Source organism: Carassius gibelio, chromosome A11, assembly GCF_023724105.1.
Source record: "Carassius gibelio isolate Cgi1373 ecotype wild population from Czech Republic chromosome A11, carGib1.2-hapl.c, whole genome shotgun sequence".
Lineage (NCBI taxonomy): Eukaryota > Metazoa > Chordata > Actinopteri > Cypriniformes > Cyprinidae > Carassius > Carassius gibelio.
In genome coordinates, this window is record NC_068381.1 from 23,375,788 (window position 1) to 23,519,966 (window position 144,179).

At 41.1% G+C, this 144,179-nt stretch overlaps 2 protein-coding genes and 1 non-coding gene across 8 annotated transcripts; 2 read left to right on the forward strand and 1 right to left on the reverse strand.

Moving 5' to 3' along the window:
- Positions 1-8,865: 8,865 nt before the first annotated feature.
- LOC128022703 (cyclin-dependent kinase 4) lies at positions 8,866-17,485 on the forward strand. Its single transcript, XM_052610501.1, has 8 exons — positions 8,866-9,113; positions 9,589-9,809; positions 14,699-14,834; positions 15,362-15,529; positions 15,613-15,722; positions 16,303-16,353; positions 16,439-16,574; positions 17,003-17,485. The coding sequence occupies exons 2-8, from the start codon at positions 9,592-9,594 to the stop codon at positions 17,075-17,077; spliced, it is 894 nt and encodes a 297-aa protein (XP_052466461.1). The 5' UTR covers positions 8,866-9,113; positions 9,589-9,591; the 3' UTR covers positions 17,078-17,485.
- Positions 17,486-23,862: 6,377 nt separating this feature from the next.
- On the forward strand, positions 23,863-108,516 carry LOC128022690 (engulfment and cell motility protein 2). Of its 6 annotated transcripts, none has more exons than XM_052610486.1 (21): positions 23,863-24,098; positions 25,644-25,814; positions 26,040-26,080; positions 27,316-27,388; positions 27,631-27,681; positions 27,759-27,928; positions 32,288-32,387; positions 33,590-33,741; positions 35,560-35,638; positions 35,909-35,965; positions 39,349-39,471; positions 40,409-40,528; positions 62,401-62,505; positions 64,232-64,340; positions 64,546-64,682; positions 64,767-64,930; positions 75,801-75,913; positions 76,007-76,114; positions 79,661-79,743; positions 80,138-80,215; positions 80,614-80,649. In XM_052610486.1, the coding sequence occupies exons 2-21, from the start codon at positions 25,707-25,709 to the stop codon at positions 80,620-80,622; spliced, it is 1,980 nt and encodes a 659-aa protein (XP_052466446.1). In that variant the 5' UTR covers positions 23,863-24,098; positions 25,644-25,706; the 3' UTR covers positions 80,623-80,649. The 6 variants fall into 6 exon arrangements, with proteins under 6 accessions (XP_052466446.1, XP_052466441.1, XP_052466440.1 ...); XM_052610481.1 differs by lacking the exon at positions 80,614-80,649 and adding an exon at positions 107,310-108,516 and having other exon boundaries at positions 23,864-24,098; positions 26,043-26,080; XM_052610480.1 differs by lacking the exon at positions 80,614-80,649 and adding an exon at positions 107,310-108,516 and having other exon boundaries at positions 23,865-24,098.
- A 32,012-nt stretch (positions 108,517-140,528) lies between these two features.
- On the reverse strand, positions 140,529-140,600 carry trnae-cuc (transfer RNA glutamic acid (anticodon CUC)). The gene has a single exon. It is a non-coding gene; the product is annotated as a tRNA-Glu (tRNA).
- Between the last annotated feature and the right edge of the window lie 3,579 nt (positions 140,601-144,179).

Consider the following 144,179-nt stretch of genomic DNA (forward strand, 5'->3'; position numbering starts at 1 on the left):
GAACCACTTGAGTCAGAGACTGTGCCCACAGGAGTTTCTGTTGGGGAAACAGCAGCTGACAGTTCTTTGCTTGATGAAGTGCCGGAGGAAACAGAGGATACTGCTGGTGCTATCGCCGTAAACCTGATGGACTTGGGAGTCAACGTTGACTATAGTCTCCCTGTGACGTCCAATGCTCATGATGTGTCAGGAAATGTTGACAGTGTTGATGAGTTGCCTGACCTACAGGTTGACGTTGAGTCTCGAGACGATGATTTGACTATAAGTGATAATATTCCAGACAGACACCACTACGACTTGAGACCTCGACGCGCACCAAGAATCACCACAGACTGGTCGAGTAATAGGTGGACGAATGTGTACCACACAGACAGACTGGACATTAAATAGTGTTTAGATTATGCTATTGTGTTTTCATTTGCTTGGTTTGTCACTGTGAAAGGCAGAAAGGTTAAAGTTGAGAGAGGAAAATTGATAATTGGTTTTAATACTTATTCTGTTGACATGCTTGTTACAATGTTGTACACAAAAAGAGAAAAAGTGTTAAAGTGTAAAAAAGGATGTCCTATGTTTTGTTTCTGTTTGATTACACGCTGTTTTCATTTGTTTGAAAAATGCTACTGCAGACAATGTATTTTGGTCCATCTGTGCTGTCATGTATGTCAGTGTGTACCTTATTAATACATTCTCCAGTATAGTTCTGTTGTTTTGACAACTTTTCATGTATGAGGTTGTTTAAAGTGAAGCTGTACTCAGTTGTGCACGGCTGAGGGCAGCCTTTACCTTCCTGGGGGGGATCTGTAACGGCCACCTAATGTTATAGTGTTCATGACATGAATGTTGTATGCCTTTAAGATGACACGTTATTGTGTGCGTGCTGTTCCAGTGAACGCGTGCGCAGTGAGAGAAGAGTTTTGCTCGCGAGAGGAGAGAGGTGACCGTTCTACCGACTGCTCCTTTGATTTACTGTGTTTACGTTCTACTCTTATTTGTAGTGTGTTTTCAGAGTGTTTTTCCCCTGTTAAAATTCGCTCTATGACATGTATGTGAAGAGTGCATTTACCGGAGAGGAATTATATAAAGACTCGTGAAACTACCATCCGTTGGCGTTGTCTTTTCTATTCATCCTGGGCAGGCTTAAAACTCTTGACAGCGTTACAAATGTTAGTGATGTGTTGAAATTACCTGAAGTGGTAGAGGGTATGAAAATCACAGGTAATACTAAACTAGACTAGTTTGTGCTGAGGGAAAGTTCATCAACAGCAGAAATAGGAAAACTGACACAAAAGCTGGCAAGGCCCTAGAGTTAATACACACTGACTTAGCAGGTCCCATTGAACCAACTTCTCAAGATGGATATAAGTATGCGATTTCATTCACAGATAATTTTTTTAGGGGCAATATCTGTTTACTTCCTTAAGAACAAGACTGACACTACTCTAGCGACAGAGAAGTTCCTTGCAGACTGTGCATATGGTAGAGGCAAATGCATAAGATCAGACAATGGCACAGAATACACAGGCAGTGCATTTCAGTCACTTTTATGAGAAAAGGGTATAAGACATGATACATCCTCCCCGTACTCTCCTCATCAAAATGGTACAGCTGAGAGACAATGGCGAACCATTTTTGAAATGGGAAGGTGTCTACTAATAGAGAAGGGATTACCAAAGGTTCTGTGGCCTTATGCTGTCCAAACTGCTACTCATATCCGAAACAGATGCTATAATGACAGAATTAAGAATACTCCACATTTCATGTTGACAGGAAGAAAGCCAGACCTTTCTAAAATGTGGGTTTTTGGATCAGAATGCTATGGTTACAAACACAATCAAAAGAAATTGGACCCTAGATGTGAGACGCGAATATTTGTGGGGTATAGTAAAAATAGCCCAGCTTATCTGGTATACAATCCACAGACAGGAAATGTGTTAAAACACAGATTCGTGAAATTCATTAGGAAGAGCAGTGTTGAACAACAGACACAGACCGATGAAGATTACTTGGAAATCCAAAGCTACAGAGACATGACACAGGATAGTGAGAACAGCATCGATGCCCCACAAAGTGAGGAAAACACAGAGAGCCATAGTTTCCGACATATAACCGTCTCATGTTGCTTGGCGACTGCTTTTAAATGCACTTCCGCTGCATTCCCATGCCTTCTTGCCGGTTTGATGTCTGTTTGCGTGTGCGGCTGGACGTGTGATCATAGCTACAATAAAAAGGTATGTGTAGCCATCCCTGTTGCTATTTGAGGTGTTTGGTGCGAAGAATAAATGCTCTACTTAATCCTTTTTAGGTGGTTTTAAGGATGACTCATTCAGTGCAGCCTGCGGGGCAACGTATTTTGATGCTGCTGCTTTGTTTATGTTTGTGCACTTGGTGTTATGCTTCTGGCAATATAGTAGCCACATACTCATTAAGCTAGCCTACCTGCCTTAGGTAAGCCTTGGTTTCCTTTTGTTTTGTTGGATTTGTATGCCTTCTCTACTTCCATTCGTAGTGACGTTTTAAGATTAATATTCATATTTATTGTTGAAATAAACATTTTGTATTTTTGGTATCCACGTCTCTTGCCTCTGTCTTTGGAAACCACATTCCTGTGTGCTTTTATTAGGTAATTGATCTACAATAATGTTCCCTGTTAACAGGGTGGCGTAGTCAGCTGAGTTACAGTTTGCCCAATTAACTTCCCACCACATTTTGGCGTAGTCGGCAGGGTTGTTTCTCTTTGTTGGGCTGAGACGTGGATGCTTATTGTTATTTGGCTAAATGTTTAGCTGTGATTTGTGGATGGATTAGTTGGTAATTTCTTGGGTTTTTTATTTTTTCTTTCTCTTGTTTTTTTATTTTTTCGTGTGTTTAGAGTGTGTGGAACAAAGCAGCAGTGTCATTTCAGTGGACTTGGAGTGTCCCAGCAGTGGGTTTCCATAGCTTTTTGTTTGGTAAGTTTCCCTTAAACAAATGGAAGCGGAATTGCAGGAATTAAGGGATCTTGTTGCCCAATTAAGGGCGGATAATGAGAAATTGCATCAGGAGCAGAGTCATGCTGCTCCATCTAGTCCTATAGCTGGCCCCTCTCGAGAATCTGTAGTGCCACCTACTGATCAATCAGTTAGTGCTAGTGCCACGTTAACCGAACGCCTTGTGTTTATTCCAAGGGACAGAAAATGTCCAATATTCGATGGTAGATCGGGTATTGGCATTAATGAGTGGATCAAGGAAGCAAAAGCTTGTATAAGAACTCGTCATTTGTCAGTGGCAGACCAGGCATTTTTCCTATTTGATCATCTAGGAAGGAACGCACGTGAGGAGGTTAGACATCGCCCTGTTATTGAGCTTGGAGACCCAGAGAGAATTTTTTCCATTTTGCAAGAGCTATATGGATGCTCCCAGTCTTATGTTGCCCTGCAGGAAGCCTTTTTCTCTAGGAGGCAACAGGAAGGCGAGACCTTGCTGGAGTTCTCATTGGCCTTAATGAGCCTCTTAGAGCAAGTGAGGCAGAAGTCCCCAAATGCCATGCCAAATGCAGAGATTTTATTAAGGGACCAGTTCGTCGAATATGTTTGTGACGCTTCTCTTCGCCGTTAATTGAAACAATTGGTTCGTCGACAGCCCGATTCTACACTCTTGGAGGTGCGCGGCGAAGCTATTCATTGGGAGCGGGAGGGAATGCCGGGCGGAGCAAGGGGTCCAAGCCTTTCTGTCCCTTTGGCGCACGGGTTTCAGTATGAAGTCCAGGGCCGTTGTAGCTCGTCTGAGAAGTCTGAAATGGGGGAGCTTAGAGAAATGTTTGCAAGGCCCCCTTGCCGTTTTCCAAGGCCCCCATTCTTGTCCTCGTACCTAACCTTTTCGTAATGGGCCCATTATCTGTAGGCGTTGTCAAAAACCAGGCCATTTTGCATGGGAATGCGAGGGGGAACGTGTCATGCCCCGGTCACCATTACGTTCTCGTGTTGATCAAGCCAGTGGAGGTGTGAAGTCGCAAGCTAATGTGTCGGAAAACTAATTCCCGCCGTGCTGAAGAGTCACAGCTCGGCTGGGAAAATGACTGACTCAGACGGTAAGAAATCTAGATCAGTTCCAAATTTAATGTCTCCTTGCCCGCATCTGAATGTTTCAATTGGTGGCGTGTTAGTCCCTTGTTTAATTGACACCGGTTCAATGGTATCAACTATTACGGAAAGTTGTTTTATTCAACACTTTGAGCCATGGGGTCATGAGCGCTTGAAGTCGTGTTCCTGGTTGCAGCTAAGGGCTGCAAATGGGCTCTCAATCCCATATATCGGTTATATGGAATTGAATATTGAGCTCTGTGGTAGGATAGTTCCACGATGTGGGGTGCTGGTGGTCAGGGATCCTCCTGGTGGCTTGCGCTCTCAAGTCCCTGGTGTGTTGGGGATGAATGTACTTGGGCGATGCTACCAGGAGCTCTTTGGACAGCATGGCCCCTCTTTGTTTGATTTTCCTCCGGTTTCTAGTGCGCCACTTTCAGTTTTTCAAGCCTTACAACACTGCCATCAAGGTAGCGAACAATCTCTCGTTGAGTGTATGACTAAGGTAAGGGTGCGGGTCCTCGGGCATGTCGTGTCACAGGTGGTACTATAAAGTTGGTTGCAGCAACCTGTGCAGAACAGTTGGTAGGTAGTACAGTACTGTTCGAGCCCATTGAGTCTGGGTTACCTGAAGGGTTGTTGGCATCCCCCGCCTTGGTGCGAGTGATTGGAGGCTCAGTTTATGTGCCAGTGGTCAACATAGGCACGTTTGATGTCCTCCTTTATCCACACAGAGTATTGGGTACCCTGGTTAGAGTGAATGTTGTTAGTTTGCCGGCAGGTGTCACTGAAGTTAGATCCACTACAGCAAATGTGTACTCTCAAGCCACTCTAGCAGTTAGTGCCCCCGTTTTAGAGCAGATTGCAAAAGTAGACCTGACTGCATTACCAGAACTGGAACAGGGAAAGGTGAGGGCCTTGTTTACAAAATATCAGATGGTATTTTCTGAACATGACGGTGATTTGGGATGTACAAGTCTTATATCTCATGACATCCCACTCTTAGATGACATCCCTGTGCGTCAGCGACATCGCCGGGTATGAGGTTGTCAGAGCCCACATCAATCAGCTGTTGGAGTCTCAGGTAATTAGGGAAAGTTGCAGCCCATATGCCTCCCCAATCGTCTTGGTAAAAAAAAAGGATGGTAGTCTACGCTTATGCGTTGACTACCGCCAGTTAAACGCCAAGACTAGAAAGGATGCATTTCCTTTGCCTCGGATTGAGGAGTCGCTGGATGCGTTGACAGGGGCCTGTTGGTTTTCCACTATGGATTTAGCTAGTGGTTATAACCAGGTCCCTGTCACAGAGGGGGATAAGCCGAAGACCGCTTTTTGCACCCCATTTGGCCTGTTTGAATGGAATCGTATGCCCTTTGGGTTGTGCAATGCCCCCTCTACCTTCCAGCGACTTATGGAGAGGGTATTCGGGGACCAACAGTGTCAGTCCTTACTTTTATATCTAGACGATATTGTGGTGTTCTCCACCTCGATCACTCAACACTTGGAGAGGTTAGAGGTTGTTTTAAGCCGCCTAGAACGAGAAGGGTTAAAGGCTAGACTAGAGAAGTGTGCCTTCCTTCAGCAAGAGGTGAAATATTTGGGTCATGTTATCTCTTCCAGGGGTGTGGCTTATAAACTCACTTGTGAGATACTCTCCTTCTCCACAATCCAGATTGTTGTTACTTTAAGACTTGTTTTTGGTTCTTCTAGGTATATATTTTTGGTAACATGTTATTCTGAATTTGCAGATACATGTCTACTTGTTCTACTAACCTTACCCTAATCGAACAGTCTTCTAATACTGAACCCTCCCTTTTTGTTGAGGCTTCAAGCTAGCCAGGACAACTCAAAATCCATACAATAAAACGTGAAGACCAGGGGCCTGTACCATGATGGTAGCTGAACAAATTCAGAGTTACAGAATTAGTTTTGAGTTGACAAAACCAAACCTCTCCAATCCGGCTTTGTTGGTACCATGATGCTGTTCATCAACTTTCTTTGTCAACTCAGGCTTTGATCCTGAGCGCGTGCACATGTATGTGTGACATCACTGGCGAACAGCCAATCACGAGCCATGCAACACAAAGCAAGTTTGATTTACTTCTCGCGAGATACCCAGCGAGATTCAAAACTAAAGGTTAAAGGTTTTGCTAAAGGTTGAGAGAGAAGAATATGAAAAATGTAAACGTCATATGAAAAATGAAGGAAGACAAATAAAAAATAATAATAATCTTGCTCTATCAGTGAAGTCACAAGTGAAACTCGTTAACTTAGTTTATACATTTGAAAATATATAGTGTTAGAGACTCAAATTATTTTTTATATAGTGCAATCTTTTGATACTACAACTTATTACATTATCTGTATACATTAATATATATATATATATATATATACATTAATATATATATATATATATACATTAATATATATATATATATATATATATATATATATACATTAATATATATATATGTATATATATATATATATATATATATATATATATAATAACTGTTAAACTAAAATTGCTTGTGTATAAAAGATAAATGCATTAGTGTCCTTTAATTTGGAGCAAGATAAACTGGAGTGACTTCAGTTTGAGATCTCTGTCCCAGAACATAAGCTGCCCCGGATCAGGTTAGCCATGGATTGTAAATTACTATAGCAATGAATGCCGCTAAAACCCAAGCCACTTACGTGGTACCTAAAACCCAGGATTGGTGCAAGCTAACCTGAAACTTACCTGGCTAGCCAGCTAATCTAGTTTCATGGTACCGGTCCTAGGTGTCACAATAACAGAAGTGAACAACACAGCAGTAACATCAACAACTCTCTTTATTGACAGGCTATTCAGATAAAGCAGTGCAAGCAGGTAAGTATCAAGTTTAGTTAGTCTTGGACTGTTTTTGCAGGTACTGGTTAGCATAGCGACAAACAGGACGAAAACTGAAACTGCAGTCAGGCTGAAAGCAGGTAAGTGTCCAGGGACAGAAATCAGGTAAGTCATTCTTGCTCTAGGAAAAGATAAAACTAGACAAAGAGTGCATGTGTATGGTGTTGGCTTTTGTAGAGAGGTGGTGATGAGGATAATCATATACAGATGTGGTGATCATGGAGCGTGTGAACGGGTGTGAGCCAGGAGGGATTCTGGGAAATGTAGTGTGCTGAGGTGAGAGGCATGGGCTGCATCCGGAAACTCAGGCAGGTGACTTGCTGTCTCCCTGCCGTATCAGGCAATGACCCTGCAGGCTGTGTTTGCACAAAGGCACCTCATGAAACTGATTTTGGACAGGCTTTCTGAGACAGAGTAATGGTTTATAGAGCTTTGGTGACAACTGTGGATCTTTAATTACTGCAATATTAATTTCTCACTAGAAATGACATAAAAAGAGGAAAATGTTGATCAAAAACATACATTTAAATACAAACTGACCCCTGACTTTCAGACGCCATCTTTATTTTTTGGCTTAACTGTCACAGAATGGAACACACAGGATTGTGGGATATCAAAGGCAGGGACAGAACATTTATGGTGCCTTCAGAATTCGACCAGATGAAGGCATCTCAGTAGACAGGAACTGAAGCTAAGATTGATTTGATTTCGGACGTGCCTTAATACCTTCCCACCTTGGAGTGCATCCTCCGAAGACAGCATTTTTGATCCCTTTTTAAAAGATGAACGATGGATTTGATTTAACTAGTATTTTGTTGGATGACTTTTACTTTAATAAATTGGTATGGTATCTGTACTATGAAATTCTGCATGTAATCCTCTGTTCATTTTCTTAATGCGTGTTACTGGTCAGCTTGTGAATGATTCATTGGTGCATATTCACAATTATGAATGCTGCATTACATTTGATTTTGTTTTGATTGTGTGGATCAAACTTTTTTTTTTTTTACACATTATAAAACCAAAATTTATATTTGTTTTATAGACTTTAGTTTGAACAATATTTGTATCTAATCATTGGGCAAAGTGTCAGTGAAATACAAAAAATAATTTAGTTTTCTCGTTTATTTCTCATGAAGAAATAACTGTTTTCCAAAGCAATCAGTGCAATCTATTAAATCATGAATAAATAGAGCATGTCCCATGTTATCCTTTAGGCTCATTGTTGTTGTATATAGTCCTATATTGTATAAGAAGCCAACTGTTTTGTGCCTACATTATTGTCATTGTACTTGTGACACTCAGAATAGCAATTCTGTCATTGTTCACTCATCCCATTTTTTGCAACCAAAACTCTGATGCTTCAAAGATTTTATCCAGTAATAAAGACATGAATCAAGCCGTTTAATCTGACTTCTCTGAGATTTTGTTGATCTTCTTTAATGAGATGTACATGTGCATTGATCAGCATTTATATGGGAATAAAAGATAACATGAATTCTTGGATTAAATGTTTGATTCATATGAATTCTACAAGCTTTATAAAAATTTTGAAGTGTCAAAGTTTTGTTTACATGGACTTTCAACAGGTTTCTATTAAAATATATTTCGATTTGAGTTTACAAGAAACTGGTAGATTTAATTCTTAATGCCCTTCCTCTCAAAATGTATAAGAGTTTCACTAATTATATGATACGTTTGATTGTAAAGGAGTTGTACATTTTAATGCCAAGCCAAGAAAAAATTAAATACAAAAATATTACATGAAGGTTAGAGAAACAAAATACTATCTTAATGTGCCTATTACATTTGAAATGTGAATAAACAGTTTAATGAAGAAGTCTGTAATAGTGTTACTGGTAAACAGTTGAAGTGCGAGGTAAGTTTAGGTGAATGGTTGGAGGTGATTGGAGGGGTCTGATCGTGTCGCTCCGCCCTGACATCAGACAGGAAGTGAATAGAGACGGACTGAGAACAGACTAGAGTTCACCACACACACTTTCATGAAATAAACTCATGAAATATCAGCTGAGCTCAACAACACACACTACAGAAGTCAGCAGACTCCCCAGAAGCGCGGCAGACGAACGGAGGAGATGAGACGCGCGCTTTACTCTTCTGAACTAGTTTAACTAGCGCTACACGAGAGGAGAAACGTGGTGAGTGTGTGTGTGTGTGTGTCACTCGTAATGTCGCCTCGTGTGATGTCGTGTCTCATCCGGTGAGAGTGGGGCTGTTACAGGCCAGACCCAGACCAGCTGTGCTCTACCACAGCACTGTTCACTCATATTAAACACCATGGTAAATGCTTGTTTTTGGACAGTCCAACAAGTATCCAGCCAGCTGTCTGGGACAATAATAATAATAATTTACATTTATATAGCGCTTTTTCTAAGCACTCAAAGCGCTTTACATTGTCTCCTCATGAGTACACAGAAACTTACCAAAGTTTTTAAAGCCACTGATCACCTTCTTAAATTACAATGGCAGCTCCATAGTCTCATTCTAAACTCTCTAACCCCAGATTGTGTGTATGTGTGTATGTGTGTGTGTTCTCTCAGTAGTATCACACACGTTCAGACCCGTGTTGGTATGGTTGTCCGTCAGTAGTCCCATGGCGTGTGTTTGCTGCAGGTGATGGCGCAGGAGAGCGTGGTGCAGTACGAGCCGGTGGCAGAGATCGGCGGAGGGGCTTATGGGACGGTGTACAAGGCTCGAGACAGAGACAGCGGGCAGTTTGTGGCTCTGAAGAGTGTGAGAGTGCAGACCAATCAGGACGGGATTCCTCTGTCCACGGTGCGAGAGGTGGCTCTGCTCAAACGACTGGAGCAGTTCGACCACCCCAACATCGTCAGGTACCACACACACACACACACACGTTTGAACAATTTATTGAAGTCCACTTAAAACAAGTAACTTACAGGGATATAAATATTATAGATGTTATGGGTGTAAATATCAGCGTCTCCTCCATCTATGACGGCTGCCTATGATAGAGGACAAAGCACAGTACTTTGCTAGGTGTTTAGCTCTCTTTCTGGACATCCCAAGTTTTTGAAGCCCTCTTATAACTAACTTGTGTGTGTGTCCTAAGCTGCCAAATATAAAAACAAGTACCGTATTTTCCGGACTATAAGTCACACTTTTCTTCATAGTTTGGCTGGTCCTGCGACTCATAGTCAGGTGCGACTTATGTATCAAAATTAATTTGACATGAACCAAGAGTTCACATGACCGTCTCCAGCCGTGAGAGGGCGCTCTGTATCTTCAGTGTAGACTACAGGAGCACTGAGCAGCAGAGAGCGCCCTCTGGCGGCTGGAGACGGTAATGTGAACTCTTGGTGCTTGGTTCTAAACCATAAACAGAGTTATAGTCCAGTGCAACTTATATGTTGTTTTCCTCGTCATGACGTATTTTTGGACTGATGCAAATTATACTCAGGTGAGACTTACACTCCGAAAAATACGGTAATCGGCCTTGATAACCTGTCTCTGAAATGGTATTTAGGAGTGATTGATATTTAATGACTTCAGTAATGAAAGCTTCCTGCATACCAGAGTCAAAGGTGCTCACAACACCTCTCTACACTCCTCTGTCATCATAACAGCATCTGGTGTGTTAGCAGACAGAAGACAGAAGAGTTCAGAGTCACTGTTCAGATACTGGAACATGGATGAGTTTACACAGGAAGGTTTGTGAGGAACCTGAGCTGTAGGAACCAGATAGAAAGGTTGAGTCTAGTTAGTTTACTGTGAAAATAACAACGTCCTCGCTGAGTGCAGTATTCTTGAGGAGTGAGTGAGAAACAGAGTGATCAGCCGAGGGAAGACGAGCAAGTTTTCCCTGAAGGTCCAGTCCAGTGTTGTTTGAGTCCACCGGGCACCTGTAGATGTCAGCAGGGGTTAGATCCACCGAACGCAGCTGTTGCTCTGACATAGATCAGGGGTCAGTGATGATGTCAGACTCCAGAGACACTCCTGTTCTTACACAGAGGTCATTCAGGTCCGGCCAGTCTGACCAGACACCTAAACCAGCCGAGTGAGTGTCCAGTGTCCTGCTGGGTCTTCTTTTGAAGCCAAGGAAGTGTGGCTCTGAGTCTGTGGCTAACAGCACCCTGCGTCTCCTGAGATCCAGGAACAGAGAGGACCAAGCCAACTCCCTAACGTCTCCGTCATCATTGTTCAACATGTTCAGAAGATGGGAAATCCGCGTGCTGGTATAAACCCATATCACGTTCGGCTCCCCCAACCCTCCTTCCCATTGGGGATGAAAAATAACGTCCCGTGTGCTGTGTGTATTCAGTCCAAACCACTTTCGCTCTAAGCTCACTGTTGTGTTATTCATTTGGCTCAGCACTTTCAGCTGGATATGAACGCTAGAACAGATGTTGTACTTTAGACACTGTCTAACAGCCTCCAGCTTCATGATCTGTGGCAGTGGACATTTATCAGTCAGGTCCAGCCTGCTTGTGAACTCTGACAAGATGATGTTCACTTGCTCTTTCCATTCTCCTGCAATATTAATTTAATGTCCAAGATGAGTGTATGTCTCATGAAGAGAATATACAAGAATAGGTTTTGTTGTTACTGTAAACACTGGATGTTGTCAGATTTCGAGTGGTACCACCGGTTCCCTCCACTCCTCTCGTTCAGAACAGCACATTGTGACTCCGTAATCTCCAGGCCTGACCATTTCAGAAAAGAACCTGTTCTGGCTAGCATGTTTTTAATTATGCTCTCTCCTCTGGAGGTGATCTGGACATCATCTGCATAGCCCTGTACTGGGATCAGGGACATCACACCTGGCGGGAACACTGACACATTCACTTTAACCACTGGTTGATGGAAATTACATTTACATTACATTACATTTAGTCATTTAGCAGATGATTTTATCCAAAGCGACTTACAAACGAGGACAATGGAAGCAATAAAAAACAACAAAAAGAGCAATGATATATAAGTGCTATAACAAGTCTCAGTTAGGTTAAAAGCAGTACACTACACAAGGGCAAACCCGATTCCAAAAAAAGTCAGGAGACTGTACAAATTGTGAATAAAAACAGAATGCAATAATGCAAGTGAAGTAACAAATTTAGGTAAGTGGGTGCAGAGCCAGTGGTAGTTTTGTAGGCAAACATCAATGCCTTGACTTCTATGCGAGCAGCTATAGGAAGCCAGTGCAAAGTGATTGGTTGGAAGACCTGCCAAGAGGGCAAAGCAAGTTTATTTATATAGCACATTTTGTACACAATGATAATTCAAAGTGATTAACATAAAATAAAGTAAAATAGTCATAAAGAAAAATAATACAAAAATTAAAAAAAAAATTAAAACTTTGGAAGTTATTTAAAAATTTACTTATTTATTTAAAATGAATTTAAAACTAATTTTACATTAAGAAAAAGATTTTACATAAAATACGTAAAATACAGTGCAATCGGTTCGGACATTGCACAGTGCTCATTCAATAAATGCACAGCTAAAAAGATGTGTTTTGAGTCTAGATTTAAATGTGACTAGTGTTTTAGCACATCTGATCTCTTCTGGAAGCTGATTCCAACTGCGGGCAGCATAGTAACTAAAGGAGGACTCCCCTTTTTTTGTGTGAACCCTTGGTATTTCTAACTGACTTGATCCTAGTGATCTGAGTGCTCTGTTTATATTCAGTGAGCATATCTGCAATATATTTTGGTCCTAGGTCATTTAGTGACTTATATACGAGTAAAAGTACTTTAAAGTCAATCCTAAATGTAACTGGAAGCCAGTGTAAGGACCTGAGGACTGGTGTGATATGCTCAGATTTTCTGGTTCTTGTCAGAATCCTGGCAGCTGTGTTCTGGATGAGCTGCAGCTGTCTAATGGTCTTTTTGGGAAGGCCAGTGAGGAGCCCATTACAATAGTCCACCCTGCTGGTGATAAAGGCATGAACTAGTTTATCCAAGTCTTGACTGGAAACAAAACATCTAATTATTGCAATGTTTTTTAAATGATAGTATGCTGATTTAGTTACTGCTTTGACATGACTACTGAAACTAAGGTCTGTCTCCAGAATCACACCAAGATTCCTGACTTGATTTTTAGTTGTTTGACCCCTAGAGTCAAGGTATGCATTCACCTTGAAAACTTCATCTTTGTTTCCAAATGCAATTACTTCAGTTTTTTCCTTATTTAACTGAAGAAAGTTCTGGCACATCCAACTATTAATTTCATCAATGCATTGGCAGAGGGAGTCAATGGGGCTGTAGTCATTTGGAGATAAGGCTAGGTAAATCTGGATATCATCAGCATAGCTGTGATAGGCAATTTGGTTCTTTCTCATTATTTGACTTAGTGGAAGCATATACAGGCTAAACAAGAGCGGTGCTAGAATTGAGCCTTGTGGGACTCCGCATGTCATGGACGTCCACTTAGACTTATGCTCTCCTATACTCACATAATAGCCTCTCCCTTCTAAGTATGATCTGAAACATTTGAGTACCATCCCAGAAAGCCCAACCCAGTTTTCCAGTCTCTCTAGTAGTATGTTATGATCGACAGTGTCAAACGCAGCACTGAGATCTAGCAATGCCAGCACCAATATTTTGCCAGAATCACAATTTAAGCGAATATCATTTATTATCTTAATGAGTGCTGTCTCTGTGCTCATTTTAAATCAGCATCTTCAAAAAGCTGATCAGCAGAAAGCAGCATGAAGTGCTCCAAGATTTCTTGGTAAACTTTGGTTTTCAACAAAACACAATGAACCCCAAATCATCACAGACTGTGGAAACTTAAGACTGGACTTCAAGAAGCTTGGGCTATGAGCTTCTCATATTTTAATTTATTTAGATGCACGTGTATGTCCCCACTGGTTTTATTGGTTTTGTCTCGTCTGATGTCCGGATCAAAACGAATCGTTCTATTTAACCAGATCTTCTTCATGAACAAGTTCACCAAATCAAATTGAATCATTTGAAATGGTTCACGTCGACAGTATGCACTAATCCACAATTTACTGAAGTTATTTGGATTATAAAAGTGCTTTACACCCTCTCTGACACTAAATAAACCAGTATCCAGAGTTATTCAGTTCCTCCTAACATTTCATTGACTGAACTGCTAAAAGAGAAGCGATGATGGGATGTGCTGGAGCAGAGCAGCTGGACTGAGTCTTGTGCTGCTGGCATCACAGTGTGATGAGAGGCGTAATATTTCCCTCACACGCTTGAGGCATTCGGCCAATCACCAGAACGATGAGCGTTGTAAAAATCTAGGTGATTCAGAAGGCTGGACATAGAGGAGAAACGATAATGTACAGGATGTGGAAAATAATGTGTTTTTTTTTTTTTACTTAAATTGTGTAAACACATTTCATTACAAGAAGTACACAAAATAATGTTCTTTTTAGTGATGTCATGTGACCCTTTTAAATAAATGTTGTCCTTTTATGAGAATTTTTACCTTTATAAGAACAATTTACTCTAACTTTAATTAAATCTATGCATCATCTTTTTAGACAAATTCTTACATTTTAATCTTTAAATTCAATTCAGATAGTAAGAGACTACAGACCTGTCACCAATCAAATGAAATCAGTATCAACACAATCTGTGTTTGCAGAGGAACAGAGTCTGCATCTGAAGTGGCTTTGAGATGCTTTCACACAGCACATGACAGCACTTACAAGTGTATAATTCATGTTTTGATGTCAGAATGTTGAATAATGTGAAATGATTTTGTGGGGAATGGTGTGTGTGTTCAGGCTGATGGACGTGTGTGCCACACTGAGAACAGACCAGGAAACTAAAGTGACTCTAGTGTTTGAGCACGTGGACCAGGACCTCAGGACGTTCCTGGAGAAGGTGCCAGCACCTGGACTGCCCATCCAGCAGATCAGAGTAAGATCACACCCAGACGGACTGAGCAGTGTGAACTATGTGTGGAGGTTTAGTGTGTCCAATATTTGTTTGTGGTTCAGTGATTTAAGATTTAAGCAGGACTTCAGTCCACTAGTTCAGACACTCCCGAACGTTTCATTGCAGCCATGAGGTGTAAAATATCTCCTGGATGTTTCCCTTGACTGTTCATGAGGGCCTTTCCCAAAAGCATCGTTAGCTAACTATGGTCACAATTCCCATTGAACTCTGTTGGTTATGACAGACATTGATTTTGGGAAACGCACCACAGAAAGACTTGTGTTTTTGTTACATAAAAAAAAATTCAGCATTGGCATGAAAACACTCAAGAGGTTAATACTTTTATTTGGCAAGGACACATTAAATTGATCAAAAGTGAGATGTGGTTACCTTGCATTAATAACTCCGTACATACACTGCCAGTTCACCTCAGTTTAACATTTAAGCAAAGCCTAGCCCCACAGTGCACAGGTGCTCTTTAACAAGGACCCGTCTGATGTGTGCTGCAGGATCTGATGCAGCAGCTGCTGTGTGGTCTGGCGTTCCTGCACTCGAATCTAGTTCTCCATCGGGACCTGAAGCCGGAGAACATCCTGGTGACCAGCAGAGGGCAGGTGAAGCTGGCTGACTTCGGGCTGGCGCGGATCTACAGCTGCCACATGGCGCTCACACCGGTGGTGAGACCACACACACACACACGCGCTCACACACGCGCTCTCTCACACACACCCCGCTGACGCGCTCCTCTCTCGCTGCTCAGGTGGTGACGCTGTGGTATCGCTCTCCGGAGGTGCTGCTCCAGACCACCTACGCCACACCGCTGGACATCTGGAGCACTGGCTGCATCTTCGCTGAGATGTTCAGACGCACGTGAGTCTGAGAGCCAGGCTCATCCAGTTCAGAGCGTCGTCCAGGTGGCTCACGTGTTCGTGCACATCAGACTGTCACATCTAAAGATGCTGCTTTACCAGTGTCCAGTAAATGATGAACCGCTCCATAAGAATTAGCTTGATTACTGACATCTGATTCAGAACAGTCAATATAGAGATTTTACAATACTCTGAGTAAAATTCAGCATCAGTCAACCGATTAAAATATTAGTGCAAACCAATTTCAGTATATTCAATAACAGATGCATGCAGTTACCATGTTTTGCAGTTGAATGCAGTCTGTTTAATGAAGTAAAATAATTTGAAATGCATAACTTTTTTTGAGATTGCATGCCGATACATTTTCATTTATCAGACGCTTTTATCTAGAGCGATTGAATTAATCTGAGAGACATTGCTAGGTCATATATTCACAGCAGCTTTGAATGTGGCTCATCCACTCTGAATATAAATCTGCAAGCTTTCTTGTGAAAGTTTTGATAAAGCATTAATTAATGGCTCTATTTTCCCATCAGGTCTGTTGGTTCTCACATTGATTAATGATTTCTCTCATCTTTCAGACCTCTCTTCTGTGGAGATTCAGAGGTGGACCAGCTGAGCAAGATTTTCTCGTATGTAAACACACACACACACACACACACTGATGGAGAGCAGCATCATTACACGAGTGATCATTAATCTTCATGTGACTGACAGAGTGATCGGCCTGCCGGCTGAAGACCAGTGGCCCGATGATGTCACTCTGTCCTGGAAGAACTTCAGCCCCCAGACCCCTCGGCCAATCACAGACTGCGTTCCTGAGATCACTGAGAAGGGGGCGGAGCTCTTATTGGTGCGTGTGCATTAGTGACACTTCACATAGAGCTGCAGTTTTACCAGAGTAAAGCCATAAGAAAACAGCTTGAACCGTATCGTTAGGGGCAAAGAAATCAAACATTCTCACTTCAGAAACTCTTTTGAATCTGGGTTAATATTGTTGAAAACTTTTCATTACTGAAATGAACTGAAATAAAATATATAATTATATCATATCAGCTAGTTACCAAGACATTTTCTTTAATCTAAAATACTAAAACAACTAAAGCTGAATAAAAATAATAAAAATACTTATGTTAAATTTAAGATATTAAATGTAAGAAAATCTGATCGTAAAAACTATAATAAGACCAGAGTAGTATACTGAATGGATCTTGGATGTCTGGCTGGTTTCTGCACACAGTAACTAAATGAATACCAGAGACTCTTATTCTGTCTCAACAGGAAATGCTGACGTTTGACCCGTTGAAGCGAATCTCAGCGCTGAATGCTTTGGAGCATCCGTTCTTCACCGAATGAGAGCTTTATTCCCATCAGGTCACAGCTGCCAGTGTTCTCCGTGTTCATTCATGATAGACTTCAACTGTTAAGTGTCATATTGCTCTGCCTTTACTGTGCATTGTGGCTCAGTGGAACATTATCATTAGCAGGTGCTACCACTCCACCTTTCATTTCTGTGTGTGTGTGTGTGTGTGTGTGAGACTCTTATCCCGTGTCCAGCATCAGTGTTCTGGTTTCACTGCCGCTCTGTATGTTTTGCAGCAGACCAAATCTAGGTAAACAGCCTCTAAAGGTCACTGATTAGTGATCAGGAAAGTAAACTCTGCTTAGACTGACGCAAAACAAAACCACCATTATAGTCAAAATTATGACTTCCTCATTTCTATACGTTCTTGTCCAACTGTAATAAAATGATTTGTTTATAAATATGTGTGGATTTAATATTTTTTAGTTTAATCATCAGCTGTTCTATGAGACCTGGCGGTGAAATAAAGCGGCTGCGCTGAATGAAATGGGTTGTAATTAGTGGTGGGTCGTTATCGGCGTTAATGTGAGACTCTTATCGGGCGATTGAAGAAAAACATCTCCGTTAATCTATTCTCAAAGTTGGGTTGGGAGCTGGGTCTATACTAGGTGAGCTATGACGAATTTCACCTTGATATTTTAGCGCGGATGTATACCTAGCCGAATCTGTAGGGGGCGAGAACGAGTCTTTAAACCTGTGTGTATACCTACTGTGAAGTTACCACATCAAACGTGACGTGCTAATCGATGCAGCTGAAGCCGCCGGGCTTGCTTCAGGGGATTATTTTAAAGAAGCTTCCCAATGGAAACCTCGACAAGACGCACGTCTGTTTCACACATACTCCGTCTGCAGTCCGTGTGCGTTACGTATGTGGTGCAGAAGCAGCACGGACTCATACTCATTGTGCTTTCACACAGGACGCGTTTGCAGTCCGCTACTCGGTACGTGAACAATCCTGGGACGCACTGACGGACCGCAACCACGTGAACACTGGAATCCGTTAACATGGGTGCGTAAAGAAATACGAAACGCATACGCACTGCAGACGGAGTATGTGTGAAACAGGCGTAAGGTTGTTTGCACCTTGTGCAATGAGGAAAAACAGAAGAAAAAACAATAGAGGGATATATACATCATTTCCCCCAAGTGTGTATACAGTATATGTACAGTATGTATGGTCAGTGATTGTTTACAGTATGCAGTCCATTTCTACCAGTGTTTTTTTAAAGTCTCAAAATAGAAGTTGATTCCTCTGCTCTGCTCTGACTCGATTGATGGTCTGGTCAGGTCTGACACACAGCTGATCCTGCTCTTACTCTGTCTCCACTCACTTTTCTTTCACTTTTTCTGCTGCCGTCGTGATCATGGTGGTGAGTATGATGATTTAGACCTAACAGAGCTTCATGAGAAGAAGTGTGTGACTCTCTGAGGAAATCAAGTGGTAATCAGGGAAGCATGTATTAAAGACCCCGTGAAAATCCAGACGACAGCTCTCTGTGCTCTTAAACTCTTTCACATGCACAGTATCTCGCTTGTGGAACAACAGACTCAAATATTGCTGACTCCGATTCATTTGTACATCTGATATGCAATCATGTCACGTTTACACGGAGCATTGGTTCACACTGAGAATGAATGAAGTGCAAACTTACACACATACACTGCTGGTCTCTAAAGCCAGTTCAGACTCTGGTGTCCTGATCATGTTCGTAATCACACACACTTCTCGTGTTGAACTGAAGTAAATCAAGGTCAGCAGCACCAACACTGGGAAATAAAGTGAGATTAAATCTATGAAGTCCTCAGTATTGACTGTAGTTAATGGTTTGATGACTGTTGATTAGATGTGGTGGGTCTTAAATAGAGTTCAGATGAATGGTTTGGTCAGTGGAGTCCAGTCACTCTGTGTTTGTGCAGGTGCTAAGGCTGGAAGGATATGACATCATTCTTCAGCGGGAAACAAGAGGCCGCTGATGATGGGTAATGACAGATTTATTCAGTGACACTAATTCTATGCAGAGATTTCTCTGAGCTCTTGTGTTCAGAGTCGCATCATAGCTGGGGGCGTGGTGTGTGGGCGGAGTCAGCATGGGGCAAACTGAGCCATATTGGGACAGATTGTCCATACACTATCTGTGACTGGGCAAACAACCCAATGCAATGGCCAGAGGTTTGTTTGTTACCTGATTGAGTCTCCAGGTAAGAGACAGCTAATCTTAGATGATTCTATCTATATCTATCTATAGTATAGTATCCCAGTGTCACCTTACTGTCTATTGCTATCCCTGTTCATCAAAGCTGTGATATAAAAGACTAATATGTCTATGTTTATGCACATCACATTACTCAAGAGTTATTAACGTTGGCTTGTATATAGTGTGCTATATCGCACCGAAATCTGCTCACAGAGCAACATGAAGAATTACAGGTCCCTGGAGGCTCACAGTTTTTTTTTGTGTTTTTTTTTAACCAGTGGCTTTGTGGGAGTGGTTTTACATCACAGAATATCAGGGAGCAACATTTATTCATTTTGTTGTGATGTGAAGCCATCTGGGCTACTGAATAGCCCCATCAGGCGATGGCACGGTAATGACAGGTCATTGTGACTGCAGTGGTGTAAGCCCATCTGGAGCGAATATGAATATTAAACGTGATGTTTCATATGTTGTATTTCCATGACTACTGTTTTTCTTTCAGTCTGGGAGAGATGTGTTCCCATGTGGCTGCTGTTCTTTTTAAATTAGATGCTTGAGTAAGGATGGAGTTTAATAAAGTCCAATCAGATTTGTATGAAAACAATTGAGCCTAGACTTGTGGCAGAAACTACTTGTTACTCTGAGCAAACACCACCAGGAGTAAAAAAGAAAAAGAAAAGCCCCAATCCCAAAAGGCTCTTCTTCACAGCAGCTGCCATTTTTAACATGCTAGCTGACAGATCACTTATTCACGGTTACCATGGTTTAACTATAGTAATAATGTTTTTTTGTTGTTGTTGTTGTTGTTTTTAATCTGCAGGGTTAATTCTTGTAAGGAAATAATCAGCTCTCCGTTCCTCTCCCTGGTCAACAAAGAAAGTCCCTTCCCTCATTGGAACTAAAATATGTGTGTGCTGACTTATTCAGTACAGGAGGACTTCTGCAATAACATTTGGATAAAACAAAGTTACCTCTTAAGAAGAACCGACTACACACATACACATGACGAGATATAGGCTTCCACAACTGTCCTGATGAATCCTGATAGCCTGCAGACACTTGTTCTCCTTGCTGGCTCCGTGTGTCCATTTGGCAGTATATAGACTTAATATCTGGGTTTATTAGAGGTGGAAAATGTCACACAGCAACTCTTCCCGCTTTATATGTTACCCTTGGGAGATATCATCAGGAAACATGGTGTTAGCTTTCACTGTTATGCTGATGATACTCAGCTCTATATTTCTTCGCAGCCCGGTGAAACACACCAATTTGAAAAACTAATGGAATGCATAGTTGATATAAAAAACTGGATGACGAGTAATTTCTTACTGCTAAATTCAGAAAAACCAGAGGTGTTAATCATAGGGCCTAAAAACTCTGCTTGTAATAACCTAGAACACTGTCTAAGACTTGATGGTTGCTCTGTCAATTCTTCGTCATCAGTTAGGAACCTAGGTGTGCTACTTGATCGCAATCTTTCCTTAGAAAGCCACGTTTCTAGCATTTGTAAAACTGCATTTTTCCATCTCAAAAATATATCTAAATTACGGCCTATGCTCTCAATGTCAAATGCAGAAATGTAAATCCATGCATTTATGACTTCAAGGTTAGATTATTGTAATGCTTTATTGGGTGGTTGTTCTGCACGCTTGGTAAACAAACTACAGCTAGTCCAAAATGCAGCAGCAAGAGTTCTTACTAGAACCAGGAAGTATGACCATATTAGCCCGGTCCTGTCCACACTGCACTGGCTCCCTATCAAACATCGTATAGATTTTAAAATATTGCTTATTACTTATAAAGCCCTGAATGGTTTAGCACCTCAGTATTTGAATGAGCTCCTTTTACATTATACTCCTCTACGTCCGCTACGTTCTCAAAACTCAGGCAATTTGATAATACCTAGAATATCAAAATCAACTGTTCACCCTGAATCTCTTTATGATACTGAATATTGCTGTTATCCACATCATCTGCTGCTCCATGGATGTACCTGACTAGCACATCTCTGCTATGTTTGTCTGAAATGTAACTACGCCTGCCCTGTCTGGGGAACATGGGTGAGCTGCACTATATTCTGCTAGTTAAATAGTAAAGCTTTAAACACCACCTGACTTCTGAACTTGCTCTTATATGACTGATCTGCACTTGTGGCAGACTGATGAAGGACATGCCTTTCCAGCTGAAGATGTTTCCTGTGCAGTTTCTGAACATATGTTTAATGACATCTGCAATGTAATGCTGTCATTACGCTGGCTTCATCACAGATGGTGTTAATGACAGATGTGATGAGATGGTTGGGCTGTCCTGTGATGTCATTCATCTGAGAGTGAAGTTTGAGGAAAGTAAGGAATTAGGCATCTCTTCATAAACAAAGTCATTGCTTCTGCTTTGACTGTTATCATGATGTCCAGCTCACATGCAGATCTGCTGGAGAAGAGGAATGTCTGAGTCACATGGGGTGCCTCAAGGCTCAATATTCTGTCCCCTACTGTTCTCCTTAAACAGCCTCACTGGTGCATGATCATCATGGTATTCCTGTCAGAATATGCAGCTCAGCTCCTTGTCTATTTCAAGACTGGACTACTACAATGCTGTTTTAGCCAACTAGAACAACTACCAAAGTTGTGTTCATACCATGTCATAATTACTGTAATTTTGAGATGACACGTACTCTGAGCCATCCACGTCCTCAGACTCTGAATAATGTGTTTCTATGGCACCATTAATGAATCTGTGGTGGTCAGGTGGTACAGCGGTCACATGGTTCAAGTTGTGGCTCTCAGATCATTGCCAGCTTTCAAGTTGTAATTTTGAGTTCCTTTGAGCACGTTCACGCTTCAGTGATGATGGTGTTGCCATAGAAACACCTAGTCTGTCACTAGAAGTAGGCTACACCCCCTCAATTCTGCTGCCAGCTATGGCCACTGAACGAGTGATGCCTTGTTCCTTCACTGTTTCCAAAACCTTCATCGTCTCTGCTCCTCTCTGGTGGAATGAGGTGCTAACCTCCAGCCTGACTGCTGAGATCATCACAGCTTTCAAGAAGCAGCTTTTGCACAAGCATTTAACCAAAGCGCTTACTATTACACCCCAAGTCATAAAGGTTTGGAATGACAAGAATCTCAACAAATGATGATAGAAAAACAGAAGGAAATATTTATTTTAAGATTATGAATTATTTTCCCAAAACTTTTTTTGTCAGCCAAACCTCTTTGATCTAAAATAGTTACTTGAAGTTGGCCTGAATTTGTAAACTTATTTAACTTGAAAAACATATTTGCATGTTCTCGGTTTTCTGATGTTGATTATGACATTCCGGGAAACAAATCAAATATTTCTTTGTAGTTTCGTATTTTAATTGGGTTGTTTTTATTCTGAAGTGTATTAGGTTTCGTTAGTGTTATCAGCACACAAAGCCCAGTTTGGGAACACATGTCCAGAATGAAATGTTCATAACAATTCAAAGCAGTATTGCGAGCATTATAATGCAATATTAGCTAATATAAGAGACACCATCAGTGTCAGAAGATTATCTGTCCAGTTGCTGGCCGATGCTGAGTCCATCACGGGGCTTATATCATCACATGTAGATCTTATATTCATTGGTTTCCATGACGACCCATGAAGAAATACTGAAGCTGTATCCATAACAACCGCTTGCATTACAAAACAGTATAAAAGCAAGGAAGATCTAGAGATGACATAAGAGAACATTAAATATGTTCAGCTGGTCTACGGTCAGAAAACTGCCAAACTTCATGTATGTGTGTCTGATGATGTATCTATGTGTGTGTGAGAGTTCATGTCAAAGTTTGACTGAAACTCATGTACCCCAATACACACACACACACAGATGCCATGTGATCTCCTGTAGGAGAGATCTGATGTGTGTGTGGTGATGGGTCTCTCTTGCTGTGCTTCATTCTTATAGACTGCCCAGAGAGCACAGGCACGTCTGCAAGAGGACTGTTAAAGATGGCTTCGTCCAGAGAGACTTCTAGATAGACTTCTGTAAGATGTCAGTTTCACATATCATAAACATCTTCAAGACGTCTTCTAAATGTCTATTTGACATCTGATAGGAAACATCAAACAGGTGTAATGCAGACTTCAGGTAGAGCCTCTGTGTGCTGTCAGGGTGGCCATCTGCATTATAAAACACTTGATTAAACAGATTTGAGTACATTTTATACAGTGTTTGAATTATTACATCATTGGCATTATAACCGAGTCATCTTTCCATTGGATTCTTAATCCTGTGTAAGTAAATGTTTTTATTTTTACATTATACATACTGATATACTGCAATCAATCTCCATATACCAAAGTTATTTATTTATTTATTTTTTAATCTCAGCAGTAGTTTATGGTGTTTCATGTCACCAGTATCTGAAGTCAGTCATGATGAGCATTAGTGCTGATATTTCCAGTGCTTCTACAGAAACTCTACACACCTGTCTCGAGTCATGTCGTCGTTAACCAGATCTCGTCTTGGACTGCTGCTGTCTGCTGCTGCACTGAATCGTAGGGCGGGGCTTGAGCGCGTCGATCACTGCAGCTCGCGTGCTGATTGGCTGCTGTGAGGTGTGGGCGGGGTCCGACGGACGGATGAATCATTCACCCACAGTTAGACAGATTAAAGCGATCTCTGTGCTGGATTGAACAGTGCGGGTCCCCGATCAGGTTTACAGCAGATGAATCGGTGATCATCAGAATGAAGAAGAGTGTGGAGGTGATGAAGAAGATGTGATGGCCTCCTGAACAGCAGCAGCTCACACATCGAGCGCAACTTCGCTGTATCATCGTTCGGTTTGGGGTAAGAGCATCGCGCAGATGAGAAACACGGTCATACTGTGTGACTGTGGCTCTCATCAGTGATATGTGCGCGATTCGCATGCATTTCAGCATTCACACTGAGCTCGTCTGCGAGTTAAAGCGGTGCGATTAGAATTCGCATTATATCGACGCCTATGGTCCGATGTAAACTCGTTATATAACGTTCATGTGTGCTGGTGTCATTGAGTGTTTGTGTCGTTCAGTCCTTCGTCTTCACTTGAGTCAGGTTAGTGCCGCTAGTCGTCGGGTTAGTTATGACATAAACATTCAGAATCAGAGTTCTGTTTAGTAACCATGGTAATTTACTTGTTCAAATTAGACAGGTTTCCCACAGATGAATTTATGAAGAAGACTGGACTGGACGCAGTATCAGTTTACCTTAAATATTTCTCCTAAAATTCCTTTACAGAAAGAAAATTAGACTCACCTGAGTGAAGAGTTGACCGATCACAGCAAATGAATTAGTTTGATACTGTGCTGACCTGTAATCACTACTCCTGTTGAGTCGAGTAATGTGGGATGTGCAGAGACACACACTATCTGATCAGAGAGTCACACATCATGCACCCTGGATGAATATTTGTCTTGCCAATTTAAAGCAATGTAATATTCCGTTGATTAACAGATTAAATCCACATTAAGAATCATCTTAAGCTGAAATTAGATTTAATGTTCTTGTCATTTTAATTTCTTTTTGATACACCAGACTTTTCACACTTGAAATCATAAATTCAATGTAATTAAATTTGGTCAGCTCATGATTAAATTAAATAGTGAAGGTTAGTGATGTATCTTTGCTATAATGTCAGCGTCACTGGAAGTCTGTCTGCATGTCTGTAAGAAAGCATGTCAAAGTCATGTGCGTCTTGATGTGCTGGAGTGAGTGTCCTTCATTCAGTTTGTGAGAGAGGAAGAGAGCAGAGAACATGAGGAAGTGATGCTCGGACTACCAGCGAGAGAGAGAACCAGCTGCTCATGTGTACTTGTGCTGTTCCTGATGAAAACTGACCCTGGACCACATACACACTCACACACGCACGCACACACACACACACACACTCACACATGTCTGGTCAGCTATCCTTGTGGGGACTCTCCATAGGCGTAATGGTTTTTATACTGTACAGACCGTATTTTCTATCGCCCTACACCAACCCTATCCCTAAACCTAACCCTCACAGGAAACTTTCTGCATTTTTAGATTTTCAAGAAACTTCATTCTGTGTAATTTATTCGCTTGTTTACCCGTGGGGTAAGTCCCCACCAGAATAGAAAAACAAGTACACACACACACACACACACACACACACACAGACACAGACAGACAGTCATGAGGGTCCGTTGTTTGTAATATCTGAATAAATTAGCTTTCCATTGATGTGTGGCTTGTTAGGAGGAAATTACATTGTTCTTAGCAATGCATATTACTAATTAAGTTAAACTTAAATTAAGTTTTGATATGTTTATGTTAAGGAAATTTACTAAATATCTTCATGGAACATGATCTTTCCTTAAAAAAATAAAGGAGAAATGTCTGATTGTGGGCGATACGCTGCTGAGTGTGCTGTTATGAGACGTCTGTGAGCTGATGGCGTGTGTTCTGGCCGTCAGGGCGGTCATGCCTCCTCCGTCTGACATGGTGAAGGTGGCCATCGAGTGGCCCGGAGCAAACGCTCAGCTCATCGAGATCGACCAGGTACTGCTTACTACACACACACTTCAGTTTGACCTGCTCGTATTTGCTCTCTCAAAGCTTCTCTGACATACATGTGTCATGCTGATATTTTACATCAATATACTGCTGAACATACAGAAGAAATGATGGAGAGATAGTGAAACCTGTGATTACTGGAGTATTTGAGGAGAAACGGTATGTGCTGTTTGAGATCCACAGGAGTGTGTGTGTGTGTGTGTGTTGCAGAAGAAGCCGCTGGCGTCCATCATTAGAGAAGTGTGTGATGGGTAAGTCATCTGAACTCACAGGAGTCTCTGATAGAGCTCTGAACGACCCCAGACGCATGACCCGATCCCAACCCAAGTCTTATTTCACTCATCGTTCATCAAAATGAGATCTATCAACTCACATATATCAGATCAGATATATAAACTCACCAGTCCTGAGGTCCAAACTCAGAACTGAAATAACTCTGATTTTCAACTTGTTTTCCTCTGACTGTTTTTTGAAACTCTGCAGTTCTAAAAATAAAGAGATTCATAGATACTAAATTATATTTTTGATTTCAATAAAACCAGTAAATGTAAATGTTACCATTTTTCAGTACATATTATTCACACAATTCCCAGGATAAATGCCTACACTGTGATATAAACCAATACTGGGATATTAAATGACAAATATTCTAAAAGAAAAATGCATAATTCTAAAAAAGAAAAAGAAAAAAAATAGATAAAGGTCAGATTTGTGACAAGGTAACTTCTTTTTTTTTTATTCCGTGGCTTCCAGTGCTGTTTATGTAAAATCATCAAACACTTTTTTTTTCATTAATTATAGAAGAACAGAATCCCAGCTTTTGAACTGTCGATTTAAACAATAATTATTATTATTTTAACAATACTTAAGATGACATTAATGTCTTAATTGTTGAATGTGTGCAGGGTTAGGGAGTAACACATGTGAGATTGTTACGTGTTTAAAATACAAAATATGAGTAACCTTATCATTATAGTTACATATTAAATGGGCCGTAATCAAAATACAGTTACATCCCAAAACTATTTCAGATGACAGAATGATTGCTTTGCATTTTAATGTCATTAATTTAATGTAATATTACTGTAAAAGATTTGGACATTCAAACCCAAACTTCTTCGAGGAAACACTGCTCTTCTTTTTTTTTTTTCATCATTTCACATTTGTGTTGACAATATTATATTTAAAACATTATTCTCATGACATTATTCATGCATTTATAATCATTTTTATTTGCATTCATGCCACATATTTTTATTAAGAGGTGGTTAACATAAACATCAAAGTTAACATGACCCTTACCGTAAACAGTCCAAAGTATCCAGATTCAGTAATGTAGCGGAGTATGCTACAAAATACTTTTTATAGCATGTCTCTATAATGAATGGCATAACTCTGTGGTGTAATGTGCAGTTGAAGGCTTTCCCCATCTGTAGTGTGTGACGTGTAGCATCAGAAGAGTTGTGAGCTCGTGTGTGTGTTGTAGATGGTCTCTGTCCAGTTCAGAGCAGTTCGGCCTGCGCTACGCTGACGGACCACAGCTGTACATCACTGAGCAGGTCAGACACACACACACGCACGTACACACACACACTGACAGTACAGAGGACATACGCAGAACTGACTTCTGATCATTGTTTATTGGTGCTCGTTCACATCGGTAGCCAGTACAATAAAACACAGTATGCTTTCTCAGTATGTATATTGTATTTCATCTTAGTATTATAGCTGTGGAAAGGTTTTTGACTCGAAGGAGGTCCAGCAGTTGTTTGATGGTTCTCCGTGTGTGTGTGTGCTGCAGAACCGCGGGGACATTAAGAACGGCAGCATCCTCAGGCTGGCCATCTCTCCTGTAAGTGTGCTGGACTCAGATGGTCCTGTCTGTAGATCTGTGTAGGTCTGATCTAGTGGCTGTGTTCTGTTCTGTAGATGCGAGCGGCTCGACAGCTGCTGGAGCGTATCCAGTCTCATGGAATAGACGCGCGTCTGGAGGCTCTGAAAGAGCTGGCCAAGCTCTCCGCTGACCCCAGCTTCGCCACAGAGTTCATCCACACAGAGGGCCTGGGGACACTGGCACGGCTGGTGGAGAGCGGCACACAGTACGAGTCCTGCACACCTCAATCCCAAAACACCGGCCGGCATCCTGAGAAACATGCATCTGAGATCAGTAAGACTCGTAAAGTCTCTTCTGCTCATCAAGGCTGCATTTATCTGATCAACAACACAGGAAAAAAAAACTGACTTCTTGCAAAATGTTCTTACAATATAAAATAAGTTTCTATTTTAATATACTTTAAAATGTAATTTATTTCTGTGATTCAATTTAAGTTTATTTGTATCGCGCATTTTACAATACAAATCGTTACAAAGCAACTTTACAGAAAACTGTTTCATCAATATTTAGTAGTAGCTTATAAGTGGTGACTGTCAGTTGATGTGCATATGACAGGATTTTTCAGAAAAAAATAATGCAGGATGTAGTCAACCATTGTTATATGATGCAGTCACACTTGTAGCAATATTTGTTAGTTCTGTTGTTGATTCAGAGTTAGCATCATCTGAGGTCCTCTGAGGGTCAGCATCATCTCTTCTCAGGTGTTCTGGATCCAGACTGGAGCTTGTGTAAATCCTAGTTACCACGGGATGAAGATCCAGCAGAAACAGAGAAACACATAGAGACATCATTAGCATAGCTGCTGATCCAACAGAGTAAAATTAATTAGTTTAACCCAAGCTAGAGAATAATAATGTGCATTTGATCAGATGCAACTACACTTAAAGCGGATACATTAAAAAGATGCATTATTCAAATGCTTGGTGAAAGAGATGTGTTTTTAATCTAGATTTAAACAGAGAGAGTGTGTCTGAACCCTGAACATTATCAGGAAGGCTATTCCAGAGTTTGGGAGCCAAATGTGAGAAAGCTCTACCTCCTTTAGTGGACTTTGCTATCCTAGGAACGACCAAAAGTCCAGTGTTTTGTGACCTTAGGGTGCGTGATGGGTTGTAGCGTGGTAGAAGGCTAGTTAGGTACGCTGGGGCTAAACCATTTAGGGCCTTATAGGTAAGTAATGATAATTTGTAACTGATAAGGAACTTAATAGGTAGCCAGTGCAGAGACTGTAAAATTGGGGTAATATGATCATATTTTCTTGACCTCGTAAGGACTCTATCTGCTGTATTTTGGACTACCTGTAGCTTGTTTATTGACGAAGCAGGACAAGCACCTAGAAGTGCATTACAATAGTCCAGTCTAGAGGTCATGAATGCATGAACTAGCTTTTCTGCATCAGAAACAGATAACATGTTTCGTAGCTTGGCAATGTTTCTAAGATGGAAGAATGCAGTTTTTGTAACATTGGAAATATGATTTTCAAAAGACAAATTGCTGTCTAATATAACACGCAGATTTCTGACTGTAGAGGAAGTAACAGTACATCCGTCTAGTTGCAGATTGTAATCTACAAGATTATGTGTAGTGTTTTTTGGTCCAATAATTAATATCTCTGTCTTATCTGAATTTAATTGGAGAAAATTATTTGTCATCCAATCTCTTACATTTTTAACACACTCTGTTGGCTTAGATAATTGGGAAGTTTCATCTGGTCTCGTTGAGATATATAACTGAGTATCATCAGCATAACAGTGGAAGCTAATTCCGTATTTTCTAATAATATTACCAAGGGGCAACATGTATATTGAAAATAGAAGGGGACCTAGGACGGATCCTTGTGGCACTCCATATTTTACTGATGATAAATGAGATGACTCCCCATTTAAATAAACAAAATGGTAGCAATCGGACAGGTAGGATCTAAACCATCTTAGAGCCTGCCCTTGAATACCTGTATAGTTTTGTAATCGATCTATGAGTATGTCATGATCTATGGTGTCGAACGCAGCACTAAGATCAAGTAAAACTAGAAATGAGATGCAGCCTTGATCTTAGGGGTGCTCCGATCACGATCGGCCGATCGTTAATGCGCATCTCGTCAGTAAAGCCGGTTCTCTAATCAGTGGTCAATTCCATCAGGTGCGTGATTTCACATAAAGCAGCTGTTACTACACAGAGCCATTGTTAACCGACAAAATGCGCCAAAAAACGCTGAAAATGAAGTGGATTTGCGCATCTTCTCTATTGGGGGAGAAGTCTTCGTGGCCTGGCTCGCGTCCTCCGCTGTGGATGCACCCAGGGTCCGTGGTGTCCCGGTGAAGGAGTGAAGGACACCGGGGAAGATCGCGTCCTGGGTGGATCGGGCCTGTGCAGAGAAACACACGGAGTAGACGTGGTGGGACTGTTTCGCCGCCTTCACACTAGCAGTAGAAATCAGCTACGATACTGCTATGAAATGACCGGAAGTAATTCATTTCATATGGAGATTCGCAGACCGCATGTGAATGGATACGAGCCAGGTCCGAATGAGTGCGGTGCAGAAAAAAATCGTGTCCGTTGGTCATCCGGATGAGTTTAAAAAATTGAACTCTTGCGAAAGGCTACGGACGGTTCCTATCCGAAAATTCCAGCGGAAGTTGCTGTTGCTATGTTACTGATAAACAAACCTGAATTCTTCACTTTTAATAAAATAAATAAGTTGTCATGTCTTTTTTATTTTGATTATTTTCTAACATTATAAGGGCAGTTAATACAATTAAAATGAATAATGAAATATTGTGGCCCCCGCTCTGGACACACTCGGTCTCTCTCGCTCGAGTGCAGGGTTGTTGCAGCCCTATATACCACTAACGTTATATCACATTTAGCTGACCTGACATGTCAAAGTCCTGGGCAACTTTCCTCCACGCAGCAGCCTTCCGATTGATGTCTCTATAACCCTCATCAGAGAGATCATAGAGTACTGCACATTCAGATACAGACAATATCAATCGTTCTGATCTCTCCGCCATTTTTGTTCTACTCGCTTCCGAAGCTTTCCGATGCTTGTCAGAGGTGTAGTACGACGTCCACTGGGGGAGTATTGCGTAATACAGAGCTGATTTCAACTGCCAGTGTGAAGGCGACGTTAGCGTCAGCCCGAGATGATTCCAGCGCGGCTCTCCGCTCTCTCAGCTGGGCCTGCCTCACCTCCAGGTCGCGAATCTGCTTCTCCACGGCCTCAAACTCGAGCATCATTCGGTGTCCTCGCCTGCAATCAAAGGTAGACATTCATCCACCATTAAAGCAAGTAACAGTGAGTACAGCAGTGGTAATGTGTGTGAATAGAGTATTAGCAATGCAAGCGCAGTTAGCAGCAACCACGCTTGCTGATGCTAACTGGCTAAAAGCTAATAGCGGACCCGGGAGATCAAAATAAAACTAGTGATAATGAGGCACTCTGATTGTTTTTGTTGTAGAATACAATAGAGGTATATTCACACATTATAGAAACGGAAACGATAGTGTATAAAATTAATTTTTAAGATAAAAATAGCCGATAAAAAGAATATAGTGACGGAGCTCAAACGCAGTACAGACGCCAACAACAAACTGTGATGCTGTGAAGTTGAATTTCCATCTTCTTTACTCCAGTATAAAGTGTCACACGATCTTCAGAAATCATTATAATATGATGATTTAATAATAGAATTATCAATGTGGACAACTGCCAAATATTTTCTTTGGAAATTACAATAATTATTTTAGGATTTTTAGATGTATAGAAAGTAAAAAAAAAAACATTTATTTATTAAAGCGTTTATTAAAAATATAAATCTTTTCTAACTATATAAATCTTTGCAATGACTTCTTAACAATTTAACACATCCTTGCTGAATAAAAGTTTCTTTAAAAAAAAAAAACTGTACTGTAGTGTGTATTTTTTTGAAAGGATGCTCTTCTTTTTAACTTTTTATTCATCAAAGAATCATGAAAAAAATTATCAGTTTCTAATAAAATCTGAGAAAGCAGAACAGTTTCAGCACTGGTAAATCATCATATTGTCATTATTTCTGAAGACTGGAGTAATGGAATAAAATACATCTGCACATCACAGAAATACATTACAGATATTCACAAAGAAAAACTTTATTTTAAATCATAGTAATATTTCACAATATTACATTTTTTGTTTGTTATTTTACAAAAACATTAAAACTCATTCTGATCCCAAACTCTTGACCGATGGTGTATGTGCACTACTGTTCACAGGATGATGGCCGGTGTTTTTTTGAAAGAAGTCTCTGATGTTATGTTAAGTTTATAAAAACTGTTTTCTTATGTGATACATTTTCAAATGTAATTGTTTCCTGTGAATCAAAGCTACATTACTTCCATAGCTAATTTAATTGAAGAAAAAAAAAAATTATATTTATTATTATTATTATTATTAACAACAACAACGTTTTAGCTTTTAAAAACTGGGCTTGTAGTTATCTGTAAGCTTATAGAGGGGATATTTTGCACACCTTATATCTGCAGGCCTGTGCTCTCTGTGTTCGAGTGATTTGTCTCTTGTGTGTAGTTTCGGGGAGATGCTGGCCTTTACCCTCACAGCGTTTCTGGAGCTCATGGATCATGGCATCATGTCCTGGGATCTGATATCGGTGTCCTTCATCAAACAGGCAAGACAGACACATTTAACAGTTCAAACAGAAAGAGCTCGATCTTGAAAACCTTGTATGTGTATATACTTAATTGTCACGGCCGGGATACAGGAACACACGGAAAGAGATCCAGATGTAGGTATGTCATTTATTAGGGTTAATCCAAAGAGTAAACAGTCATTGAAGGAGTCAAAACCAAACATCAATCCAGACAACATAAACTGACAAGGACACAAGGCGAGAACAAGACTATGAAACGGACATGATAATCCTACGAGAACTCTGTGCCACATACTAAGACAGACAGGGTATAAATACACAGGGAGATGACAAACGCTAATGGGGAATTGACTGAGTGCAATGATTAATGACCAGTGGCAGCTAAGTGCAATGATTAGACAGAGGTTGTGGGGAATGTGGTTCATGAAGTGACAGACACCGTGGGGAAGGAGGACATCTAGTGGTTACCCAGGGAACACAAACCAGACACTGTGACAATATTAAATACATGCATTATTTCAGGATTTAATTGAATGCATTCAGAGTTTTGCATTGTAAAGTATTTTCTTGATGATTAACACATTGATTATCTAATGTGTGATGAGTTCTGCTGCTGTAGTTAAAGGAAATCGTCACTGTTTTTCCATATTCCACTGTTCAGCCACTGTTCAGGAGTTCTCAGGAGTGATGATATTACTGCACTGAGGTCGAAGTGCTGCAAAGTGTTCTTCCACCAAACATTATAGTCAAGCTTAGAAAATCTCAACATTTTATTTTGTGTCACCATACTTACTTGTGTAACTACTCCTCTAACTGTCTTTAAATAGGGAAAACATGGAAGTGTTTGGTGGATTATAAATTCATCCCTGTTTGGATCCTAAGGAATGAATGGTGTTAAGCTAAACGCTAGCATAGTGGCATTGAGACGCACTGAGATGGAAGAGGTATGTATGTATCAACTCGTCTGAGGGAAGTTGAGGAAAGAACATAGTGGAATATGGAGAAACAGTTGCGTTTTCCTTGAACAATCACTGTATGTCATATTTTATTGTAATAACATTTCACTGTTTTTACTGTATTTTTGATCAAATGAATGCTGCGTTAGTGGGCAGAAGAGGACAGAAGGTGCTGCTCGGGCATTGCTGTGTGTAGTTAGATGGAGCTGATGTGGTGAATGATTGTGTCAGTGATGTGACTGATGTGTGTGGTGTGTGTGACAGATCGCAGCTTACGTGAACCAGCCCATGATGGATGTGTCCATCCTGCAGCGCTCCCTGGCTATCCTGGAGAGCATGGTGCTGAACAGCCACAGCCTTTACCAGCGTGTGGCCCAGGAGACCCCGGTGACCCAGCTCATCACACACCTGCAAGTGTGAGCACAGAGACACAGAGACAGACAGACAGACACAGAGAGACACACACACTGAGACACAGAGACAGAGAGACACACACACTGAGATACACAGACACAGAGACACACACACTGAGACACAGAGACACAGAGAGACACACACACTGAGATACACAGACACAGAGACACACAGAGACACACACAGAGACACACACACACACACACTGAGACTCAGCGACACACAGACACAGAGAGACACACACACTGAGACACAGAGAGACACACACAGAGACACACACACACACACTGAGACACACACACACTGAGACACACACACACACACTGAGACACACACACACACACACACACTGAGACTCAGCGACACACACACTGAGACAGACACAGAGACACACAGACACAGAGACACACAGAGACACACACAGAGACACACACACACACACACACTGAGACTCAGCGACACACAGACACAGAGAGACACACACACTGAGACACACACAGACACACACACTGAGACACAGAGAGACACACACACACACACACACACAGCGCAGGTGACGTGTCTCTCTCCTGCATGCACACAGTGCTCCACGCGTCTGACCTCTGATGGGCCTTCTGTGACCAGATATCAGAATAATATTAGGCAGTTAAAGGGCTCATGAAATGCAGTTTCAGACTTTTAGAGAATGTTTCTCCATGTAGATTTTTGAAGCAAAAAGGTCCAACATAAAATGACAATTTTGCGTCCTAATTTTCACTCTGTGACACTTGATTTGAAGGGTTTTACTACAGACATAGAAGTTAGCGCCCATTGCTGTGATTGTCTAACCTCATCGCACCGCATCCATGCCCTGTTCTACTCCAGATGCCAGGCGCTGGGAGAGAGCACAAGACATCATTATTTCAGCATTTGAATTGCTTCATTTTCAGCAAATTGTTTTAAAAGAAATTTTATTACTTGTCATATGTTGGTACGTACTGATTTTACTAGCAACACTCATACAGTGATACGCCTGATGTCTTAATAGTGTTAAATGTACTGACCTACATTGCTTGGCACTGCCATATTATTCAGTGAAAGATGTTTGAAAAGTGGCAGCATGTTTGGTAATAATTCAGGAATCAGTCAGTGTTGTGAAGTATCTCGAGCTTGTCATTAAAATGAACTTCAACCATGCATTTCTAATGTTTTAGTCTATGCAGAGTTTTTGGACGTTCAGATTCTTTACATCCAGTGACAGCACAACGTATGTTCCCCGTGTTGGTCGAGGACTTTGCTGTTTGTAGTCATTCTTTCTTGTAGTTTTGATTATCAGGAGGGTCTTGTTAGCTTTTTAGCCTGTAGATATAGCCTTTGTGTTTCCCTTGTTGCCTTGTCAGTTGCTGTTCCTGGTTGTCATTTTGTTTCTTTCGTTAAAACTCCTGCAGTTAGATCCTGGTGATTGAGTAACAGACTCAAGTCGTTCAGAGCACTCCTGCTTGATCACATTCGACCGTGACGCACCTTAAGTATTTGAGTTTACATCTGTGCGGTTCAGAATAATTTACATTTTAACTGGGGAGTTGGTTTTGACTTCTGAAATTGCAGATTTTTTTTTTTTTGTAGAGAAACATCTTATAAGTGTAAATATCAAGAATAGTCTTGATTCCGTATTTCATGACGCTTTAAATTCTGTACCTGAAGAGCTCCTCAGTGATGTGGGCTGGACGTGGCCCTCTCGTCTCCTGGAGGCATGAGACACATGATCTAGAAGCCAGCAGTGTTAGAATCCAAGAGCAAGATACCTCTAACTGTGTGTGTGTGTACGGTCATCCCTGCAGGTCCAATCAGGAGATCCAGACGTACGCCATCGCCCTCATCAACGCCCTGTTCCTCAAAACCCCAGAGGACAGACGCCAGGTGAACACACACACACACACACACGGTGCTTGAACGGTCTAATCACATACACTAAAGACGTGTAGGAAACTGTAACACAACGTATAATTACTTATTCTCTTTGTATACATTGTCAATGATTTATTCCTTAAGCAGTTTTCTCTCAAAACATTGTCATTCAGTTGTCAGCCGTGTTGTGTCTGTGGTGATAGTCTGGCTCAGACGTTCACAGACAAGCTGATGTTTGTGATCTGTGTCTGACTCTTTGTGTGTGTGTGTATTTAATGGCAGGAGATGGCGAGTACACTAGCTCAGAAACACCTCCGCGGAATCATACTCAATGTAAGTGTAAGTCCATATATAATGCCATCAGATTCCCCTTGTTACTCTTATTCTGCTATTAGATGCTAAACACATTCAGACAGAGTTACTAAATGTTTCAGCTAATGAGGAACTGTAGAAGTGTTATACGCTGCTGCCCCCTCACAGTTTCTACTCTCAGAAATTACTCGCACTGAATATTGACTTTTAAACCTAAATAATATAATGTTAAACAATAGATATTTCAGCACAATGAATGTTTCTGCGCTGAATAGTGTTTCCCTCATCTCTCTCTGTTCCGTCTGTTTAACGCCGGCGCTCTTTCAGTAAGATTTCAACTTAATGCTGTGTTCACACCAAACGCGAATAGAGCGTCAAATTCGCGTCTACCGCGCCTAGTTTGCCGCTTGACCATTTTGAGATAATTCGATTCATTCGCGCATGAAATTAACTTCACAACAGACGCAAATTCGCGTCATGGGGGGGCTTCTGCCAGTTGAGTTCACGCAGCATTTTCAACCGCCATTTTTATTCGGATAATTTTCAAAATATTACTGTTATTGTGTCATGAAATGTAGTTTTAAAAGTATTTCAGGCGAGAATGTAGTTGTTTTAAACTCAAATATGCGGTTTATTTATAATGACAGCGTCTATTTAAAAAAATGTGTTTCGCCGATCTCGGAGACGAGCTCCATGCGATCAGCGGGAGCTCCGTCATCATGTATCCGCCGAGAGCAGCCTCAGCTCGGATAGATCTTCTGACATTTGCCGCTGGCTCTGATGTCTCTTTAGTGGTTCAAGATAAAATATAATTCGTTTGGGGTAAAATGAAACGTTTCTTATTCAATTTAGCCATTAATATGTTATATATATATACGAGATAACGAGAATCACTGTCGATGATTTTCATTATCGATAATAATTGATTTTGCTCTTGATTCTTTCGATCTTGATTCTACTCTGCAGGGCTCCGACCCTCCAGGGGTTGAGTTTCACACCCCTGGTGTTGGAGAATGGTTATCATGTGCAAACAGTGGGAAACTGTATATTGTCTGTAACGTTACCTGTAGAAATGAAGTGCGAAATAACTACATAAAGAAAACATTTCACAATGCACAAGAAATGATAGAAACTTCATTTAAAGAGCCAGTAAGATGAAAATTCTAAGCTTCCTATCACTGTTTATAAGTCCTGTACATTAGGTTTAAATCCATCCAAGGTTAAAAAACATTGTCATTTTGTCAGAATATCATTTTAAAATTACCGCAATTCTCAGAGATCCCCAAACGGTTTGCGCGAAGCTGTTCAAAAGATTCAGTTTCCTTAAACCCCACCTTTCGGTAGCATACTGTGTTCTGATTGGTCAACTAACATAGTCAGGTTTGATTGGTTGTTCCGCACACACCTCCACAGTAAACTGTGTTAGCATCTGTTTGGGGGGAATTATGTCTTATTTCTCTCATCGCGAAGCAAACAGTAAAATAAAAAACTTATTTATATATAAAACCTTTCTTCTGTGCGCGTGTATTCAAGCCGTGCGCTTCAGTTTGAATCTGAATAGAGCGTTCAGCGTGGGGGCGTGGTCACATTAGACATAATGAAGGGAGACGTGAAAAACAGTTTTCATATGGATTACTTTATCACAGAATATCTGTTTTCGGCAGCACTTGTTTAGTTTTAAAGTAGACATGTCAAGCTTTCTATAGATATCTCTCTCATGTCTCTTCGTTGAGTATTCACAGAGTTACAGTTCATTTTAATGACGTGTTTGTACATGACGATCAGCGCAGACAGGCTGCAGACAGCACACATACTGATAAGACGCTCTGGAGAAAATAAAGTTGGTAATGAACCCTCTTTTATGGCCAAACGCTTTGAAAATCCCGCTGTACTCACCGAGATTAGAAAAGCAGTCATCAGTGAAATGTTGTGAACACAACAAAAGGGATTTGTTGTACTGCTCTGGTATTGTGGTGAAAATGAATTTTAGCCATTGGTTCTTCTGATCTTCATTCTTTGGCAGTGAAAATAAAACAAACTTGCCTTTACAATTAAAAACACACCGTCTCCTCGATGATGCTCTCACACCAACCAGAGCGTCTGTGTGTGTGTGTGTGGGGGGGGGGGGGGTTGCAGGTCAGAGGTCAGTTTCTCCCAAGACGGTAGGCGGAGATTATTATGCAAAGTGTTCTAGTGATGTACATAGAGATGGGCAAAAGATTTGAAATCTATAACGACTCGTTTCAGCGATTCAGAGTCGACTCCTTACTTTAGAAGCCAATAACTTTATAAATCGTGTACTTTTTGGTTTAATTATTTGCACATTGTTTACACTGATGGACAGCTACATCATACACTGCAATACAGGTCATTTTTGATTTCCCATCTGTGTGGCTCTTTAATCACCATATCACAACCTTATCACCTGACTGTTCTGGCTAGATAATAGGCACAGAAATGGACAGGCTTGCAAAACTCATCTCCTGCAAGTCTCTTCTCCTCTGAAGCCAGCTTGGCCTTCTTGAAGTCAATAAGCGGGTGTTGAAAACTGTTGTTCTTCTTAGCCTCTTTGAGACATTGTCTAATGTCTTTTAAACATCTCGTCTCCAGCTGCACTTAGTCTTGACTGTAACCACAGAAAATCTCAAACTACTGAGGTGTTGTGTCTGCGGTCTGGACAACAGAAGATTGAGGCTGAGGTCTGAGAGGGTTGTTTGGAGGACTAGGAGATGGCAGGTGAAACTGATAGTTCCTCTGAACATGAAGGACCTGACTCAGGCTCAGGTTGATGCATCCCTACTCCTACTGCTGTGAGAAGGGGGGAGTTGTTGGTCCAACCACCTGTTTTTTAATTGCCATCCTCTGCAGTGCCCTTCCTTTTTGCCAGGCTTGCAAAGTACTGACACTTCTTACAGACCTCCTTGCCTGATCTCTTAAAAATCTTTGTTTCTCTCTGCCTCTTCCAGAAGAACATTAATTTCATCTTTTTAAGTTTTTTTTTTTTTTTTTTTTTTTAAATCCACATCACCAGGTGATGACTATTAGGTTCAAGGAACCAGTTCTGTAAGATAATATTTCAGCACTTGACAAACGGACAGCGACTCTTGAGTAGTACGTAGAATGTGTTCTCACATGTTATGTGCATTTTTGGGAGTAGAATTGTGGAGAACGTTTGTGACCTTGCACATAAAGAGCGCTCTTAAGAGCTAAGATCCACCGTTATTGAGCATCTTTTGTTTTGATTACAGATCAGATCTGTCTTCTCCACAAAACTTTATCCCAGCAGATCTGTGTGTAGAAACATCAGTTCATAGTTCTCCAGGAGCAGTGTTATAATGAGAGTGATGTTTTAGGAAACAATCCTGTGAGTGAAAACATTGACGGTCTTTCATTTTAAACTTGTCTTCAAGCACATCATCCGGGGAAATCGACCAGTCAAAGCTGAAATGGCTCATCAGCTGTACGTGCTGCAGGTTTTGACCTTCAACCTTCTGGAAGAACGCATGATGACCAAAATGGACCCGAATGACCAGGCAAGTGATTGACAAATGTCTAAAAGTATTTGACTTGACATTAAGATTAATGTGGGAACAGGATGTATGGTTCGAGTGAATAAATGTATTCACTGGATTGACATTTTCACTTAGGTAGAGCAGATGTGTTAAGTGTTTGCAGAGTGAAACATCAATGGGCAGTTTTTATTTTCTTTCTTTCTTTGTGCAGAGTAATTGCAGCCAACCACATAAAAGAAAGACTGATTAAAGATCCAAATAGTTTTCTTTCAGAGTTAAGTTTTACACTGACAACAAGGTAAATCAAATACTGATGTTTATATGCAACATAATTAGGAAGTATAACTGTCCCCAGACTTTATGTAAAACTTGAAAATGTGTTAACACGTTTAATTTCTTAATAATTAATGAAAACATGTGAACGTTTTAGTTAGACTATGGCAGTGAGTGAGGCAAAGACATGCTTGTGTTTTAATAACAATAAATGACTAAAAATTGCTAAATGATTTCTTTTTTTTCTGCATGTTGTGCACATCTCTGTTATATGGAAATAAATATGAGAGCAAGTTGTAGATCTATATGTTATACTAAACATAAACTATGATTCTAATCGCATGTAGAAAGCAGCTGTTCCATCCTCACAACTTTATTATGCTGCTGGTGAATATTTTTTAGAAGTACAATTTTGGAAAACAGTAAACTGTTGAACATTAGTATTGATGAAGCTTGACTGACTGACTGTAGAATATCCCTTACATGAACTTTCAGGTTTATTCATAGCCACTGTTTGACCAGCATACGTATGGCATTAAATGCATAACATTCCTTAATTGTCTTCAACATTTACCAGTATATACTTGGGAAAGTTCTGTTCTTGTATCTTATTCATACAGCTTGAATTATGTGCTAAAAGTATAATAATTTTATATTTTATATTTTTATATTCTCTCATATTTAGAAACAAAGAGATATCATCTTTGAACTCAGAAGAATTGCGTTTGATGGAGACAGTGATCCCAGTGGAACAGAAAAGAGGAAAGCCATCTACACTAAAGACTACAGGATGCTGGGCTTCACTGTGAGTGATGTGATAATCTGTGGTAACTGCTGATGTGTGATGATGGTTTAATGATGATCAGTGATAGTGATGTGATGATTTAAATAATCTGCAATCAAGTCAATGATATCGCTGTAGATGAAGTGACCCCAACTAAGCAAGCCAGAGGCGACAGCGGCAAGGAACCGAAACTCGATCGGTGACAGAATGGAGAAAAAAACCTTGGGAGAAACCAGGCTCAGTTGGGGTCAGTTCTCCTCTGACCAGACGAAACCAGTAGTTCAATTCCAGACTGCAGCAAAGTCAGATTGTGCAGAAGAATCATCTGTTTCCTGTGGTCTTGTCCTGGTGCTCCTCTGAGACAAGGTCTTTACAGGGGATCTGTATCTGGGCTCTAGTTGTCCTGGTCTCCGCTGTCTTTCAGGGCAGTAGAGGTCCTTTCTAGGTGCTGATCCACCATCTGGTCTGGATACGTACTGGATCCGGGTGACTGCAGTGACCCTCTGATCTGGACACAGACTGGATCTGGTGGCCACGGTGACCTCGGAATAAGAGAGAAACAGACTAATATTAGCGTAGATGCCATTCTTCTAATGATGTAGCAAGTACATCGGGTGTTATGGGAAGTGTTTCCGGTTCTGGTTTACCTAATTAATGCAGTTTAAAAATCCTTTAACGGATTTGGATATTAAAAGCATATTAGTATGTTATGTGTATGCCAGGTTAAAGAGATGGGTCTTTAATCTAGATTTAAACTGCAAGAGTGTGTCTGCCTCCCGAACAATGTTAGGTAGGTTATTCCAGAGTTTAGGCGCCAAATAGGAAAAGGATCTGACGCCCGCATTTGATTTTGATATTCTAGGTACTATCAAATTGCCTGAGTTTTGAGAACGTAGCGGACGTAGAGGAGAATAATGTAAAAGGAGCTCATTCAAATACTGAGGTGCTAAACCATTCAGGGCTTTATAAGTAATAAGCAATATTTTAAAATCTATACGATGTTTGATAGGGAGCCAGTGCAGTGTGGACAGGAACGGGCTAATATGGTCGTACTTCCTGGTTCTAGTAAGAACTCTAGCTGCTGCATTTTGGACTAGCTGTAGTTTGTTTACCAAGCGTGCAGAACAACCACCCAATAAAGCATTACAATAGTCTAACCTTGAGGTCATAAATGCATGGATTAACGTTTCTGCATTTGACATTGAGAGCATAGGCCGCAATTTAGATATATTTTTGATGTATAACTGTGCTGACAAACTGCCTGGGAGCTCCTCAGTGGTGAAACTCCTCCTCCTTCAATCAGTGGTGAATCAGGTGGAACAAATCTTCCAGGTAATCGGAGCATGCCAGTGCCTGGCTTTGTTGTCTTTAGACCGCACTCAAAGGAGCATTTAAGGCACCACAAGACCAAGGAAACCATCTTTGTCATCAAGGTGACTGTGCAAGACCAAGCCTTCTACAATACTGTGAAGGACAGCCGGTAAGCACCAATTGGCCATGTTTGGCTAGACTGCCTTAAGCAGTGCTAATGGTACTCTGGAAAACACAAACTCTTGAACTCTTGTTGACTTTGATAGGACTTTTGCAGTGGTATTTGTAACTTCAAATGTTGTTTGTGGGGTAACCAAATTCCAAATTCATTGTTTGACAAAGAATGTGTTTGAAATTGTTAAAAGTAATTTCAACTTTGTAAAAATCTTAAATAAAGTTCTTAATTCAGTTAAAAATGTATAGTCTAAAATTATTTGGCTAAAGATACTTTGTTAAAAGATAAGAAGGTTCTGAAAATTAAAATAACAATTGATTGTTTTGTAAAGGATATATAGTTGTGTGGCTACAATGATGCCTTAGAATAATTCTTTACTATGAAAATACTTCTTAAAAGTGGAAACCTTGTATTTTGTAATGACAGTACTGTGTTTATCTGAGGTGAATGTGAAGAATTGTTTAGATTGACTGTCAACTCCAATAATAACTGGTATTTGTCATTTCTTTTGAGGTTTTTTACCTGTTTACTGCTATCAAGGAATGGTAAATAAAAGACAAACCACTGTTCTCATGGCTGTTTGAGTGAAATCCAGTTAAAAGCTTCATGTGGAGAGATTGTCCTTTTGAAGTGGGGAATTGCACAAGGAATAGATCAGAACTTGACAATAACTGATGATAAAGAATTGACGAAGCAGCCATCAAGTCTTAAACAGTGTTCTAGGTTATTAAATGCAGAGTTTTTAGGTCCTATAAATTAAGACCTCTGTTTTTTTTCCCCAGAATTTACCAGTAAGAAATTACTTGTCATCCAGTTTTTTATATTGACTATGCATTCCATTAGTTTTTCAAATTGGTGTGTTTCACCGGGCTGCGAGGAAATATAGAGCTGAGTATCATCAGCATAACAGTGAAAGCTAACACCATGTTTCCTGATGATATCTCCCAAGGGTAACATATAAAGCGTGAAGAGTAGCGGCCCTAGTACTGAGCCTTGAGGTACTCCATACTGCACTTGTGATCGATATGATACATCTTCATTCACTGCTACGAACTGATGGCGGTCATATAAGTACGATTTAAACCATGCTAATGCACTTCCACTGATGCCAACAAAGTGTTCAAGTCTATGCAAAAGAATGTTGTGGTCAATTGTGTCAAATGCAGCACTAAGATCCAATAAAACTAATAGAGAGATACACCCACGATCAGATGATAAGAGCAGATCATTTGTAACTCTAAGGAGAGCAGCCTCAGTACTATGGGTCAGTATCTTGTTGATGAGCAGAATGGATTTAGAAGGAAACGAGCATGCATCGATCATATAAATTCTGTATCAACTATTATTAGAGTTAGAATTGCTCAAAGTAAATCCACCTTTGCATGTTTTATTGATTTTCAAAAAGCCTTTGACTGGATTAATAGAGAGCTGCTTGCTTTTAAACTAATTGAAGCAGGAGTGGATGGAAAATTCGATAAAACAATACAAGCAATGTATAGCGGTACAGTTGCTAGTGTCGAGATTAATGATTTATTTACTGATTGGTTTGATACACCTCTTGGAGTAAATCAAGGTGATGTACTCTCCCCAACCCTTTTCACTTTATTTGTGAATAATTTAGCTTTACAAATTAAGGATGCTAATTTAGGAGTATTACTTGATGGTATTAAATTGGGAATTCTATTATATGCGGATGGTATAGTCTTGTTGGCTGAGTCTGAGTCTGAATTACAGAAAATGTTAAATGTGGTTAATCTGTGGTGTTTTAGATGGCGTATTAGCTATAAATCAAAGCAAAACACACGTAATGCATTTTAGAAAGAAAGGCATTGAAAGAAGTTAATATATATATTTAGCCATGGCTCAGTCAATTTGGACTATGTTAGTTCATATAAATATTTGGGTTTTGTTCTTGATGATTTTTTTGACTTACGAAGTTGGTATTAAGTCACTGGTTGGTTCGGGAGGGAGAGCTTTAGGATCAGTTATTAACAAACTAAAAGTATGTAAGGATCTTGGATATTCTACATATACACGACTTTATGATGCATGTGTTTCTCCTATACTAAATTATGCTGCAGGGGTGTGGGGCTTGAAAGAGACCAAAACGATAGATACTATACAGAATAGAGCCATACGGTGTTTTTTGGGGTTCATAAATTTGCTCTGATCCTAGCAATTCAGGGAGATATGGGCTGGGTACCAGGAGTTGTACAGAGAAAATGTGAAATGATACGATTGTGGAATCGACTAATCAAAATGGAAGAGGATAGAGTAAATAAGAGAGTATTTAGTTGGGGTAAAGCTCACAGGTCTCCATGGGTAAAGGAGATTTATTCTGTTTTTGAGGAGGTGGATATGTGTTGTATATCTACAGAAATAATTTAAGTTGTGATGTCAATTCGCTTAAACATAAGCTGTTAATGAAATATGAAGAAACATGGTTTGAAAATGTTTTATTAAAGCCAAAATTAAGAACACATATGCATATCAAACAGAATTTTAGTCCAGAATTATGTTACATCTCGTTTACCTAGAAGCCACAGATCTTTGGTTGCACAGCTGAGATGTGGATTTTGCCTTTAGCCATTGAGGTTGGTCGATTCAAAAATACTCCAGAGGAATACTCCCTATTGAGATTATAATGTTTCACTGAAGCGCACAGCTTGAATACGCCCATTCAAAAGAAAACAATGCAGTGAGACTGTTCAAGTTTTTATTTTATTTTACTGTTTGCCTCGGGATGAGAGGAATAAGATATAATTCACCCCAAGAAGATGGGATGAAGATTACATCAGGATGAGTTTTGGATTTCCTCATAAAAAAAAAATAGTGCTTTATTTAACAGAGATCATAAACCTGAGTAAATCTCTTTTTATTTATTGATATACTTGTATTAGGTTTCACATAATGTGTAAACATTTTACTAGTTAGACTTTTTCCAAATTATAATTCCTGACTAAATGTATAATCAAGTGGAACATTGTGAAGTTTCAATAACAATATACAATACTACACCATTGAAAAGCTTGATGTAAATACAGGGTTCCCACCCTTCTTGAAAGTACTTGAATTTCAGACACGTAGATTCAAGGCCTGGAAAGTACTTGAAAACTAGCATAGGTCCTTGAAAGTGCTCGAATTAAATTTGAAATCAGTTTTGTTTATGCTGCTATTTTTAAAATTGTCAAATATGTGCTTCTGTCAAAAACAGAACTAAACACGGGAGGTTATCTGTTTGATCTCTGACGAGATCGTGTGCAGCACCGCAAAGTTGACTCTGTGCTTGCTTGAGCTAATATTTTGTTTTGTTTTTTAAATGTTGTAGATTTAAGTAGCAAATGAGAATAGCAAAAAAAAATCAATGCATATATTTTGAGACAAAGGTCTTCTTTATGATTTTCAGTTTTGTTTATGATAATTAAAGCAACGTTTTTTAAATAACTAATGAATATGTAAATGTATGGTATTTGTGGTAAAAAGCGCCCCCGCTGTAGTGACTAATGGCACCGTGATTAACATGATAAATAATAGACTGCTGACTTTTCCATTTGTTGACATGATATGGTTAGATTCAGTTGCTAAATACCATATTATGTTGGGTGTCCTTGGAGATAATCACCATGTTTAGAATGAAACCATCATATTTAAAAACATGATATTAATAATGTTTACGCTCTGCCCGATTCACATGGATGATTATATATCTATAGCGCGTGGGCATGGTCTGTCATGCTGTCTGGTCTCTGTTTCCCTGGGTGTCCACTAGTGGTCTCACTTCCCCTTAGGCACCTCACCGTAGGCACTACAATTCCCACTAGCCTTGTCCCTTCATCACAATAATTGCATTCCTGTTAATTGCACCAGGTGCCTTAACTTATTAGTCATTAGCCTCCCTATATTAACCAGTCTTTTCCTGTTGTCGGCATGAAGTCCTTTCCTTCCGTACCCAGTCTTCTCGTCTTCCGAGTTCCTCGTATTCCAAGTTCCAGTTCCTGTTTCCGTTCCTGTTCCCTTTCCTGTTCCTTCTTTGTTTGTTTGTTTGGATAGATTCTGGTTTTGACCCTGTTTTGTTTACTTCTCTTTGGATTACCCTAATAAACCCTACTGAAATTGGATCTCTCGTTTCCTGTGTTTCACTGGGTCTCCGAACGTCACATGGTCGCATTAGAGTTAGTGAAGGGAGACGTAAAAAACTGGACCTTGCTTTGGTTTCATATGGATTACTTTATTACTTAATATTTGTTGTCGATAAGACTTAATTAGTTTAAAAGTAGACATGTCAAGATTTCTATAGAAATATCTCTTATATCTCTTTGTGGAGTATTTGTTGAATTTCAGTTCATTTTAATGACGCATTTCTAAATGAAATCACGCAGACCAAGGCTGCATACAGCACACACTGTTTGTTTTCTTTATTTTATAAATGCACCAAGTTTTTTATTATGTGTGTATACAAATAAAAGAAGACACATTACAGATTCGATTGATGTATTGCTCTTACCTGTAAGATCAAAACTGAAAGTGCAATTTAAGTTCTTCTTGGCGACATGCCACAAAACAGCTTAAATGCATAGAGAAAAAAAAATTATTTTTATTTTTCAAAATGTGCAGGAAATACTACAAACTCTGCTAAAGTGATTGCTTTGAACAAGTATTAACTTAAACATTATTAAAAATAAATGAATAAATAAATAAATAGCTTAAAGGGTTAGTTTACTCAATTTATATTATGTCATTAATGACTCACCCTCATGTCTTTCCAAACCAGTAAGACCTCCATTTAACTTCGGAAATAAATTTATAAAAACTAAATCAGTTGCTCCGTTAATAGTCAATACAAACATATTTTGTATTATATTTTTGTATTTATTATTTTGTATTTATTATTTTGTAATAAAGCATATTTAGACTCAGTGAATAGTGCAGTTTTTCTTAAGGTGTGTCTTTAGCCCCGTTGTACCCTACCTCCCGCATTCCTGCAATGTGTGTCCTGCTCCTGTATGTGGCATATAATTTTCCACATCAGTGAGCCACTATCAATATGCGGCAGAGATGGGACCAAGTCACACATGTGCAAGTCTCAAGTAAGTCTCAAGTCTTAACCTTCAAGTCTCAAGTAAGTCCCAAGTATTTTTTTCTTGGGCAAGTCAAGTCAAGTCAAGTCACAAGCTATGTCAAGTCAAGTCCAAGTCAAGTCACCTTAATATTGTTATTTTACCTGCAGAATCTGATCTTAATAAAGTTAAAAGACAAGATATAGGTAACTGTCAGTAAATTAAAATAATTTGGATTTGCATTGTAAATACTCATGTTCAGTAAAATACATCATGGAATCAAACAAAATTATAACTTCCTAAAATTATTTATTTTTCAGTTCTGCCAACAGTGTTTGAAATGTTTTACATTTTCAACATTGAGTCCATAAAACTAAACATCCAACAGACTCCTCTCTGAACACCTTTCTCTCTCTCTCTCTCTCTCTCAAACACAGTTTACATACAACATTAAACTTTGTTACATTTCTCCCCCCTCTCTCTCTCTCTCTCACACACACACACACACTCTCTCTCTCCCTCACACACACACACACACACACACACACACACTCTCTCTCTCTCTCTCTCTCTCTCTCTCTCTCTCTCTCTCTCTCTCAGAGTATAGAATATAAATATGACGTATTTTAAGTTGTTTCATACTTTTTTGTTATGTACAGTACAGACCAAAAGTTTGGACACACCTTCTCATTCAAAGAGTTTTCTTTATTTTCATGACTATGAAAATTGTAGATTCACACTGAAGGCATCAAAACTATGAATTAACACATGTGGAATTATATATGGAATTATATACATAACAAAAAAGTGTGAAACAACCGAAAATATGTAATATTCTTGGTTCTTCAAAGTAGCCACCTTTTGCTTTGATTACTGCTTTGCACACTCTTGGCATTCTCTTGATGAGCTTCAAGAGGTGGTCACCTGAAATGGTCTTCCAACAGTCTTGAAGGAGTTCCCCGAGAGATGCTTAGCACTTGTTGGCCCTTTTGCCTTCAGTCTGCGGTCCAGCTCACCCCTAAACCATCTGGATTGGGTTCAGGTCCGGTGACTGTGGAGGCCAGGTCATCTGGCGCAGCACCCCATCACTCTATCACTCTCCTTCTTGGTCAAATAGCCCTTGATGCCTTCAGTGTGACTCTACAATTTTCATAGTCATGAAAATAAAGAAAACTCTTTGAATGAGAAGGTGTGTCCAAACTTTTGGTCTGTACTGTACATAACAAAAAAGTATGAAACAACTTAAAATACGTCATATTTATATTCTGTACTGTGTGTGTATATATATATATATATATATATATATAATTGGGTAATCGCGGCAGCTACATTTGTTTTTCTGATTAATTGTTTTGCTCTATGAGAAAGACAAGGTAACAAAATATTCGGGGCTTATGCCCCCTTAGCCCAGCCCTAGCGCCGCCCCTGGAATGCGTTTTTTTGATGGCCTGCTAGCGGATCATTAGGGGCCGTTCACATCACGTCTTTTGCGCGCGCAAGTTCGTTATTTCCAATGTAGGTGCGCGGTATGCGCGCTCATAATGGAAGCAACGCGCTCACGACGCGCACCGCATCGAGTTAAAAACATCGAAACTTTTCAGAATGCCGCAAGCGCACCGCAGGTCATGTGACAATAACTAACCAATCAGCTTCAACCTTTCCCGTATCAACGTTGAAAGCTCAGCTAAGATGAAGGAACAGCTGATCATAGCTGTATATGGATTGCCATTTTGAAATGAATTTAGTAGCAGAGCTACTGCGAGCGATTTTTAGTGCTGCAAATCCATTTATCCTTTGCTGAAATTTCCGCTTCTTCATTGAGAGAGAGCGTGTCATGGATGCTTAGCAACGACAGACGCCCCAGGAGCACTTCTGCCTGAGCGCTTTGGAAAGAAGGAGAAAGCGGCGCGACTAGCGTTTTCCACGCGTTTTTAGGCGCGAACTATTGAAGACAAAAGCGATGACCCTCGGTACCTCTCAGGCTGACATGTTGATGGGATGTGATATCTGATTTAAGTGGGCGTGGTGTGTGTAAGGTAGAGAGGGCATGACTGATGATAGTGTCCTGATCCAGTCACGACGCTATTCTCAGCCTGCGCTCCAGCTGAGTAATCAACTTTATTTTAAAAAATAATTTATATATTTTATATTCAAACTGAAAACATGATGTGATTAACACTCAAGTCATTCAAGTCATCGTGTCTCAAGTCAAGTCAAGTCCCGAGTCTTTAACTTCCAAGTCCGAGTCAAGTCTCAAGTCCTAAAAATAGCGACTCGAGTCGACTCGAGTCCAAGTCACCAAGTCACAAGTCCCCATGTCTGATATGCGGGGTATTTAAATCTCAAATCCGCAAATCTCGCAGTAGCGGTGGGATTTACCCTAACCGCGAGATTTGCGGTCCCGCGGGAGCCCAACACCAAATTCTAGCGCATTAACCTATGGAGAAGCAGTGAAAATTAGGCTATCAGTCTCAATGCTGGTAAGGTGCAAATTCAAAACAGATTTACAAAATAATTTTGACACTTCTCCAGGGGCGTAGATTACGCTGGGGACATGTCCCCCCACTTTATATCACAGAAATCTGTTCCCTGCACTTTTTCGGTCAAGTGTGTTCGAATAGAGGTTTTCAGGAGCTGGTGTGAATAAGTATAGATTTAAACTCAACGAGACAGGATAGTCTGCGCATGACCTGATATTTTATTTGGACCCAGAAGGCGAGATGAACATCAAGGAGCCCTAAACACACTCATGAAGTGTGTGTTTCATTCATACTTGAAAACGGAGGGGTCTCTCACACAGAAAATCATACCAGGAAACTCCTAATATGGGCAAAAGCATCCAGCTATTGCTGTATGAAAACAGATGTTTTCACAGAAAAACAAACACTTTTGGAAACATGAACACATTAAACATACGATTGTGACAATATATGTTTTTTCGAGTCATCTCCAGCAAGTGATAAATAAAGTATATGAACAATGCAGAGCTACATATTTAAATATGCATGCTAAATATGTCCAGCAGTTACATATTTCTATGCCAATTAAAAGCTAGACATTAGAGAAAATACGTTTTTGAACAGTGAACGTTTTTTTTTAAAAAGTCTCTTCTGTTCACCAGGCTTGCATTTATTTGATCCAAAGTACAGTAAAACAGTAATGGCAAGTCACCTTTATTCATATAGCGCTTTTAAACAAAATACATTGCGTCAAAGCAACTGAACACAATTCATTAGGAAAACAGTGTGTCAATAATGCAAAATGATCTTCAAACGTTCTCACCGACTATCAAACTAAAAGTCCCTACCAAATAAAGGACCCTATCTAACAAAACATACCCATGCTCCAATAGCACAACAAATTAGATTAACCTAAACTCAAAAATGGCTCCTACATAGCCGACTCCTTATAGCTACTGCAGGAAGCAAGCTATAACTAACTAAATGTAATTTTCCAAGGAGCCATATATTATTCCCTTAAACTCATTATGCATTATTCACAAGAATAAATGAGTGCAAAGATTCAGTGTATGCATCTGTATGACAATGTGTGCACGTGCGCAAGTTCATTCATATCTCACTCAGCTTTAGATTGCTGGCCTTCTACTAGCAAGCAGATCTTACTGATAGGTCTGTCAAGCTGGCTTGTTTTGGTTTGAAGCCGTACACTGCGGACCAAACCTTTGGAGTCAGGGAAGGCTTCAGTGACTCTAGCCAGCATCCATGATCCTCTTGGCGCCGTGCTATCGGCTACTAGCACGACGTCTCCTGGACAGAAGTTGCGTCTGACACGAGACCATTTTTGCCGTGTTTGCAGAAGAGGGAGATACTCTCGGACCCAGCGTTTCCAAAATAAGTCGGCAATGTACTGGATCTCTCTCCAACGACGTCTGGTGTAAAGATCTTCTTTCACGAACAAACCTGGAGGTAGAACAGGCTGCACCTTAAGCTGCAGTATATGATTAGCCGTTTACGACTCCAAGTCATTTGGGTTATCAGAAACAGTTGTGAGTGGACGGCTATTGAGAATGGCCTCAACCTCACACATTACTGTCTGAAGGCCTTCATCATCCAGATACTGCTGACTGGTGACTGACCGTAACGTCGTTTTGATCATGCGAATCAACCTCTCCCATATCCCTCCATAATGGGCACCATGGGGAGGATTAAACGTCCATTTCACTCCCTTTTGGAGCAGACTTTTTTCAATTTGTTGCATGTTCCAAGATTTTAAAGACTCTTTTAGTTCCTTTTCAGTGGCAACCAAGTTTGTTCCATTATCTGACCGCAACTCAGACACTGGTCCTCTTCTGGCAATGAAATGTCTGAAGGCATGAATGTAAGAGTCAGTATCAAGAGAATGTGCAACCTCCAAGTGTATAGCACGGCTGGTAAGACGTGAAAATCACGCCATATCGTTTTACAATGCTGCGGCCTCGTTTTACTTCTAATGGCCCAAAATAATCAACCCCTGCATGCGTGAAGGGCGGAAGGTCAGGGGTCAACCTGTCAACTGGCAAGTCTGCCATTTTTTGTTCACCTGCACTCAACTTGACTCTTCTGCACTTGGTGCATTCATAAACTACCTTTCTGGCCAGAGTGTTGGCGCAAGGAATCCAATATCTTTGTCTGAGTTTGGAAAGCATGAAATTTCTTCCACCGTGTCCAACTTCTTGATGGATGTGCTGAAGTAAGAGTTTGGAAACGTAATGGTCCTTAGGGAGAACAGCAAGGGTGTTTCTGCTCAGTGGGCATTGCCATATTACTCAGACGCCCACCAACCCTTAAGATGCCATTGGCCATCAGAGGATCTAACCTGTAGATGGAGCTGTTTCTATTTACATTTTGCATGCCTTTCTGCAAACAGGCTATTTCTTGTGGGAATCCCTGCCTTTGGCAAAACTGTAAGATTGCGACCTCAGCATCCTCTAGTTCACTGATTGATAGAACATATGGACCTGTCCTTTTCATGTTTTCCTTTTCTTGTGGTCATGATATGTCTGTTTAGATCTCAGAGCAGTCAAATACCACACGCAAGCTCCCCTTCTTTGGGTGAAACACACCATGGTGCGGAATGTACCACACTTTTCCATTTTCCTGCATCAACTGGTCTTGGGGTACAAGTTCAGCATGTCCACATGATAGTACCATTTCCATAAATGCCCTATACTCATTATGAAAGTCACTATTCCTTTGCAACTTTCTTTTTAAAGACATCGCTCATTGCTCTGCCATGTGACGGTTGTTTGGCATCATAGGATTATCCTTCTTGAATGGCAAAGGCAATTGATAATGTCCATCCAAAATTTCAACAGAGCTATCCATTATCTGCATGAATTTGTGGTCCTCTACCGACATTTGTTTCTTCTCCTCATAACTCTTTTCTGGGTAATCATGGTTGTATTGCTGAATCAAAAGTTCACTCAGGTTATCAACAGAAATCCGATGTGCATGAACCTATTTCTGACCTTGCTTGTTGATGCATGCATCCTCATTGTGGAGAAGTCCATTCACCAACCAACCTAGCAGTGTTTTAACAGCAAAGGGTCCATTACCCTGGCTATTGATAATTCTCCAAGGTTCCATCAATTTGGGTGCATTAATCCCAATCAGAAGGTCAATCCCAGCATTAATGTTGGGAATATAAACATCTTGAAGATAAGGCCATTTTCGAATATCTTCTTGTCTGGGGATATGTTCTCTGTTGACTGGAATTTCTTGCTGAGTGTAAACTTAGGGTAATTTTATAAATTCCTTTCCTTCCAAGCTACACACTTCCAGGTCCTTGACTACCAGGCTGTTAACAAGTTTCTTTTGCCCCATAGTGCGCAGAAGTATTTGTTGATGTTTCCCATTAGCATTCAAGTTCCTCCTAAGTTGTTCTGTGCAAAAGGTTGCGGAACTCCCTGGGTCAAGGAAAGCGTATGTTTGAACTACACGATTTGAATTACTCATTTTGACTTGAACTGGTATTATTGCAATTGTACAGTGTTTATCACTACAATCAAGTGCCTCTGTTTACAGCTAAACCAACCCGCTGCTCACTGCCTTCTTGTCTGAAGGACCTGCATTACTCTGCTCTTTCAATACGTTTTGAGGTATATGCAAGATAGTTGGATGCAAAAATAGACAAACCTGTTCAATTTGTTCAAAATTACAAGTTAAACTCATGTGTCCTTTAGCAAGACAAAGCAAACACCTTTAGTCTTTAGCAGCTCAACTCGTGCGTTGTGAGACTTCTTCATCAGCTCTTGACATGACACAATCTCATGCTCACCATTACAGGCAGGACAGAGTTTTGATGAACTGTTTTTGGGCACGTGCTCTCTGGGTTGTTCTTTGGTGCAACTGATACTGTTGTTGCGAAACTGCTCCCTCTGCTCTTCTGCATGGAACTCATTGGCTTGCTACTGTTAGCGGCTGTTTTTGGTGACCTTCTGTTTGAGGAGCCGTCTTGGAGGTTACCAAAGACTGGGTCTTGTAGAATCCTGACCTGCCTTTCCAGGAAGAGGACAAGATCAGAAAACGTGGCTCTTGCTCCTGTTCGTTCCCTGATGTCAAAGGCATGTGATCTCCATTTCTCTTTCACGTTGTAAGGCACCTTGTAGATTAAAAGCCTCAGGTTTAATGGAAGGTTCAGCTCATCCATGTACCTTAAGGTACGCATTACATTGCAGCATCCACGGAGGAAAAGAGCATAACTGTACAGAGCTTCTCCATTGTCTGATGGGATATTATTCCAATTTAAGGCTTTATCCATAAAAGCATTAGTAATTTTAAATTCATCTCCAAAATGAAGTTCCAATAGCCGTTTTGCCTCTGCATATCCTCTATCTGCATCCATATGAAGGCAACTTCTGACCAGTTCCTTAGGTTGGCCAGAGGTGTATTGCTCAAGGTAATATAGTCTGTCTTGGCTATTGCTGGTGTTTTTCTCAATACAGTGTTCAAATGCCTGGATAAATTGTCTGAAGTTCAGAGGTTCACCGCTAAACATGGGTAGATGCCTAGTTGGAAGTAATGTCATTTTCTGTTGCTGTGCAATAAGATCAGCAACAGCTCCTAGGTTACTGGTATCTGAGCTTAAAGGTGCATGTGGAAAGGAAGTACCTGCAGCTGCTTGACTGGTTGGATTCATTTGTAAGGTCTGAACAAGCCTTTGTGGCCTTGCATCCTGTGTTAAAACCTTTTGCAATGGTGTTTTGGGAACAGTAGAAATTCTTGCGTATTCCACTGGTGAGGGTTCTGGATGAACATGTTTCTTGGTTCTGTCGTAATTGCTCTCCAGATACGCATTCATGTCATTTCCTGGCAACTCTGAAACTTCTGTCGATATGATTTTAGAGTTCATAGATTCAGCATCAATGCTCTGTAACACTCGCACCTTTGCATTAGCTGCAGCCAACTCAGTTTCATGTTCAACTCTTTCCATTGCATTTTGCACTTTAATTTCTTCCATTTCCAAGGCATGTTTTTTCTTCAGTCCTTCAGTACGTTGCAATAGAGCTGCCTTTTAATCTTCAGCTTTTAAACGTGCGGAAGACACTGACGAAGATTTTGAGGCAACACTGGCACCAGAACGTGAAGGTTCTTCTTTACTTGCACGTGCTGCCACAATGGATATACTGTCAAGAGGAGACACCACAATTTGGGAATCAGCTTTGAGCACTCTTCCACCTTTCTACCTCATTCAAAAATGTTTCAGAGGTTTGCATCTTTGGTTGGTACCAATCATCATTGTCACTTTTCTTTTCCTCTTCTTCATACAGCACTTGCACAGATTGATGCACATCTTTAAATTCGTCCAGTGCCACATGGAGTTGTTCAATGCCTGTGTCAACGGCTTCAATATCTCCACCTTTTAATAATTCCTTTAACTCATTCATTCTACGTGTACACACGCCAAGTTTTCCTCTGCGTGTTGCGCAAAGCTCTTTAAGTTTGTCAGCAGCCATATTTAGCTTTTTTTTTTTTTTTTTTTTTGAGAACAACAACAACAACAACAACAACAACAAAAAATCTTTTCTTTTCAAAAAATTAAACACAGCACATGGCTTCAACTCAGTTGATTCTCATCTGGCTTCATTTAAGCTCCAGTGGCAAATCCAGTAACAAACGATAATGCACTCCAATAGTGAACTTGAAAAGGTAAATTCTCAAAAGATCCAAAACTCTGATCTTGTCAACTCCAAAGTATCAAAAAATTTATTGTATATGTATTGGCAGACCACTCTTAGCTGGGACGTATTGCTTAGCTTCTTTGACAAGCTATCCAACACAGAAAAACTTAAATTGTACCTTTTTTGAGGTGGATGAGACGGGATTCCAGCCGATAGATAAACAGGGCAGGTAAGCAGAGCAAGGCAGGCAGCAGGCAGGTAAGTAGGTTGGTAGTAGCAGACAAAGCATGGACTCCAGTAGTCCAACAAACGATTGGTAAGTGGTTGAAATAAATGGTTTGTAAAAAAGGCACAACTTAATATCAAAAATAATGTCCAAATAGTGTTCAATAGTGATTCAATTAATTCAGTATAGATTCTTTAGCGATTCAATAGCGATGTAAAGAACTGTATGCTTAATACGTTCCAACAGCTTCCTATATTCCTTTTGTTTTAGAAAGGTGAGAGGCGGCTATCTTTATCTTCAAACGTTCTCACCAACTATCAAACTTCTTCTTCTTCTTCTTTCGGGTTTAATGGCGGTTGGCAACTAATCTCAAAGGTGCATTACTGCCACCTACTAGATTGGAGTGTGGGTATTAGAATGACATAAAAAAGAGGTGAAGAAAAATTTAATTAGTAAATAAAAGAAGTAAAAACTTATATAAGACCTTTACAAACGAAAATTCCTTCCTATTAAATTCTTTCACTTAACCCAGTGTTTTTCAAAAACAAAATTAATAAATTGTGTATACTCCCAGATGCTTTCCCTAATAAATGCTCAAGTGTCATGCTTTGTTCATCCATCTGTGCCTTTAATTCTGCCCGATCTTCTTCATATTTTTTCAGTCTAACAATATATGCTTCACTGTCTCTTGCACATTACACTCAGTGCATAATCTAGTGTGATGTTTTCCTATTTTGTGCAATGTTGTATTTAAACCAGTGTGACCAATTCTAAGACGTGAGACTAACATCTCCTCCCTAGGGTTTCTGCCCTTCCTCATTCTTGTGACTACTTGATTTTGTATGCTGTGTAGATGACGTCCTGTATCCGCTGTGTCCCAATATTCTTGCCATATATTTAGAGAATGTTGCTTTATGATGGTTTTGACCTCTGCTCTGATTATTGGTACTTGTACATCTACTATTTCATGCTTTATATAATTTTTTGCTAGCATATCCACAACTTCGTTTCCTTCCACCCCCACATGAGCAGGAACCCAAAGGAAGGAGACAACAGCTCCCTTATTATGAAGTGTGAGAAGCAAGTGAAGTATTCGATAAATCAGGTCTTGCCTACATGACGCTCTCCCAGATTGAATGCTTAATAATGCTGATAAACTGTCTGAGGCTATAATAACACCTTGACTCTGATGATTTTTTTTCCCACCCACTCTAATGCCAGTAAAATTGCTATCAACTCCACAGTGTAAACTGACAGGTAGTCTGTAGTCCTCTTTTTGACTACTACTTCATACCGAGGAATATAAAATGCTGCACCAGTATGGCCTGTTTCCGGCTGCTTTGATTCATCCGTGAAAATGAATAAATCCTCCTGATACTGCTCTACATAGTTTTGAACTATTATCCACTGTGGCATTATTTTTGAATTTTCTTTTTAGTATTTGTTGTAAGCTTACATTTACAGATGGTTTTATAAATTTCCAGGGTGGTATATTTGATATTGCCACAGTGGGTCCTATTTGCAACTGATTGAGACCTGCATTTTGAGCCTTAGCATCCCCCACCCATTCGAAACTGTAAAAATTGTTTTTATTATGCTCTGCGCATTCTTGCAAGACAGTTTTTGTGGGGTGCACCATACTATGTCCTTGTAAATTAGCCCAATATGCCAACATCATCTTGACCCTCCTAATACGTAGCGGCATCTCTCCTGCCTCCACCTGTAAAGCGGTAACTGGTGATGTTTTAAATGCCCTAGTACAAATCCGAAGTGCCTGTGCCTGCTCCATATCAAGCTTTTTAAGGTTAGATTCCGATGCCGACATATACGCTAAGGAACCATAGTCAGAGGCAGTTCTCATGAGAGCCTGATATATGTTTATTAGCGAAGCTCTACTTGCTCCCCAGTCTCGCCCTGATAGACATCTCAACACGTTGTTGATCTTCTTACATTTATTTTTGACCTTATCAATATGCTGACACCAAGTCAACCTATCATCAAAGAGAACTCCTAGAAACCTCACCACCTTAACCTGTTCCAAATCCTGTCCATACAATTTCAGTGGCACTACTTTGTGGCGCTTAGAGAAGCATATAACTTTAGTTTTTGGAATTGACCATTATCATTTTCCACTATATGCATACTTGAATACTCTGTACCAACCTTAACTTGTATTGTTCTTCTGTCCAGGAAATCTAATACCCAACCAAATAACTTACCTTTTATTCCTAATTTGACAAGTTTTATAAGAAGTCCATCCTTCCACAGCATATTATATGTTTTTTCAACGTCAAAAACCACAGCAATTACACTTTCCTTATTAGTTTGTGCTTTCCTTCTGCTTCTAAGCACAAAACAGAATCCATTGTTCCCCTACCCTTACGAAATCCAGACTGATATGTTGAAACGAGACCCTTACTTTCCATATAGTAACTTAACCTATCTGTTACCATCCTTTCCATGACTTTCCCTAATTGTGATGTTAACGCTATAGGTCTGTAACTTGACAGGTCTAAAGCATTCTTACCAGGTTTGAGTATTGGGACTATCACTGCCTGTTTCCATTCAAGTGGGATTCTACCTTCATTCCATATCATATTGATCAGCCTTAATACTACCTCCAGTGATCCATCTCTCATATGCCCTAGCATGCTATAACTTTTAGCATCTTTCCCTGGTGTTGTTTGTCGTGCATTTAGGATAGCCCTTTTTAATTCAAACATAGTAGGCAGGTCCATATCTCCTCCTGGTGCAAATCTACTGTCTTTCATTCCAGGATTTTCCAACAATATCTGCTTCCTATACTGGTTATCTATTGCGGACAAATTTCCAGAACTGTGGATTTTCACAAAAGTTTCTACCAAAAGCTCTGCTTTTTCTGCATTACTAACTGCATTCTTATTATTGCTACATACCTTTCGACCTTACGACCTTTCTACCTAATCCACTCATTCTTCTGATTGTTCTCCATATGTCTGACAACTGAGTTTCACTTCCAATTTTATTGCAATACTGTCTCCAATACACACGTTTGACTGACCTTATCATTTTCCTAACTACTGCTTGTGCCTTTTTGTAGCTAATTAAAGTTTCCAGTGTGTGATGAGCTTTAAGCTGCCTAAATACTTTATTTCTTTTTTTAACTGCTATTCTACAGCTCCCACCACGGCACACTTTTTCCCTGTTTATTTCCTGTACTTTTTGGAATTGTTTCTTCTGCTGCTTGTATAATGGTTGCACTACTACACTATTCATTTCCTCCACATCTGTTATATCTCTACTCAGTATTTCCACACACTTACTCTCACTAACTTCTTTAAATGTCTGCCAGTCAGCTTTATCCAATTTCCACCTTGGTATTTTCACTTCCTCTTCCTGGTGTACCTCTATGCCAATCCTAGTTGACTATCAAACTAAAAGTCACTACCAAATAAAGGACCCTACCTAACAAAACATACCCATGCTCTAATAGCACAACAAATTAGATTAACCTAAACTCAAAAATGGCTCCTACAACAAACATAAAATTATACACATGTATTTTTTCCTCACATTCTTTCTTGTAACTCTTCCCTCTCATTGACACAGCTGACTGAAAGGCTCATTATGCAGCTCATTATGTGGGCCTTTGTCTTCTCAGGTGTAAATCACAATGATATATATGATAGTTGATGCCTACTCGCATATGATTTTCACATAAATTAGGAAGAAAAATTCTAGGCTACAAGCTCCAGTTCTCAAAAGTCCTGGGAAACGTTGTTCTGTATCTGTTTTATGGCCTTATTCAAGTGATTTAACATTTTTAGTTTTTCACTAACCACGCATAAACGTTGTTTTCTCAAAAACACAATCATGTAAATACATGCTGCTCACGTATTAGTATAGCCCAGTTTGTGCTGATTTCTGTGAGATTAGACTTTAACCATTTAGATATTTATAAGAAACTGAAAAAAGCAAAAATGTCGGGGCATGACAAAACTTATACAAGCCCTATGTGCTGATGTGTGATGTGTTGGTTTAAAGGGGGGGTGAAATGCTCGTTTTCACTCAATATCCTGTTAATCTTGAGTACCCATGGAGTAGTACTGCATCCTTCATAACTCCAAAAAGACTTTATTTTTATTATATTTATAAGAGAAAGATAGTCTGTACCGATTTTTCCCGGGAAAACACGAGCGCCTAGAGGCGTGACGTGTGGGCGGAGCTAAAGAATCATGAGCGCCAGTAGGCTTTTGAGTTGAGCGCATGTGGAAACTGTGACACAGATCCAGAGGCTGAAATGTAACAAGAGCAGCATCAGCAAAGGCGGTATGCTATGTGGTATGTACTGAAACTGTATATATTTGCTTAGCGGTTTTGGAAAATGACTAAGTTCCACTTTATGTCGTCTTTTTTTTTTTTTTTTTTTTTTTAAGCTGTACATGTGGAAAGTGCAGTTTGATGACAACATCGCATGTTGTTTACTTTATGTGCTTACGCGCCGAGAGCTAAGTTAACAACACAGAGATATTTGAAGCAGTTTTACTCACCGCATGCGTTTCCAACACACGATCGTGACCCTTTTCCGTTGGGACTGCATTATCCTTAAGAAATAAACGATGTGCAATCCGAAATGCAGGGAACAAACAAAAACACTTGCACAACTCCATTGATGCTCTGTAAAAATAAACTCCATCCACTGGTCCCTTAATGCTGTTTCTCTTTTGGTAATCTGTGCAGGGTTGTCTTGCCCTGGCAACCAAAAACACACTTCTTTTGTGACTTTTCGTGACGCTCTCGCTCTGATCAGGCTGTGCTCAGCCTCTCAGTGCTCTGCTATACTGGAGCGCGCGCTCTTCTGCCGGAGAGCTTAGGACCCATATAAGGATCCATACTCGAAAAAAGCTTTCCGAAACTTGTGACAAACCGGAAGAGGTTTTTTTTGGAACAAAAATACTCCTTCAAACGTACAACTTAATTTTTGAAACTTTGTCCATGTTTAGCATGGGAATCCAACTCTTTAACAGTGTAAAAAACTCAGTATGCATGCAATTGTCAGGGTTGAATACACAATGGCAGGGTTAGGGTGACAAATAAAAAAAAAAACAAACAGGGAAGGGGAGGAGGCGGGACCACAAAGTTCATGGGGGACAGACCAGGGTGGGTGGGTGGGTGGGGCAAGAGTCTTAGGAGGACGGGACGAAGGCTGACAACGAGGGGTCCGGGCAGGTCTGGGTGGTGAGGGGTCTCGGGACAGAGGACATGACAGGACAGAGGACATGACAGGAGCAGACACAGGACGCGGGGCAACACTTATGGGACGCGGGGAGACAACATCTACTGGGCACGGGGAGACCACATCTACTGGACATGGGGGGATAACAGGACACGGGGAGACAACGGCTGGACACTCTGGATTTCTGGGGACAGGGTCTGGGGACAAGACAGGACTGGCGGGGACTTCTAGGATCTGGACAAGACGAGACAAATGATCAGACAAGGCTTTAGCAGCTATGATAACCGGCATCTCCTTACGAGATGAGACAGACTGTAGTAGAGTTTCTGCTGCAGAGTCGGCCGCGGCTCTCTCCTCCGCCTTCACGACTGCAGACTTGAAAACAGTTCTCTTATTTGCCGGTTTGGGTTCAAGGGTCACCGCTGCTGGCTCGGGCACGCCAGCGCTCACCGCTGCTGGCTCGGGCACGCCAGCGCTCACCGCTGCTGGCTCGGGCACGCTGACCGCTGCAGGAGGAGACCGAGTCGCAGGACCGGGAGACCCCTTCTTCCTCCTCTTCCTCCTAGGCCGCGGTGCAGAGGTCACAGCTGGGACAGAGACGGGTTGGGGAAGTTCGGTCTCAGGCAGGGCGGACTCTGACGCCGACGATTCCGAGGCTGACTCCCACGAAAACCGTCTCCCTCGCTTGTTGGGGAGACTGAAGGTAGTGGGAGGTGCCTCAGGATTCTGGGAGGGACTTGCCTGATCCCCAGGGTTGCCACGGCCAGGACACGACCCTCTGGAATCGTTGGCAGCTGGGTAGGTGGAGGGGACCTCTGTGGCTCCTCCTGGGAGAGGCTCTCCCACAGCCGGGCATAATTTTGGAGGATCCACTCCCCCTCGGGCGAGTATGGGAGGGTGACCCCCCTTCCTGTCGGTGGGGGGGATGACATCCAGCACTGCCTCCGGAACTCCGCCTGTCGCTGCAGCTCGGAGGCCCTCCTGCCTGCTGAGTTCCTTTGTGGTCGGTTCATTCTGTCAGGGTTTGGTAAGGGAGGAACTCAAGTGCAGACAGGGATCACAACACACAGGATTTATTTAATACAAAAAGGGGAAAACAACACCCACGAGGGGGAAAACAACAGCTAGGGCGGAAACTAAACAACTTAACAAGACAGGATTGACATGACAAACAAACTCTTAACACTAACTACAACCAAACACTCACGGTAATACAAGGACTTCAGAGGTACAGCACAATCACAAATGTGGCACAATCTCAGTGGAACAATCACAATGAACCGACGCAAGACAGAGCACACTAGGAGATCTAAATAGGGGGAACAATTAAGACACGACAGGTGACACAGATAGGACAATCACGACAAGACTAGGATAACAAGGGGGGCGGGGCAAGGGAACGAGACAACACAAGCACATGGCCCAAAGACAAGGCCATGTGCTTGTACACAAAACACGGGTCTGCCATGATCCTGCCTCAAGACTAGGAAAAATCAAGGACACGAGGGCAGAATCATGACAGAAATAGCATTTCACCCCCCCTTTAATGATGATCAGTGATTGTGATGTGTGTAATGTGATGATGGTTCGATGATGATCAATGATAGTCATGTGATGAGTGTGATTTTATGGTTTAATGATGAACAGTGATAGTGATGTGGTGGTGATGATGTGAAGATGTGTGTGATGTGATGATGGTTTAGTGATGGTGATGTGCTGATGTAATGTGATGGTTTAATGATGATTGGTCATAGGGATGTGCTGATGTGTGTATTGTGTTTTGTTCACAGAATCCTGTGAATCCTGCTATTGATTTCACTCAGACACCACCAGGAATGCTGGCACTAGACAACATGCTTTACCTTGCCAAAGTGCATCAGGACACGTATATAAGAGTAAGAACACACATTCATAACTGTCATCTTTTGTTTTCTAAGTATTTTCTCAAACATTGTGCCCTCTTTGTAATTGTTGAGTAAAATAAATCAGGTAAAAACATGGTCATCTATAATAACAATACTAGAGTAATAATAAAACATTATAATATTGTATCATTCTAAGAGAATGATTATATTATATCATTATATTGTATTATCATTATCAGACAGTCATCTGAGTGAATCAAAGCCAGATCTGTAATGTTGATGATGCCGGTAGAATGTGTGTCATTGTGATAGAGTTAATTGTTGACAATCATATGACTGTTTGACTAGGGGAGGTGAAGGCACTGCAGTTATTTACAATAGTATAAAACAAAACTTAATCAACAGGGCTTCTCCGTGAGTATGTTAGATGTCACGTGTTCACTTTGACTTCATGGGACAGTTCAGGATGTGTGAATGAAAGCAGAGAACACGGGAAAACTCTGGAAGTGTGAATGAACAAAATCACACAATCCCAGAACAATTACTATAACAATGTCTTGTTATATGTTTCCACTCTTAGGTGCATTTAGCTGTATACACATTCATTTGTTTTTATCATATAGGTTTCATCCACACAAATCAGGCCTTTTGTGAGTGTGAAACCGATATTTTTTAAAACCGGGTCCCAGAGTGGATAAATCTGAAAATTCTACCTTTTGTGTTTTCCTGTGGACAGCAAAACCATATATTTTCTGAAACAATGACGTCATCAGCCCTCATCTCTCACCTAGTCAGACACTGCTAGGTCACATACCAGCAGCAAAAACAAACCTGAACAAACACTGAACAATTCTCTTTGTATTAACTAACATTAACACAGATTAATAAATTAATTGTTCCATGTTTGTTTGTATACCGCTAGCAAGGTTTATGTACGTAGTCCAAGTCTTATTCTCTGTTTTTAGTAGTGATGGGTCGTTCTTAAACGATTCGTTAATTTTGAATGAATCTTTAATGTGACTCGGTGTCACGCTGTCTTGTCTGTGTTTCCCTGGGTGTCCACTAGTGGGCTCACTTCCCCTTAGGCACCTCACCGTAGGCACTAATATTCCCACTAGCCTTGTCCCTTCATCACAGTAATTATTAGCCTCCCTATGTTTACTAGTCCTTTCCTGTTGTCTGTATGGAGTCCTTTCCTTACGTTTCCTTTCGTTATCCTGTTTTCTTGTCTTCCGAGATTCCTCACATTCCGAGTTCCTGTTCCCTTCCTGTTCCTTCCCTGTTTGTTTTCTTTTGGATTGTTTTCTGGTTTTGACCTGGCTTGTTTGGACTACGAATTGGATTACCCTAATAAACATACCTGCAACTGGATCTCTCTCTCCCTGTGTCTCACTGGGTCGCGATCGTCACACTTGGAAAGAACAAGTCGTTTCGGGGAGTGATTCGTTCAGTTGCGCATGTGCAGTATTCTATAGGTTCTGTACAGGATTTAGTCTAGTAGTTCACCTGTTTCAGTCAATGCAGTCTGAGACGGAAAGAGAATTGATTAATTCATCACATGATTCTTCTGTTTTTTAGAGTTGTTCATTCATCACGTGACAGACCCATAAGCTTTAACTATGCAGTCTGAGCCGGAAAGAGACTTAATAATAATAATAATAATAACCAACTCTTTATTACCTTTGTTACAACATTCAGTGTAAAAATATTATCATAAAATTGCCTGTACATACAGTGTACATACTTTGTTTTTCAGATTGTTCTAGAAAACAGCAGTCGAGAAGATAAACATGAGTGTCCATTTGGTCGCTCTGCCATTGAGCTGACGCGCATGCTGTGTGATATTCTACAGGTTGGAGAACTGCGTAAGTATTCTGCGATCGTTTTGATCCTTGATGAGTGAGTTGAACCGTGGATCTGACCTGTACTGTTAAAAATGTATTCTTATTGATGTCATCCAATATACAGTTTTGTTACATTTTTAGGTTTTACTGTGACGAAGGTTTCTATAATGTGTGTGTTTCTGTGACGTACACATTAAGAGAGGCTTGGCTTGTCTTGTCTCTGCAGCAAATGAAGGGTGTAATGACTTCCATCCCATGTTTTTTACCCACGAGCGTGCTTGGGAAGAGTTCTTCTGCATCTGCATACAGCTGCTCAATAAGACATGGAAAGAAATGAGGGCCACTGCAGAGGATTTCAACAAGGTGTGTGTTAGTGAGCGTGTCTGCTAGAGGAAAGACACTTTCATGTGTGTGTGTTTGTGTCAGTGAACACTATGTGTGTTTTAGGTGATGACGGTGTTGCGAGAACAGGTAACTAGATCTCTGGCCATGAAACCTCCGTCTCTGGAGCAGCTACGGGTCAAACTGTGCAGTCTCAGCTACTCTGAGGTCCTGCGTCTGCGTCAGTCTGAGAGAATGAGCCAGGATGACTTCCAGTCGCCCCCTATAATGTGAGTCAAGAGCTTCTGCGTTATTCAGACTCCGTTAGTCTCCTAATCAGTCAATCATTTAGTTATGAATTGCTAATGCACCTGAGGTCTTTTGAAGGAAATAAAACAAAAGGAGAAGTCTTTATGATTTTAAAGTTGTGGTGGGACCTACAGCTCTTGACCTGTGATTTGAAGCATAGTTTCTCATTACAGGGCTTCTGCAGGTCTTAAAAAAGGTCTTAAATCAGAGCAGAAAGTATTCAATTCATTGTCATGGCATTAAATCTTGCATGCACTACAAAAATGAAAAGGTTTTCTGATACAGATATCTTAACTTCCTCATATCAAGATACTACAAATGCAAAATGAAGAAATCAAGTCATGTTTTAGGAGAAACTGAACAAAATGAATCAAGTTTATTCGTAAAACAGGAACAAATGTGACCAGTGCTGGCAAAATGAGTCACAAAATGAGTTTTATTTTCATATTCTCCATTACAAGACCTTCAAAAATGATGTCTGATTTGTTGGGATCGGATGAAAAATGACTGAGCGACATTCCTTTGAAATCGGCAGAGTCTTCAAAGTAATTTTTGAGAAAAAATGAGTTAAAGTTTTCTGCAGGCTCCAAAGCAAAATCACAGCAACATTGCATCTTTTCCTGAAGTTCTTTTTGTAATAATAATTACTATATAAATGATCATAATATAGCAATTTTTAATTTTATTGTTATTATTATAAATAAGAGCAGATCACTGATCTATATATATAACTGGATCGCTCATCGTGTTCTAAACTGCCAACAGACAGCGAAGCCACCGGAAGTGTTCGATCCGCCATCTTACTAATCCCTACCAGCAGAGAGCACCATTGAGTTACATTCAAACAGCTGTCCTAAAATAACTAGATTTGAAGCTAATCAGTCAAACAGGACTCGTTTTTATGTTATGTGTAATAAAGTAATGTTTACTTCAGATGTTATCTGCAGTGTTTACGGTATTTTGGGGCAGGATAAGCGATGTATTCAAATCGTGTGGGTGTGTCTGCTGCGCACTGAACACAGGTAACTGATCAAACACAAAAATGGCTTATTTCTTTATGAACAAAATTATTCAGTAATTGTTAAACATGAACGTATTAGTATCAGAAATGGATTTTAATATATTACAATGAATAATAAAATTATGTTTTTAATATTGCTCTGTAATGAAATATTTTTATTTTTATTTACTATCTGGGAAATAAAGCTTTGCATTTATTTCTTAAATCCGTACTGTATATAGTCAGTTATTTCTCTGAATAAATTCAGATTTCAGAATGAACGCTTTGTGCTCTTTGTTATATGTGTTGAGGTCGTGTCCGTTTTGTTTATCATGTTCATGATGCTCACTGTAATGTAATGTAATGTAATGAAGGTAGCTTTTTAAGAAGTAGGGGAAATTCCCGACATTTAAAAAATAACCGTTTACATGCCTAGGGTGTTCGCATTGTAATAATGTACAGAGATACTTCATATTTATAAACACTGACTTTTTAGGTGATGTTTTCTCATTAAAATCATACAAATTCCTATTAATTCAATGGAACGTTTTTGCACACTAGGGATTACCAATATGGCGGAGTGGCGGCATTCTCTTCAATGACGTCATGAGCAATCCAGTTCTATATTATAGATCAGTGGAGCAGATAAAAACAACAAATTGCCTTTTTTTGTACATCTAAACAAATCAATGAAATTTAAAAATCCAGGTCTGAGTATCTTTTGGTAATTAGATTTTCTAGTTAAAAAGAAATAAAGAGAAATGCTAAACATTTTTTTAATTTTCGTTTTAAGAAACTGAAAACTAAAATTTAGCTTGATTTTTTCTTTTTTTTTTCTTGTTTATGGGTAGAAGAAAAATGAGATTATGCTTTAATATATGTTTGAGAGGTCCGTGTATATTTTGTTCATTTGATTTTCTGTTGAAAAATAAATAAAGATAAATGAGAATTTTTTTTAAATTTTGTTTAAGAAACGGAAAACGAAAATTTAGCTTGAGTTTTTGTATTTTTGTTTGTGGGTAAAAAATGAGATTATGCTTTAATATTTGTTTGAATGTGTGGGCGGCGCTGGAACGCCCCTTTCATCCCTTCTGCACTACACCTACAAGCAGCAACCGCGAGCTCAGTTCATCTTCACCAGGAGAGAAGCGGCAGACAGCAGAGTTTATTAATCCTGCGGATTCTTTGCTAGTGGTGCTTGCAAGATAAAATAATAATAATAATAATTAATTAATTAAATTAAATTAATAATAATAAAAAAAATTATAATATTATATTTTTCCGGCTGCTGCATGTTATTGACAAAGCAGACTTGACAACTTTATTCATAAAACGCCATTTGAATTTTACTTTAGCCTGTGATCTACAACGACATGGAATAAAATAAAATGGGAAAAACCCAACCCCACATTTGTAATAAACTGTATATTAAAATAAGTTAGGTTTTCCACATAATTATTCTACTTTAAATGTTTTAATTATAGGCTATAGGCCACTTAGAATTATGAACTGAATTCACGAATTCTGTCTATGACCGTATGAATATAGTGATGGTGTGACATCATTACAGATAATGAGTTCAGACGGGAAACACTGCACCTTTCGTTGGTTTCATTTGAATTACATAGGCCTAAATATAAAATTATTATTATTATTTTTCTATTTAAATGGATTCTTTTAAAAGTAGACATGTCCAGCAAGACATGGTTCGTCTGATGCATGAGCCTGGTTCATTTCTGACGTTTCAGAAAGAAGTTAATGTAGACCGAGATGGCAGAAAGCAAATCCTGTTGAGTTTTGTAAGGTTTTCATGTTATTTAGGGTGTCTTACGACCCAAACTGATGGAGCTGAAGCTCTTTCCTCTTGTTATCGGGATGGAAGCCATTTAAATAGAAAAATAATAATAATAATTTTATGTTTAGGCCTATGTAATTCAAATGAAACCAACGAGAGGTGCGGTGTTTCCCGTCTGAACTCATTATCTGTAATGATGTCACACCATCACTATATTCATACGGTCATCTACAGAATTTGTGAATTCAGTTCACAATTCTAAGTGGCCTATAGCCTATAGTTAAAACATGTAAAGTAGAATGATTATGGGGAAAACTTAACTTATTTTATTATAATTTTTATTATAAATGTGGGGTTGGGTTTTTCCCATTTTATTATTTTTACGAATGGCCTAGAATAAAACAAGTAGGCAAAAAATTAGTAGAAGGCCTTATTCCATGTCGTTGTAGATCACAGGCTAAAGTAAAATTCAAATGGAGTTTTATGAATAAAGTTGTCAAGTCTGATTTGTCAATAACATGCAGCAGCAGGAAAAATATAATATTATATTTATTTTATTACTAATTTAATTAATTAATTAATTATTATTATTATTATTATTATTATTATTTTATCTTGCAAGCACCACTAGCAAAGAATCCGCTGGATTAATAAACTCTGCTGTCTGCCGCTTCTCTCCTGGTGAAGATGAACTGAGCTCGCGGTTGCTGCTTGTAGGTGTAGTGCAGAAGGGATGAAAGGGGCGTTCCAGCGCCGCCCACACATTCAAACAAATATTAAAGCATAATCTCATTTTTTTAGAAAAAAACTAAAATCAAACCGTTTCTCATTTATCTTTATTTATTTTTAAATAGAAAATCAAATGACCAAAAGATACACGGTCCGTTTCAATTTGGTGTTTTCGTCTGATGTCAGTTAGTGATGGTCGTTCTTGAACGCTTCGGTCATTTTAAACGAATCTTTAATGTGACTCGGGAAGAACGAGTCGTCTCGGGAGTGATTCGTTCAGTCGCGCACGCGCAAAATTCTACAGGTTCTGTAGGTCTACTTAACCTGTTTCAGTCAGTGCAGTCTGAGCCGGAAAAATAATTGATTAGTTCTTTTTTTTATTTTATTAATGCCAAGGTACAGAGAATGTCAATATTGCATACAAAGAAGTGGCATTACATGCAAAGCACCATTTCTGGGCGTATGTAAACATAAAAATAAATAATACTAAATGAAAGCTAACAAAATAAATTAAAAAGATTAAATAGCCTTGAAAAGATTAAACATTTTTACAGTCTTAAGATTTTTGGAAGATTAAATAGTTTGGACCTGTTGAACCTCTTTAAAAAAATGAAGGATTATATAAGGATTATATAAAAAGAACATATGAAGGATTTTGAATAGTGAATTTACTGTGGTGAATATGAAATTTAGCAAGAAGTCATAATAGGTTAATAATGACATATACATTAATTTTGTCTTTTTAAATATTAAAGAAGCCAAACAGTACATCCTTAGAAACCCTGTAGTATACTGCGATGGATATCATTAGACAATTCAATCCAAAATAGCTGTGTGTGAGGACAGTCCCAAACGTGTATATATATAAATATATACAGTGCCCTCCACAATTATTGGCACCCCTGTTTAAGATGTGGTAGTGGACTTCTAAAAATTCTCCTTTTTTTTTTTTTTTAAACAATATAGAACCCACATGCAAAAAAAGAGAAAAATCCAACCTTTTAAGTACATTACTTTGGTGGTAAAAAAAAATAATAATAAAAAAAATCAAACATTTAGAAAAAAAAAACCTTGAAATCATGTGTCCCACAATTATTGGCACCCCTAAAAAAAATTTTTTTTTTAAATATGTATTTTTCTGTAGTTTTTAAAGTTGGTCAGGGTATCTAGGAAACTTTAATTAGTAATTTATGACCTGGGGTATAAATATGACGCGACACAGAGGCTTAATTCTCTTACCCATTTGTCAACATGGCAAAGACAAGAGAACACACCATTCAAGTAAGGCAGATATGTGTCGACCTTCATAAGTCAGGCAATGTCTACAAGAAAATAGCCACTCGCCTTAACTTTCCTGTATCTACAGTCAGAGGAATCATTAAGAAGTTTAAAACAACTGGGACAGTGACAAACAAGGCTGGAAGAGGTCCCAAGTTTATCTTGCCACAATGCACAGTGAGGAGGATGGTAAGAGAAGTAAAAATAGTCCTAAGCTCACCATCACAGAATTTCATCAAAGAGTGGCATCTTGGGGTCACAAAGTCTCCAAAACAACCATCGGACGCTCTCTACATGCCAGCAGGCTGTTTGGGAGGCATTCAAGGAAAAAGCCTTTTCTCACTAACACTCACAAACGTAAACGTCTGGAGTTTGCGAAGCGGTACTGGGACTTCAACTGGAATCATGTGCTTTGGTCAGATGAGACTAAGACTGAGCGTTTTGGCAACAAACACTCTAAGTGGGTCTGGCATAAAACAAAAGATGAGTGTGCCGAAAAGCACCTCATGCCCACTGTGAAGAATGGTGGTGGATCTGTGATGCTGTGGGCCTGTTTCTCTTCCAAAGGCCCTGGGAACATTATTAGGGTGCGTGGCATTATGACTGCTTTGAACTACCAGGAATTTTAAATAAAAACCTGATGGCACATGACAGAAAGCTGAAGATGGGTCGTCATTGGGACTTTCAGCAGGATAATGATCCAAAACATGTGGCAAAATCTACACAAACATGGTACAAAGTATTAAAATCAGGAGTGACAATAATTGTGGGACACATGATTTCAAGTTTTTTTTTAAATGTGTGCATTTTTTTTTTTACCACCAAAGTAATTCACTTAAAAGGTTGGATTTTTCTCTTTTTTGCATTTGAGTTCTGTGTTGTTTAAAAAAAAAAAAGGAGAATTTTTAGAAGTCCATGACCACATCTTAAACAGGGGTGCCATTAATTGTGGAGGGCACTGTATATCAGTTTCATTAGGGTCACCATAAAAACATCAGTTTGTATCTGTGTCTGATTTAAACCTTTTTAAAAACACTTTAGCTGGGTAAAATCTGTGTAACAATTTCAATGAGATGTCTAACCTTGTTAATTATTATATATTCCAAAGACCGAGTCCATACTTTTTTCCAATCAATATGATCAACCACATTCCTCCTGTAAGACATCACACATGGCGTTGTTACACGCTCCTTTTGAAAAAGCGATCTAATCTTATAGTTACGTGATGAAGGATACTGGACAAAGTCGTGGCCTAGTGGTTAGAGAGTTTGACTCCTAACCCTAGGATTGTGGGTTTGAGTCTTGGGCCGGCAATATCACAACTGAGATGTCCTTGAGTAAGTCACTGAACCCCAAACTGCTCCCCGGGCACTGCAGCATACCCACTTCTCCGGGTTTGTGCACTTTGGATGGGTTAAATGCAGAGCATGGGTCACCGTGCTTGGCTGTATGTCATGTGAAAAAAGCATAGTTTTCCTACTGGGATTTCAAATGTGTCTAAAGATAAAATGATGGATGGTCTAATGAGTCCCTTAAAAGCATAACAACTCCTTTAGGAATAGCGTCCATGATGATGGAGAATTCTTTGGAAGTTTGGAAAATTACATTTACATAAGAATTCTTTGTGACTTAAAATAAGACCTTCAGAATTAAATAACTAGGAAACAACCAAAAAAATTTTCCAAATGAAGAACCCGCTGAAGGGTGCTAAAAAATTAATGACCATGCAAGTAATGCCTGTTTATGAAATTTGGTTAAATTGTAAGGGATTCTAGCATTATTATAATTACAGATCAATAGGAAAGGGAGACCACCTAATTTGGAAAAGTAGTCATTGGGGATAGAATTCCAGATTGAGTTTGGATTACACAAAAACTGTCTAATCCAATTAATTTTGAAAGTGTTGTTCAAAGAAAAAAAAAATCAAGGAAATTAAACCCACCATAATCATATGTGTTCATTAATAAATAGACTTTATTACCTTTGTTACAACATTCAGTTTATAGAAAATAACTATCATGATAGAAATTCATACATTTATAAATTGTAAGGAGTAAAAAGCTACAATTTGAGACCAGAAATGCAGTATCTGTAAGAGTCAATAATAATTATAATAATAATGATAATGATGATGATGATAATAATGACTATGCACCCGTTTGTAAGGAAGCTTGTAAATGAATTTTTCTATCCAATGCTGTCACGTCACATGACAAAATAATGAATGATAAACAAATTACTCCCTGAGATGACTCGTTCTTCCCGAGTCACATTAAAGATTTGTTTAAAATGACCAAATCGTTCAAGAACGATCGTCACTAACTGGCATCAGACGAAAACACCAAAGTGAAACGCACATGCTCGTTATCCATTTTTTTATTTTATTTTTGATATTACCACAATATTAAAAATCGGTACACATCGGTACATTAAAAATGATACACGGATTCAGTTCATTCCCAAAAGGAGAGAACGAAAAAACGAAAATCAAACTGTTTCTCATTTCTCTCTTTTTTTTTTTTTTTTTTTTTTAAAGTAGAAAATCAAATGACCAAAAGATACACAGACCAATCCCTTTAGTGTCTTCATTACAAATAATCTGATTACTGAAACTAAAAAACAATTCAATTAGTGCTGCAACGCGTCACACTGTTTACTTCCCGCATAATGGCATACTGGGAATGGAGAAAGTTGCATTCTATCACAAAAACAGAGACCACTGTTATCAAAAGTATGGGAATACTTCAAACAGAGGCCAAATAAAATGGTCATTTGTTCCTTTTGAAAAACCGATATGGTTTACCACGGGAGCACAACTGCGATGCACAAGCACCTTAGAAGAAAACATCCTGGCACTCTCCGGTGTTACGGTTTAACTGGCTACCGTGTGATCTGGTGACCAACTTCAGATCTCTGCTGCAGATGTGATGGAACGACCGCAGCAGATTCGGCGACTCTAAAAGTACAAACTGATGTGATATTATTAAGTGTCTAAAAAATGAAGACTTGCTCATTGTAACAAATGAGAAACGGCAACATTCACAACAACCCTACAGCCATAGCCAAAGCCTAAGAGGACGTTTTGCCTCCAGAGGAACGTTGGGTGATGTCAAGTGATTTTGAAACATGACATCTTAAAGCTACTCCCCTTCACCTTTACCAGTGAATATGTTCATATTCGTTACATTTTGAGTTGTATATACACATTATTTGAATTAAATTAATTTGACAAACAGCATTCTGTCAACATCAGACAGCTGATCAAAGCTAGCGCCAGCCAACGTAACCAGAGCTGCCAACTCTCAAGCATTCACCGTGAGACACACGCAATTGACTCTTTTCACATGCTTTCACGCCACACATCAATTTTCTCACGCACAGAAAAACCACGAAGCAAAGAGGACACGGAGACCAACAGACTAGACAGAGCAGGTTAGTTATGATATAAAAAAATGGTTATAGCTAAAAAAGTTATAGCTAGCTAATTATCAAACCCATCTACGGTTAGCCATGGCTAACATTAGCACGTTTATCAAACAGCCTTCGATATATTTCTATGTTATAACTTCCCGAAAAAAATACACAAACATATAAAACAAACTTCTAGCGAAATGCTAATAGCATCTAACTTACCAATCCAAAGGAAATGTTGCAAGTTCGGAGTCGAGCCTCATTTCTTTATGGTCCATCAGTTGTCTCCAGCGATTGAAAACAGTGCCGATGTTTACTCTGGTTCGGCTCCTTTTCTTATCGGATTTGATTTGTGATTCCGAGCGCGGTTGTTTCCCCTGTAGCGGGTGGTGGTCTCTTGCCGAGGGCTTGAGCCATCATTCCTCTCTCTTCCCTGAACTGAAATGAAGTACTGGGCTGTACTTTCCACATGATTGACATCAGGTTCAGGCACGCCCACAAGCCGTGCAAGTTATACGTGTATTGCAGGTTGGCTGATGGTTATGTTGCCCGCATACCGCCTCCCATGGCCGAAACTGGTATTACGACACCTGTCGGGCCGGGGCTAGTAATGCTAATGCTAATTAAGGTTGATATCTCTGCAGCAATATAACTTGACATTTTTTTAATGACTTCATTGCCCTTATTTCTTCTCATTCTTTTGATGCGTGTAGGTAATTTTTTGGATATTTTTACATCAATTTTTGCATATGGCACCTTTTAAAGATTACAAGTTATTGGTAGTTTGGTAAGTTATCACCCGTAGCGGCTGAAGTAAGGATAAAATAAAAAATAAAGTAAGTCTGTGTTGGCGAGGGTTTCGAACACGCGTTAGGGGCGTGCACATATCACGCCTAAAAACGTGTGTAAAACACTAGCCGCACCGCTTTCTCCTTCTTTCCAAAGCGCTCGGGTAGTTGCGCCCCTGGAATGTCTGCCGTTGCTAAGCAATCATGACCTGCTCTCTCCATGAAGACACGGAAATTTCAGCAAAGGATAAATGGATTTGCAGCACTAAAAATCGCTTGCAGTAGCTCTGCTACTAAATTTGCTTCAAAATGGCAATCCATATGCATCTATGATCAGCAGTTCCTTCATCTTAGCTGAGATTTCAACGTTGTTACGGGAAAGGATGAAACTGATTGGTTAGTTCTTGTCACATGACCCACGGTGCGCTTGCGGCATATGAGTGCGCATGACGCGCACCTACATTTGAAATAACTAACTTGAGTGCGCAAAAGATGTGATATGTGAACCATACCATGTGTACCATAGTAAAATAATTTTCTTTGCCTCTTTATTTTTGAATACTGTAAAAACTTCAACCACAATGGTTGAAAATGAATAAAGGTTGAAATATTATATTAAGTTGTGCTTATATTTTTTTGTAAAGTTATCCAAAGGATTCATTTGCTAATCAAAAAAAGAACATTAGTGTGACGAGTGGGGCGGGGCCGAGGGCCGTGGGAATGAGGAGCGAGTGATTGGAGATGAGCGACACCTGCTCGACCCACCGGTCTCGAGTCCCACGGAGGAGATGGAAAGATATAAAATTGGAGCGACGACAGTGAAGGACAAGAGAGGACCAGGCCTGGGCTTTATTTTATGTTTTGGTTTTTATTTGTGCGCATCAGTTGTCCGTGAGGGGCTGATGCGCTGTTTGGTGTTTATTTTGTAATTAAAGTTTCATTTTGATTGTCTGCCGGTTCTCGCCTCCTCCTTCCTGATGATTATGGAGTTTTTATAATTACAATTAGATTAATTATTTATTGTAATAAAAATAATCGTTAGAGTAGTCGACTAATCGAAAAAATAATCGTTAGATTAGTCGACAGAAAAAAATAATCGTTAGCTGCAGCTCTAATTTCAATCAAGTGCAGCGAGTGATTCCCTCTTTTCTTTTATTGTTAGATTAACATTATTGAGACGGACAGCCTATATATGAAGACCTGTTGTAATTCACAGATCTAATATAATGTTACACATCAGATGTTTTTCCCCAACAGTTCTTTAAACATTAACTTAAGACCGAACCGATTGTATTTGCTTGAATACTTAAAACCTGTAATTCTCTGTATATGTATGGGGATTGTGATATAGCGTATCATGAACAAGTGGAGAAAAGGTACTCCGCTCAGAAAACGTAAAACAAAGATCATTTTAGATGTTTAATGACTATTTGAAGAATTGGGATCGCTAAATGAGGGACCTAATGAACTCGTTTTTGTGAAAACCTCAAATTCAGCTAAAATGTCAATTTTTCTTTTTATTGCGTGTAGCTCAAAATTAGCCCATGTGCCTTCTGACTCATTTTGCCTAAACAGGTCACAAATATTTGTCAATAAGTTATGAAAATTACTTTTTGAGTTAATTTTTCTAAGGCCCATAAATTCAATCATAAATTCACATTTTGACCAGTCTTATCTTCTGTCATATTGCTTCCCCAGTAAATTTATCTTGATTTAAGTATCTTAAACATTTGCACTGGAAAACAATACAAATGTACTGAGGACGAGCGAGCGACCAATCCAATGTTCATTTGAGTTTATCTGAGCGTGAGGATCAGCTGGTCTCAAGTGTGATTCCTCTTGATTGTCAGTGAGCTGCATGAACGGATCCAGCCGGAGATTCTGGAGCTGATCAAACAGCAGCGACTCAGTCGTCTCTGTGAGGGCAGCTGCTTTCGCAAACTTGGCAACAGACGGAGACAAGGTGCCATGAGCTCTCAGCCGCTTCTGCCGTGTTAGTCTGTCATGCCAGTTTTCTCTTGTTGGAACGTCTAATGGTCTTTGGTTCCTCTCACAGAGAAATTCTGGTTCTGCCGTTTGTCGTTGAATCACAAGGTCCTGCACTACGGAGATCTGGACGAGTCTCCACAGGGCGAAGTGCCCTTTGAACTACTCACCGATAAGAGTGAGCGCACTTCTGTGATCGAACTGCGTCCTCTAGGGGTCGCTATGGGGAACACCTCGTCATGACGCGTGTCTGAAGCATACATTGAAAAAACACCAACTTGTTGGCTGGCTACAGCCTCTGACGTCACTACCGGCACCAGGAGAACACGTCATTCACTTCTTCGTCTTCACTGACTGTTCTGTTTGAAGCATTCATCTGAAAGAACTGGTAAGAGCGACCTTTCTCTGTGTATCATGGCGACTACTAGCAAGCGTTTAGACAGTGTGTGCATCCGTGTCGGCGTTATTTGATACCCAAAGACACCCAAATGACTGATCTTTTCGTCATTTGTTTGGGTGAAGAGCACGCACGCGTTGTCTTTGAGGAGGCAATCTGCATGCATTGTGATCGTTTTTTCAGTGAAAAAGCTCAGCTCTCGCTCTTCTCTCTTTCTGAGGAAAAAAAGAAAAAAAGGCAGTCATCTGCTTCCTGTGGTTCAGGACCCGCTGCTGCTGAAGCACGGAGGAGAATGAGCTCGTGAGAATACAGGTGGATCTGTCTGAATGGTTTAGAGAGGGACTTTCCCTCTTGTGCTTGTAATAGCGGTGGACGGAGAGCCTCGGGAGGATGATGTTTTATCTTTAACACCTTCTGATACTGAGGTTAGTGCTCTGCTGGGTTTTTACCCAGGAAAAGCAGGAGATATTTGAGGATGGTGAAGAAGCTGAGGCTGAGCCTTCTCAATTCTCCTGCCCTGCATATGTAGAGCTGGAGAGTTGGAGGTTGTGGATCGCACCACGGCAAATTTGGACTTGCCATGAAAGTGTGATAACGAGATGATGCCGTGAGGCCACCTCGATGAGCGTTATCTTTCTGACCATAGCCCTCCAGCTCAGGTGAGCCTTCCATTTCTGCCTGATCTCCATACAGAGATTGAATAGAAATGAAAGAAGCTGTTTTCTTCTCACATCCATTAGATTTGGAATAAGAGTTGTGCCAACATCAAGGCAATACACGAAAATGGCTATGAGAGGATGCTCCCTGTGAAAATAGCTTTCTTTCTGCAGGGAGACATCCTCTCTTAATCTCCCTCCTTGCCATCTAGGCCCCTTCAAGAAATACATCTCACTTAAATGGCAAGGCATACGTGGCAGCAGGACAGGCTGTGGCTTTATTACACACGATGGTGGTGCTTCAAGCATATCAGACTGATCAGCTAAGAGACCTGGATAGAGGTGAGGGCCTTTCTCCTGATCAGGTAGCTGAGCTGCGCTGCAGCACGGATCTCTCTCCAGGCTACCAAGCAGGCCACCTCCGCTATGGACAGGAATATGGCGGCCATAGGGGTAGTTGACAGACATTTGTGGATTAACCTGGGGGACATCGGGAAGAAAGAAAAGGCTTTCTTCTCGATGCTTTGGTTTCGCCTTCTGAACTTTTCGGTATTTCCGTTGAGATGGTGATCAAGAAGTTCAGGGAGACGAAGGCATGCTCAGATCCTTCAATCCACGAAGGTCCAGGTCTGAGCCCGGACAACATAGGGGTCCTGGCCTGTCTCGATCTGAGGATCAAAGATGGACACAGAAGGCTAGTGTCGCGACTCGCGCTCCTCCCCCACCTGTGGGCAGGGGTATGAGGAATCGTGGGTTACAAGGAGGTAAGCAGAACCTAAGGGAAGTGATCCAGATGAGGCAGCGTTCTCTTCTGAATCACAGCGATACCTAGGTATCTATTGTTCCCTTTAGGGATTTTTAACTTCTGCTTCTATCCTCCCTTTCCTAATTCCCCTCTAACCACCAGCTCTCCACCTGATCGAGGTTAGGTGGAAACCTCTCACATAACAGTCTCCTATGCTGAACTTATGATGTTTTTGGCTGGTTCTATGTTCATAGCAACCACATTACTGATAACCCGGACTAAAGGAGGCGCCCCTTGAGCGAGGCTCCAGTGCAGGAGGGTGGGTGAGTATGTAACCCTTTCTGTATATACGTATGTGTATTAAATTGCTGGTGGTTATGTGTCTACTAATAAACTCTGTGAGTTTCCTTTGCAGTGCTCAGTTACAGTGTTTACTAAACACTCGTCAGCACCAGCCATCCGGCTTCATGTTCTGGTATTAGGTGGCTGAGCTCACAGGTTTCTGTGGGAGCTTCCTTGATCAACAGGCCTGGCGTAGCACTGCAGGGAATTTCATGGATGTCCGGCCAGGTCACCCTGAGGGGTCTCCTGGCCGCTTAGTTGTGCTCTTGCATCCAGTGGGAAGTGGAGGTGGCAGTTACTGAAGTCTTCTTGTATATGCTGCCTCAGGTGATGCTCCCCTCGCCAGAGATTTGTAAAATATGAGCTTGCCTCTCCCGTGCAGTTCAGTGCCTCTGCGATGCTTAGGACCTTTAGATACACACGCTAAGCTCTGTGTTCTTTCTGAAAACCACGTGGTGATCAGTGTGTACATGAACACTTTGTGCACTTTCTAAAATCCACGTAAGTGGTAAGTGTGCACGCAAGAGTTCGCGCTCCACCTTGTTCTCTTTCTTGAGATGATCAGACAGACCTTGGTTCCTTGGGCTCCATTCAGCTAGTGTGTATTTGTTTATACACTAGCATCGCTTCCCTCAACATGAGGGGCTATTTGGGGCGGTTCACCTGATAGTTTAGCAGCGCTCCCCTTTTCCAAAAAGGGTCACCTATGAGTGCGCTACTCTGAATTCTGAGTTCTCCTCTCATATGAGACTGAGTTCTCTGTTTTTTGTCCAGAGCGCTCCAGCATTATTTCCAAAGATCGAGTTGATGACTCTCAAACAATACTGTTTTGAGATGCACCATTCCATCTATGAGCTGCTCTATCAGAGTGCCACGACAGCCCCTCCTTAGAACAGTATTTGAAAATCCATGGTATGGTAAGTGTGCACGTGAAGTCTTTGCGCACTTTCTGAAATTCACACTGTGGTAAGTTTGCAAGGTAGTATTCTGCGTTCTTTCTAAAATCCTATATGGTGAGGGCTTTACGCGTTGGCTTTGTGGCCTTTCTTAAGTTGGTAAAAGCCCCGTTCTAAATGTCCCAGTGGCAACTCCGATGGAAATGGTAGAGTTAGTACTTAGTATTCGGCATGACTCTGGCCTGCACTTCCCTTAGCATGGCAGCGTGGGTATACTGTTCCCCATAGTGACCCCTAGAGGACGCAGTTCGAAGTTCCCTTGAAAGGGAACGTCTCAGGTTATGAATGTAACTATGTTTCCCTGGGTAGGGAACGAGACACTGCGTCGTCTAGCTCCCTGCCATGCTTTGGACGCAAGCTTTAGACAAAGAAGTGAATGACGTGTTCTCACGGTGCCTGTTTATAGTCATACCAGTAGTGACTTCAGAGGCTGTTGTCGGCCAACTCTTTGGTGTTTTTTCAATGTATGCTTCAGACACGGGTCACGACGAGGTGTTACCCATATTGACCCCAGGAGGACGCAGTGTCTCATTCCCTACTCAGGGAACCATGGTTACATTCGTAACCTGAGACGTTTTCACATCACGTGCTGCATTGTGTATTCACACTTACTGTCACTGACCCACAGTTCTGGTGTCGGACATTAAAGCAGTGCTGACGGGGAAAGACTGTCCGCACATGAAGGAGAAGAGCGCACTCAAACAGAACAAGGTAAAACTGCTTCCTTCATCTTTGCCAGCGCATTATAGAATGGAACTGATAAAGAGAGAAATATTTGACATGAATTTTGTCTTTTTTCAAAGCCTACCTGCATAAACAATGAAACTGAACTAAACATCATTACTAAACAATGCATTGCATGAAACAGACATCTTAATATTGTAATATTAAATGCATATTGATTTAAATATGTTCCTTCAGCCCAGTCTGATTTCTCTCAAGGTTTTAAACTAAACTTTTTCAGGAATTGTTTAGTTGGGCTAATTTTTCCAAGCATTATTATCTGTAAAACTGCTTTGAAACAAAATGTTAAAATACACAAATACATTCATTTTCGATGTTATACATGCATGACTGAAGTTTTTGAATGGTGCTGTGTTTGTAGGAATTGTTAGAGTTGGCATTTTCCATCCTCTATGATCCTGACGAGGCTCTCAACTTTGTGGCAACCAACAAATACGAGGTAAGTCTCAAAAACACCACTAAAGTCACAGTTCTGTTGGAAAGGAAAGAGTTCGACGACACAGTTTAGTTAATTAAGACAAATTATTACAATTGTAATACGTAATTGTATTTGTAGTAACAATATTTGTAATTGTAATTCGTGTTAATACTCAATTACAAGTGTTAATACTCACTTCCTGTGTTTCTTGCTGTTGTTCATGTTTTTGTTAGCTACAGTTGATTTGCAAGTCAATCCCCTTTTTTTATATAGTGCTTTATACAATACTGATTGTGTCAAAGTGGCTTTACAGTGTCAAACAGGAAAATAGTTGGGTCTAGTTTAGTTAATAATTTAATTGTTATTATTTGATAGTTTACACAAAAATTCTAATTCTGTACTCCTGTTATTATTGGAAGATATTTTGAAGAATGTGTCACAGAAAAGGACAGCAGTTTGTAAGTGTTTTGCCTTGTTTTTGTCATTATATATTAGCGTGGTTGTTGTTGCTAGAAAACTATGTTTTCCTTACTGTTTTTTACCATGGTAAATAGATGCTCAAGTCGCGTTTCTTCTTGTGCCTTTTGCGGGACTTTACAGATTCTATTTGCTAAATAGTAAGGCATGGCAAGCTGACTTCAATAACTAGTAAACAGGCAAGTATAAAATTGGTTAGTTTCACAACGGCAGTGGTTGAGGCAGCCCTTGTCTGAAACCTCCTCGTGTGAAGACCGATGAGTGTAAAGACCATCGACCTGCATGACTCCACTGAGTAAGGACACTGACAAGGCACTTGAGTATTGCTTTTATCCCCTTGTTCTCAAATACTTAAGTCAATTGTACTCACTTTGTGCTTTCAAATCTCTACTATTACTACTTTCACTCAGAGAGCATGCACTGTATGCCGGAGGCAGGCCTATTCCAGTAATCTACAGTCTGTCCCTCTGACCTCTACTACTTTACTCTCTATTCCAGTTGGTCTCTGGAACTGCCAGTCTGCTGTTAACAAAGCAGATTTAATTTCTTCTATTGCTACTCATTCCAGTCTCAACCTCATGGCCCTAACTGAGACTTGGATCAAACCTGAAGACACTGCCACTCCTGCAGCCCTCTCCACTCATTTAACTTTTTTCTCACACGCCTCGCACAACCGAGTGGGGTGGAGGTACTGGTCTCCTGATCTCAAATGAATGGAAATTTGATCTTCAGCTATCTCTTACAGGTAACAGTTCATTTGAATCACATGCAATTACTATTATCCACCCTGTTAAAATCCACTTTGTAGTAGTTTATCATCCCCCAGGTCAACTGGGGAACATCTTGGAGGAGTTAGATGTGTTACTTTCCAACTTTCCTGAGGATGATACTCCTCTAGTACTGCTCGGTGTCTTGAACATCCACCTAGATAAACCCCAGCCGCTGACTTCAACACTTCAAGTGTCTACTACAGCTACTCACAAATCAGGTGACCAGCTGGACCTCATCTACACACGCTGTTGCTCCATAGACAAGACTTTAGTTGCTCCTCTGCACACCTCAGACCACTTCCTCATTACTGCTAACCACACACTTACTCCTGAAGCGGCACACACTCCAACGCAGGTCACCTTTCGACGGAACCTACGCTCACTCTGTTGATCTAAAATCAGTCTTTGTCCTCTTACAATTCAATCACAGGGCCGCATACTAGTTGCCTTGTCAAAAATCTTTATTGTCATATGTATCAGGCATAGGAGAAAAACTTGTTGTCTTTGCCAGCTGTATGTTCCTTTCTCCATTTCTCTGAGGCTTTAACAGTGACCATAGCTTATATACCACTGACCATATTCCTTACAAGGTACAGAAACATGTTTGTTTGTTTAAAATAAAATGTATACTTCATGCTTACATCAGTTGATATATTTATACATGCATACATTGGTGGAAAGAAGAAGCCACCCTATGCATCAGTGGAACACATTACACTGATTGTGGCAGCCATATCACCCTGGAGCCCAAGACCGGTTTCCCACTGAAGCTAAGCAGGGCTGAGCCTGGTCAGTACCTGGATGGGAGACCTCTGAGAAAACTAGGTTGCTGCTGGAAGAGGTGCTAGTGAGGCCAGCAGGGGGCGCTCACCCTGTGGTCTGTGTGGGTCCTAGCGCCTCAGCGTAGTGATGGGGACACTATACTGTCAACAAGCATCGTCCTTTGGATGAGATGTTAAACTGAGGTCCTGACTCTCTGTGGTCATTAATAATCCCAGGATGTCTTTCGAAAAGAGAAGAGGTGTGACCCTAAATTCGCCCATTGGCCTCCGACCATCATGGCCTCCTAACAATCCCCATATCTGCTGATTGGCTTCATCACTCTGTCTCCTCTCCACCAGTAAGCAATACTGGAACGGGGCTGGTGGATGAGGAGATACCCCCTGACTATGTAAGCGCTTTGAGTGCCTAGAAAAGCGCAATATAAATGTAATGAATTATTATTATTATTATTATTATTATTATGTACACACTCCTGCATGTACACATTCTGTTATGGTCAAAATTAGCTCTTCTCCATGTGTCTGTCATATGATCCTACATGTTCATGCATACTTTAACTAATTTAGTAAAACTTCATTATTCACTAAAACTTCACAAATATACAGTATATAAATAATATTAAAATAATAATTTTTTGGTCTAAATCTCCCCCATTCTGAATCTAATGCCGTCAGTTTCACACCATCATTGCCACCTAATGGACGGATAGTAAGGAGAGAAAAAGCAAACCAAAGAACAAAAGACACACAGAGGACAGAAGAATAGAAACATAAGGAATCAGGAATAGAACAAAACAAAAAAAATAACCCCAACCCATGTGTGTAATTACGTCCATGTGTATGTATTTAAAATGAACCCCAGTTATTTAAAAGAAAGGAAAAATTTAGAAATCTTCACCAGTGCCTGGACTCGTCCGTTATCTGAACTCCTCCAGTTCCTGGCCAAAATAACAAACTAACATAAATGCTGATGTTAAAGAATCCTATTCCTTGGGGTTGTAAATCAGTAAGCAGGTGTTGATTGTTTGTGGGGTTGTGTTTGTAAGTGTGCAATATATGAAATATCCTATTTTACTCTAGATTTCCCATTCTCTGCTTTATCCAAATGGGTAGAAATAATAAGTTTGGTAGGTTTAATACCTCTCCTTCTAGTAACGCATATGATGATGTGTATTATTAACAGGGTGCGATTTGTGAAAAAAAAAAACGGGGGGGGGGGGGGGTGTTTTGAAACATTTTAATTCATAAAAATAAATAATGAGAACATTTACATGACGTCATGTGCTAATTAGAATATTTATGACGTAAGTGCGTCGTATTGTATTGCCTCCCTATGCTCACATACTGCAATTTAATTTAGCAATTTAATTTAACACTCAATAAAACTGTTTTTATTACTATATTTTAATGTTTCTGTTTTCAGAAAACAGATTGAATATTATAATAGCTGAATTGTGGTCCATTAAGACCTCTTGCTCGTGCGGCAGCTCCAGAGAGTCTCAGAGACTTAATAATGATTGACCAAAAAGTCGTTAGATTTCTCGCTAGTCGCTTTTGATTTTTTTGATTTTTTTGAAAAAAAAAAAAAAAGTTGCTAAATCTAGCGAGAAAGTCGCCAAGTTATCAACTACACTGTCCAGCAGACCGGCTTCAACAGTCTCGCAGTTGTTGATAGGCTATTACTCGTGAGGTGTGTTGGGAACTCAGAAACAAAGACCAGGAGACTCTTGGGTAATCTTCAGCAGGATTCTTTATTGAGAACACTCTGCGTGGTGCTGTAGTCATCAAAAGTCTAACTTGTCCTTAAGACATTGTAGTTTTTATACATTTTAAGGGGGTAGGATACACAGAGGTGGAGTCAACCCAAACAAAGCATGCAAATGCAACACAGGGATTGGCCTGATACTGGCCATTTTCCCATCTTTGATCTTGTCAGCATAACAGAGTCATTTAAATACAGAGGTGCCTGACAGTATCGCCCATACCTTCACATTATCATAGAGAAAAAAAGGCACAGCTTTGCCTTGAGCTTCAAAAGCCAAATGGCAAGGAAGACCACAAAGACAAAAGGGACATTATCTCAGACACCTGATTTTCCCGATTTACCTCAAAATGTATATCAAAACGTTTTCAGTTCATATGCTATTACATTGGAACATAGATTTAGCATTTTATAAATTTGTAATCCCACAGTCCTCCCGTTGAGAGTTCTGATAACTCTCACATAATACAAATTTAAACCTTCAAAAGTCCATTCTATGACCTATGTTTGTTAACATAAGCCCCATCTTCAGTCATGTAACTTGAAAAGGTTACAGGCACGTATAACTTATTCTGTGTCTTGTCCTAGACTTACTTAGGTGTATTTTTAGAACCATAAATGATGGTAACGCGTTGTACAAACTACATGATGACACAGAAAAAATCATGTAGCATAAGACTGGAAATCTTGAAGTCCATGGCATCCGAAAAGCTGTGAAGTCTGTTTTCTGTAGTCCATTTCCCACGTAGATTCACTCAGATGACTCTTTGTCCTCATGAAGCTTGTTCATGGATGTCTGAAGTAATGCTTTACACCAGGGTGTCACATATGGAAAGGGCTTCTCATGCATGCATACCTGCAACACAAGAAAACAGAAACAGCAGACCAGCAGTTTTCATGGATAGACATTTTTAGACTTCTGTCAATCGTATAGTGGTTTTAAATCTGTCGATCGTATAGTGTTTTTCTCTACCTAGTTTTAAGTAATTTGACACCTATGGACCAGTGAGGTGGGGATAAAACTATGGACAGGGGAAACCTATGAGGGGCGGGGCTTGGACTATAAAGAGGAGCCCCAAAGAACTTTTGGGGGTCAGTTAACCTGGCGAGCGAGCGTACAAGTGTGGTGCCGTGAGCAATTTATCATTGAAGGAATTTGCGTATATTTATATATATATTTTTTGTTTTTGTTTTCTTTTGTATAGTGTTTAATGTTTCAGTTTTCTTTGTTACTTTTGTATATAGCTTTTGGTCGTTTATGTACTGGGACTGTTTCACCTCTCAAGCACTGTAAATAAACATCACTTTACACCTTACATCTCTGCGAGTATTGCCATATTTTTTTGGATTATTGTTTTATTTTATTTTTTTTGGCAAACCCAGTTTCGCCTGACAGCGGGCCTGTGAAGACCCGTTGTCCCACAGCAGACCAGCAGTTTTCATGCATAGACATTTTTTGACTTCTGTCATTCGTATAGTGGTTTTAAATCTGTCGATCGTATAGTGTTTTTCTCAACCTAGTTTTAAGTAATTTGACACCTATGGACCAACTATGGACGGGAAACCTATGAGGAAGTTTTCACCCACAGGGTTGGCCCCCGAGGCCTGTTGCATTTCGGTTCTTCCCTGGGCTCCTCACTGGTCTGTGTGTGTCCTAGTCTGTCCCTTTAGCTGGTGTGCGAACTTTACTGTGTGACATCTCCATCCTCTAATGAAACATCAGTCATAACAAGACATCATAACCCAAAAAGCTGTGAGTGTACTTAACGTTTTCTCAATGAAAGGAAGTGACAGTCAACGTATTTACAAAGGATCTTTCATGTTTGTTGTACATTACTGGGGAAGTTAAGCACTCACAGCCCTTACAGTTAACATTTGAGCAAGCTGCTCCAACAGTTAGGTGAAGTGGGGAGGGGCAGCTTCAGAGTGGTAAGTAGACTGAGTAGGAGCTGAGTTAAAGCTGTTAATTTCTCTTAATATCTTCTTGCTTTTTCTACACTCTTTCATCCAGTGTCCAGTTTTACCACAAAAATGACAACTGCCCTCCTTCTTAGGACTTTTACGTTTCTGTAGATTCTCTGTTTTGACCTGAAAAGAGGCTGCTGCAATCTTTACTCTGGCTTTGACATCAGAGTTTCTTTCCCAAGTAGCTAAACTGTCTAGATTACTTCTGAGAGTTTTGTTAGACCAAGTTAGATCTAAGAATGGCAAGGCTTTTCTGTACTCAGCTACAAGGCCATCTGACCAGATGCGAACTAATAGTCCCTTGTCCTCTAACACACTTTCAGGATCATCAACTATTCCACTGTAAGTTACTGCTGACTGACAAAATCTTTCAGTGTATTCACTCACAGTTTCAGCCTCCTTCTGTACACAACTAGTGACCTTTGACCAATCCACTTTTGGCCCAACAATATTCTTTAACTCTCTCAGAACTCCCTCTCTCAATTCATCTTTACTGGCATGTTGTAGTTCAGAGGTAACAGCCGACTCAAAACTGTTGAATTCCAATTCAGTAAGTATTTGTGACATCAGCTGTGTGACTTCTGCTGACGACATGTCATAGAGACGCATTTTGCTGATCAATGCTCTTCTTAAATGCAGTAAAATTTGTGCGTACAGAGGTTAAGCTCTGGGATAGTCTCTCTATATCTTTAGGTCTTAGCGCGTTTGCAGCAGTTTGTACTTGGACAACAGAAGAGTTGGCAGGAACACTTTCAGTTCCTTCAATCCTCTGAGATCTTTTCCTCGCTCCACATACCTTTACTGAATCTACAGGCACACCAGTTACTGACTGGATGGATACATCTGTTTCAAAGAAAGCTTGTATGTCAGGATAATTGTTATCAGTCTGACTAACTTCTTCCACATCAGTTTTTGCTACAGCTTTGTTGCGGTTAAATTTCTTAGTCAAAGAGGATACTCTAGCCCTGAGCACTTTGTTCTGTTCCTCTAGTTCTGAGGTACGCTGAGAATGTTGCGTAGCTAGTGCTAAACCAAATTATCTGTGGCAGCAGATAATGCCTTGCGCATTGTTTTTGCGAATACATGATCCTAGTACCTTTTTACATTCTTCAATTGACCATAGTTTTTCTGGATCAATACCAAATTTCTTTATCAAATCCAATCTGACTGAGTCTGTCACTATTGAGTCCATGTGCTGTCCTAACAATGATTTAAACCTACTGTCTGTCTATGAAGGAGTAGCTAGTCCACCTTTCTTAGTTGTTGGAATCAGCTTAGGATTCCTTCTCAACATTTTGTAATGTCTTTCTGACACAAAAGAACACTTCTAACACTTCCCTGGCAAGCAGAGGATAAGAACACAAACTATTAGCACTTAATGCTAAACTTCCCTGTCAGACACAGAGGGTAGCAAAATATTAGCATGTGATGCTAATCTTCCCTGCCATAACGGAGGATTACTTTCATCTCTAAAATATCCTTTTTAGAGGGTAACTTAGTTGATCAAACCCTACAGCTGTCTGTAAACTCTTCTCTGACTGCGCAGAGGGTAACAAATTTGTTCTGGTCTTAAAGGTTCTTTTGGATAGAGGTACACTCACCAACCATTGGTTGTACAGAAAGTTTCAGTCTGGAACGAAGTCAGATCTTTGTTGAGATTGCAGTTTTAAATCTGGATTCAGGTGAGAAGCTCTATCCGGGTCACGGAACCAAAAACTGTTGGGAACTCAGAAACGAAGACCAGGAGACTCTTGGGTAATCTTCAGCAGGATTCTTTATTGAGAACACTCTGCGTGGCGCTGTAGTCATCAAAAGTCTAACTTGTCCTTAAGACATTGTTGTTTTTATACATTTTAAGGGGGTAGTGTCACGGTAGGGTTTAGGAAAAATACAAGGAGAGGGTAGGATCCAATTGCAGGTGTGGTTTATTGCACAAACAGGTTAAATACAAAATAAAACTGTCTTGAGAGACAAACCAAACAAAAGGGGAACCGGATGAAACGGATAAGAATGCGGAGGAACAAGAAGATAATGAGAAGACTCACGAGACAAGCACAACTCACACATAGGGTAAGGACTCCATCCAGACGACAGAGAAAGACAGCTCTATATAGGGAGACTAATGACTAAGGATAGTCAACACCTGTGCGATTTAATTGGAGTGCAATTACTGTGACGACATGACCAGACTAGCGGAATTAAAGTGCCTATGGTGAAGTGCCTAAGGAGAAGTGAGCTCACTAGGGGACACCCAGGAAACAGAGACTGACAGCGTGACATTACCCCCTCCCCTACGGAGCAGCTACCAGATGCTCCACCTGAAACCCCGGAAAACCCAACAGAAAAAGAGGTAGGAGGGAGGTGAAGCGGTGGCGGACTAGGGGGAGGGACGGAGGGTCAGAAAACAGGGACAGGAGAACCAGATGGAATGGACAGAGATAAGGAACTAGGAAAAAATGGAAAACAGAGACGGAACAACCAGATGGGAAGGAAAGGCAGAGACAGGAAGGTGTAACACAAAACAAGGAGTCCAGGAGGGTGGTGGACCGGCGGAAGGAAAGAGGGGAGGGACGGAGGGCCAGGTCCAACGGAAGAAAATAGAAAAACAAATGAAAACAAAAACATAGGTAAATGGAGGACATTAGGTGATGCCCACCCGGGCGGAACAGAGGGCCATCACACCCATGTGGTCAAAGCAGAAGCCCCCCCAGGGCGGAGTGGAAGGCCACCACCTCCACGTGGTCACGGCCGAAGTCCCCCAGGGCGGAGCGGATGACCACCACGTCCTCTTGGTCACCGCCAGAGTCCCCCAGGGCGGAGCGGATGACCACCACGTGGTTGCGACCGGGGTCTCCCGAGACGGAGCGGATGACCACCACGTCCTCATGGTCACTGTCGGAGTCCCCCAGGGCGGAGCGGATGACCACCACGTCCTCATGGTCACCGTCGGAGTCCCCCAGGGCGAAGCGGTCTCGGGCACCGCATCGGGAACGGCCTCCGGCACCGCATCGGGAACGGTTTCGGGCCCCGCCTCGGTCTCCGGAACCGCAACGGACACTGCCTCGGCTACGGGCCCTGCCTCGCCCTCCGGAACAGCATCGGGCACCGCCTCGGCATCGGGCACCGCCTCGGGCACCGGAACAGCATCGGGCACCGCCTCGGCCTCTGGAACAGCATCGGGCACCGCCTCGGTCTCTGGAACGGCATCGGGCACCGCCTCGGGCACCACCTCGGGCACCGCCTCGGGAACTGCATCGGGCACCGCCTCGGCCTCGAGCACCGCCTCGGAAACTGCATCGGGCACCGCCTCGGGAACTGCATCGGGCACCGCCTCGGGAACTGCATCGGGCACCGCCTCGGGAACTGGCACCGCCTTGGGAACAGTCTCGGGCACCGCCTCGGCCTCTGGAACGGCATCGGGCACCGCCTCGGGCACCGCCTCGGGAACTGCATCGGGCACCGCCTCGGGAACTGCATCGGGCACCGCCTCGGCCTCGAGCACCGCCTCGGAAACTGCATCGGGCACCGCCTCGGGAACAGCATCGGGCACCGCCTCGGGAACAGCATCGGGCACCGCCTCGGGAACAGCATCGGGCACCGCCTCGGGCACCGCCTCGGGAACAGTCTCAGGCACCGCCTTGGGAACAGTCTCGGGCACCGCCTCGGCCTCTGGAACATCATCGGGCACCGCCTCGGCCTCTGGAACAGCATCGGGCACCGCCTCGGCCTCGAGCACCGCCTCGGAAACTGCATCGGGCACCGCCTCGGGAACAGCATCGGGCACCGCCTCGGGAACAGCATCGGGCACCGCATCGGGCACCGCCTCGGGAACAGTATCGGGCACCGCCTCGGCATCGGCCTCTGGAACAGCATCGGGCACCGCCTCGGCATCGGGCACCGCCTCGGCCTCTGGAACTGCATCGGGCTCCGCCTCGGGAACTGCATCGGGCTCCGCCTCGGGAACTGCATCGGGCTCCGCCTCGGGAACTGCATCGGGCTCCGCCTCGGGAACAGCATCGGGCTCCGCCTCGGGAACTGCATCGGGCACCGCCTTGGGAACAGCCTCGGGCACCGCCTCGGGCATTGCCTCGGCCTCTCGAACAGCATCGAGCACCTCCTCGAGAACAGCCTCGGGCACCGCCTCGGGAACAGCATCGGGCTCCGCCTCGGGAACAGCATCGGGCTCCGCCTCGGGAACTGCATCGGGCTCCGCCTCGGGAACTGCATCGGGCTCCGCCTCGGGAACTGCATCGGGCACTGCATCGGGCACCGCCTCGAGAACAGCCTCGGGCACCGCCTCGGGAACAGCCTCGGCCTCGGGGACTTTCTCCAGGCCTTGAGGGACGGTCGACGCCTGTCTCCTCCTCCTCCGTCCTCCACGATGGCGAGTCGGCGGCACCTTGTCTGGAGACTCAGGCGTTGAGTCGTCCATCTTGAGCTGTGGCCCTGGGCTGGCGGCCATCTTGTGCTGTGGCACTGGGCAGGTGGCAGTCTTGTCTGGAAACTCTGGTGTGGTTGTTGCATCCCACTGAGCACGATGGTGCAGGTAATTGGTAAACCCCCAAAAGTCCAGGATCTCTAACCCCTTCATCTCCCATTGAGGTAAAGGATCATCCAGGCAATTATTAAACAAATCTTTTAGTGCTGCATCATTGTAACCTAACCCGACTGCCAAAGTCCAAAACAATTGCGCCAGGCCACCCACCTCACTTCCCTTTTGATGAAGGGTGGTTAAGTTCCGGAATCTCCCCCTCCGTTCCTCCATTGTGGCTGGGGAACCGATTCGAAATCTCACACCGCTGGATCTAGGCATGATGGAGTCCTTCTGTCACGGTAGGGTTTAGGAAAAATACAAGGAGAGGGTAGGATCCAATTGCAGGTGTGGTTTATTGCACAAACAGGTTAAATACAAAATAAAACTGTCTTGAGAGACAAACCAAACAAAAGGGGAACCGGATGAAACGGATAAGAATGCGGAGGAACAAGAAGATAATGAGAAGACTCACGAGACAAGCACAACTCACACATAGGGTAAGGACTCCATCCAGACGACAGAGAAAGACAGCTCTATATAGGGAGACTAATGACTAAGGATAGTCAACACCTGTGCGATTTAATTGGAGTGCAATTACTGTGACGACATGACCAGACTAGCGGAATTAAAGTGCCTATGGTGAAGTGCCTAAGGAGAAGTGAGCTCACTAGGGGACACCCAGGAAACAGAGACTGACAGCGTGACAGGTAGGATACACAGAGGTGGAGTCAACCCAAACAAAGCATGCAAATGCAACACAGGGATTGGCCTGATACTGGCCATTTTCCCATCTTTGATCTTGTCAGGATAACGGTGTCATTTAAATACAGAGGTGCCTGACAGTATCGCCCATACCTTCACATTATCATAGAGACAAAAGGCACAGCTTTGCCTTGAGCTTAAAAAGCCAAATGGCAAGGAAGACCACAAAGACAAAAGGGACATTATCTCAGACACCTGATTTTCCTGATTTACCTCAAAATGTATATCAAAACGTTTTCAGTTCATATGCTATTACATTGTAATCCCACAGGTGTAACCAATCAGATAGCGCCGTGGGCGGGACATTGAGCAAGTCTGCAGAGTGGTGAATACAGAGAGGCTAAATAAAATTGACTTTAATCAAACCATGGATCCGTGATAAGTTTTGTGATCCGTCTTGCCACTAGTGTAGTAGCACTGATCACTTTGACGGGACAAATCGCACCCTGGTTATTAACATAATCACAAGTTCTCCTTCCATAGTTAGAACTATCCAGTCTGACCATGATAAATTCCCTGGAATTTTTGTAAATTTCCTTTCAGACAATAATTTAGCTACTCCATTTGCTACGACAATATGTCCCATTGCTTGACTTCCTTCCTCTTGAGCTGCTTTAACACTCTTTTTGACTATCTTAACCATTACAAAGTGTTCATAATCATTTTCCCCCACTAAATCATTATTCCACCACTGTGGTTCTACCTGCAGCAAATTCACGTGTGGAACATGTATTCCACTAAAATAAAGAGGATAGAGAATTTAAATGCAAAATGGATCAGGAGGAATTGGACACAACTTCCCTCCATATATCATATTTTCACTTATTCCATCATGTAATATACACCACTGTGCTTCCTTCACCTGCCATGCACCTGTGGCTTGATGTAAAGGAATTACCTCCCAAACTGCAGATCCATTAAGAGATAGACTAAACATTGTAGAACATGAGCAAATTACCAACTCATGTTCCTCAACACAGCAGTCTGTGGTAGAAATCATTGGTTGTTTCCCCTCAGCCCAATATCCATTTTTCCCTAATCTAATGACTGAATTTCCTAGTCTAATTCCCATTGACTGGAATTTTCTAAATGTCATTATGTTGCGCTTTCCATATACAGGCCATACCATAATTAAAGGTAGTACTCCAGAACCTGTTAAAGATTTCTCATCTATTGCAATTTTAACTAATGGAATATGTTTAGCAGAAGTTAAATTAAGTTGATTACCAAAAACCAGTAACAAAGATTCAGCTATTCATTCAGGAACTTGACCCATCCATATAACTTGAACATCTTCCACCATTTGATCCTTTACATTTTGAGCTTACAATAAATACGCTGCATGGTGTGTCTCAAAATTAGATGATTTTGCTAATGCGTCTGTCCTTCGCAGCATTATTAAGATGTTGACCCGGTGCTATAATATGTAAAGAACCCTGAAGAGCCTCAGAAAGTTCTTTCCCTGTCATTTTTCCCACCCACTGAGTGCATTTACTTAATTGACTCATTTGAGCAGTATTACTAATTGAATTGACAGAACCAAATAATCCCGCTATATCTCCCCATATATTTCGAGGTTTACGATTTTGACTACTCAGAATATTCCCCATTTTGAACTGGCCAAATTACTCTACTTTTGTAACATTCATGGTGATAGTTACATCCACCATAGATGCCCTCTCAATATTTAGCAAGATCTTTATCATTACTTGGCACCCAATCCCATAATCCCCATTTGGACATAAAGGGTAGAGTAAAATGTTGGCCAGATTTCAGAGTTGCATTCCGAGTTATTCCTTGAACCTGAGGAGTCCATAAAGCTTGGCTTCCTTGGTAAACACCAAATAAAATTAAAAACAAGCATACCATTAATGTTGTGTATTGAGAATAACTTGCAACCATCTCTAATCAATGTCAATGGAACTGATTCCTGAAATGGAAGCATAGAAATCATTAAACATCACTCCTTGTTACCAATCTTTAAAAGTAATGGATGAACATGGCTCAATTTCAGGCAATAAGCTATCACTGTCATTTTGTTTATTCACTAAACAAGGCTTAACTTGTGACCAATGATACCATCTATCTGTTCCTACACCCTTCCCTTTAAGGCACACACTTGTATCTGTTGTTAAAAGTATCTCATATGGTCCTTCCCACCTAGGCTCTAAACCTTTCCTAGCAATTCGTTTGACCATTACAAAACTACCTAACTCGGGAATGTGTGGAATGTCAGTAGTGGTGTGTTTTTCATCCCACTTCTGCTGAGCTTTTCGCACCTTCGGATGTTTTCTTTGGTAGCACTGTCCAGCATAGTGAGATATCTTCTTAACTTTTAGACAGTAACAGGGGTGACTCCCTGTCAAGGCAGGGATGAAAAGTTGATTGTCTCTTTTTTCTTACTCTTACAGAGGGGCGCTTATTCCTATTGTGGGCGCAAAGTGCAAATGCCACTCCTCTTCGATTTGGCCTGTTTCCTTCATCCTTGTTTGATCTAATAGCCATCTCTAGATGACCAGCCCATTGCATAATTTGGTCAAATGTTTCTCCTGGATTGACTCCAAGTATTTGTTGATATTTTGTGCTAAAACCATCCACAAGTGTGTCAGTAAACTGTACATTATCTCTGTCTGTTTCTTTCTTAGCATAGTGAGATCATCTTTAATATGCATTTCATTTACGCAGGGCATATTCATCTGGAAATTCATCATCTTTTTGCTTAATCAATGTAACTGATGTGCAAGGAAGTACCGCTGCCCAGGATATCTTGGATTTCTTTTCAGAACGCATCTAAGGCTCTCCAAAGACCCAGGGGTCGTCCCTGGCCATCAACCCACAAGTGTATCCATTGGGCTGTTGTTATTGATGCTGACAAGCGTTCCCATCTGTCTCTTGGGATTGTAGCTTTCACAATAGTGTGTATGTCTTTTAGTGACATTTGATGTTCTTCAACCAAGGAATCTAATTCTCACCAAAACTCAGTGTTTGGATCTTGTCTCTTCAAATGAGGCAAAGCTGTAAGAATGGCTTGACGTTCTCCTGGTGTGAATGGTCTATCTTCCATCATCATTTCAGATTGTAATTCTTCCTTTTTAACAGCAGGTGAAGAGAATTCAGGACCGACCTTATCAACTGTGATCATGTCATCTTCTCTAGTCTCATCGTGACATGTCTCTGTTTGGCTGGCTGTTTTGGATCTGGTTATTACTGGAGCAGCCTGTGCAGATGCAATAAATATTTTGTCAACTGGCCCTCCATTTGGCTTACTAGAAACTTTACATTGTCCAGGCAAATTGGATAAATTGGGTTGTATGGAGGAGGCAGTACAGTTTTTTTGCTGAGTTTACTGGTTCTTGCAAATATTTTCTTTCAGCCTCGGCTATTATATTTGTCCAATCTGGATCAAATGGATCATCAATGATTGTATCTTTTTCTGAAGATGTAATAGACATGATTTTATTCAACTTGTTATATGCTTCAAAAAGTGGAACTGGACTCCCATCTGAACTGCAACAAATCCCACCTTGTTTGACAATCCAGTGAGCTGCCAAGATCGGAAAGGCTTTCAACTTGACTTGAGTCTTTTTGGATCATGAACCATTTAAACTGTTCATCCAAAGAAGCATCAACATTCAGTCCTTTCTTCAAAAACTTAGCTTGCTTCTTGTTCTTTTCCAAGTACCAACCAGATATGGTTCTGCTGTTGCAGCCAGTCTCTGTAATTTTTGCAGAGGATCTGTGTGTCTCAGGCTCTCAGCAGCAGGGATATATTTAACTCTGTGTGTGAGTGTGAGTATCTGTGTGTGTATGTGCGCTGACTGCTGAAGGGATGGGTCCTGCCCTCCCCTCTCTTCCTCTCTCTCTAGCTGACAACTCAAAATAAAACAAAGAAAGATAAAGAGAACAAAGTTAAATCCTAAATATTCTTATAATTCCCTTTTTTTATTTTCAGTTGAGCTGATCTGTCTCTTTCCCAAACATTGAACAGCTTTACTGTCAAAATCAGAAGGCCCACGATTCTAGACACTATACAGTAATTCATAAAGATACCTTTTTACTTTAGTGTGTTTAAACGTTTTAGGGTTCTCAAAACAGCACTACCTTTAGCGAAGACCCGCCTCTTTAAACCGCTCCTAATCTTACAACTTATAGTCACCATCTCAACATCACATATGTCATCAGGCAGACTTAGATTTATTTTTAGGAAAAAGAAAAATGTCTTTCCTGATGAATCGTGATAATTGAGACAAATGTCTGAAATGGATATCCTGTTCGTGACGCCAAATGTTGATCTAAAATCAGTCTTTGTCCCCTTACAATTCAATCACAGGGCCGCATACCAGTTGCCTTGTCAAAAATCTTTATTGTCATATGTATCAGGCATAGGAGAGAAACATGTTGTCTTTGCTAGCTGTATGTTCATTTCTCCATTTCTCTGAGGCTTTAACAGTGACCATAGCTTATATACCACTGACCATATTCCTTACAAGGTACGGAAACATGTTTGTTTGTTTAAAATAGAACGTATACTTCATGCTTACATCAGTTGATATAAATTTATACATACATACATTGGTGGAAAGAATAAGCCACCCTATGCATCAGTGGAACACATGACATGTACACACTCCTGCATGTACACATTCTGTTATGGTCAAAATTAGCTCTTCTCCCTGTGTCTGTCATATGAACCTACATGTTCATGCAGACTTTAACTCGTGTAGTAAAACTTCATCATGCACTAAAACTTCACAAATATATATAAATAATATTAAAATAATAGATTTTTGGTCTAGAACTCTCTCCATCTCGCCTATCCTCTATGGTTTCATCCTCACTTCTTCACATCTCAGTTTTCAGCTCTGGACACGAAAATTGCTACGGACACTCTTTGCTCCACTTTAACCTCTTGCTTGGACAACTTTTGCCAACTGTCATCCAGGCCAGCACACACCACCCCATCTGCCCCCTGGCTGTCCGTGGTTCTCTGTGAACATCGCTCTAAACTCAGGGCTGCAGAGAGGAAATGGCAGAAATAAAGAAACTCTACCGACCTCATTGTGCATCAGTCTCTCCTCTCTTCCTTCTCTGTAAATGTCTTTGTGGCGAGTGGGGCGGGGCCGAGAGGCGTGGGAACGAGGAGTGAGGCCAGGTGTAGTGATTGGAGATGAGCTACACCTGCGCCCCACCGCCAGTATCGAGTCCCACGTAGGAGATGGAAGGATATAAACCTGGAGTGACGACCGTGAAGGACGAGAGAGGACCAGGCCTGGGACATTATTTTATGTTTTGGCTTTTATTTGTGCGCGTCAGTCGCCGTGAGGGGCTGACGCGCTGTTTTGTTTATTTTTGAATATTAAAATTATGTTTTGATTGTGCGCCGGTTCCGCCTCCTTCTTCCCGATGATTACGAAGTTAATAATTCAAAATAAATACAAAACGGCGCGTCAGCCCCTCACGGCGACTGACGCGCACAAATAAAAAGCAAACACATAAAATAATGTCCCAGGCCTGGTCCTCTCTCGTCCTTCACGGTCGTCACTCCAGTTTTATATCCTTCCATCTCCTACGTGGGACTCAAGACCGGCGGTGGGGCGCAGGTGTAGCTCATCTCCAATCACTACACCTGGCCTCACTCCTCGTTCCCACGCCTCTCGGCCCCGCCCCACTCGTCACAGTCTTCAATGCTAAAACATCCTACTACCACAACAAAATTAACGGCTGTTGTGATGCTCAGACACTCTTCAAAACTTTCTCTTCTCTTCTAAATCTGCCTCCACAACCTCCTCCATCGACTCTTGCAGCGGATGACTTTGCAGTTTTCTTCACAAATAAAAAAGTGCCGTATACAAAATGAGACAAGAATCATCCGTGACCAATTCTCCACACCTCAGACTGAGGATAACTTCACAATGACCAATGCACTCTCTCTCCTCCTCCTCTCCACTCTCAGAGATGGACGTTTCCAAACTTATCCTGTCCAATCATCCTACTACTTGTCCACTTGATCCTTTCCCTATTCACCTCCTTCAGGCCATTTTTCTTCAGTCATGCCTTCACTTAAATTATTAATACCTCTCTTCACTCTGTTACATTTCCCACAGCATTTAAGCAGGCTCTGGAAAGACCACTACTTAAGAAACCATCTCTAAATCCAGCACTTTTAGAGAACTATAGACCAGTATCCCTTCTTACATTCATTGCAAAGACACTTGATCGAGTAGTGTTCAACCAATTCTCAATGTTTCTTGTACAGAACAACCTTCTGGACAGCAACCAATCTGGCTTCAAAAGCACCCAATCAACTGAGACTGCTCTGCTCTCGGTTACTGATGCCTTGCGACTGGCAAGAGCAGCTTCAAAATACTCAGTACTCATCTTACTGGACCTGTCTGCTGCTTTTGACACTGTTAAACACCATATTCTCCTATCCACCCTCAGAAAGATGGGCATCTCTATACAGCTGGGTTCGTCAACCATAACTCCTTCCAGGACAGTCAGAAACCTAGGAGCTGTGATCAATCGTCAGTTAAGCTTCACAGACCATATTGCTACACCGACCCGGTCCTGCAGATTTTCCTTATACAACATTAGGAAGATTTAACCCTTCCTGTCAGAGCAAGCCACACAACTTCTGCAAGGGAACAACACCTTGTGGTGCCATCCCAAAGAAGTTCAAAATTACTCTCACAGACCTTTTCCTGGACTGTGTCCAGCTCGTGGAATGACCTCCCAATCTCAATCTGAACAGTCTTTAGTCTTTAAAGGGGGGGGTGAAATGCTCATTTTCACTCAATCTCCTGTTAATCTTGAGTACCTATAGAGTAGTACTGCATCCCTCATATCTCCAAAAAGTCTTTAGTTTTATTATATTTATAAGAGAAAAATAGTCTGTACCGATTTTTTTCGGAAAAACACGAGCCGCTGGAGGCGTGACGTGTGGGCGGAGCTAAAAAATCACAAGCGCGAGTAGGCTTTTGCGTTGGGAGCGTTTGGAAGCTGTGACGTTACCGTGAGAAAAAAAAAAACATAATCCAAAACAAACCATGGCTAACAGTCAGATTCAGCCATTTATTAATGATCCAGAATCAGATCCCGAGGCTGAAACTGAACGAGAGCATGTACCAGAGATGGGGACTCGAGTTTGAGACTCGGACTCGAGTGCGACTTAAGTCGCACAAACAGTGACTTCAGACTCGACTTTAGACTCGTCCTCGAAAGACTTCAGACTCGACTCGGACTCGAGCTGCGGGACTCGTGAACAATGTTAATTTTTAGTAAACGGCAGATGAGCTCGCTGTTAGAGTTGTGACGTTCGCGAACGAACCGATTCTTTTGAACGGCTCATAAACATGAACGATGGGAGCCGAGTCACGGCTGGAGGGGAGCCGTTCTTTCTGTCGCTCTTTTTTCCTATGCGTGTTTCAGAGCGCGTGTTTCACACAGATGCACACAAATGAGCTCCTCCGCGAGACAGAACAGTTATTGGGGGAGGGGGGCACCCAGCGCAGGCCAACCCTTTATAGCGTGATGATATTAGTTATTAGTTGTGCACGCATCCTTCACGTGAGTACTCCAGTGGAAAAAAACCTGCGTGCCTCTGTCATTGGGTAGGAGCGGAGCCATGACGTTTTGCACAGATATTCATTGCAGCCCACTTTGTTATTGTTCATTGACTTGAAGGGGCTGATGTCCTATTTGCAAAGTTTACAGTAGTAATAGTATGTAGACATTTCCATTTTATTTATTCTAATTTTATCTACTTTAAATATTTTTGGTTCTCTATCAAAATGTTCTTGTGTGATAACAATGTTCTTGTGTGGAAGTGTTTGTAGTAAAAGCTGTTTTGCACAGAAATTCATTGCAGCCGGCTTTGTTTTTGATGTTTATTTGTGAGTAGGTATTGTATGAATAACATAAGTCAGCGTAGCTTTGTTCATTCTTAAGCCAGACAAGAGGTGTGCAGCTATACAGCCAGGACAGACAGAAGGCCATTACTGAATCCATAAATGCAAAATACAGATATTAACTTAAAAGTAAAGCATTCTTGGTGTTTTTGTCATGTTGCAATAGCCTGTTTACACTGATTATATACCGAAATCAAAGTTAATATTGTATGCTAATAGATAGAGTTGTCATAATAACATATTACATGCTTTGAATTCCTTATATATAGCTATGCAGTGTTCTAAGCAGCTTGGATGGGTCGCTGTACGTGATGCAACATTTATTATAACCAGAGACTTAATATAATAAAGAGACTTGAGACTTGACTTGGACTCTAGCTCAGAGACTTGAGACTTGACTTGGACTCTAGCTCAGAGACTTGAGACTTGACTTGGACTCTAGCTCAGAGACTTGTGAGCATCTCTGGCATGTACATGTTATGTAATCCCTCTCTCCCGGGTCCTTTCTGATGCTCCGAGCACCCCCACCGTGCGGGGATCGAACCCTGGTCTCCGGCATGGGAGGTGGACGCACTAACAAGGAGGCAGAGATATTTTAAGCAGTTTTACTCACCGCCTGCGGTTCCAACACATGATCGTGACCCTTTTTCGTTGGGATAGCATCATCCTTAAGAAATAAATGATGTGCAAATCTGGCGTCAAACTGGGCCTTGTTTGTAAAACAAGCATCTTCGAAATGCAGGGAACAAACAAAAAACTTGCACAACTCCGTCGATGCTCTTTAAAAATAAACTCCGTCCACTGGTCCCTTAATGTTTTTGGTAATCTGTGCAGGGTTGCCTTGCCCTCGCAACCGAAAAACACACTTCTTTTGTGACATTTCGCTCTCGCTCTGATCAGTGTATGTCTGTGCTCTGCTATACGGGAGCGCGCGCTCTTCCGGCAGAAGTGCCTTAGGACCCATATAAGGAAATTCCGCTCCATCTAACGTCACACAGACCCATACTCGAAAAAAACTTTCCGTAACTTGTGACAAACCGGAAGGAGTATTTTTGGAACAAAAATACTCCTTCAAACGTATAACTTAATTTTTGAAACTTTGTCCATGTTTAGCATGGGAATCCAACTCTTTAACAGTATAAAAAACTCAGTATGCATGAAATAGCATTTCACCCCCCCTTTAATCATTTTCAAAAAACATTGAAAGACACAGATTTTTCGCCAGCACTTGACCAACTAATTTTAGCACTTACCTTTTCTTTTATATTCTATTCTTAAAAAAAAAAAAAACAACAACAACAACATAGCTACATGTTCTGTGCTAGATTAACTGAGACTTGTCATGGCACTTGTATACTGTTGTTGTTCTTCCGTTGGTCTGATTGCTTCTATGGTTTTCATTTGTAAGTCTGTTTAGATAAAAGCGTCTGCTAAATGATTAAATGTAAATATTAAATGTGACACCAAACAGTTTCTGGATCTTATAGATTTCCACTGTAATTTCAAAGTCATTGGGGACCAGAAAGGATTTTGTTACCAGCATTCTTCAGAATATGTTCTTTGCATTCAATGGAAGAAAGGAGCTTGTGCAGGTTTGGAACAACTCAAGGGAAAGTAAATGATGACAATAGTGTTATTTTGATTGCTTCCATTGTCCTCATTTGTAAGTCGCTTTGGATTAAAGCTTCTGCTAAATGACTTAATGTAATGTAAATGACAGTGTTCTGGATTACCTTCTGTTTGTTAAAATAATGTCTGCAAATAAATCCATATCTCAACACTTTTAGCAACTACGAGAAAGTAGCATACACTGAATCCTGAAATTAATTCAGAATCAACATGAAGCAAGTATTTTATTAATATTTATTTAAAAAAAATTTCATGTTGTTATTGTGTTCATGTGCTATCAAGGCTATTATCACCAACACTGTTACTGATACATCGCTCACCGTCGGCCTGACGATGGCAAATGGCCAATCATCGGCTTGATGTGTCTGGGCTTTATCCAAAACAAATGTCATTTTGACAGTAGAAATTCACACCGATTAAACACTGATGCATTCATAACGGAGCACACAGTAGTTATATACAGTATTGTTCAAAATAATAGCAGTACAATGTGACTAACCAGAATAATCAAGGTTTTTAGTATATTTTTTATTGCTACGTGGCAAACAAGTTACCAGTAGGTTCAGTAGATTCTCAGAAAACAAATGAGACCCAGCATTCATGATATGCACGCTCTTAAGGCTGTGCAATTGGGCAATTAGTTGAAAGGGGTGTGTTCAAAAAAATAGCAGTGTCTACCTTTGACTGTACAAACTCAAAACTATTTTGTACAAACATTTTTTTTTTCTGGGCTTTAGCAATCCTGTGAATCACTAAACTAATATTTAGTTGTATGACCACAGTTTTTGACATCTGTGTGGCATGGAGTCAACCAACTTGTGGCACCTCTCAGCTGTTATTCCACTCCATGATTCTTTAACAACATTCCACAGTTCATTCACATTTCTTGGTTTTGCTTCAGAAACAGTATTTTTGATATCACCCCACAAGTTCTCAATTGGATTAAGGTCTGGAGATTGGGCTGGCCACTCCATAACATTAATTTTGTTGGTTTGGAACCAAGACTTTGCCCGTTTACTAGTGTGTTTTGGGTCATTGTCTTGTTGAAACAACCATTTCAAGGGCATGTCCTCTTCAGCATAGGGCAACATGACCTCTTCAAGTATTTTAACATATGCAAACTGATCCATGATCCCTGGTATGCGATAAATAGGCCCAACACCATAGTAGGAGAAACATGCCCATATCATGATGCTTGCACCTCCATGCTTCACTGTCTTCACTGTGTACTGTGGCTTGAATTCAGAGTTTGGGGGTCGTCTCACAAACTGCCTGTGGCCCTTGGACCCAAAAAGAACAATTTTACTCTCATCAGTCCACAAAATGTTCTTCCATTTCTCTTTAGGCCAGTTGATGTGTTCTTTGGCAAATTGTAACCTCTTCTGCACATGCCTTTTTTTAACAGAGGGACTTTGCGGGGGATTCTTGAAAATATATTAGCTTCACACAGATGTCTTCTAACTGTCACAGTACTTACAGGTAACTCCAGACTGTCTTTGATCATCCTGGAGGTGATCATTGGCTGAGCCTTTGCCATTCTGGTTATTCTTCTATCCATTTTGATGGTTGTCTTCCGTTTTCTTCCACGTCTCTCTGGTTTTGCTCTCCATTTTAAGGCATTGGAGATCATTTTAGCTGAACAGCCTATCATTTTTTGCACCTCTTTATAGGTTTTCCCCTCTCTAATCAACTTTTTAATCAAAGTACGCTGTTCTTCTGAACAATGTCTTGAACGACCCATTTTCCTCAGCTTTCAAATGCATGTTCAACAAGTGTTGGCTTCATCCTTAAATAGGGGTCACCTGATTCACACCTGTTTCTTCACAAAATTGATGACCTCAGTGATTGAATGCCACACTGCTATTTTTTTGAACACACCCCTTTCAACTAATTCAACTAATTGCCCAATTGCACAGCCTTAAGAGCGTGCATATCATGAATGCTGGGTCTCATTTGTTTTCTGAGAATCTACTGAACCTACTGGTAACTTGTTTGCCACGTAGCAATAAAAAAATATACAAAAAACCTTGATTATTCTGGTTAGTCACATTGTACTGCTATTATTTTGAACAATACTGTATATATACAGTGGGGCTCGAAAGTTTGGGCACCCCTTGCAGAATCTGTGAAAATATTAGTAATTTTCAAAAAATAAGAGAGATCATACTAAATGCATGTTATTTTTTATTTAGTACTGTCCTGAGTAAGATATTGTGAATAAAAGATATTAACATTTAGTCCACAAGACAAAAAAAAAAATGCTGAAATTATTAAAATAACCCTACTCAAAAGTTTGGGAACCCTTGGTTCTTAATACTGTGTTCTGTTACCTGATGATCCTCGACTGTCTTTCTGTTTTGTGATGGTTGTGCATGAGTCCCTTGTTTGTTCTGAACAGTTAAACTGAGCAGCGTTCTACAGAAAAATCTTTAAGGTCCTGCAGATTCTTCAGTTTTCCAGTATCTTTGCATATTTGAACCCTTTCCAGCAGTGACTTTATGATTTTGAGATACACCTTATCACACTGAGGACATTTGAGGGACTCAAACACAACTATTTAAAAAGATTCAAACATTCACTGATGCTCCAGAAGGAAACAAGATGCATTAAGAGCTGGGGGGTGAAAACTTTTGAACACAATGAAGATGGCCAAATTTGTCTTATTTTGTTGAAATATATTTTTTTTCCATTTAGTTCTGCCCTTCGTAAGCAACAGAAGATACTTGTATGTTTCCCGGTAAACAAATTAAGTACAATTTACCTTGATCTTCAAATTCCAAAAGTTTTCACCCCCCAGCTCTTAATGCAACTTGTTTCCTTCTCTTATTTTTTGAAAATTACTCATATTTTCACAGATTCTGCAAGGGGTGGCCAAACTTTCGATCCCCACTGTGTGTGTGTATATATATATATATATATATATATATATATATATATATATATATATATATATATATATATATATAACCTGTTTTTTATTGTTTTAAACTCTAAACTATGATATGTGTGTGTATGTCTGCAAAGTCACATCTCTTCCATTAACTATAGGGGTGTAACGGTACGTGTATTCGTACCGGACCATTTCGGTACAGGGCTTTCGGTTCGGTGCATGTGTGTACCGAATGATGGAATGCAATATTTTGTGTGCGGAAAATAAGTACATTTTCGTGTTTCCAAACGAACATATTAATTGCGTTCAGCGCAAATCCCGCCCGGCAGCTGATTCTAATAGGCCGGCGACACACTGGATGCATGGTGCACAGTGGCGGCTCCAGACAATTTTGATTGGGGGGGCAATGGGGGTTCCTGGTCATTTCAAGGGGAGTCTCATGAAAACCAACAAAAAATACAGTGGACACGGCTAATAACTGCATATTACTGCTACTAAACAACAAAAACAACACAGCATATCAACTACTTTGTTTTTAATTAATCAATTGCAGTTTGCAAACAATATGCTCAAACTTTAAAGGGTTGGCGCTTTAAATGGTTCGTGTCACCAATACGCATTAATCCACAAATGACTTAAGCGGTTAACTTTTTTAACGTGGCTGACAGTCCCTCTGAACAGGGCCGTGCAGAGACCTTTGGAGGGGCAGGTGCTCAAAGTATAAAAGGGGCACATGGAACAAGGCTTTAAATGGCGCTGCTCAAAATATCAATACAGCAATATATTTTACAAATGCTTTGATGCAGTTTTGAAAAAGAAACAATAGAGAAGACAATTTTAAGTTTAAAATAATAATAGCTCTGGGATTAGAAACTGAAATGTCTTAAATTGTCCCTACCTGATGGCTTTTTCTTCTCTGTTCTACAGAATAATTAAGAACAGCTGTTATAGTAAAAACTATAGAAAACAATTGTGCCTCTACATTTTCCTCTTTCTCACCAGCCTCTGTCTCCTGGCTTGCTGTTCCCTGCTCTCTTTCTGTCACTTGTGCCTCTACATTTCCCTCTTTTTCTTCCTCTATCTCCATCTCCTCATCTGATCTATTACTTTCCACTCTCTGTCCATCTAGGAACAAGGCTCAATTTACTATTTCAGCACTAATCTATTATTTTAACCATCACTACTACTCTTGCACCTAATTAATAAGTCTACCTTAAATATTGATTCAAAACATTAAAAAAATGTTGTAGTTGTTGTCTAAAATCGAAACCCTTTGCAATGTAAACAAATGACAGGCTACATTTGTTATTCATATCCTACACAGTGCACTTTGATGTCAGGTATATTATGCATTTTTTTTTTTATTGATATTTTTACATTTATTTCCAGTGAGATATTATTGAGTTTACAGGCTAAAGTGGTCTTTCTGTGGTAAACACTGTTGCTATTGTAGAAAAAAATATATATTTGCGTCACATTTAAAATATAATTAAATTTTAATTCATTTCTGAATTGTTTTTATTTTTATAATGATAATTCAGAGAATGAGAAAATCTGAATAAGCCTTACCAGTGTTGTGATAATTATTTTTTAGGCACTCTATGTGTTAAAAAATAAATAAGTACTGTAATATAATAATAGTTTAGTCAAATAAAATAAAAAGACCAGACCCTTCGATGCCTGTGAAACTTTTCTCTCTCAAACAGCTAGTGATACTTCTACACTACAGGCTACACACAGCAATATAAACAACATATCTGCATGTTCTCACATCACATCGTTCTTGTAAAATAATAATAAGTAAATAAACATCAAAATTACTTCGCTGAGAATGAAACACCACTTACCAGCTGCCACGGTGTTGAAAATGTCCTTTAGCAATAAAAAAATGCTCGTGAGGAATCGTCAAGGTCAGATGAGGTCATGAGATCATCATCTTGGTCATTTTATTTACGGCTTAATTATTATTAATAAATTGTACTAATATTATGATTGGGCGTGGGCAGGCATTCATAAAAGGGAATGTTATCACAAAAAAAATTTTTAGGAAATTTTGCTTTGACAAAAGGGCACTTAAGGGGCAAAGGAGCAGGTGCTCAAGTGAACCGGTTCTTTCGGACAATTCGATCAAATAAAACCAGTTGAAAAAAAAAAAAACGGTTCACCGGTTCTTTTGCGCTCGATGTAATGTCATTCGCGATGACTGCCCTTCATTCAAGTCTTCGGTTTACCAGCGCTCATAACACTTGCACAGAATCAGTTTAGAATAAATCATCAAAAGAATCAGTTCGGTTCAGACGAGCTGTGAGTCAGTCTGCTTCACACTGAATCACACATGCGCAGTATCATCTGCTCCTCGGTTCTCGAATCGGACGCGTCTGACAGAAATGGTAACCGTCTAACGCTCCAAGGGGGCAGGCCGACTGGAACCAAGTGCGACACGCATTTGTTCCGCCTGTCACATCAGGTCGAATTATTGTGATACATGGTGCTGCATTGTAGCCTATCGAAGGCGCCGCGATTTGATCAAATGCGCAGTTGTTTGGTGTGATTTTACGATTCCAAATTTAGGGGGGCCAGAGGGGGGGCCAAGCTTGGTGACACGGGTGACCCCTAGAACCGCCAGTGGTGGTGCAAGCGTCTCAGCTGCGTGCGGCTCCCATGTTAACAGGTTAGAGCTTGCAGACTGCCTGCGTGAGACGCGCATCTCAGGCGCAGCCCGAGCCACGCAGAAAACGCGTGCATGCTAGAAATAGAACCGACGCCTATTTTTCACGCGACACGCAAGCGTGTTGGAAGCATTTCCAGGCAAAATAGAATAGGAAAATATGTTTATATGTCATTTTGTACACAAATACATATTAATTCATGACACTTTGATGTTTGAAAGTCTATAGGTTGACATAAATTCAGATATAAATGTAATTTAAAAAATAAATGAAATATTATCAATTTTCAAATATTGCACCTGTCAAACATAAGTAGTCTGTTTTGCCGTCAATACTGTTGATGGTGTCCTTTATCAGTAGGCTTTATATTTATGCTCAACATGAAGTATAGATATTGTTGTCATGAAGACAAGAGCCTGGTCTGTGTCAGCGGTCTCCCTGTCACCTACAGCAGCAGGCACGGCACGGTTCTGGTGAAGCAGGCCTACAAGCTGGGATTGGTAATGCTGCACTGTAATCATAGTTATTTATTGATATTTTTCATTATATTTTATTATATGATATTGGTTTGAGACTGAGAGAGTATTTTATTTAGTGGAGAACTTTTCAGCAGTATTTTATTTCTTATTCTTTTTTTATTTTATATATATTTTATTAAAAAGTTTTTTTTTTTTTTTTTTTTTTTTAAGTGTATAGTAATAAACAACCTGCAGTTTAATGTTTGCATTTCTTTCCCTCACTGTACCGAAAATGAACCGAACCGTGACTTTAAAAACGAGGTACGTACCGAACCTTGAATTTTGCGTACCGTTACACCCCTAATTAACTATGTTTCACATGACAACTGCTGTCGATCACTGGTACAGATTCACAGAGACTACGGTAGACTGCAGTGCTTGAATATGATATTTTACACTTTATTGGGAAAGATGAGTGATGTTTGTCCTGGGTTTGTTTGTATGTGTCAGTACTGCATCTGGAGAGATGGACTGTCTGCGCTCTTGGGGAAGGAGTTAGGCAGTGATCTCACACGAAGTGACCTTGACACATTAATGAGCATGGAAATGAAGCTCCGCCTCCTTGACCTGGAGAACATCACCATCCCTGAGGCTCCTCCCCCTGTTCCCAAAGAGCCCAGCACTTACAACTTCACCTACAACTATGGATGAGATGGATCTGCCCTCACATTCAGTGCTTGTGTTTTCTGTGTTGTTCATCTTCAGAGGTGAAGTGTGTCATTTGTCTGTCACTAAGAAAAGTTCCTGCCTGTTTCATGTTGAGAATCAATCTGTGACCTACATGGGCCAAAGAGCATGACACACTTCACCTTTATGGTAGTGTATGTGGCTGAACATGATCATGGTTTCCAGAGTCCTTTTACGAATGTTTGTAAGGCAGAAAAAACTAACCGTTCTTTTGTCTTCAAGAATTTATTTTTAAACGAGAGAAGCAGAAACAGTATCCTAAACATCATTGTGCGTCTACTCCCATGTGTGATGTGGTGTTAACTCAACTGAACAGTAACTTTGAACACCCCACATATCTGTCTGCAGAGAACTAATATTTACTGACATTTGCTTGTCAATAAAAATATATTTTTTGTACTTTGTGAAAGACACTATATGTTATGTTGAGAACACAAGGTTTGCATGAAACGGAGGAAGAAAGCAAGTAAGTGCAAGAAGATTTTGTGCTGAATTCTGACTCGTGGACTGAATGGGATACGACATTGAAAAATCAACCTCTCTCTACAGTCCTGCAGAAACTATGTGATAATAGCCATACGAGTTTGTTGATTTGGACATTTATTCTGTGATTTCTGTTACAGTACTTACACATGACTGCTCACTCTGTTAAGATGAAATATTTACACATGTTTATCTTCTGTATGTTCATTCATGTTTGCTTGCCATACTATAAGGTTATTCTGTGTGAAAGTAGCGATTCCCTTTTTATTTCTCATTGCCAAATAGGTAATTTAATTTTTTTTTTCCTTTTGATTTGTGAAAGTTGTGCATTTATTGTTATTGACGGGAGAAAAAACATTCCATCATTTAAAATTTGATGGTGTAACAATATTTTCTGAAGGCCACTATATATAAACTGTATATATTGTACTGCCTTATCACAGTAATGCAATGGATTTGTGTGCAATAATAAAATGTGTTTAAGTCATTGCTTGATATTTTTCATCAATTTGATAAATCATTGAATCACATTAAGTCACTATTAAGTTAGTGTATTAGGCTATGTGTGACAGGCTGGTCATTCTCTTTTATTCTCTAATAGCCTTAATAGTTTCTAATTTGTATTATAATTTTTTGCCATAAACCTTAATACACCATATAAGTAGATCCACGTGAAAATAATCGAGCACAGGCACAAAATTATAAATGGCACAAATTTCCTCTGCATTATGCCATAAAACAATGTGTCATTGTAGATCTTTTCTAATATTATATATATATATATATATATATATATATATATATATATATATATATATATATATATATATATACATATAATTTTTATTTTTATTTTTTATTTTATTTTTTTTAAATTAAATTACCACTGATGCCAAACTATGAGATGAAAAACTGAAACCTATGAGAAAAGAGTTTCTTACCCTGTTGCTCCTTCTAGTGGACAACATTATCATTCATATTAATATACACTTTTTGTTTTTGCTCCCATTTTTCATGAATGCTTAAGTGCATTTTACTTAAGTAAAATTATATGCCGTGTGGTAATGAAAATAATCTTAATGCAAATGGAAACAAGATTACTCTGAGTGTCTATTACAAGGTGCAAATCTACTGTAGCTCTGCCCTCCATCAACACATAAGGTTAAATACGACACATGTGAACAGCTTCAATGGTGTAGCAGTAATGTTTTGGGTATGGAAAACTAGCTTGTAACGCGATTAATTGGGTTAGAGTCCGGCTTTTGCCGAGCTCGTTCTTCTCACTTTTCCCATCACATGTCACATTAGAATTTATTTTCAATAAAAATAAGCAAAATGTTCTAAAAGTGGAAGTGCAGTGCCTAACAAGTGTTTAATAATGATGCAACTATTTATAATTGTTATAAATATAATAATTTACAATCTGTTATTATTGCATCCTGTTAATGTATAACAATACTGAGGTGCAGATGGGCCTAGTATGTATCTCCCAGTATAAAGGACGACAAGCATCTAATTATTATTTACACTTAACCTGTTGCAAAGAACTGCTACTTTTACATGGTAAATAATCTATCATATATCATGATTTTCACTGTACATTTTTTCTGTAAGTAGTGTCTAGAGCTACTTGCACTTAGCCTACTGTAAATAGGATCTATCGCTAAGAAAGTATGTTAATTCCACTTAGTGTAAATAGCCACTGCCATATTTTTTTGTTACTCTATTGGCAGATCATTTGTAAAATAAGAAAAATGCACTTAAAATATTATTATTAATATTATTATTTTATATATATTTTTTGCCCATGAGATACCATAAATTGATTAGCTATGAGTTCATTAATCTAATGTTCTGCCAGTTTTCACCTGTGATATTATTGTTACGTAACACAGAGATGTAATCGCAAGGCGTGTTTATTGAAAAACAGCACAAAAGTCAGATATGCATGACGAATCACAGGGAAACACAGGTGGGTTGACACAAGGCTGATGGAATGGTGACACAGGGACTTCGGTGGACAACAGATGGTGGTGCTCAGTCCAGTGATGATCCCTTGAATCCCGGTGCCTACTGGCGTTCCCTGGCGGACTTACCTGACAATTGTAATCATCGATCAGAGAGTGATCCAGAATGTCTCTAGCAGGAACCCAACTTCTCTCCTCCAGACCGTAACCCTCCCAGTCCACCAGGTACTGAAATCCGCGTCCCCTCCTTCTCGAGTCCAGAATACGACTAACCAAATAAGTAGGATCCCCATCTACAAGACGCGGCGGGGGAGGAACCGGGACAGGCGGATTAATAGGTGCCCAAAACACAGGTTTGATCTTTGATACATGGAAGGCGGGGTGAATTCTCCTGTACGTAGGAGGAAGTTTGAGGCAGACTGCCACCGGACTAATGATCTTGGTGACAGGAAACGGGACAATAAATTTGGGAGCAAGCTTATTAGAGACGGAGCGGAGAGGAATGTTCTTAGTAGAAAGCCACACTTTTTGACCAACGACGTATACGGGAGGCTTTGACCGGTGGCAATTGGCCTTGGCGCGCGCCCCCACTTGGAGAAGAGTCTCACGGGCTCTAGTCCAAGTGTGGTGACACCTCTGGTTGAAGGCGTGAGCGGAGGGGACCGCGACTTCGGATTCCTTACTGGCAAAAACTGGTGGCTGGTAACCAAACTACACTCAAACGGAGTAAGGCCCGTAGCTGACACTGGTAACGAGTTGTGTGCGTACTCCACCATAGAAAGTTGTTGGCTCCAAGAGGAAGGATTCATCGCAATACTCTCTCCAGGTTGTAGTAACCCATCAGGGGGTCGGTTGGACGTCTTACCAGTGGCACAAACAGAGCAAGCCAAAACAAAACTACGGATATCACGAGCCATTAACGGCCACCAGAATCGTTGCTTAACCAAAAAACTGGTATGATTAACTCCTGGATAACAAGCTATACTGGAGCAATGACCCGATACTCCTCAGGCACAAATAACCGGTTCGGTGGGCAATCGGGCGGAGGCGTTACCCCTTCTAAGGGGTTCTTGTGATCGGTCCAAACGATAAAAGGTACCCCTGACCCTTCTAACCAGTGCTGCCATTCCAGTGACTGCCAACAAATCTCTGTTACCAATGTCATAATTACGTTCGGCATGTGATAAACGATGAGAAAAACGCGCAAGGGTGAATCTTATCGTCTAGCGGCTCTTGAGTTTGGCAAATACAGCCTCCGCTGTATCGGACCACCTGAACGTCGTTCTGGGGGAGGTCAAGGCGGTCAGAGGAGCGACTAGTTGGCTGAAGTTACGAATAAAACGTCGATAAAAATTGGCGAATCCCAGAAACCTCTGTAGGGCCTTACGGGAATCTGGACTTGGCCAATCTATCACAGCCTTAACCATGTCAGGATCCATACACACTCCCTCAGACGAGACAATGTAACCTAAAAAGGGGACGGACTGTGCATGAAAAACGCATTTCTCCGCCTTGACAAAAAGCCCATTCTCTAGCAACCTCTGAAGCACTCGTCTGACGTGCTGAACAAGTCTCTGGAGAGAAAAGGAAAAGATCAATATGTCATCCAGGTAAACATCTATGAATTCATCAACCATATCTTTCAGCACGTCATTGACGAGTGCTTGGAAGACCGCAGGCGGGGGTATTAAATGCGGTCTTCCATTCATCTCCCTTCCTTATGCGAACCAAATGATAAGCGTTACGTAAATCCAATTTTGTGAAGATGGATGCTCCCTGCAATCATTCGAAAGCTGAAGACATCAACAGCAAAGGATAAGTAATCTTTACCATGATGTTGTACAACCCTCGATAATCAATGCACGGTCGCAGAGACCCATCCTTCTTCCCCACAAAAAAGAACCCCGCCCCCCCTGGAGATGAGGAAGGTCTAATGAATTTGGATGCTAGAGAATCAGAAATATATTTCTCCATAGCCTCGCTCTCTGGAACAGAAAGTGAATATAACTTGCCCTTAGGCGGAGACTCACCTGGTACTAAGTCTATGGCACAGTCATAGGGATGATGTGGAGGAAGAGAAGCAGCACGAGACTTACTGAACACTTCTCTCAGGTCCTGGCAAGTGACGTGAGTGAGTGAGTGACGTGACATTCAGCCAAGTATCCTTGGCCTTTAGATTGAGAGTCCGACTCTCTAACCATTAGGCCAAGACTTCCCCAAAGGGCACATTAGATAAATTCACTGCCTCCTCCTGGAAAACAGACACAGGTACAGACGAACACGCAGATACTAGACATGACTCCTGACACATATTACTCCACATAGATATTGAATTGTGCCCCCAATCGACTCTGGGAATATGTTGTGTGAACCAAGGATGACCAAGTACGATGGGTGCCAGAGGTGATTTCATGAGGAGGAATGTTATAGTCTCAGTGTGGTTGCCAGACGTGATGAGAGTGATGGGTTCAGTAGCATGAGTAATGTTGGGAAGCTGTTGTCCATTAAGAGCATTGACAGAAATCTTGTACGTGAGAGGGGTGATAGGAATGTGAAGACAGTGAGCCAGTTCAAAATCCATAAAATTACCCTCTGCCCCCGAATCCAGTAAGGCCTTGGTGTCATGTGTGTTGGTTGCCCACCTTAGTTTTACCGGAAGGAGAGTAGATGATGATGGTGATGATGAGTTCTTCTCGGCGGAGATCCCACCCGATAGTAGCCTCCTAGTTACTACCAGGCTAGATCCTTTTAACGGGCATGAGTGAATGAAGTGGCTCGCCCCCCCGCATTAAAGGCACAGTCTTTGGGATCTCCTTCGTTCCCTCTCCTCCCGGGAAAGCCGAGCTCTACCCACCTGCATGGGCTCCGGATCGTAAGGGGGACTGACCGTATCCAGGAATTCCGGACGTCTGGTCTCCAAGCCGCGAACTGGATGGTCTTGTTGGAAACGGCCCATTCTGCTCAGGCGAGCATCCACTCGAAGTGCTAATTCTATAAGTCCATTGAGACTAGTGGGAAGGTCCAGCATATAAATCTCCCTCTGGATACGGTCAGCCAACCCATGCATGAATCTGTCCCACTGCGCCTCCTCGTTCCATCGGCACTCTGCAGCCAGGGTGCGGAACTGGATGGAATACTCCGACACCGAACCGTGACCTTGGCGGAGATTGGCGAGTAGTCTGGCCACCTCCCTACCCGCCGACGCCTGATCGAAAATCATCCTCATCTCACCATCATGATGGTCAAACTTCAGTGGAATTCTGACAAGTTATTTTGTTGTAGCACCCTCTATGGGCAGGTTGTAACGGAACCTGGTGTTCATCCTCAGAATGTTCTGTAGTCTGTGTGCAAAAAATCAGGGCAAATCAATTCAAATTTAGAAAATAATAAAACTTAGACAGCGTCAGAAATAGTTTACTCATTTCTCTTTAATACCTTTTGCAAAACTGTTAATTAGGGGTCCAAACTCCAAAGGTGCATTTTACTCTCTTGCCAGCTTAACATTTTCTGTGCCCTGAAAGTGTCTGAGAGTCCTGTCATTCAGATCTCAAACTTAATGATGTCCTTCTACTCGTATAGCTGCAATATATACATTTTAATTTCTTTACATTTTTTTATTTCTTTAAATAATTTTATTACCTTTTTTAATTCAAATTAAATTCTTTTAAAAAAACTAGCAGTGCATTTAATTTTGTTGTTGTTGTTTTTGTTTGTTTGTTTGGAAATTAATGTCAATAATGTTATTCAAAGAGACTGCATCTCATTCTTCCAAGCCAAGACCATCAGAATAAACATCAAATTACAAAGGACTAGACAAACAAAGGGTGTTTTATCAGTACTAACTATAAATGCTATAAAATATATATTTCCAAATTAATTCAATACTTTGGAACCATGGGGGCTAAAATCAAATTGCTTTTCCTCTGAATCCGTGAGACAGTACTTACTGAACCTAACAGTTGACCCTGGGATGTTTTTACATCATTATGAATTTATTGAAAAACCTATCTGTCCAAATTCCTCCTAGGCACATATTTGGCACACATATTAAGACCCTAATGACAAAAAGTCTGACTTTTTCACCTATATTGGCTCAATGCAATTTCCAAACTTGATATACTTTATCTGAACTAATTTCATTTCTGTGTATTCATTAGACAAAATGCTTAATGAGATGCATGTGCACGCAAAAGAGCATGATTCTGTGTGAATATGGATTATTAAAGCTACTAAAGACATTCAGCAGTAGAGCAGTAATGTACTTTTTTGTCAATATTATTTGTTTGTTTACATGATCTAGACCCCTGATGTTGGTCTACACAATAAACATAAAAAATTTCCACGAACAACTGGCAATTTTACCTTTAATTCATCTCTGGACGTCTTCACAGAGCTAAGCAAAGTTCTTTCATTTTATTGCCTAGTGCTATTTTGGCAAACATGCTCAGAAATTGCTATTGTACAAGCCAATTGTCAGTTATATTGCGAGGCATGCTATCATATTCACACCAGTAACACTGCCAGTTAAATATACCCACGAGCCTCATTAATCTGTGGTCAAGGCTGTCTATATTAATGGGCTGCTGCTTCAGGCTCATCTATTGGGGATGCTTCATCAAACTTATCCGACTATTTCCAACACACTGGGGTTAAATCAGTGCTTGATAATAAATGGACAGACCGTAAATTTTGCTCGTACCAATGCTAAAACGTTATCTGACAAGGGCATGCTGTTGCCTAAATTAGAGTCTGACCATATGGCGTACTGCTTTACAGGTACATGCTGATCTTTTAGCTGGGTAAAACAGCACCCTTCGTTACTCCTATCTCTGTAAGGAGATCCTGCCCTGCTCCACGCACTTAAGAAGGTCTTTGCTTAAAGCTATCAAGATATGGGACTGCTGCTTGTGAGGTTTATCTATTGTCCAGCATTATGTGCTAGTCCTGCCGTTGCATAGGAGGGATTTATGCTTCGCTGGCTCCACTGTGAGCCTTCGCTGACTGCGCGCGCACCTGATCATTTGGTCAAAGCTTCATACTCGTCACATTGCTGTCGTACAGGGTCATATGGGTATTTGATTCTTCGAAAATGCTGGAAATGAATGCTGTGTTTTCAAGGTTATTTTAAAATGCTTGTATTTAAATAAGTGCTGGTCTGGACTCTCTCGAACATCGTCATAATAAACAGTGGAAAAAATGTAAACAAGAATTAATTTGTGGCATAGTCCGCGAGATGCAGTGGAATCATTAGTCATTAATCAGGAATGTCGCGCATGTCTGTAAATAAAATCTGAATAGATTAACCATCTGTTATGCTACTAAAATCACCTATTGAAGGATGATGAATATGACATGTCATTCCCTCACAAACATTAATCGTTATCGTGACAAAATCTAAGGACATCTAATAAATGTAAGGACGTTCATACAAACCGTTGTACCGGTCCAAATGTGCCGCCTGTTAGCAAATTGATGATTTTGTTTAAAACAATGAAATTGCTAATGCGCCTCAAAATCCAACAATTTACCAGTAAGGGTGTCCGTGGGGTTTCCGTGTGCGTGATTAACTAAGGTAAGAGTATGTATGCAAAAAGGCAATTTACCCAGTCGTAAAGTGCTGGAAATTGAAATGTCTTTGGAAGTGCTTGGATTTACTTGAAGGCGTAAGAATCCTGGTGTATCATTCTCTGAACAACAGGGGGCGGCGAGGACTAACCATCCTTAAAACCATCAGGAATCATCAAAGCATCAAAGTACCATGAGACAGTTTTGAGAGCAGCCGGCTGATGCAGCAGCCACAGTTCTCCAGAGTGACTGCAGGAGCGCTGATGACGACACAGCTGTTCATGATTGGCCAGATTAAACCACATGAAAACAATAACGTGTGTTCAGGGTTATTCAACATTTTCAGTTCCAACAGTGGCCACAAATCTGTGTTTTGGAACGGTAAAGCCTTTTAATGTAGTCGCCTATTGTATTGAGTCAGGTCATCATACTACACAGATCAAAGCATATCTACCCCTATGTATTAGCATTTAAACAGCATATGATCATGCTGAACTTTAATCTTGAAATATATGTTGCCGTATTAAGCAGTATAAGTATCCGTGCTCACGAAACGTTCTGAAACGCTGCGTATTTGACAATTCTGCATTTTACTTACTTCATCTGTGTTATGTATGCGAGCACCGCGTGAGTGCCATTAACAGGAGCAGACTGTCTGGCTGACATGTATGTTTTCTCCTCATGAACCGATTTTGGACAGGCTTCTGAGGCAGAGTTATGGTCTACAGCATGATCTGAAGCTAGATATAGAAGTGTTTGTTATAAACAGTGGATATTTCGTACAATGTATATTTAATAAGTAAATAAATAAAATAATACAACACTGACCTCAAGGAGAAGGAGGAGTATGAGGAGGAAGATGAGAAGAGTGAGGAGGAGGATGAGGAGAATGAGGATGAGAAGAATGAGGAGGATGATGAGAAGAAGGTAATGGAGAAGATGGAGGATGAGAAGAATGAGGAGAAGGGATGAGAAAAAGAGGAGGTTGTGAAGAATGAAAAGGAGGATGAGAAGAATGTAGAGGATGACAAGAATGAAGAGGAGGATGAGAAGAAGGAAATGTAGAAGGAGATGGATAATGAGAAGAATGAGGAGGAGGATGAGAAGGATGAGTAGGATGATGAGAGGAATGAGGAGAAGGAGAAGAAGGAGATGGAAGATGAGAAGAATGAGGAGGAGGATGAGAAGGAAATGGAGGATGAGAAGAAGGAGATGGAGAATGAGAAGGAGATTAAGAATGAGTAGGAGATGGAGGAGGTGTAGAAGATGGAGAGGGAGAATAAGAAGGAGATGTAGGAGTTGGAGATGGAGAAGAAGCAGTTGAATGAGAAGGAGAATGAAAAAAAAATTCATAAAAAAAAAAGTGGGCTGCTGTTTTCTCCCGCTAGGGAGATCACCCTTTGCCGTGACACCTGTAGGAGACCGCTGTTCTATCCCTCAAGCAAGGTACAAACACCCCTCAGAAGAAAGGGACCCTTTCCTGTTATAGCTGCAGGGGACCGCTGATCATCCTTCAGCAGGGGAGAATACCCCTTTGCTAGCCAGTAGGCTATATTAAGGATATCTCAATAACACTGTCTTTTCTTTTTGCAGGAATGGAACAGGTTGGTTTTGCGGGGTACTTCTTCAGGCAGTAATACCTCTTATTATGTTTGGGGTTTAATGTTAACCCTTTAGGCGCCAGAGGTTTTTTCCTAAAACATTCGATTTTGACATCTTAATTTCAAAAGGCTATATCTTAAAATGTATAAAAGATAGAGACTTTCTGTCAATTATAAAAATATTAAGGGTGACCCAATGTTTATGTAGGGATTTTATTTTCACATCTAATTTGCATATTATGACGTCATATGGGGGTGGCCATCTTGAATTATAGAATTTTCATGAAAAGTCACATGTTTAAATAATAAAATGCAGCACTTCTTTCCCCCCCAAAATGTCCCTCACCTTCTGCGTGCTATATTGCACAATAATGAATGCTCAGGTAAATAGTAAGAAGTAAACAAACTGTGTAAATCATTACTAATAAATGGTAGAAACAAACTGAATGCATGTAGCGGTTGGGATTTTCAATTTACTACATGCAGCAGGCACTCTGATTCCATGTATGGGGCACATATATATTATTCATATGACACACAAACACAAGTAGACAAGACCTGTTTAGTTCAAAAGCTATGCCCCGTTTCCTGCTAGGAGCAGCGTGGCCAGATCTGCCTCGTGCACGCGCCGAGTGTGCACAGCTCGGACTACTGTCAGTGTCATTGCGACTCCCCACCTTGCCTCCTAACTGTCTTATGAATACTTCAACCTCATCTAACATACCCAATGGCATTAGACAAAGTCTCCACTACAATACTGTCGCCGCGATTGCGGAGAGGTGTGGTCAGAAGACAAATATACAGTATTGTTCAAAATAATAGCAGTACAATGTGACTAACCAGAATAATCAAGGTTTTTCGTATATTTTTTTATTGCTACGTGGCAAACAAGTTACCAGTAGGTTCAGTAGATTCTCAGAAAACAAATGAGACCCAGCATTCATGATATGCACGCTCTTAAGGCTGTGCAATTGGGCAATTAGTTGAATTAGTTGAAAGGGGTGTGTTCAAAAAAATAGCAGTGTGGCATTCAATCACTGAGGTCATCAATTTTGTGAAGAAACAGGTGTGAATCAGGTGGCCCCTATTTAAGGATGAAGCCAACACTTGTTGAACATGCATTTGAAAGCTGAGGAAAATGGGTCGTTCAAGACATTGTTCAGAAGAACAGTGTACTTTGATTAAAAAGTTGATTAGAGAGGGGAAAACCTATAAAGAGGTGCAAAAAATGATAGGCTGTTCAGCTAAAATGATCTCCAATGCCTTAAAATGGAGAGCAAAACCAGAGAGACGTGGAAGAAAACGGAAGACAACCATCAAAATGGATAGAAGAATAACCAGAATGGCAAAGGCTCAGCCAATGATCACCTCCAGGATGATCAAAGACAGTCTGGAGTTACCTGTAAGTACTGTGACAGTTAGAAGACGTCTGTGTGAAGCTAATCTATTTTCAAGAATCCCCCGCAAAGTCCCTCTGTTAAAAAAGGGCATGTGCTGAAGAGGTTACAATTTGCCAAAGAACACATCAACTGGCCTAAAGAGAAATGGAGGAACATTTTGTGGACTGATGAGAGTAAAATTGTTCTTTTTGGGTCCAAGGGCCACAGGCAGTTTGTGAGACGACCCCCAAACTCTGAATTCAAGCCACAGTACACAGTGAAGACAGTGAAGCATGGAGGTGCAAGCATCATGATATGGGCATGTTTCTCCTACTATGGTGTTGGGCCTATTTATCGCATACCAGGGATCATGGATCAGTTTGCATATGTTAAAATACTTGAAGAGGTCATGTTGCCCTATGCTGAAGAGGACATGCGCTTGAAATGGTTGTTTCAACAAGACAATGACCCAAAACACACTAGTAAACGGGCAAAGTCTTGGTTCCAAACCAACAAAATTAATGTTATGGAGTGGCCAGCCCAATCTCCAGACCTTAATCCAATTGAGAACTTGTGGGGTGATATCAAAAATGCTGTTTCTGAAGCAAAACCAAGAAATGTGAATGAATTGTGGAATGTTGTTAAAGAATCATGGAGTGGAATAACAGCTGAGAGGTGCCACAAGTTGGTTGACTCCATGCCACACAGATGTCAAGCAGTTTTAAAAAACTGTGGTCATACAACTAAATATTAGTTTAGTGATTCACAGGATTGCTAAATCCCAGAAAAAAAAAATGTTTGTACAAAATAGTTTTGAGTTTGTACAGTCAAAGGTAGACACTGCTATTTTTTTGAACACACCCCTTTCAACTAATTGCCCAATTGCACAGCCTTAAGAGCTTGCATATCATGAATGCTGGGTCTTGTTTGTTTTCTGACAATCTACTGAACCTACTGGTAACTTGTTTGCCACGTAGCAATAAAAAATATACTAAAAACCTTGATTATTCTGGTTAGTCACATTGTACTGCTATTATTTTGAACAATACTGTACATGTCTAGCGTGGTAAAAATCTCCCGCCTCGTCCCCGCAACAATAACACGCCTGCTAATTTCGCGATGAACACTCTGACCCCGGCAAACATTGTTCACACCTCTGACATTTGGCAAAGGACCATTTACATTAGGCAAAGGATTCACCGTTTGTGCTTGGTGTAGGGCTATACTTTCACTTTCAGTATCACCGGCATCTTCTGAATGCAGATATTCCCCTTCAGAATCAGTGTCCGCGAATAGATGTTCCAACACCTCAATTCGGTTTTATTGAAGCTTTATTGATGCCAATAGATATTTATAATTATGATAATAATAATAATCTAATGCCAATACTCGCTGACGTTGACAATATTGGTCAGATAAAATGGCTCACTCTCACACTAGCTCCGTTTTTTTTCGCACTGATTCAATGCGCTCTAGCTCGAAGATTTCGTATAGGAGCATGACGTTTTTTTGAGTCAGAGATGAAGTATTACATGTCTGCTATCTGGTGCATGGGAGGTTGCATGAAATTTGACACCCTATTTGACAAAATCGGCCGTTTTATTCAGTGCCGCATCTTGTCGAGTAAACTCGACCGTGGCGCCAAGAGGGTTAAAACTCTTGTATGTTCAATTATTCTGGGAGCAAGAACCCCCATAAGGACCATACCACCAAAGATAAATTTTGTTCAATAAACTCAAGTAAACTTGCCAAAGTGGTTCCTGTATTTAATCGAGTGCAGCGTTAGTTCAGTCAGGCCACGGAGGCAAAGGCTGTTACCAGCTGAAGCAGTCAGATGTCAAATCGCTCCAATCACTACCACTCTCCTATTAGACACGGGACATATATACACGTGGTACCACTGCTCGGTGAGCATGCTCAATGGCTCGCAACCCTCCCTCCCTCCCCATTATAAGTATGAGCATATTACTGTGCACCTTCTGGTTGTCATCTCTGTTTTAGATCACTAAGGCTTTCAAAATCTTAGTTGGCATGGACCTCACTGCTGAGAGACACTCATCTTTATAACCAGGCTACAGGATAGACGTCCCACTGCCACATCTATATGAGTACTGCCATTTGCTTTAAAGACTACTTTAAAGATTACTAAGAGTCTTGATTGTCATGTATTTCTAAAACTCATGGTCCTGGGGGTTTAATGTTAAACCTCTTGTATGTTCAATTATTCTGGGAGCAAGAACCCCCATAAGGAACCATACCGCCAAAGATAAATTGTGTTCAATAAACTCAAGTAAACTTGCCAAAGTGGTTCCTGTCTGAACTGCTTCAAATATTATGTTATTAAATTATTAAATATTATTCCCAGGTGCTTTCATATCCTCCCCAGTCAAATGAGACTCCTCAAGTACTCTGGAGGCAACAGAAACAGCACTTATGTTTACCTCAGGGCTACGAGAGAAATATGGTTTAAGCAGATTAGCACGACAAATTTGCTTTAATTTTTTCTGATCAGGAGTAGCAATGATATAATCCTGTTCCGAAACTCTCCGTACTAAGGTATAAGGACCAGAAATTTTGCACAAAACGGAGATCTTGGGTAAGGAAGCAATACTAATACTTGATCGCCTGGACTAAAAACATGACTTTCCGTATGGCGATCAAACAATCTTTTCATTTTAATTTGCGCCTTCCCAGGACGTTTCTGCACTTTCTGTCCTGCAAGAAACAAACGCCTCCGGAACCCACTAACATATGCAGACAATTTTTTAGGTGGTTCCTCACCCTTTTACTCATCTTACAAAACTGTGAGTGGTCCCCGCACCGTGTGACCAAACACCAATTCGTTTGGACTTAAACCTCCCTAGCAGCGAGCATTAGCCAAGGCAGCCCATCCTACCAATCCCGATTTAGTTCAACACAGTATGCGCGCAACAGTGACTTCAGAGACTGGTGGAAACTCTCCAATGCCCCTTGACTCTGAAGATGTCGTGCACTTGACTGGTTATGCTTCACCCCAAGCTACCTCAAAATCTCTGCAAACATTCCAGACATAAAATTGGTCCCTCGATCACTCTGAACAATCCTGAGTATTCCCCAAAATAGAAATGAAATTAGTTAAAGCTTTAACGACAGCTTTAGTGGTGATCTTACGCAAGGGATATGCCACTGGATATACGAGTTACCCAATTTAAGGCAAGGCAAGACAAGTTTATTTATATAGCACATTTCATACACAATGGTAATTCAAAGTGCTTTACATAAAAGAAAGTAAAATAATCATGAAGAAAAATAATAAAAAAATAAAACAAGCAATTTTAAAACTTTTAAAATGATTAAAACATTTAAAAACAGTTAGAAAATGATTTTACATAAAAAAATAAAATAAAATAAAACAGTGAAAATATAGTGCAATCAGTTCGGACATTGCACAGTGCTCATTCAATAAATGCACAGCTAAAAAGATGTGTTTTGAGTCTAGATTTAAATGTGACTAGTGTTTTAGCACATCTGATCTCTTCTGGAAGCTGATTCCAACTGCGGGAAGCATAGTAACTAAAGGAGGACTCCCCTTGTTTTGTGTGAACCCTTGGTATTTCTAACTGACTTGATCCTATTGATCTGAGTGCTCTGTTAGGTTTATATTCAGTGAACATATCTGCAATATATTTCGGTCCTAGGTCATTTAGTGACTTAAATACGAGTAAAAGTACTTTAAAATCAATCCTAAATGTAACTGGAAGCCAGTGTAAGGACCTGAGGACTGATGTGATATGCTCAGATTTTCTGGTTCTTGTCAGAATCCTGGCAGCAGCGTTCTGGATGAGCTGCAGCTGTCTAATGGTCTTTTTGGGAAGGCCAGTGAGGAGCCCATTACAATAGTCCACCCTGCTGGTGATAAAGGCATGAACAAGTTTCTTCAAGTCTTGATTGGAAACAAAACATCTAATTCTTGCAATGTTTTTCAAATGATAGTATGCTGATTTAGTTACTGCTTTGACATGACTACTAAAAACTAAAGTCTGTCTCCAGAATCACACCAAGATTCCTGACTTGATTTTTAGTTGTTTGACCCCTAGAGTCAAGGTATGCATTCACCTTGAACACTTCATCTTTGTTTCCAAATGCAATGACTTCAGTTCTTTCCTTATTTAACTGAAGATAGTTCTGGCACATCCAACTATTAATTTCATCAATGCATTGGCAGAGGGAGTCAATGGGGCTGTAGTCATTTGGAGATAAGGCTAGGTAAATCTGGGCATCATCAGCATAGCTGTGGTAGGCAATTTGGTTCTTTCTCATTATTTGACTTAGTAGAAGCATATACAGGCTAAACAAGAGCGGTGCAAGAATTGAGCCTTGTGGGACTCCGCATGTCATGGACGTCCACTTAGACTTTTGCTCTCCTATACTCACATAATAGCCTCTCCCTTCTAAGTATGATCTGAAACATTTGAGTACCATCCCCGACCCAATTTTCCAGTCTCTCTAGTAGTATGTTATGATTGACAGTGTCAAACGCAGCACTGAGATCTAGCAATACCAACAACGATATTTTGCCAGAGTCACAATTTAAGGGAATATCATTTATTATCTTAATGAGTGCTGTCTCTGTGCTGTGATGCGGTCGGAAACCAGATTGAAAATTGTCCAGGTATCCATTTGAGTTTAAGTATTTGTTCAGCTGATTAAAAACTACCTTTTCTATAATTTTGCCTATAAAAGGAAGATTAGATATTGGTCTAAAAATACTCAAAAGTGTGTTATCAAGATTGGTCTTTTTCAGGAGGGGCTTAACAGCTGCAGTTTTTAGGGAGTTTGGAAATGTCCCAGAAAGAAGTGAGGCATTCACCACTTCTAAGAGATCTGCTTTTAAGCAGTCAAGCACACTTTTGAAAAAAGATGTGGGAAGTGTATCAAGACAACAGGTTGATGATTTTAGTTGCTGCACTATGTCTTCCAGAATTTTGCTATCAATTGTTTCAAAAATAGACATAGTATCTTTTTGATATTTTGGCAGAATCTGTCTGACCTCTGCATTAAATGCAGTTTCATAACAAGGTTCGGGAGGAGCACGTCAGATACTTAGCCTAATTAACACAGGTGGAGCCACTTAATATAATCAACCTTAGGGTATAAATACAGCTGAATTAGCCTACCTGTCTCCATTGATGGTTTGTCAGCATCCCGGTTCGCTCTGTCTGCCATCTTATCACAGACCCAATTTTTCTTCCACCAAGGAGATCCTTACCGGGGATTTTTCAGATCTGCTACTTTCGCTGATACCCATGATCATTAAACACGGCTGCTGAGCACCATCAAACGTTGTCGCGACAGCTGCTCTTTTCGCCAAGCCACACGTCTTGGCCAATAGACCATGCAAAGCTCGAGCTTGCCTCGCTTAACACCACGATTGATCCGATCAAGACCGGGCTCTCCTCGAGTGCTGGAATCACACTTCAGTTCTTACCCACCGCGGCTCAGCCTGTCGCAGCGGCTTTTCCGACCGAGACGCAGTTTGAGGCTGCCTCCTCTAGCGGCGTAATCAATACATTTTCAGGTGAAGACGCTAAATACAGGTTCGCAGCTAGAAAGTAGTGCGGCAGCTGCGTGGAGTTCTGATCACATACGTATACGGAAATTTCAGATCCGATTTGAGCCTCGGATGCGTTCAAATATTTGATCTCTGCGACTAGACCGTATGCGAACGCCCAACCGGATGTGATGTTTTCTAATCAAATCTGTCGGTGCAAGGTAGAACTGCAAATAACGATTATTTTTTCTGTCAACTAATCTAACAATTATTTTTATTACAATAAATTATTAATCTAATGTTCTTTTTTTAATTAGTCATTGAATCCTTTGGAGAACTTTACAAAAATATATACAACTTCTAATATAATATTTCAACCTTTATTCATTTTCAACCAATGTGGTTGAAGTTTTTACAGTATAAAATAATAAAGAGGCAAAGAAAATGATTTTACTATGGTAAATATGAATTTTTATTAAACCACAGTAGCCATAAATTGACAGTAGTCATGAAATATTCTTTAGCATCACAAACCATAAAATGTAGTCCGGGTTCTGCTATGGTTTAGCTTGGTTTCCAGAGATCTGGAGCTGATTCGGGGTAGCTCGGTGGTTTGTGACTGTTGTCTCGCAGCGCGCCGTCTTTTAAGGGGCCGTTCACTTATCACGTCATTTCCAATGTAGGCGCGTGATGAGCGCGCTCATAATGGAAGCGGCGCGGTGCGCGTCGCGACGCACTCTTTTTTCCAGGCAAGAATATCAGACCTGAACCAGGAAGTTGGTCACCAGATCACACGGTAACCAGTTAAATCGTAACCGGAGAGCGCCAAGATGTTTTCCTCTGAGGTGCTCGCGCATCGCAGTTGTGCTGCCGTGGTTCACCATATCGGTTTTGCAAGGTGAACAAAGGGCCATTTTATTTGTCCTCTTTTTAAAGTATTCCCATACAGTGGTCTCGTTTCTGTATTCCCATACAGTTTCGTGAAAGACTGCAAATTTCTTCATTCCCAGTATGCCGTTAAGCGAGATGTAAACAAACCGTGTGACGCGTTGTTGCAACACTGCGAGGTCAGAATTACCAATATTTCGTTAACTTTAACATTATTCTTCAAACACAAGTTATGTAAAATGGTGGTTTATAATAATTATGGAAGAAATAATTATTAAACCATTATTTATTTGATTAGCCCCATAAAACCTACGGTTTTATTTGGGGGTCATCTGATTTGTGACGATGTATTCATACATTATATTCATTAAAATCATTAATTTTACCTTGGTGAACATGCCAAGGTAACAGTTGCTGCACGATCAGTTTGAAAGTTCTGCACGACTGCCTAGAGGGAGAAATATGACAATCGTGTCCAAATGTCGTGTGCCATGGAAGGTGGCTTAAAGTTTGTTTAAATGAGGTTATGACATAGTTCTGTTGGATGACGATGCCAATTTTTACCACGAAGCCAAGGCTTTTTTCCCATAGTCGTCATCCACACTGAAATGTCCAAAGATATTATCTGCCTTACCGTGCATGTTTAAACCTCACACAGACATAAGTTTCATGCAATTAGTCTGGCAGGATCAATTTATTTAGGGTTATATTTCACCATTTACTGGTGTGATCGCTTAGAATTTATCTAAAACACCACTACCCTCGTTTTGCCGCAGGACAGCAAGTGTGAGTAAAAAATTCTGTTGTCTTTCTAGGTCTATAATATTGAAAAGCATGCAAGTAAATATCTTTAGAAACTGCTTGGAAGTAAATAGCACATAACTGCAATTAATGTCATTGCCATAATCATGTCTATTGGTATGTTTTACAAGACTAAATGCTGTTCATTGTTTTCAGAAGCCTCTGTTTCTAAAGTCTATACTACCATATGAAACCAGTGTTTAAAATTTATCAGTTTTGGAGGCTGCTTAAAAAGGCTGGAAGGCCAAAACAAGAGGAATGATGCTTTTCCAACAGGAACGTACTAACGTGGACAAAGGCTTAAGGAATTGTCAAATTAGGCAACCAATCACTAAGCTGGCAACACAGTAGACTATGCATTAATTTTTTAGGTTGCCCCATCAAATGTTACTAACCTGTCTACTCTTCCCACAGCCAAGGAGGGGGGAAGATGGGCCTAGTGGTTAGAGAGTTTGACCCCTAACCCTAGGGTTGTGGGTTCGAATCTCGGGCTGGCAATACCATGACCGTGGTGTCCTTGAGCAAGGCACCGAACCCCCAACTGCTCCCCGGGCGCTGCAGCATAAATGGTTGCCCACTGCTCCGGGGGTGTGTTCATAGCGTGTGTGTGTGTGTGTGTGTGTTCACTGCCGTATGTGTGCACTTGGATGGGTTAAATGCAGAGCACAAATTATGAGTATGGTTCACCATACTTGGCTGAATGTCATGTCACTTTCATTTTTTTTTCTTTTCACTTTCAACAACTACAGCAGTCAAAGCAAGCTCCGCAGGCGGCCAAAGCAGCTATCTCTCCTCTTCTTCTCATGCTCCCCTTTACTTATCTGTTTTCCGTATCTCCTCACTGCCGCAGCAGTGTCTGCTCCCGCAGGAGCCTTTTCTGTATCTCCTCACTGCCGCAGCAGCGTCTGCTCCCGCAGGAGCCTTTTCTGTATCTCCCCACTGCCGCAGCAGTGTCTGCTCCCGCAGGAGCCTTTTCTGTATCTCCCCACTGCCGCAGCAGTGTCTGCTCCCGCAGGAGCCTTTTCTGTATCTCCCCACTGCCGCAGCAGTGTCTGCTCCCGCAGGAGCCTTTTCTGTATCTCCCCACTGCCGCAGCAGTGTCTGCTCCGGCAGGAGCCTTTTCTGTATCTCCCCACTGCCGCAGCAGTGTCTGCTCCCTATCTCCTCAAATCCTTTTTCATCATTCAATGGGTCGTTGGTTCTCTTCTGGCAAAAGTCGACATCACCTCCGCTTCCAAGTTATGCCTATTCATCCTAGGTGGTGGTGATAGTATTACGTACCAATTATAGTCAAGACGATATTAGACTCATTCTCCTATTATTGTATTTTATTATCATTATTAGGCAGCCACTACAATTCAGCTACCAAACTGCTCCGTTATTTCATTTCACGCTTGTCCGTGCTTGCAAGGATGATTCGAGCCTGTAGGCGATGAAGAAGTCTCAATCCACAAACAGACGTACATCGTCTGCAGATACAAGGTATTTCATTGCACTGTAACAAGTAATCTGGTATGCGCATATTTTACACAAGCCTCACTAACTAAGTTTAATGCCTCCGTTATGTTAGAATGCATCTCATTCTTTTGTTTCCGTGGCATTGTGTCGGTCTCATCATGAGGTGCATGGTACGGAGTGCGTACGACCAATGCATCAGTTTCAACTAAACCTTACTCCAAATATATTTACCAGTTTTGAATACTATATTTAACATGTTCGTTTACGTCCATATTAGGGTTTAATTGTTGAACTTTAAATGAAATCCTCTATTGTTTTACCATTGACCAATTTTCAGATCATTTAGATAGATAACTTCCGTGTGCAGATGCAGCAAATTTTTCACAAGACAAGCGAGATGACCGTAGTACCCGATTACATGAACTAGCTGTTTTAAATATAATAAATTCATATTTAACATCAGTTTATCAGTGCATCTGAAAGTATATTCTTTTAGACTATCGGTGATTCCATAGGCTCTCTTTCTTTCACCCGCATGGTTTAAAACAGCAAAAAGTAATGCCATGACAAGAACAGAGTCTCTGTCTTCCTCTACCCAAGCACGATTACATACGTATACGTATCGTCAATCTCACGCACTGACAAGATGACGATTGACAATGGCCATATCGCTGATTAATGGCACTCATCTGAGGTACACTGGCACAGGAAATTCTATTTATTTTTTGTACACTTAAATTTTCAAATACAGTGTCTGCACCAAGATTTTCTGACTTTATATCGGAAGCAGCTCATTGGGTTCGTTAAACAATTATGCAGTAATCGTCATAGCCTCTACCCTTTAGACAACCAAATTGTTCTTAGTATTGAACCCTGTCAGGCACTGCAAGAGTGCTTCCGGCTTGATCCAAACTTTGCCTTTTCCGTGTTTAAAAAAAGAAAAAAAAAAAAAAAAACCTCCTTCACTGTCTGGCCCAATACTGGCCATACAACTTTACCTTTCGGTCTTACGTTCGGAGAGGCTTTCCCGTCTGATGCTGCAAGTAATTACCTCCTATCAGACGTCGGTGAGAGCCACCCGCCTAGACCACATTACTTTTCCTTTCTACGGTCGGCGAGGCTTACCCATTCGACACCGTGAGTATTGAGCTCCCGGCAGATGGTTGCTAAGTCTCCCAGCCAGACAACTTTTTTCATCCTTTGGTCTAAAAGGCTTACCCATCCGACGGCGTCTGTATTAAGCTCCCTCGGGATGCTGGCGCGAGCCTCCAGGCCACACACCCTTACCTTTTCCTCCTACAGTCAGCGAGGCTTATCCGTTCGATGCCTTGAGTATTGAGCTCCCATCGGACGCCGGCAAGAGCCTCCTGGCAACACAACTTTACCTTTCCATCTTACGTCCGGAGAGGCTTATCCGTTCGATGCCTTGAGTATTGAGCTCCCATCGGACGTCGGCGAGAGCCTCCCAGCTAGACAACCTTACCTTTTCCTTTCTACAGTTGGCGAGACTTATCCGTTCGGTGCCTTGAGTATTGAGCTCCCATCGGACGTCGGCGAGAGTCTCCCAGCCACTTAAACTTTACTTTTCCATGCTACGGTCGGGGAGGCTTACCCGTTCGATGCCTTGAGTATTGAGCTCCCATCGGACGTCGGCGAGAGTCTCACGGTCACCTAAACTTTCGTTCCTGTTTGACGGGTGGCGGTGCTCGCATACGACGACAAGAGTCTCCACTTCCCGCCAAACTCTGTCCAAATCTTTCCCCCCCCCGTCTGGTGAGGCTTACCCGTTCGATGTTCTGAGTCCTGATCTCCCATCAGATGCTGTGAGAGCCCACGCAGTCGGGTTTTCCTTTTCCCGCTCCCCGGCCGGCGAGGCTTACCCGTCTGATGCCGTTGAGTATTGTGCTCGTGTCAGATGTCGGTGAGAGTGCTCCCGGTTGGGTTTTCTTTTCTTGTTGCCCACAAACAGGTCTTATCCATCCGATGCCGTGAGTATTGATCTCCCGTTGGGTGTTGCAAGAGTCCTCTTTGTCGGCAGCCCAAAGCTGTTTATCTGCTCAAACCGAGAGGACTTACACGTCCGTCGTCCTGAGTCTTGATCTCCAGTCGGAGGCTTCATGGGTCCTCTCGGTTAGGTATCTGCCCTGGTTGCCCACTGACTAGCAGGGGCTCATTAGCCAGTAGGGCCCGTACGCCAACACCGTGACCTATTCCGGTCGAGACAACTCGGGCCCTCCTGGTCGGGCAATCCAATCACGTCGCTCCTCCGCTATCGGTGGGGCTCATCCGTTCCAATGCAGTGAGGTGCTCCGGTTGTGCAACGGCTTGAACCCCCCCGACTGGGCGCCCTAAATCACATAGTCCGACACAAGCAGCCGGTGGGGCCCATTTCTCCAATAGGTAAAGTTGCAATCACTGGAGTACATATAGGCCCTTCCAACCTGCTTTTTAAATATCAGTCCCCGCCAGATGTCAAAGCTATTGTGGGGGGTCCTTAGTCTGGCGGCTGTCCTTTCCGCTATTGCTTTTTGGGGGGGTACTCTAGGTTCGGGCCATTCCCGAGCTCGGAGCCCCTTCCCCGGACAGCACGCCAAATATGCACTATAATACTTCAGCTAATTATATGTAAGTGTGAACTCGTGAATTGAGGATGTGCTAATCGCCTTCCTGATATTTATGATCTTCTCAGAAAAGAAAGAAGCAAACTCATTGCATTTGCTGTCTGAGAGCATATCACTGGTAATCTGTCTTGGTGGGTTTGTCAGTCTCTCAACAGTGGCAAAAAGAGTACGAGTGTTATTTAAGTTACTGTTTATAAGGTTTGAGAAGAAATTATGTCTATCTGTGGCTAGTTTCACATTAAAAGCATAAAGGCTCTCTTTATAGATGCTATAGTGAATTTCAAGTTTCGTCTTCCTCCACATCCGCTCAGCTTTTCTGCATTGTCTTGTCATAGTCTGAACTGCTGTTGATCTTCTCCAAACTGATTTCGGTCTGTTTGTTTTCTTACTGACTATTATTGGTGCAATATCATCAATAACATTCTTAACTTTTGAGTTGAAGGAATCAAAGAGAATATCAACAGAGTCTGCAGAAATGCTTGGTGTTAAAGATATAGCCTCCATAAATAGTAAACTTGTGTTCTCGTTTATGCATCTCCTTCTGACAGAGACAGATCTAGATTCAGTGGTAGCAGAGATCAATATATCAAAGAAAATACAGAAGTGATCAGATAGTGCTATGTCCTTAGTAACAATGGATGAAATGTTTAGACCCCTACTGATGATTAGATCCAGAGTGTGTCCACCTTTGGGTCCATGCACATGCTGAATCAGGTCAAAAGTGTTTAGAACAGTTATCATTTCTTTTGTAGTTTTGTTTTCTGCATTATCTATGTGAATATTAAAATCCCCTGCAATTACAAAACAGTCAAACTCTGAGGAAATTATTGAAAACATTTCTGTGACCTCTTCAACAAAGGCTGGAGAGTATTTTGGAGGCCTGTAAATAATAATAAACAGAATGCGTGGGGCACCTTTCAGCACAATCCCTAGATATTCGAAAGACAAGTACTGACCAAATGACGCTTGCATTGATAGACATCTTAAATAGAGCAGCTACACCCCCACCTCTCCTAACAGTCCTGCAAACACTCATGTAAGTGAAGTTAGGAGGGGCTGCTTCATTTAGAATTGTTGCACTGCAGCTGTCTTCAAGCCATGTTTCATTTAGAAACATAAAATCCCGATTGTTTGTGGTTATAGAGTCATTGATTATAAATTATTTTTTTTTTTATTGAGCAAATGTTTAAAAGTGCTAACTTGATGGCAGTGCTTGGTGTCTTTACATCAATCTTAGTTTGATGCATAATAGGCCGCAGATTAGATGAGTTTGCCCTTCGGCTTGAGAAGGCCTTAGACTTTCTATCACGTGATAAAACTGAAATAGAGAAAGCTACCCTCTTGTTCTGTAAGCATTTGTGAATGTTGCTGCTATTATAACGGGGACCGACACATATCACTGAGAGCTGCTATCAGTTGTTTTTGGTTCACCTTCAGCAGATAGAGGGTTTGGGCCCTGGCGTTGTGGCAGCGGTCGGAGAGCTCTCATAGGAACAGGGCCCACAGGCTTTGGTGGTTGGGGGGCCCGCCGTTTTTTTGTTGTGTTACATCCTAAGATGTATGTTATTGTTGCTGTTAATACTGTGTGTTAACTCTATGTAACTGTGCTTCATTGATGCTTGACATCCTGTTGGGAGTTGTAGTTTTTGTTGGTTTTCCTCTGTTCCTCCCTGTCCTCTCACAGAAGACCTAATTGATGTCACCTGTTCCTCGTCAGAGCTGTGGAGAGGAGCTTGTATTTAAACAGAGGGAACGGACACAACACCAAAGAGAGTTTGGCTTGTCTGTTTTCCCAGTTGGTGGTTTAAGCAGTGGTGCTGCTTTAAGAAAGCCTGTTGTATTTGATTACTATTGTGTGATCAGGGCCTGTAGTGTATCTTCAAGACAGCCTGTTGTACTGGCTGTAGTGATTAGAAATTGTTTTCTTTTTATTCTTTTGCCTGCAGACGCAGTAAGGAGGTGGGTGCCACTTTTATTTTATCAACTTATGCTTTTCTCCTGGTTTTGTGGAACAGTGAGGAAGTCAGGGAAGAGACATGTTGTTGATTTTGATGTTTTGTTTGCTAGGTAAGTTAGATTACTTTGTTTTCAGTTAGCATCCCCTTTTTGTTTGTTATTTTGGCCTTAACCCCCTCCTGAAGCTACAAGCGTCTTATTCATTCTTTTTGAATTACCCATATTGTTAAACCTCTAATTTTCCCTTACCCTTTAATGCTGTACAAAGACTTTACATTGTAAATAAAATCTTGAAGAGTTTCCATGAGTTTGAGTGCTGGGATTATGGATAGTCAACTCTCTCTCACTATTTTGTTTGCAAGTTCACAGACATAATTGTTAACTTTTCATAAATAGCATATGTTACTCCCCTTGTCACCCCTAGACACAGAGGGGGACGTAACAGTTGATATCTGCGGGCTAGCAGCGAATGAGTGGGAGAGTTTAGTCCCAACATACACCAATTCCTCCATTTTCTGTGAGAAGCACAGAAGTGGAGATGCTGGAGAGAGGGATAATGTGTCTGGTGAGATGGGCTGTGTCTCTGGTGTTTCCAGTGGCTGTGATGTGTTGTCCTGGCTTCCCTGGCTGTTTTCCAGAAAGTCGTCCCTGGGTGGTGAATCTTGTAGCTGTTTTGATACATCACAGTCAGTCTGTGAGGAGCTCTGTGGGCAGGGCTCAGCAGGGATAGTGTCTATCAGCAGTGATTGTTTTGCTGCATGGTGTTATCAGTGTCCTTGCGGGATATGACAACCACATGATGACTCGGACCCGGTGTGTGTGTGCTGAATGGATTGACACACTCTGCTGAAGAATGACAAAGGGAGAAGTAGATATTTTCCTTAAACACTCTTGCACCAAGTTTGTTTGGGTGGAGGCCATCCGGTTTAAACAATTGTCTATGGCCCCAGAAAAGATTGAAGTTGTCGATGAAATTTACCCTTTTATATTACAAGATCTTTGTAGCCATGTGTTCAGCCCAAGCAACCGTGAAAACATATTTATTCCCCTTGCTGGGAGTGGTCCACTGATGAACGACTGAACTTTGAGTCTTTGAAGTATTTCAAAGAGTTCAATGAAGTCCTTCTTAAGGAGTTCTGACTGCTCTTTCCGAATGTCATTCTTCCCCACATGGATGATGATTCGATTTGCAGTCTTGTGCTTCATCAGAATGTTCTGAAGATCCTTGTTCACATCAGAGACCGTTGCTTGAGGAAGGCAGCATGTTGTTGTAGTCCTGCTATGGATGTTTCTGATAACAGAGTCACCCACTATCAGAGTCCTGGGCTCGGCTGCGCTCTGAGCTGAAAGCCGCTGTCTGCTCGACCTTGAGCCCCTGTTAGTAGCAGTGTTAGCTGCTGGCTGATCCGGTCCATGTTTAATCACATTTTGGGGATTCCTCATCCATTAATGCTTCAAATCTGTTCTCCAGATGTATAGGGGGTGGTAGAATACCAGTATTTACAAGCCTTGTCATAGACAAATCTGGGGTAGAGGAAGCTATGGCAGCAATACGAGAAACTCGTGACAATCTGATATCTCGTGTTCCTTTGGGTCTCGCTCCCTGTTTATGCCATCGATTAGTGTGGCAATCAGTTTCGGCTTGGAAGATTCATGGGACTCACCGGCTGTATACTGAGCGGGTCCATGACGACAGTCTGCTAAGTGTTCCGTCTGTTCTGGAAGTCCAGAAAGTAACTTTGTTTCAAGAATCACAATCCTTTGTAGAAGTTTGCAGCAGTTCATACAACAAGTAGATCCAACAGAAGGCATTTTCTCTCTCTTCTGTTTGAAAGTAGGCAGTTGTTATCCCATCACAGGAATGTAAGCTGTTAGCAGTGAGAGAAAAAGTCTTCTTTTTGTAGTATTATTCCAGTCCCAATGTTTTTAGTTTTAGCGTTTGTGCCAAAAATCTGTTGTTTGAGCTCTGTGCTGATCTGCTGAAGTAAAAATCTTAGAAAAATCAGAGAAAAGTACAGTAATAAGAAGCAAAGCGCAGAGCAGTAAGCTAGAACGTCCGAACAGTAGCAAAGCCGGAAGCATTAGACGGAGGCAATGGTCCCACACAGTCAATCATTATGTGTTCGAAAGGTTGAATTATTACCGATATCGGACACAATGGCACAGGTTTTAAAACCTGATTGGGTTTACCAGCCATCTGGCAAGTGTGGCAAGTTTTAATAAATGTTGATTTCCTGTCCTTTTTAAGAAGAGGCCAATAATATTGCAACAAAATACGGTGAAAAATGCCCAAATGGCCTGCAACATTCCCATGGGCATCCCTTAATACCACCTCCTTAAACTGATCTGGCTCCACCACCTGAATTATTGCCTAACTGCCTAAATCCTAACTGAGATGACTCCATTTCCTCAACATCAACTCCTCCTGAACAAAATAGCCGATTGTCATGCTCTCCACCTCCTCAGGGGGCACTGCAACAGAAAACAAAGGTTTAATAATTTTTTATTTTAAATGTTCACACAACAACTCTTTACAAGCAACAAACCCTCAGACGGAGATTTAATAAAGTCTTCGATTGATGCAATATTTCAAAGTTACTAATTCACAAATTCATAGGTAAAAAAAAATATTTTCTTTTGTCTTTTTAAGTGATCAAAAATGGATGAGCATTCATTCACGCATGCCCCTTCCTATCTACCACCAACACCTATATTTCTAAACCTAATCTTCATGCAACTCTAAAGGATGCCTTTAAACACTAAAATACCACTGGTAGTGAACTAAGCAATTCTGCCCAATTCCCAAACCACAGCAGTGTACTCAGCCCAGGAGTCTGCGCAAAATAGCAAACTAAAATAAAAAACAATGCTAAGCATAGCTAAAGCCTAACAGGGGAATGAATGAAATCATCCTGTCGTTTATCACCCACATCAAACACTTGACTTACCCATGAAAAATGTGAACAAACTATTTCGTTGCCTTCTCACATCCGTCTCCCACAAAATTTCCTCAAATTATTCAAACGAAAATCATAGTAAACTACACGTGATCAACGCATTGGTTTTGACGAGCCCACATCTGTTACAGCCAACACTTAGGCTGCAAAAAAACGGAGACCAGATGCGGCACGACATATTAAACATTTATTTAAATGCAAGGAAACAAACCTAAACATAATATAAATAATGAAAGGTATCAAGGTCAGGCAAGGCACTTAGCACTACGTGCAGCGACAAACTCCATCACAGAGACAAAACGCCCAACTGCCTTCACGAGAAGTCTCCTCCATATTTCACTCCACAATCCAACAAGTATCAGGTGTGTAGCCATGCCCCCTCCAGATGGCACCTAAAACACAAAAACACACACACACAGCAAGGCTGAGACATCACAGGCACACAATCCACGTTGTTTTAGGTCCAGTGTAAAGTTTCCACAGTCAATGATGGTTTGGGGTGCCATGTCATCTGCTGGTGTTGGTCCACTCTGTTTTCTGAGGTCAAAGGTCAACACAACCATATACCAGGTAGTTTTAGAGAACTTCATGCTTCCTGCTGCTGACCAACTTTATGGAGATGCAGAATTAATTTTCAGAGAGGACTTGGCACTTGCACACAGTGCCAAAGCTACCAGTACATGGTTTAAGGACCATGGTATCCCTGTTCTTAACTGGCAAGCAAACTCGCCTGACCTTGTGAAAAGGAAGATGCAATATGCCAACCCCATGCAGAAGAGCTGAAGGGTGCTATCAGAGCAACCTGGGCTCTCATAACATCTGAGCAGTGCCACAGACTGATCGACTCCATGCTCTCTCTCTCTATATATATATATGTATATATATATATATACATAATGGTATGTTTGTTTTGTTATCATCATTATTATTATTATTATTATTTTGGCTAATACGTCAAAATTGCATTAGTGGGGACGATTTTACGTTTGATAAAAATGTGGGGGACAACGATCATTACACTCGCGTGCACCGGCAGCGTCAAAACAGACACATTCCAAGAATTCCATCACTGGTCGGAGTGGGCCGCGAACTCGCATCGCTGTGCCTCTTCTATTATCTTTACAACAACCAATGGGCACTGGCCATGGCGCAATGGATAATGTGTCTGACTACGGATCAGAAGGTTCTAGAATCGAATCGACTGGCTCACTCTGTGTTTGTTTATCTCAGATTGATTTTGTTGTTGTGTGTTTATTTTCTTCTAAAAAGTCAAGAAGGAAAGGCAAATCTCCAGGCATGCTTCTTTTATTCCATAAAATACATGTACTGAACACCCGATGTAACAGGCTTAGTGTTACTTGGGTTTTATATTGTGTTTTCCTTATCTATTGCCTGAAGAGTTGACAAGCTGTAATACCACTAGGAGCTGGTGAGTAATAGTCAGAGAGCAAGCCAGTTCGTTTGGTAGAGGGAAACCTCATGGTGGAACTGCTGTTACCTGCTTACTCGTTGGAAGTCCTAATTTGAGAACTTTTAGAGTTTATGCTCAAACAAAGGACTTTCTTTGCAGAATCTTATATTTCAGTTGGCTACCTTTGGTCATTCCTGCCCTTGAAGTTTTCTTTACTGTGTTTGTGTGTAAGCATAGTTTTGAAGCTGTGGATTACCATCAATAGTGTAGTGAGGCTAGGAAGCATGGCCTGCACACATTGACTCTACACTGACTCTTCACTCACTGGATTAGGGATTATAACATTGCGCCGCTCTCAGATAACCTTGTTGGATTCATCACCACCACCATACTCTTCATCATCATCATCATCATCATCATCATCATTTCATCTCACCGAAAGACTGGACTTGAAAGCTAAGTTTTCTTTATATTTGATAACACTTAAACAGAGACAAAGACTGCTGTATTGTTTATTTTGGTGGTAATTAAATATATGCACTGCTGGAAATAAGGAAAAATGGAAAAGAATGAATATTTGTCTAATGAAGGGATGTCACTTTTCAGTACCATTCGAATTTCTGGTGAACCGCCTCAGCGTAACTTCTTTAAAAGAAAAGGAGGTGTTGCAACATTCCAATGTCTAGGAGAGAAGCAGACATGCTTTGGTATTGCCATTCGCATCACAAGCACTCCGATAAGCTCTGCAATTAACGTGGAAATAAACTGCAGTCTGGCAGCCAAAGGATTCTCGAATGAATAACTTTATCGCCACTCTGTAACTGCTTCACTACTTTGAAGGGTGTAATGCAATGTGGTTTTGATGTCATGGGCTTGCCATTTTGTAGCCTTATCACTAATTGCCACCTGGACATTGAAAATAAATTGTAAGCTGAGTTAAACTGAAGGAGCGAATAATCAGCAACTTTGCTGATTAGAAATTGGTCTCACTTTCATTGTTAACCTCACAATGTGTCATTTCTGTACCTTGACAGACTAACGATAGTCAGTTTTTCTCTAGATATCGGTTGCCGTGTGTGTTTTCAAATCAATGACACAAGTATTTTCAACTGGATAAGACCTTAATTACCAGTTAGAGGTATCAATTCAGCAATCACAGGAATCTGTCCAAAAAACCATTTCAGGGAAGGGCTGGTCAGCTGCCCTCCTGATAACATCCTGAGAATAAGCAGACAGCAATGCTTGACAATGACATGTTGAAAACCAACAAGTCTGTAGCAACTGGGAGTCTCTACTATTGGTGGGCCAGTGGCGCAATGGATAATGCATCTGTCTACGAATCAGAAAATTCTAGGTTAGAATCCTGGCTTGCTCACACTTTGTTTATTTTTCTCAGGCGGATTTTGTTGTTGTGTTTTTGTTTTATTCTCCACAGAAGAAAAGACAAATCTCCAGGCATGCTTCCTTTTTTTCCACAAAAGACATGTACTGCACACCCATTCCGATTTCCAAGGGGAAACACGGACATGCTTCGGTAATGCCATTCGTCTCACAAGCACTCCGACAAGCTTGGCAATTAACGTGGAAATAAACTGCAGACTGGCAGCCACTTGATTCTCGAATGAACAATTTCATCGCTACTCTGTAACTACTTCACTACTTTGAAGGATGTAATGCCATGTGGTGTTGATGTCATGGGCTGGGCATTTTGAAGCCTTAACACTGATTGCCACCTGGACTTTGAGAATAAGTTGTAATCTGAATTGAACTAAACGAGCAAATAATCAGTAACTTTGACAATTAAAAGTTGGTCTCACTTTCATTGTTAACCTCACAATGTGTCAATTTTGTACCTTGACAGACCGATAATAGGCAGTTTTTCCTCGAGATATCAGTTGTCATACATGTTTTCAAATGCATGACACAAGTATTTTCATTTGGACAACACCTTAATTACCAATTTGAGGTATAAATTCAGCAATCACAGGAATCTGCCCAAAAAACAGAACCCTCTGGCTGAGTAAAAAAAAAAACAGATCCCTTAAATTCATGCAACACTATATAATTCAGAAAACCGTCCATTTGGATAATTCTTGTTTTGCCAAATTATTATCACATTGTTACAGTCAAACACCAAAAGCAACAGGCCACTACAAGACCCTGCGCCCACACTGGCCACATGTATGAAAAAATGGGTCAGAAGCCCATGGCCAGTTAAAAAGGTCCAATTCCCATATGGTCTAGCAGTTAGGATTTCTGGTTTTCACCCAGGCGGCCCGGGTTTGACTCCCAGTATGGGAAAGCATGCTTCTTTTTGCTTCCCTCCTCAAAAAACCAGCACATCTTTCTGCACCAGAAGTGACTTTTTTGGCCAGCAGTACAGCTACAGAACACTGATGGGTTGAGGTTCTAACCAGCAATTTGCACCTTCAATAGCTCCGCTGGTAGAGTGGATGACTGTAGGTTGGAGTGCTGGCAATCCTTAGGTCACTGGTTCAACTCTGGCTTGAAGGAGATCTTTTTTTTTCAATAGCCCACCATTTTAGTGGTTTGGGGCTGGCTTTCTCACAGCTGAAACACAGCTTGAATTCGCAGTCCACCATTGGAAGGCAAAATAGCTTTCAAGGACCGGGAAACCAATCCGAGCCGTGGCGGTGAGGGCGACGAGTCCTAACCACTAGACCACCAAGGAAAGGCTGGTCACAAGCACTCCGACAAACTCGGAGATTAACGTGGTATTAAAATGCAGGCTGGTGTGCCAGTTGATTCTAGAATGAACAATTTCATCGCTACTCTGTAACTGCTTCATTACTCTGAAGGGTGTAATGCCATGTGGTTTTGATGTCACGGGCTTGCCATTTTGAAGCCTTATCACTAAATGCCACCTGGACATTGAGAATAAGTTGTAATCTGCATTACACATGGTATTAAAATGCAGGCTGGTTGGCCAGTTGATTCTAGAATGAACAATTTAATCGCTACTCTGTAACCGCTTTACTACTTTGAAGGGTGCAATGCCATGTGGTTTTGATGTCACAGGCTTGCCATTTTGAAGCCTTATCACTAATTGCCACCTGGACATTGAGAATAATTTGTAATCTGCATTAAACTGAACGAGCGAATAATCAGCAATTTTGCGGATTAAAAATTGGTCTCACTTTCATTATTAACCTCACAACATGTCAGTTTTGTACCTTGACAGACCGACGATAGGCAGTTTTTCCTCTAGATAACAGTTGCCATGTGTGTTTTCAGATGCATGACACAAGTATTTTCACCTGGACAAGACCTTAATTACCAGTTCGATGTATAAATTCAGCAATCACAGAATTCTGGCCAAAAAACTGAACCATGTGTGAGTCAACAAACATGTCCCTTGAATGCATGCAACACTATATATTTCAGTAAACCGTCCCTTCGGATGATTCTTGTATTGCCAAATTATTATCACATTGTTACAGTCACACACCAAAAGCAACAGGCCACTACAAAACCCTGCGCCCACACTGGCCACATTTATGGAAAGTGGCCCACAAGCTTGTGGCCAGTTAAAGCTGGCCAGTTCCCATATGGTTTAGCAGTTAGGATTCCTGGTTTTCTCGTACGCAGCCAGGGGTTGACTCCAGGTTTTCCTCTAGATAAAGGTTGCCGTGTGTGTTTTCAAATGGATGACACGAGTATTTTCACTTGGACAAGAGCTTAATTAACAGTTTGAGGAATCAATTCAGCAATCACAGGAATCTGCCCAAATACACTGAACCCCCGGGTTGAGTGAAAAAACAGATTCCCTGAATGCATACAACACTATATAATTCAGAAAACCGTCCTTTTGGATAATTCTTGTTTTGCCAAATTATTATCACATTGTTACAGTCACAGAACTAAAGCAACAGGCCACTACAAGGTCCTGCGCCCACGCTGACCACATGTATGGAAAGTGCGCCAAAAGCCCATGGCCAGTTTAAAGTGTCCAAATCCCATATGGTCTAGCGGTTAGGATTCCTGGTTTTCACCCAGGCGGCCCGGGTTCAACTCCTGGTATGGGAATGCATGCTCCTTTTTGCTTCCCTCCCCAAAAAATCCAGCAAATCTTCCTGCACCAGAAGTGACTTTTTGGCCAGCAGTAGAGCTACAGAACCCTGATATGTCGAGGTTCTGACTAGCCTTTAGACCCTTCGATAGCTCAGCTGGTAGAGCGGGGGACTGTAGGTTGGACTGTTGGCCATCCTTTGGTCGCTGGTTCAACTCCGGCTCGAAGGAGGTGTTTTTTTCATGTTCCCACCAATTTTTTGGTTTGGAGCTGGCTTTCTCACAGCTGTCAGCAGAGCTTGAATTCGCAGTCCACAATTGGAAGGCAAAAGAGCTTTCCCTGACCGGGAATCGAACCCGGGCCGCGGCGGTGAGAGCGCCGAATCCTAACCACTAGACCACCAGGGAGGGATGGTGGGCTGGAGGGCTGGTGGGCTGGTGGGCTGGAGGGCTGGTGGGCTGGAGGGCTGGTAGTCTGTTCTCCTGATAACAAGGTGAGAATGAGCAGACATCAATGCTTGCCACCGTCACATCGAAAACCAACAAGTCTGTAACAATCGGGGGTCTTTACTATTGGTGGGCCAGTGGCGCAATGGATAACGCGTCTGACTACGGATCAGAAGATTCTAGGTTCGACTCCTGGCTGGCTCGCTCTGTGCTTGTTTTTCTCCGGCTTATTTTGTTGTTGTGTTTTTTTTCTCCAAAGTCCAAAAGAAAAGGCAACTCTCTAGGCATTCTTCTATTTTTTCCAAAAAAAGGCACATTCTGCACACCCATTCCGATGTCAATTTCATCGCTACTCTGTAACCGCTTTACTACTTTGAAGGGTGCAATGCCATGTGGTTTTGATGTCACAGGCTTGCCATTTTGAAGCCTTATCACTAATTGCCACCTGGACATTGAGAATAATTTGTAATCTGCATTAAACTGAACGAGCGAATAATCAGCAATTTTGCGGATTAAAAGTTGGTTTCACTTTCATTATTAACCTCACAACATGTCAGTTTTGTACCTTGACAGACCGACGATAGGCAGTTTTTCCTCTAGATAACGGTTGCCATGTGTGTTTTCAGATGCATGACACAAGTATTTTCACCTGGACAAGACCTTAATTACCAGTTCGAGGTATAAATTCAGCAATCACAGGATTCTGGCCAAAAAACTGAACCATGTGTGAGTCAACAAACATGTCCCTTGAATACATGCAACACTATATATTTCAGTAAACCGTCCCTTCGGATGATTCTTGTATTGCCAAATTATTATCACATTGTTACAGTCACACACCAAAAGCAACAGGCCACTACAAAACCCTGCGCCCACACTGGCCACATTTATGGAAAGTGGCCCACAAGCTTGTGGCCAGTTAAAGCTGGCCAGTTCCCATATGGTCTAGCAGTTAGGATTCCTGGTTTTCTCGTACGCAGCCAGGGGTTGACTCCAGTTTTTCCTCTAGATAAAGGTTGCCGTGTGTGTTTTCAAATGGATGACACGAGTATTTTCACTTGGACAAGAGCTTAATTACCAGTTTGAGGAATCAATTCTGCAATCACAGGAATCTGCCCAAATACACTGAACCCTCGGGTTGAGTGAAAAAACAGATTCCCTGAATGCATACAACACTATATAATTCAGAAAACCATCCTTTTGGATAATTCTTGTTTTGCCAAATTATTATCACATTGTTACAGTCACAGAACTAAAGCAACAGGCCACTACAAGGTCCTGCGCCCACGCTGACCACATGTATGGAAAGTGCGCCAGAAGCCCATGGCCAGTTTAAAGTGTCCAAATCCCATATGGTCTAGCGGTTAGGATTCCTGGTTTTCGCCCGGGTTCAACTCCCGGTATGGGAATGCATGCTCCTTTTTGCTTCCCTCCTCAAAAATCCAGCAAATCTTCCTGCACCAGAAGTGACTTTTTGGCCAGCAGTAGAGCTACAGAACCCTGATATGTCGAGGTTCTGATCCAGCAAATCTTCCTGCACCAGAAGTGACTTTTTGGCCAGCAGTAGAGCTACAGAACCCTGATATGTTGAGGTTCTGACTAGCCCTTAGCCCCTTCGATAGCTCAGCTGGTAGAGCGGAGGACTGTAGGTTGGACTGTTGGCCATCCTTAGCTCGCTGGTTCAACTCCGGCTCGAAGGAGGTGTTTTTTTTATGTTCCCACCAATTTTTTGGTTTGGAGCTGGCTTTCTCACAGCTGTCAGCAGAGCTTGAATTCGCAGTCCACAATTGGAAGGCAAAAGAGCTTTCCCTGACAGGGAATCGAACCCGGGCAGCGGCGGTGAGAGCGCCGAACCCTAACCACTAGACCACCAGGGAGGGATGGTGGGCTGGAAGGCTGGAGGGCTGGTTGGCTGGAAGGCTGGAGGGCTGGTGGGCTGGTGGGCTGGAGGGCTGGTAGTCTGTTCTCCTGATAATAAGGTGAGAATGAGCAGACATCAATGCTTGCCACCGTCACATCGAAAACCAACAAGTCTGTAACAATCGGGGGTCTTTACTATCGGTGGGCCAGTGGCGCAATGGATAACGCGTCTGACTACGGATCAGAAGATTCTAGGTTCGACTCCTGGCTGGCTCGCTCTGTGCTTGTTTTTCTCCGGCTTATTTTGTTGGTGTGTTTTTTTTCTCCAAAGTCCAAAAGAAAAGGCAACTCTCTAGGCATTCTTCTATTTTTTCCAAAAAAAGGCACATTCTGCACACCCATTCCGATGTCTAGGGGAGACACGGACATGCTTTGGTATTGCCATTCGTCTCACAAAATGCAGGCTGGTGGGCCAGTTGATTCTAGAATGAACAATTTCATCGCTACTCTGTAACCGCTTTACTACTTTGAAGGGTGCAATGCCATGTGGTTTTGATGTCACAGGCTTGCCATTTTGAAGCCTTATCACTAATTGCCACCTGGACATTGAGAATAATTTGTAATCTGCATTAAACTGAACGAGCGAATAATCAGCAATTTTGCGGATTAAAAGTTGGTCTCACTTTCATTATTAACCTCACAACATGTCAGTTTTGTACCTTGACAGACCGACGATAGGCAGTTTTTCCTCTAGATAACGGTTGCCATGTGTGTTTTCAGATGCATGACACAAGTATTTTCACCTGGACAAGACCTTAATTACCAGTTCGAGGTATAAATTCAGCAATCACAGGATTCTGGCCAAAAAACTGAACCATGTGTGAGTCAACAAACATGTCCCTTGAATGCATGCAACACTATATATTTCAGTAAACCGTCCCTTCGGATGATTCTTGTATTGCCAAATTATTATCACATTGTTACAGTCACACACCAAAAGCAACAGGACACTACAAAACCCTGCGCCCACACTGGCCACATTTATGGAAAGTGGCCCACAAGCTTGTGGCCAGTTAAAGCTGGCCAGTTCCCATATGGTCTAGCAGTTAGGATTCCTGGTTTTCTCGTACGCAGCCAGGGGTTGACTCCAGTTTTTCCTCTAGATAAAGGTTGCCGTGTGTGTTTTCAAATGGATGACACGAGTATTTTCACTTGGACAAGAGCTTAATTACCAGTTTGAGGAATCAATTCTGCAATCACAGGAATCTGCCCAAATACACTGAACCCCCGGGTTGAGTGAAAAAACAGATTCCCTGAATGCATACAACACTATATAATTCAGAAAACCGTCCTTTTGGATAATTCTTGTTTTGCCAAATTATTATCACATTGTTACAGTCACAGAACTAAAGCAACAGGCCACTACAAGGTCCTGCGCCCACGCTGACCACATGTATGGAAAGTGCGCCAGAAGCCCATGGCCAGTTTAAAGTGTCCAAATCCCATATGGTCTAGCGGTTAGGATTCCTGGTTTTCACCCAGGCGGCCCGGGTTCAACTCCCGGTATGGGAATGCATGCTCCTTTTTGCTTCCCTCCTCAAAAATCCAGCAAATCTTCCTGCACCAGAAGTGACTTTTTGGCCAGCAGTAGAGCTACAGAACCCTGATATGTCGAGGTTC

Excerpts from the sequence above, each read along its gene's own strand:
- LOC128022703 (XM_052610501.1), top strand. The coding sequence starts at position 9,592 with ATGGCGCAGGAGAGCGTGGTGCAGTACGAGCCGGTGGCAGAGATCGGC. Across the intron at positions 9,810-14,698 it reads GACCACCCCAACATCGTCAG|GCTGATGGACGTGTGTGCCA; the intron begins GTACCACACACA and ends GTGTGTGTTCAG. Across the intron at positions 15,530-15,612 it reads ACATGGCGCTCACACCGGTG|GTGGTGACGCTGTGGTATCG; the intron begins GTGAGACCACAC and ends CTCGCTGCTCAG.
- LOC128022690 (XM_052610480.1), top strand. The coding sequence starts at position 25,707 with ATGGCGTGTGTTCTGGCCGTCAGGGCGGTCATGCCTCCTCCGTCTGAC. Across the intron at positions 64,341-64,545 it reads TCTACAGGTTGGAGAACTGC|CAAATGAAGGGTGTAATGAC; the intron begins GTAAGTATTCTG and ends TTGTCTCTGCAG. Across the intron at positions 64,683-64,766 it reads CTGCAGAGGATTTCAACAAG|GTGATGACGGTGTTGCGAGA; the intron begins GTGTGTGTTAGT and ends TGTGTGTTTTAG.